Raw genomic sequence first — 144,179 nt, 5'->3', positions numbered from 1 at the left:
AAATGATCATATTGCATCCTTATATAAGGTAATAATGTTTGTAAAAATATTTTGATCATTTAATGAAAACAGTTATACCAATTTAAAACAGATTGGTTAATATAATAGAATTATATTAAAAATATTTAATTAATTTTTGGAATAACTGACTGTTTTCATTATCATCTCATGCAATATAAGTCTTCTTTAACTTTTTGTTTTTTTCACCTTAGTTCTCACCATATTTTTTCTTCTTTTAATTATTTCGAAACTCAATCCTTATATGTCTCTAGTTACCACAACCAAAAAAAGTAAAACTATTCGGTGAGTTAGAATCATATTTTCTATGAAAGTACCTTCTTTGGGTTTCCTTATTCTTGTTCTTCATAAATCTCCCAAACTTTCTTGTTCTTCATAAATCTCCCAAACATTCTTTATTCACAAATCTCCCAAAAACATTTAGCAATAAGAAAACTTTTTCATAATCACTCATATCTTCAAGTTTCTTTTCACTTTGATTTCTCTATATGTACTGCAATTCCTAGTGTCAAACTTTTCTTCTTGTTGTCACTAACTTATTTTTCAATAAATTTATTCATCTCAACCTCATGTTCTCTTAATTTTTCAAGCAAGGATGCAAGATTCATAATATATCTTTTAATTTAGGTATAGAAGTGGTTTCTAACATCTAGCCAGGCACATCAACAATTTAACATTCAACTCTTCTCCCATCTCCTTGGCATTATTGCATTGAAAAATATGAAAAATTCATGAAGATTTAGTGCAAATGCTATAATATTTTTAACTTTAGAATCATACTGAGTTTTTTTACTCTCAACATCTTTCTAATCAGCCTAAGTGTTTTCAACTTCAAACATCATTAACATTGTTCTTAGGAATATAAGGACCATTAATAATAACATCTCTAATGCCTTTGTCAATTGATTAAATGATTTTTTTTATCATTACTTTCGAAAACTGATAGTTAACTCCTCTAAACATACGTGGTCTTTAATAAAAGCACCCTTAGTAAAATAAAATTTGTTCTTTGAAAATATATTAAAAAACATAAATATCTTTCAATAATCATCATTTGATACAAATTGTTAGAATAAAATATTAAATTCAAGAAGAAAGTGAATTGAAAGATTTTAATAAATGGGTGATCAATTTTCCTTAAATAAGATTGTGTTTAAAAGAAAATGGTTTCATAAAAATTAGAGATGTTAGACATAATGTTCTTTAATTTCCAAATATCAAGGACAAAATGTCAACAACATAGTAAATAGTAAATGAAAGACAAGGAAGCATTAATATTAGACCAAACAAATTCTCTGGTCATATTATCATTTTTATTATACTTATTATTATTAATATAATTTATACATATTATTATTAATAATAATTATATTAATAATAATAATATAAATTATATTCATATTATTAATATTGTTAATATTTTTAATATTTTTAATATTGTTAATATTACTAATATTATTAATATTGTTAATATTGTTAATAATTATAAGTATAATAAAAATCATAGTAATACTAAAGAATTTGTTTGGAGTAGAGGTTAAATTTTCTTTGGTCAGTGAAGTGTGGTTAAATTTTCTTTGGTCAGTGAAGGAACCTGGTTTTGAATATGAAAAAAATTTGTATGTAATACCTGTTTACATACGAAATTTAATTCCCGCTTCATGGTGCCAAAAGTTACATACGGATATAATCCGCATGTAATTACATACAAAAAAAATCTGTATGTAATATTTATTTTATATACGGATTTTGATCCGTATATAATAATCCATATATAATTCGCGTTTGTGTATTCTAAAACACTTTTAAACTACTTCCTTGCTTGATCAAAGTAAAATGTAAGATAGAATTGGCAATTACAATACATTTAAAGCATAGATTGTTAGTTAAACTAAAATCAAACACCAAAACCAATTTTCAACAACTATATCGTGATCATCAATATACTTGGAAACATTAAATACTCTATTTTAAAGCTTACTTCAAGTTTTAATATAATCAAAGAGAGCCTTATGGACTAAGTCTCTTATCCGTAAGATTAATGTCTACGTAAAACTCTTCTTGACATTACCAATTTAATTTTTCTTTTTCTTTATTTGATGTTTACCCAACTTTTCTTCATTATACATCTTTGTGGGTTGGAAATATATAACCTACTACTACTACTACTACTATTATTATTATTATTATTATTATTATTATTATTATTATTATTATTATTATTATTATTATTATTATTATTATTATTATTATTATTATTATTATTATTATTATTATTATTATCATTATTATTATTATTATTATTATTTTAAGCGATAATTATTATTATTTTATTGTTTTCTACTTTACTTTTTTAAAATATTATTAAAATTGTAATTAAATTAATATTAAACAATAGTAGTATGACTTAAACTTTGATATTTCCATGAAACTCTTCTTTTAAAAATCAAGAAAAAATTATTATTATTATTATTATTATTATAAATTGAAGTTAAAGTGCTACATAGCATCTCTTCAAGTAGGTTAAAAAATGAATCTTCATATCAATCCTTTATTTTGTTTTAATATAATGGTCCGAATAAGTATTTCACCTTTACCAGAAAAATTAAAAAAATATATAAGATAGAGATGAAGAATAAGCTTTTCAAAGCTATTCTTAAAGTAACTTAGAGGTTTTTTCACAAATACATTTATTCATACAAATTTTAATTTATTAAATTTATTTGAAAAATAAATCTAAATAAAATTGATTTTTTTAAGAGATCTCTTTGGTTTGACTGAAATTTGATTATTCTTTTATTTGCTTACAAATTATAGATGAAACTTTAAGATATTGGCAACTATAAAAGTAAAATATTGGAAAGCAACTTGAAAACGAATATAAAGGTATAGTTTTAGTAGAGAATTAGAGAACTAATATTAGTTTAGTAAAATTACGTGAGCAACCTACCAAGTCAAATTTGACTACAGAAATATTCCTCACAAATTTGACGAGGAAAGTTAATTGTGTGACAGAAGAAACAATAAAAGGAGAGAGTGAAATGAAAGTGACAGTGAAGCCTATTTATTCTATTCAGTTTTTCGTATTCATCAGGGAAACCGAATGAAAGATGTCATGTCAGTTTTTAAGCGTAATATTTGCATGGCACAAACCGTTGGCTTCAAAAGAACACTGTCAAATCTTTCAGTGGCCATTTTGTTCATAGTAATGGATCTCAGAAGCCGTGCAAACAACATGTTTGTTGTTTTGTTCATACTGTGTTGTTATGTTTTGGATATTGGCACTGCCACAGACACCATCAACTCATCTCAGTTCATCAAGGACAATGAAATTATAACCTCCACTGGTGGCAACTTCACCTTGCGCTTCTTCACCCCTCAAAATTCTACCAATCGTTATGTGGGAATTTAGTGGAAAACCAAATTCCCTATCATATGGGTGGCTAACTGATAGAGTATTGGGCCCCCAAGACAGCAAGCAGCAAGCCCATCAGACAAAAGAAGAAGTCCTCATGGATGAAAGACTATGTTATTTAATAGATTATTAGTATTGTCATGTCTAATTTTGGCTATAGAGCTTTAGGGTCCAATGACTTGTATCAGCCCACATCATCTCCTATTTAGGTGATGAGAAACGTAAATAAAAGACATGAGAAAAGTTTCTTAAACCTAGAGTAGAATATTCAGAGTTAACATCTTTCTTAGCAAGCACAGTAGTTGTAACCTATCATTGGTGCTTTCATTGCTCTCCACCATGCCTCCCTCACGCCAACCTAAAGACCTTGAGGACATTCTCCTCACCATCCAAGAACGTCTTTCAGCCATACAAACACAAATGGAAACCACAGAAGTCAGGCAGACCAACATAGAGGCCAGCAACGAGTTCCTTCAAACCACACTCACCTCCTTGGTAAACCAGGTTTCCTCTAATTTCCCTCCTACTTTTTCCCTACACATGTCCACACAAGACCAGCCACATATTCCACCCACCATACGACCACCAAAACTACAATTAGCCTTCTTTGAAGGACCAGACCCCTTGGATTGGTTATTCCAAGCTGAACAGTATTTTACATTCTACCAAATTCCCCCAGATCAAAGATTATCCATGGTTACCTTTCACATGAAAGTGGATGCCCTTAGCTGGTTTAAGTGGATGCCTTAGAACAACCTTCTTGCAGATTGGCCCTCTTCCTATACCAACCACCAAGCTGAACTATTCAAACTACACCAACATTCTTCAGTTTCAGAATACCAGGCACGCTTTGAAAAAATATGTAACTGTGTCCAAGGTTTGTCCCCAGAAACCATTCTGAATTGTTTCACTTCAGGCCTCCATCCCGAAATCCGAAGGGAACTTGCTATACTTAATCCCTATTCCATTTCCCAGGCTATTGGCCTTGCCAAACTCATCGAAGATAAAATCAGAGGCTCCAAACCTAAACCCTTTCGTTCCCCAAACCTTACAAATGTTCAGCACCACACCACCAATAACTCACGTCACCCACACCTTCCTCCAACAACCACGACTACCCAAACCAATCTCAATCACCCTGTTGTACCCCATAACCTACCACCCACCCCTACCTTACCCATTAAACGTCTCACAGCTGCACAACTTCAGGAAAAGAGAGTATTAGGTTTATGTTATAACTGCGATGAAAATTTTTACCCAGGCCACAAATGTTCTAGCTCCAGATTTCTTTTACTCCTAGACAACCCTAACTGTCCCTCGGCCTCCGCGGAAGAAACCCTAGAATTCACACCTACATATGACATGATCCATTTCCACCTGTCACCACATGCTCTAAACGGTACCCTCTCACCAAAAACCCTTAAATTCACGGGTCTCATCAACAACCTCCCAGTCACAGTCCTAATAGATTTTGGTAGCTCCCACAATATTTTACAGCTTCGCATTGCCCATCACCTTCACCTACCCATCTCACCCAGTCCCCTATTTACCGTCATGGTTGGAAATGGAGCTTTTATCACGTGTCAGGGCATTTGTCCCTCAGTTAATATCGCTCTCCAAAACACTACCTTCACAATTCCTCTTTACCTCCTTCCCATAGAAGGAGAAGATGTTGTTTTAGGGATCGATTGGTTGCGCACTTTAGGCCCAATTATAGCTGATTTCTCTATCCCCAGCATAGCCTTCACCCATCTCAACCAACAAATCACTCTAAAAGCCAGCACACCCACCACACCAACCCCAGCTACCTATCATCAGTTCTGCCAACTCCTTTCCACAAAAGCCATGGCATCCATCCATCTTTTATCCATTGACTCACCATCAGATTCCACCCTCCCTCTAGAAATCAGCATACAAACACCATCCTCTCCGTTATTCTCTCTGCCATTTTCAATACAATCCATCCTTCTTCAACATCAAACCATTTTTCAAATTCCTCGAGGTCTACCACCTCCACGGCCCCATGACCACCACATACCACTCCTCTCTCACACATCACCCATTAATGTTAAACCATATCGCTACCCTCACTCACAAAAATCCACCATCTCTACCCTTATTCAAACAATGCTTCACGAAGGCATTATCAAACCAAGCACTAGCCCCTTCTCCTCCCCAGTTCTTTTGATTAAAAAAAAAGATGGTACATGGCGTTTTTGTATGGACTATAAAGCCTTAAATGCAGCCACAATCTGTGACCGCTTCCCCATTCCCACCATTGATGAATTGCTAGATGAATTGGGTTCGACTATTGTTTTCACTAAGATTGACTTATACTCTGGATACCACCAAATTCACCTCACCCCCATAGATACTCACAAAACAGCTTTCAGAACAATGGATGGTCACTATGAATTCCTAGTGATGCCTTTCGGCTTGACAAATGCACCATCAACTTTTCAAGCAGCAATGAATGATCTACTTAGGCCTTATCTCAGACGGTTTGTTCTTGTCTTTTTTGATGATATTTTGGTCTACAGTCCCACACTTCAAGACCACCTAACTCATTTAGAGCTTATTTTGCAATTATTGGCACAACATCATTTCTTTGCTAAGCTATCTAAATGCAGCTTCGCTACCACCCAAGTTAGCTATTTGGGTCACCTTATTTCATCTATAGGTGTCGCACCAGACCCAGACAAAATTCAAGCAATCACAAGTTGGCCACAACCACGTTCACTCACGGATTTACGTGTTTTCCTCGACCTTACGGGTTTTTATAGAAAATTCGTTCACCACTACGCCACTCTCGCCTCTCCGCTCACCGATTTATTACAACACAAACAATTTACATGGACATCAGCGGCACAAGAGGCCTTTCAAATATTACAAGCACACATGGCAAAAATTCCTACACTACGCCTTCCAGACTTCCAACAACCCTTCACAGTGGAAACAAATGCCTCTGCTGTAGCTGTAGGGGCCGTCCTCAGCCAAGCCAACCATCCCATAGCTTTCTTCAGCAAAAAAATGTGTCCCCGCCTCCAATCCGCATCAGTTTATGTCTGAGAAATGCATGCAATTACAGAAGCAATTAAAAAGTGGCGTCAGTATTTACTTGGTACACATTTCACCATTTTCACTGACCAAAAAAGCCTCAACACCCTGTTATCCCAAACAATCCAAACCCCAGAACAGCAAAAGTGGACTGCCAAGCTACAAGGATATGATTTTAAGATAGTATACAAACCTGGAAAAACAAATGTCGTAGCTAATGCCCTTTCCCGCCAAGAATCGACACCCAAATCAGTGTTTTTGTCCATCTCTTCTCCCATGCCGACCATCTTCCAAACCCTCCAACATTACTTCGCCACCAGTGACGGCTTCCAAGTAATACAGCAGTACACTCACAACCAACCTTCACCATCCCTATTCCACACACGCAAAGGACTGTTATTTTTTCGCAACAAAATTTTTCTTCTAGAGGCCGACAATTTTCGCCAACAGGTTCTCCAAGAATGCCATGAATCTCCTACCGCAAGTCACTCAGGTTTAACATCCACATTGGCACGAGTGGTCGCGTCCTTCTACTGGCCAGGATGGACGAGGGACGTTAAAACCTTCATACAACAGTGCTCTCCATGTCAACGCAACAAGTACCTACCAAAGAAAATTCAGGGGTTAATACAACCTCTCCCAATACCAGATCAAGTGTGGGAAGACTTATCCATGGATTTTATTACACACCTACCTTCATCCGCGGGTCACACCGTCATTGGGTCATCTGTGACCGACTCACAAAATACGCCCACTTTCTTGCGCTTCCAACCCACTACACAGCTGAGAGTATTGCACGACGATTCTCAAGCGAAATATGTCGCCTTCATGGGATTCTAAAATCCATTGTGTCTGACCGAGACCCCATTTTCATTAGCAAATTCTAAAAAACCCTGTTTCAAGCATAAGGCACAACCCTCAAGTTCAGTTCATCATACCACCCCAAGACAGATGGCCAAACAGAAGTGATAAACAGAGGCTTAGAAGCATACCTTCGTTGTTTTACCAGTGACCACCCGACCTCGTGATATCGCTTCCTTCACCTTGCGGAACTGTGGTACAACACATCTCATCATTCAGCCATAGGAACATCACCCTTCACGGCGCTTTACGGTCGTCCACCACCATCCACTTTGGATTTGCTCCATACCCCACGCTCCGGGACCACCGTGACCGAGCTCCTCCACCAACACACCGTCATCTTACACGAATTGAAGAAGCATCTAGTGCACACGCCAACGCATGCGGGACAACGCTGACCGACACCGCTCGAACGTGTCCTTCAACATCGACGAATGGGTATGGCTCCGCCTCCAACCGTATCGACAACAATCCGTGGAACGTCGCGTTTCACATAAGCTCGCGCCGCGCTACTCTGGACCGTTTGAAATCCTCCGCCGTATCGGCGCGGTGGCGTATGAACTCCGACTGCCAGCCACTTCGAAGATCCACCCCGTCTTCCACGTTTCGTTACTTCGAGGCTACAAAGGACCCCCACCCTTGCACTTTTCAAACTCAAACTCAAGTCGCATCTCTCTGCCCACTAAACATAACTCTAATTCAAACTCCCTCTCACCTACTTCAGTAGCCGCACCAACCCTGCCCACAACAATCGATGTTACCTCACAGCCCCTTTCACCTAATTCAATAGCCAACCCTACTCGGCCCACCAAATTTAACGTTACCACACCCCCCCTTTCACCTAATTTCCTAGCCACACCACCCCTCTTACCCAATGACCAGCCACCACGTCAAAAGCTGCATGTGGAAATGGAAAAGCACCTTGAGCCACTCTCCCACTCACCAATCCAGCATGCTCCATTCATTCTCTCACCTAATAATGTCAATCCCACCAACCCACCATTACCTAGCCACGTGGATATTAACCTCGAGCCACTCTCCCACTCACCAATCCAGCATGCTCCACTCATTCTCTCACCTAATAATGCCAATCCCACCAACCCACCATTACCTAGCCACGTGGATATTAGCCTCGAGTCCCTCCCCCACTCAACACTCCATAACACTCCTTTTACCCTCCCTTGTAACCCTAATAGCAGTACCACCAACCCACAAAGTCCAAGCCCAACCCAAAATGATTTCCCTACCCACTTTGAGGACAAAGCGTCACCACAAGCGGATGGAAATGATAGAGTATTGGGCCCCCAAGACAGCAAGCCCATCAGAAAGAAGAAGAAGCCCTCATGGATGAAAGACTATGTTATTTAATAGATTATTAGTATTGTCATGTCTAATTTTGGCTATAGAGCTTTAGGGCCCAATGACTTGTATCAGCCCACATCATCTCCTATTTAGGTGATGAGAAACGTAAATAAAAGACATGGGAAAAGTTTCTTAAACCTAGAGTAGAATATTCAGAGTTAACATCTTTCTTAGCAAGCACAGTAGTTGTAACCTATCACTAACAGAAACCAACCACTGAATGATTCTTCTGGAGTTGTCATCATATCTGAAGATGGCAATCTTGTGGTGTTGAATGGTCAGAAACAAGTGATTTGGTCAACAAATGTGTCAACAACATCATCCAATACAAGTGCCAAGCTTTTTTATTCTGGTAAGCTAGTCCTCACTAAAACCACAAGGGGAACCTTCTTGTGGGATAGTTTTGTGCACCCTTGAAATACGTTATGGCCCGGTATGAAAATTTCAACCAATGTAAGCACAGGTACGAAACTAGAACTTACAACATGGAAAAGCCCTTCTAATCCCTCCGTTGGGAGCTTCGCTTCTAGTGTTCTTCGACGCATAAATATACTTGAAGTGTTCATTTGCAATGAAAATCGACCAGGGCAGTGGTCCATGGAATAACACTACAAGAAATTTGCTATTTACATACTATTTATTACATACGGATTCAAATCCATTTGCAAATTGAACATTACATACGGATTTTACATATGGATTTGAATCCGTATGTAAAGTGACGTTACATATGAATTTTTACATATGGATATGGATCCGAATGTAAAATCAGCATTACATACGGATTTTTACATATGGATTTGGATCTGTATGTAAAGTCAGCGTTACGTACGGATTTTTATATACGAATCTGAATCTGTATGTAAAGTTAACATTACATACGGATTTTTTCATACGGATTTATATTAAATATTTTTAATAATAATAATAATAATAATATTGATATTAGTGATAATATTAATATTAATTTTTTTAATATTAATATTAATAATATTATTAGTAATAATAATATTAATATTAATAATAATATTATTATTAATATTAATAATAATAATATTATTATAATTAATATTTAAAATATTAATAATATTTAAAATATTAATAATATTAACAATATGCATTTCCTTCCTCATCATCCCTAGCTTTGAAAGAATACAAACGCTTAAGTTGATTTTTTCGAACGGTCTCCTGTTGAGACTGATTGTAGAAGCCAATGCTTGGAAAATTGCTTGACCGCCTCCAGTTTAAACTTAACTTTATTAAATTCAGTAAGAAGAGCCTTTATTTCCTCCCGTTCAGACACAGCTAACCCACACACGTCGTTGCGTTCGTCAAAAACTTCAATCCTTTTTTATACCTCCTTACTAGCCTGATTCACATCACCGAATACTTCCTTATTCCATACCTTTAACTCAGCTTTCAACTTTTTCAATTTGTCCTTAAAAACAAAGATTTTGTCTCCTACAACCTCATAGGACGACCAGCTTGACCTCACAAACTCCTTAAACCTGCTATCTCCTAGCCAAACATCTAAACACCTAAACGGTTTCGGGTCCCAGTCCACGGACACCTCTCTAAGTATAACATCACAATGATCTGAGATTGTTCTACTTAACACGAGTTGTTGGCAGTTTGGCCAAAAAATCCAACCATTCCTTTTGAAACCAACACTATGTCAATTCTGCTTTTTACTAACCCGTTTGGCTTGTACCAACTAAACTTCCTACCTACCAAGGGAACGTCAACTAATTCCAAATTTTCAATAAACTTCATTAAAGCCTTTTATTTTTGTAGAATAATCTAACGTCGAAATCATACTTTTCCTAACATGAAACCTAACATTGATAAACTTAGTTCTCTCATGTTAAATTGGATTTTTGGCAATAGATGTAGTTGAATTGTTTTTACACCTTTGTTCCTACCGGTTGACCTAGCGCAAGAGCGTTGCCTCGTCACGTTCTCCCTCACCAGCTTGACACCACGTGCCCTTCAAGTCCACACCACAGATAGCCTCTCTGAGAACCTGAAAAACACAAGGTGGCGCCTCTACGGCCGGTGGCGCTCCGACAATCAAGTCAGTGACAAGAACACCCAAAAAATGAGAGAAAAATATACTCTGCAGAACCGTACTAAAGTGCCCTCAACCCAAAGCAATCAGCCGTAATGAAAAACGTACCTCTGCAAATTCTGTTAAGTTTACCTTTATAGCTAGGTTTTTTCTCTCTCCAGGCAGTTACGCTTTGGACGCGTGGCTCGCATCCAACCCTGCACGTGTCACCATCTGGGCTGGGGTAACAGGTAGCACCCAGCCCTACATGTGTCATCATCTGAGCTAGGATAACTTGAGCTTCGTTTCCATATTGCATCCAACCCTACACGTGTCATCATCCGGGTTGGGGTAACAGGTAGCATCCAACCCTACACGTGTCGTCATCTGGGTTGGGGTAACTTGAGCGTTATTTCTGTGTAATAACCAGTCGTGCGGCTAAGTTTCTTATTCAAAGAGTAATCTAGCACATACTACGTTGTGAAACACCACATGACAAGGCGAGTACCGGATGCAACAAAGTGCATCATCTTTGTGATATCGCTTGTCGTGAGTGTCACCCTCCCCATTGCTACACCGTACACGTTCTAGCTGGGGAAGCCTTGCCACCAATGAATGTCCACTCTGGGAGTCCCGTCGCCGATGAGCAAGGTGTTCCCCCCAGCTTACTCGACCTTCGTTCCCCACGCTGGTGCAACAACCATCTTACTGGAATCACTCGTTGGAAACTACTCTTCTGAGCCTCCAACGGTTTTAACTAGGTTTCCTGGAAGATCCGGCGATGTGCCCCCATAGACGACGTCTGACCACCCGATCTCCCATTGTCTAACACGTCGATATCACACAAACCCGGCGACAACCAGCTATGTTCATTGCAGCACGCCACTTCCATGAGTCGACGACTATGCTCACTCCTGAACCATTCATCTCTCCCTTGTCCACGTGTTCTGTTGAGCACGCCCCACATGGTCACGTGCCAGACACGTCATCACAACCGATGACCTGGTCGGTACAACCTTAAAACAATAGTTTCCTCCTACATATAATTTAAGTTTTTAAAAAAATTTCATTTTTCTACAAGTTTTTTTCAATTTTTACATTCCTTTATCTCCTTTTGGATCAATCATTTCTTGGAAAAATACATTTTTTTAAGATATTTTACATATAATCCATTCATTTTTCATGTCTAATTTGATATGAAAATTAAAAAGATTTGACATTTATCACTCACTCTATCTATTAAACGAAAATGTAGCTAAAAGAATCAAATAATAACAATTTTTTTAATTTTAACTTCTTAAATAAACAACAACATAATATCTCTTTCTTTATCTAACCCATATTTAAAATTTGAAACATAACAAAAAAAAAATCCTAAAAACTGATATAAGTTCAAATTATAAATATTTTCTATATATTTTCAATAATATGAATGTCAATACTCCTCCTAATAACGATTAAGCTATGTAAATAACACTACCTCACCAGTCTAACCATCTCAATAAAATATTTAATAATCACAACAAATCTCAATAAAATTACTGGTATCGATATCTAAAATATTATTAATGAAAAATTAAATTAATTTTTAAATTGGTATTTAATTAGCTTTCAAGATTTTAGTTATCAATTATTATAAATTTGATGGTTAAAGCATTGATAACTAATTAGATACCAATTTAGAAACTAATTTATAAATTTTTATTAATAATACAAACTACTTTATATTCCAATATTTTCTTAGATTATAAAATAATATCTAATTTAGTAAATGTAATAATTAATTATTTTTATCTTTAAAATTAGTTTTTATTTATTAATTTTCTAGTTGTGAGATAAAGAGAAAAGGGGGAAAAATATGAAGGATTATATTGATTTGTTGTCGTAAAAAAGACACATTGAGTTACTTAGCCAACTTGACGAAGTTAATCCAATATTTTCCTAATTCTTACAACACATACTAGAAAAATAAAAAAGACAAGACAAAAACCAAGATCTCGAACCTTAATAAATCTCAACTCAATCCCTTATGAAATCCTATCAAAAGAACCAACAAAAATTATAAAAAAAACATCACTTGAAAAGGATAGTAGTCTAAGAAGAAATAATGATGAGTTTCTCAATCTAATTATTTTTTAATCCATTCATTTAGTAAATAAAACTTCAATTTCAAGCTAACAACTGACTCTAAATATTGGAGAACTGATTTTGTACTTTTAGAAAATATTTGCATTAATAGCCTGAATATAAAAGTATTGAATTGAAGAACCTCAAGCCTCAAAATATGATGTTTTGATAATAAAGAATAAATTTGAAGATGGATACATATGTTTAGATGTGTTAGCTTTCTGTATAAATGTTATTAGAGTCTTTCACATAAAGATAATCATAAAACCAACACACAACCATTACAAACGAGTTAAAATATTTTAGAAAAAAAAATGTTTTAAAATATTTCTAAAACATAATCCATTACATCTTTTGTTTGATCAATTAAATTGATCTGGTGAGATTTAAAATAGTATATAATCGATTAACTTTATCACTACAATTATTTATTCTAAAACACTGTTAAATTACTTTATTCAAAGTAAAATCTAAGATAGAATTGTCAATTACAATACTATTATTATTATTATTATTATTTTAAAACATAAAATTATTATTTTATTGCTTTCTAGTTTACTTTTTCAAAATATTATTAAAATTGTAATTAAATAAACATTAAAATTTTGATTTTAGTACTATAAATTAAACTTTGATATTTCCATGAAATTCTTATTTTAAAAATCAAGGAAAAATTGTTATTATTATTTTATAAATTGAAATTAAAGGGCTACATAAAGCATCTCTTCAAGTAGCTTTAAAACTACATATTAATCCTTTGTTTAATTTTAATATAATAGTTCGAATAAGTATTTCACCTTTAACAGAAAAAATAAAATATAAGATAGAATAAGCTTTCCAAAGTTATTCTTAGAGTAACTTAGATTTTTTTTTCACAAATAAATTTATTCATATTTACAAAATTTTAATTTATTAAATATTTGAAAAAAAATCTAAATCAAATTGTTGAGTAATAATAATTGTGTTTCAAATAGATTTTTTGTGAGATATCTTTAGTTTTACTGAAATTCAATTATACATGTAGGTACTCGACTAGTTAGCCTCCGGCTATTCTATGTCATGTTCCCCAAATCAGTTAGCAACATTATTAAACAATCATCATACGATAATTACATGGAAACCATGATCATCTACTAATTGGATTTCATTGGACCATGTCTGTCAGTTCGTACATCCTAGGATTCAAACCTGTAAATAGACAACCCTCTCTTAGAAGGGAAATAATGAAAATTGTATCATGAACAGTCAATACTTTAACCCTTAAAAATAACTTGAACGTGGTACTGTATCAAGAAGAGAGAATGAACAATATGACGAAAAGACCGAAAATTGAGGACAAGACTAAGGTGAATTAAGGGAAGTCTCCATTCCTCAAGATATGATGAAACTTTTAAGATATTGGCAACTATAAAAGTAAATTATTGGATAGCAACTACCTTGAAAACTAATATAAAGGTATAGTTTTAATAAAGAATTAGACAACTAATACTAGTTTAGTAAAATTACGTGAGCAACCTACCAAGTCAAATTTGACTACAGAAATATTCCTCACAGATTTGACGAGGTATGTAAATTTTGTGAAAGAAGAAACAATAGAAGGAGAGAGTGAAATGAAAGATGTGATTGTGAAGCCTGTTTATTCTATTCACTTTTTCTATCAAGGAAACTGAATGAAAGATGTATAAACATTTGCATGGCACAAACCGTTGACTTCAAAGGGACACTGTCAAATCTTACAGTGGCCATTTGGTTCGTAGTAATGGATTTCAGAAGCCGTGCAAACAACATGTTCGTTGTTTTGTTCATACTGTGTTGTTGTGCTTTGGATTTTGGTACTGCCACAGACACCATCAACTCATCTCAGTTCATCAAGGACAATGAAACTATAACCTCCACTGGTGGCAACTTCACCTTGGGCTTCTTCACCCCTCAAAATTCTACCAATCGTTATGTGGGAATTTGGTGGAAAAGCAAATTCCCTGTCACATGGGTGGCTAACAGAAACCAACCACTGAGTGATTCTTCTGGTGTTGTCACCATATCTGAAGATGGGAATCTTGTGGTGTTGAATGGTCAGAATCAAGTGATTTGGTCAACAAATGTGTCAACGACATCATCCAATACAAGTGCCCAGCTTTTAGATTCTGGTAAGCTAGTCCTCACTGAAACCACAAGGGGAATCATCTTGTGGGATAGTTTTGAGCACCCTTCAAATACGTTATTGCCCGGTATGAAAACTTCAACCAATGTAAGAACAGGTACGAAAGTAGAAATTACATCATGGAAAAGCCCTTCTAATCCCTCCGTTGGGAGCTTTTCTTCCAGGGTTCTTCGACGCATAAATATAATTGAAGTGTTCATTTGGAATGAAACTCGACCATACTGGCGCAGTGGTCCATGGAATGGTGGGATCTTTACAGGGATATCCATGTCATCGTTTCTTTATTCTTTCAAAGCTGGGGATGATGAGGAAGGAAATACATATTTCTATTACACAGTAGCAAGTCCGCAACAAATTTTTATGTATATGTTGAATTCGCGAGGCCAATATAACCAAATATCGTGGAATAATAAGAAGAAGGAGATGGAAATTACATGGACTAGTCAAGAATCAGATTGTGATGTTTATGGAATATGTGGGTCATTCGCTATTTGTAATGCAGAAAGCTCACCAATATGCAATTGTTTGAAAGGGTTTGAGCCGAGGAAGAAAGAAGAATGGAATAGACAAAACTGGACTAGTGGATGTGTTAGGAGCACACCTTTGCAGTGTGAAAGGGTCAGAGATCAAAACGTAAGTGCAAAGGAAGATGGCTTTTCGAAACTGCAAATGGTTAAAGTTCCCGATTTTCCAGAAGGGATTATTGTTGACACTGAATGCAGAAGCCAATGCTTGGAGAATTGCTCTTGTGTTGCTTATTCTTTTGATGTTGGAATCGGTTGCATGTCTTGGACTGGGAATCTTATAGACATACAACAAATGGCAGAGGGAGGACTTGATTTATATGTTCGTGTAGCTGACTCTGATCTTGAACATGGTATGCTAGGTCTGCTCAAACATTTAAAACACTGTTTCTTTGAACTGGATTCCTCATATTTTAAATTTATTTTTTTCTACATAACAGATAAAGGGACAAACACAGCAATGATCACTGGAATTACAGTGTCAGTAGTAACAGTCATCATAGTTACTTCTGCATATGTCATGTGGAGGACTTCTAATCACCCAGGTATGTTATCTTTGTATTGTTTCAGAATTAATTGATAATAAATTTTACATCCGGCTGGTAAAGGACCTAATTAAGCTTACGTTATGTTTGTAACACCAGCCAAAATATGGCATTCAATCAAATCAGCAAGAAAAAGGAACATCAAAGCTTTTCAATTATTGAACAAAAAAGGTGAAACACCAGAACATCCAAGCCACCAAGTAATAGAAGAACTGTCACAAGTTAAACTCCAGGAGCTGTTACTATTTGATTTTGAAAGGCTTGCAACAGCCACAAACAACTTCCACCTGTCCAACAAACTTGGGCAGGGTGGTTTTGGACCTGTGTACAAGGTACCTTTAAACAAAGTTATAATATTTGAATCAGTTCTGCAGTTCTCATCTTAATATTGTTTTCGCAGGGGAAACTGCAAGATGGACAGGAAATAGCAGTTAAAAGACTTTCTAGAACATCTGGGCAAGGTCAAGAAGAATTCATGAACGAAGTAGTGGTCATTTCCAAGCTTCAACACCGTAATCTTGTAAGACTTTTTGGCTGTTGTATTGGAGGTGACGAAAAGATGTTGATATATGAGTACTTGCCAAATAAAAGCTTGGATGTGTTAATCTTTGGTTAGTGTTTTATACCTTCTCTAGTGTTTTTCTCATAACCAATTCCATACTATTTTTGTTTTTATTTATTTAGGACACAATTGTTCAAGTTATAAACATTCATTTAATAACTAGTGAGTTTTCTTTGAAAGCATGCTAATCAGGGCCTTTAGATGACTCAACTTCTAATACTGTGTTCTTAAAAGTATAACTCTACCCTTATGTTTCAGATCCATCAAAAAGTAAACTCCTAGATTGGAGGAAGCGCTGTAGCATAATAGAAGGAATAGCTCGAGGATTGCTTTATCTTCACAGGGATTCCAGACTAAGAATCATACACAGAGATTTGAAGACAAGTAATATATTGCTTGATGAAGAACTAAATCCAAAAATATCAGACTTTGGTATGGCAAGAATATTTGGAGGGAGTGAAGATGAGGCCAACACTAACAGAATTGTTGGAACATAGTAAGTCTGCTCTTCTGTCCACCATAATATATATCAATACTTGGAGAATCATTCTTTTATATATGAATGCAGTGGCTATATGTCCCCCGAATATGCAATGCAAGGACTATTTTCAGAGAAATCAGATGTCTTTAGCTTTGGTGTTTTGGCACTAGAGATTGTAAGTGGAAGAAGAAATTCAAGCTTTCATGATGATGAGCATGTTCTTAGCCTCTTGGGATTTGTAAGTCTAGAAAATCATTTCTCATTTACAGGAACTTTTGCCTTTTGTTCATTCAACATCCAAATGTTTACTTTTCTTTTCATTTTAGGCCTGGATACAGTGGAGGGAAGGAAATATATCTTCTTTAATAGATCCAGAAGTGTATGATCCTAGTCATAATAAAGATATTTTAAGGTTCATTCACATAGCACTTCTATGTGTGCAAGAACTTGCTATAGACCGACCCACCATGGCTGCAGTAATTTCTATGCTTAACAGTGAGGTTGCATTTCTTCCACCTCCAAATCAACCTGCATTCATCCTGAGGCATAATTTGCTGAATTCAGTGTCATCTAAAGGAAGTCATAGATTTTCTTCCACCAATACTGTTAGCATTACAAGTATCAGTGGAAGATAGAAAATAAGAGCTCTAAGAAAGGAGAATCAAGCACAGTTACAACCAATTCTTTTACAGCATTTCCCAGCAATGAGAAATCACCCAGCATTTGAATTGGTTACCAGCAACTGAAATGAGTTCTCTTTGATGGGTGTTCAGTTCTGATTGCAAACAATATAAATAGGTGTTTTGCCACCTTTTGAAGATGTTTTTGTCATTTTCTTGTTTTTCCTCCTTTTGTATTCATGTTACATATTTGCTTTATTAATTAACGTGACCTTATATTTTTTGTTTCAGTTTGCTAAATATAGTCATAGTAGTAGGCCCTTTTAAGATAAAAGTAAGTCAGTCTGGTAATTATAATGTATATCTCTTAATTTCTTAGTCTGTTCAAACTTTCATATTAATCGTAAATGTAAATGTTGTTGATCAATTAAAAAACTAGATTCCTTGCTTTAAGCTGGAATAATGCCAACGGATTAGCTTCCTCCTCTTGCCTGTTTCATTTCTTTGAGTCATAATACCAACCTACAATACAATTCATTCAACTACGGTAGCAAAGTGAGAAATTTGATTTAGTTGTTCTTCAATAGAGAATGAATGTGGAGTTCCTTGGATCAGAATCTTCAATCCCTTCTCCTATTTCAATTTCTTCTGGATTCACTTTATTGTATATTGATTTTCGTGATAGAAACTTAATCAAACAAGCGTCAATCAAATTCAACAAATCTTATCATAAAAACAAGGGTTCACTTATATATTTAGTATCTCACTAGTTCCAAAGTTTACTTGTGAGATGTTTATCTTCTACCTCTTGAATTAAGCAAACAAAAGTTTGATTAAGACTAAGTGAATTCACCAAGAACTCTAATTAGTTAAGGAAAAGAACCGAATTCTCAACAAGCGTTCAGAAATAATTCTTTTGACATAAACCATATTCAAAAAGACCAACAGTAAAACACAATCTGTTATAAAGAATTTAAGAATAAAACTTTATTGAATAGAAACTATTCTAAATTTATTGCAAAATCATGATAGAATCAACCCCAAAGAGTTTAGTCTTCCATACGGAGGCAAAATGAAAGGAGTACTACGAAGAAAATAAAAAACTAAGAAAACCCTAATGTTCTCCGTCAAACTCTGAAGCTTGATGAATTCTTCATGAAGCTTGTATCTTTTTTATAGGTTTATTCTACTGCAATAATCTGATAAATATATCTTTGTTAAGACAAGTTTCAAACTTTCCAGAATTTTTGGATTTTGTTTCCTATTTAATTGCAAATTTGTTTCTTCGTATCTTCACGAATGATTTGCTTCCAATTTTGTTTATTAGATATTGTAGATTTTATTCTCTAAATTCTTTTGACTCAGATTTCTTTTTCCATTTTGATTCAAGGGAACAACTTAGGCTTTCATGTATTGGGCTCACTCGCAAAGGTAGACAATTCCTTCAGACCATCTACTCTAGCTAAAAATATAAAAATTAGCATAAATAAACTCAATTAGATGAATCTCAATTAAAAGAGTGAATTTATTCGTGATTACAATCCAATATTCTATTATTAAAACTTTAAAGTGTAAATAAAATAATGTTCATCAATTACCCAATATAAATATCTTCTACCAAAACATAATTTAAAATGTTGATTTGACAACCAAGTAAAACACTTTTCATACATACGGATTTACAGAGAAACAATAAATTTAATTCTTTCTTACTTAACAATAAACACAAATGTATCACCATAATAAACCCCAACCATTTAAGAGTATTTATTTAGAATCAGTAAAGTTTTATGTTTGTAAATAGAATCATCAAGGTATAACCTTGTTCTATACACCCATTTTATACCAATCATACATTTGTTCTTCATTATTGAAATGAGTTCCCAAATATCATTTTTTGTTAGCCATAGCCAACTCCCCTTATTCCATTTTATTTGCATTGAAACTTCTTCATAACAACAAGGTTTATTAACCTCAAAGCTACATTTTTCATAAATTTCAAGCAAAGACTTAGTTTTGAGCATTTGAGAATCAGATTATATACTTTTACTTTCATTTTCCTTTTGTATGTTGTTCTTAAGTCTTTATGCTTATGTGAACTTGATTATTTTTCCAATCCAAATATGCATTCTCCTCAAATTGAATATCACTCTAACCATAATATAATTTAACTTTAGATTCTACATTCAATAACTTTGGATCTTTTAGTCAAAACAAAAAATTTACCTTTCCATTCACCTGAACATTTTTTTCCAAGCTTCACTTTGGTTTGAACAACCCTATCCAAAAAGGTGAAGATACTTGAATTTTGTGTCATGCAATTTGTGCAACCATGATTAACATAAAATACATTCTTTGAACTGGTAATATAGGATTGAGTGGTGATGACTATTTTACGGAAAATGTATCGTGTCAAAAGTAATAAATTTGTTCCTAAGGACGGATATCGAACTCATAAGGAACAGTTGAATTCACAAGTATAATATTCACTAAATAGAAAATAATATATAAAATTTTGTTGGATGTTTGTTGTGTATGATCTTGCAAGAATGTAAAATAAAGCAAAGTAAAGAGTTGTTTGATTCAATTGGGAAAATTGAGATTGGGGTTCATCATTCTCACCCTTTTGTATTTTGAAAAGCATAATAATATTCTATCTTTGATTGATATTGATGTCTATCTAAAATTCATTTATATCGATTCATCACATATAAAATTATTAGTCTCCTAAATATCGATTCTTCGCATATTTATAAAAACTCTCACTACAAGAAAATCATTAAATAGAAACTAATTTTAAAGACAAAAAATAATTAGTTGTTATATTGACTAAATTATAGAGACCATTTTAGAGACTGAAAAAGTTTTTGGTTTCTAAATTAGTTTCGAATATTGTTAAATAGTTTATAAATTGGTATCTAATTAGCTACCAAGGTTTAACTACCAATTATTTATATTCTAAATTTGGTAGCAAAAACCTTGGTAGCTAATTAAATACCAATTTAGAAACTATTTAACAATAACAAAAACTAATTTAGAAACCAAATTTTTTTTTAGTCTCTAAAATAGTCTCTAAGTTAGTCAATATAACAACTAATTATTTTTTGTCTCTAAAATTGGTTTCTATTTAATGATTTTTTTGTAGTGTCCTTATCATTACGAGCATATGTAGATAGAAATTAACATTTCAAATATTCCTAACATTCAAATATGTTAGGCATTATCATTTAGGTCAAATGCTTAGAAGTATTTTTTAATCAAATCTAATGATCAAAATCATGATAAAAGCATTGAGAATAAAACGACAATATCAAATATCAATTAAGACCAAAATATTATGTTTAAATATCACCTCAATACATAAGAGTTTGAACAGATTACTCTCAGTCCCAAAGGATAGAATTAGTCGCTCATGTTGGTCATTACAAGCATGGAAAGCAAGAAAAGAAGATCCAGGATGTTTCTCCTTGACGGTTGTCTCCTTTAGGTTTTTCTATCTCCTTCTATTATCCCAATTTATCTTTAGGGTTATGTCTCACACCTCATATTTAACCTAATTGGGTTTAGACTAAGTAACTTCTGGCTTGGACGAGTCTGGGGTCGCTTGGGCGAGTTCCTCTGGAGTGCATATGGCCTAGGCATGTTTGGGCGAGTTTTGAGCATTCCAACCTTCCCTTTTCATCTTGTTTATTCTCCTTTAGCCCTTTCATCTTCATTTTCCCCTAGAATCTTGAAATTAACACAAATTTGGGAATAAATCATTCTTATTCATATTATAATCACAAAATATGAAAAAAGGTTTAAATTAATAAATTAGAGGTTAAATTATAGTTATTTTATCAATAAATATCCTTAAGTACTTGTATTTTAATATGAAATATTACTGAAATATGACACTTATCTATGACCACAAAAAAATCATCCTCATTTTAGGTTGCTTATAGTTAAAGTTGGCTTTAATGCATATTGTGGTTGAGTTTGATTCTCCTTAAATCTACAACACCACTCTTTATGTCCCCAATTTTTTCAATTGTTAGATTGAATTTGTGGTTTCCCCTAACATTAACAATCTTTTGACATGATTTTGTTCTTTTGCGTATAGTATGAGGATGAAATTTACTCCATGGAACTGATTCATTAAAACTAGGGATGGCAATAGGGTAGCACAAATGCAGGTTTGTTAACATTTTACCTTAAAGTAACTGATTAAATGAGAAAATGGTGTCCAAGTAGCCCCAAATCCTATATCTTGGCCTCCTAGCTTCATAAGAAGAAGTTACATTTAGTTGGCAAATAAAATTTAGAAAATTCTCAATAGAATATGTCAGTTAAATTTTTTTTAGATCAAATTAAAGTCTTTCTTAAATCAAATTTATGTGTAATATATCAGGGTAACTAACAATCACCTTTTTTTTTATAATAGTCTACCATTGAAATTTGTCAATGAAACATGTCCAATAGTGCTAAAATTATCAAATTATCTAAATAGTTTCACTTCTCCTTAAAAGAAAAAACTATTCAACCACAATAAATAAGTTTGTTTAGCTAAGGAGAACATATTGCAAATCAGAATGTAGTTTAATTTTCTTAATATATTACCTCAAAGTAACTAAATAAATGAGAATCATGATTTTATTTTACAATAACATAGCAAACTGATAGTGTAGGAAGTATTTGTAAAGATGTTAGTAAAAAAAAATTACTCTGTTTATTCTACCTCATCAAAAGATTCAAATAGAGGAAGCTCTTCCGATGTCCATTATGTTTCTAACTGCTCTTATGAATAGCAACAACTCTTGTATCTAGCCCAAAAGTTGGCTCATCCATGAATATGACACATTCATGATCTAAAACATAGTAACAATGAAACAACTTATAATGTTAACAATAAATGTATTGAGTTAAAAATAACATGGCCTACACATATAACTTATTTATTTGTTATTTAAAAGCTTTTGAGTATTCAGATCTAAAATGGATTGATGTTTATTATTTTACAATAAAACATCAAACTAATAATGAAGGAAATATTTGAATTTGGGGAAAACTAAAACATGTTTAGAAGTTGAATGAACTGATTCATTTAATTAATTGAAGGAAAAAAAAAGAACATTGTCACACTTGACACAACTCTTTTTCTTTTGAAGTCTTCCCCTGCAAAAAAATGCTTTGCTTCTTGTTTTATCCCTCGCTGCAATTGAACCCATATGTAGGCCTTAAGGAACCTCTGTTAGCGGCAAACCATATTAGTTTGCGATTTGAAATTCAAATTCAAAATTTTCAACTATTGCTCAAACCTGTACCCACCAATATAACCATGAGCTAAAGAGAAATGGAAATGTAGTATTTTGGTAAAAAAAATATAAACTTTAAAAGACTAACACATGTGTATTGAAATTAGTCCAAAAAAGCTTTTGCGAAAAGTGACCAAAAAAAGTTTTAGAGCATGAATTAGGCAAAGACTAGAGCAAATATGTGTTATACAACGTCTGAACAGTTCAGAAATTTGTGAAATATTGCACTATGTTTTTAGGGTTTCCCTCACAATCACAATAATATTGTCAACCTACACCATGAAATAAATAAAAAATATAATAAAACGTCAAATATCTATGAAAAATGTAATATTTTTTTAGAGAAAAAAAATTACAACTTTCAAATACAAGTGGAAAGATCACAAATATAAGGGTGAAAGATTTGTTAATCATACTAAAATAGGGTTAAAAACCCTAATAAAAATCTCATGACACCAAAACAAAAGTTATTCATAATAAAATGGGGTAAAAAACTATAATAAACTTTTGATGACCAAAACTCAAAAAATGAAAGTTAAGGAAACAGGAAAGGAGTTAAAAATCATAAAAAGCTCATATGCAACCAAAACATTTCAATACGCCAATCAAGAAAGATCTTGCCGTGAATATGGAGGAAAAACATACAAACATTGACTAAAAAATGACATTGAAGAAAAAATCGAAAAACTATGTATCACAATTTCGGTAAAGACCTTTTCCTCAGCGTGGTTGAAGATACAATGAACGCATTTGTTGCAAATACACTAGGACAAAAATAGGGTAAAGCTAAGAGAAGGGTGACTTTGAGAGAAGAGACATGAAGCAACAAAAGCTAGAGAGTGCTTGTGAGAGAGAAATTGAGAAGTGAGTAAGTGAGAAATAAAGAAACGTGAAGGTTGGCAAAGAGTGAGACTAGGGCGTCGTTTGTTTCTCAGGAAAGAAAATCAATGATTTATCGTGTATAAAGAAAGTTGAAAAACCAAAGCAAAACGTTTTAAAAACACGAAAATCGAAACATTTTTTGCATTTAAAACTTTCTTCGCACAGTTGCAAAGAAAGTTGTATACATATATATTTATTTAATTAATTAATTTTAATTTACTTTTTTAACCTTTTAATTTTAAATTCAAATTATTATTATTTTTATTTAAAATAAAATTACAATTTAAATATAAAAATATAATAAAAATTATAAAAATAATTATTATAAAATAACATAATTAATTATATTATATATATGATAAATTATAAATATAAATAATAATAAAAATAAATATACTTTTAATAATAAAAAAATGAATTTATATAATAATTATATTAATTACTAGAGAGTAAAGATAAAAATAATAATGTTATTTAATATAAAAATAAGTTTTTTATCAAATATTTATAATTATAAATATTTTAATTAAAAATAATTATAATTTATAAATTAATTAATTTTTTAATAATTTTTAAATATAAGAATAAATTTTTAAACTTACATTTTTATCAATTAAAAAAAATATAATTTTAATGACATCATTCACAAACTTTCATAAACTTTTCTACACTTTTCACTCAATTTACTTAATTATTATAAAATAACATAATTAATTATATTATATATATGATAAATTATAAATATAAATAATAATAAAAATAAATATACTTTTAATAATAAAAAAATGAATTTATATAATAATTATATTAATTACTAGAGAGTAAAGATAAAAATAATAATGTTATTTAATATAAAAATAAGTTTTTTATCAAATATTTATAATTATAAATATTTTAATTAAAAATAATTATAATTTATAAATTAATTAATTTTTTAATAATTTTTAAATATAAGAATAAATTTTTAAACTTACATTTTTATCAATTAAAAAAAATATAATTTTAATGACATCATTCACAAACTTTCATAAACTTTTCTACACTTTTCACTCAATTTACTTAATTTAAACATCATAACTTTCTTTACACTTTTCCTTCAAATTATCTCAAATTCACTTCCTCATTTTCACTTCTTAATCTAAACAAAACATAATAAAAAAAGTGAAGAGGCACTAGTGTTTATACGTGCAATGTGTCGTGCTTATAGTGAACCATGACATTATAGTATGTGAGTGACATGTGTAAAAAAATCCACTTTTAGTAAAAAATAATTTTGATTTTTTTTTAAAGTTTTGGTGGTGATACTTGTTTAAAGTTAGTTTCATTTATATTATTATTATAGTTTCATTTGTATTATTATTATTATTATAGACTATAGATATGGATAGACTTGGTTTAAAATTCTTCTGTTTCAAAGCAATTGTTGTTATGCATTCTTTCACATTGTTTGCTATTGAATCTATGTATTACAAATAATAGCATACTCATGTTATTGGATTATATTCAAATTGCACTCTTATATTGCTTTTTTTTTTAAAAAAAAGGCCTAAAACATACCGTACTAATTAATTCTTAAATTGAAATGAAGTAAGAAAAATCATTTTGTGTAAAATGACAATAGTATATTGGTTTTAAATTTTTAAAAAGTGTAACTAATATTAATATTTACATGCATTTAAACATTTAAATAATAGTAAGTAGATATTAAGAAATGGCCTTGTAATAAAAAAAAATGGGAATAGGATGATGATACATCCACCAAATGAAAAAACATTCACTTGAAATCCTAAATATTAATATTCTAATAATATTTATTTTATTTTTTATTTAAACTTTTAGTTATATTATTATATTATTAAAGTGGGTTCTGAAGTTAATTTAATATTTTGAAAGAGTGTAAAAGAAATATTTTTCAAATAGATATCCATGTTCTGTCCGAAGGCCAGAGACCAACCAAAACCCAATGGCAGCTGCATCACTCTCCACTACCACACCCGGCGTCCCTCCTTTCCCTCCACCAATCTCCGCCCGTCGAACCGCCTCAACACGAATCCAGGTATCACCCCGACCCGACCCGGAACCCTCTTCTTCTCCTTCCTCTACGGCGCTGACGGTGGTGGACGAGCGGACGCGGCGAATAGCGAGGGAGTTGGAGGAGCTGAAGAAGCGGGAAGCGAAGGAGCGGAAGGAATTGAGGAACCAAAAGCTAGCGTCGCAGAAAGCGGTATCGGTGATTCTGTGGAGAGAGGCGACGAAGGCCGTGATTGATAAGAGTGGTAGAAAGAAGAAGGGTCCCATCAACGCCAAGAAGCTTCTTCCCAGAACTGTCCTCGAAGCACTCCACGAAAGAGTCGCGGCTCTGCGCTGGGAATCCGCTCTCAAGGTTTTTCAACTTTCTTTGCTTCTCTTTTTCTTTGTTGGGATGTTTGTGTCATCACTCTCTATTAGCTTGTACTGTGAATGAGATTAAAGTTGAATTTGGGTGAATACTCAAATTGTTCTTCTAAATTGGGATGGCAGAATGGTATATTTGGTCCTATTGCTGTTTCATGTTAGTCCTCAAGTTTAACAAACTAAAACAATATTTGAAAGTAGCGTTTGTCTTTCACATTAGACTTGTTTCAAGTAGATTTTTATGGGTAAATGAACAATTTGGTCCTTAGATCATGTGAGAGACTATGGCAATTTAATCCTTCAAAAGAACTAAACATTTTTTAATCCCTGTAAAAAGAGTCCTTCAAGTATAACTTCTCTTTGTCATGAAACTATATTTTTAAGGATCAATTTGATACTAAATCAGGGACTATTTTGTTATTAAGCTATATTATATGAGACATCAATTTGAATTTTTTTAATTAGATTTTTTATTATTTCAAAACATTAAATTGATAGTGTTTCTGATGGTCATTTATCCATTTTTTAATGTTATCTTTTAAATTTAAAGTGCAATTTACTTCCTGCATATATGAATTAATTTTTATTTTAATAATAAGATGATACATGTATGTATAATGTAGGTGATAAATTGCATTTTAATAATAACATGTCCAGTATGCCCCTCTTGACTAGCTCCATCCATCGTATTTTCTCCAATGTTCTAATCTTTCCATGATTTGTGCTCTGTTTAACTGAAACACTTATAATTTTAGAAAATAGATAACTTGTTTTTCGAAAACAGTAAATAAACAAATACGTAGTGTTGGATTGTGTGACGACTCAGGGAAGAGAACACAAACCTATTATTTTTTATATTTTACACTAGGTGATTATCTTTGGTAGAAATGAGATGAGAGTTGAAGGTTAACCGAGAGTTGGTGAAACAGATAGATGGGTCTGTAATTATTCTTAGTATAAATTGTTACTCTCAGTTGTTTCTTTGTTATCGTAGGACTCCATGCTTGTAAGTTTTGGAGTTGACTAGATTTCCATTTAAATGGATTATGTTGTGGCTGTGGTAATATGAGGTTGGAATTTGGTTAGAATAAAAAAGAAAAGGATGAGAAATTTTGACCATGATAATCTTTGGTTTAATTATAATTAAATTTTGGTAACTTTTTGAGTAAGTAGTTCAATAAATGGATGTGAAGAGGAAAACAACTGAGACTGGTTCATAAGAAAGTATAACTTTGATGGATGAAACAAGATATCTGTTTGTCAAACAACTTAAATGTAGGAAAAAAGTATAGAGTTATGCTCTAAATACAGCAATTAAAAGAACAAAACATGGCAGATGAACATGGAAAATAAGGCAAACGGCAGAGTGCTACTCCTTCCTTAGGACTAAACCTCGATGAGTTTCGGTCACAAAGTCAATGTGCTCTACACCCAAGGACTAATCCTTGGTGAGTTTCCATCATAGATTTAATGGTGCATCTAGCTTCCCACATAATCTACCTATTCCCCATGGTTACCTGCCTCCTTTCTCCAATCTTCTAGTTGCTCGTGTGAATTCTGTTAGACTGAACTTTAGCAGACTTTTCCCCGCAATCTCATACCCACCATTTCTGCCTCTGCTTCCCTTGTTTCTCTGCTAAATTAGAATTGGCCCACCATCAAATGCAGCAGTGGAAAGTTCTGTAAAAACACTGGGGCAGGAAAAAATACCTACCACATGCAGTGTTTATCTCTTGTTTAAGACTCTGAAGATAAAAACAACCCGTGCAGAGAGCTTTGGCCATAACAACTTTTTGCTTAATTGAATGTTGGGTAGCTTTTTGGACAAGTAGTACATTGGATAGGTGTAAATGGAGTTAAACATATTTATTGAAAAAACTCATTTATTAATCTAGTAACTTAATGTATAGAGGATCGGGATTATTTTCAATGTCTAGTAGAACATGTAAATGTGTTCATTGGCATACTCCTAGCAAATTTATAACCTCCTATTTGTTTCCTCTCATCGTCCGTGTCATTTATTTATCAGCTAGCTGAAGAGTATGTTAGTCTCTTGCTGTCTCTCTCTCTGTGCCTCCTTTTATATATTTTATTTTAATCCTCTACCTATATATATAGGGCAGCAATTGAGTAAGTGCCAATACATATTTGGGTCCTGTTCAGGAAATATGAAATGTTGAAGGAAGAAAGTAAATATACAGGGGAACATATTTGCGTTGGGATCTAGAAGATAAGTTGAAAAATGTAGCAGCATAAGGAAGAGTTAAATTGATGGTGGAAATCTTACTTACAGAATTGCTGTTCAAGGATTTCATACTTACGAACATGAATTTTAAAACTATGGTTGAAATGCTTTGCACTTAACTCTATCACACTCTGGTGGAACTATCTTTCTATAGGAAGACTTCATAATAATATTAAAGCATACTCTCATGGTTTCAGGTTTTTGAACTACTGCGTGAACAAATCTGGTACAGCCCTAACACTGGTATATACATTAAGTTAATAGTCATGCTTGGAAAATGTAAGCAACCTGAGAAAGCTCATGGGCTCTTTCTAGCGATGGTTGATGAGGGTTGTGTTTTGGACTGTGAATCGTACACTGCATTGTTGTCTGCCTACAGTAGGAGTGGTCTCTTGGACAAAGCTTTCACTCTTCTTGAGGAAATGAAGAATACCCCTGGTTGTCAGCCAGATGTACAAACTTATTCAATCCTCATAAAATCTTGCTTACAGGTTTTTGCCTTTGACAAAGTTCAGGGTCTTTTATCTGACATGGCCAATCATGGAATCAAACCCAACACAGTTACCTACAATACTCTTATTGATGCTTATGGGAAGGCAAGAAAGTAAGTTTTTACCTGTCTCTCTTTACCTTCTGATAGTAATACATCTACAATCTGGTTGCTAACAGAAATTGGAAAAGTAATTAAATTGACTACCCTACTTTTACGTCATACTCTAGAATTTAAATACAAGAAAAAGCAATTGAGAGAACGGAGATTCAATCTTTTTGAAGTAAAGGTAGTTAGTTTATTGGCAGACTTAGCCTTATGATTGCCGTAACTGAGCTCTTTCACGATGTATTTATGTTAGGCACTGATGCACCATCATCCATTCCTGGATCCCCCCTGCCTCTTCCCTTCCAAGTAAAATTGAATTATTCAAGTTGTTCCATTTTGATTTAGTTGTTAAGCTTGTATTTTATTCTTTCAGCAACCAGCTGTAGCATGATTTAGTATCATATTTGCATATCTGTAATATAGTTATCCTTTTTCCTGAAAGGTTTTCAGAAATGGAATCTATACTTGTGGAAATGCTCGCTGACCGGGATTGCCAACCCGATGCATGGACCATGAATTCAACACTAAGGGCATTCGGCAACATTGGACAAATTGAAACAATGGAGAAGTGTTATGAGAAGTTCCAAACTGCTGGCATCCAACCTAATGTTCAGACCTTCAACATTCTCTTGGATTCCTATGGCAAGGCTGAGGAATACAAGAAAATGAGTGCTGTGATGGAATACATGCAGAGATACCATTACTCTTGGACAATTGTGACCTTCAATATTGTGATTGACGCTTTTGGGAAGGCTGGGGATCTCAAACAGATGGAGTACTTGTTTAGACTAATGCGGTCAGAGAGAATAAAACCTAGTTGTGTTACACTATGCTCACTTGTGAGGGCTTATGCACATGCAGGTAAGCCTGAAAAAATTGGTGGTGTCATGCGATTTGTTGAGAATTCAGATGTATTACTGGACACCGTATTCTTTAATTGCTTGGTGGATGCTTATGGGAGGTTAGGGTGTTTGGCTGAGATGAAAGGGGTGCCTGAGATGATGAAACAGAGTGGTTGTAAACCTGATATCATTACTTATAGAACCATGATTAAAGCTTATTCTTTTAAAGGTATGGATGCCCATGCTAAGGAAATCAGAGAGCTCCTTCCTACAGTGACCAGGCCTTCACTGAGAAGGGATAAGCCTGACTTCTGATAAAAAAAATATACTGATATTTCTGATCCAATTTGTTTGGTTACCAATTATCATTTTAATTGTTCATGCTTGCTATATGCCTTCTACTTTCAGTGGGTTGTTTCCAAACTTTTTCATCTTTAAGATATATATATATATATATATATATATATATATATTATTTTCATCAAGCTTCTGCAATGAGAGGCTGTATTTTGAAAAACTATATGTTATTAGTGTTTCTCACTGTATATTCGATGGAAAACTTTCAAAAGTATTTGTAGAAAAAGAAAATAAATTAAAACAAACTTTTTTTACAGGTTAAAATTAGTTTGTATATTCGATGGAAAACTTTCAAAAGTATTTGTAGAAAAAGAAAATAAATTAAAACAAACTTTTTTTACAGGTTAAAATTAGTTTGTATATGAATTAATTTATAAAAATATTTTGGCATTAGTTTTTTCAAAAAAAGTTAAGTTTATGTTATGTAAAATTTATTTTTATCATATTGAAAATTTTATTTTATTATTTTCCGTTCTCCATTAAGTGTTTTTGCAAATGCAAAGGAAATAAAATATAAAGAGACTATTATATTAAAATTGCAAAGGAACTAATAATATTTTCTTTTTCTTTTCTATACCCAACAATCATTTGTTTCATTTTTATAATTTTTTTAGTCCGTACGAGTTTAGATGGTAAGCCCTAAAAAATTTAAAATTATATATGTATAGCAATAAAAAATTACAATAGTATACCTAAGTACTATAACAAATTATTTTTAAATATGAATATAAAAATGTTTGCATACCCATAAATAATTATACTTAATTTTTTTTAATTAAGTTATTATCCTCCATTTACTTTTCCCTTACCAAAGACACAAGAATCACAACAAGTTATTCTGTCAAAATTCTAAAGGTAAAATGAATTTGTGATTGTTCTATTTTTTTTTTCCTTCGAAATTTGATACTTAGACACCGCACACAAGAACTCTTTTTTCTTTTTTCCATCCTTATTAGTCTCAAGTCCTCTAAAAGCCTCATTATTGGTCCGATTTTGTTACCATCAAGTTTGTGTGAAATGATAAAAATGTTCTTAAATAAGAGGGAATCTGATCAAAATACATTTCATAATCTTTTTTCTGAAATATATTTCTGGAATACTTCTATGAATTTCAGAATTTCTTGTTTAGAATACGTTTACAGATTTTATTTTCCATAATATATTATTTGTATCTCGGAATTACTTTTTTGAAATGAGTTTCTAATTCTATTTTTGAAATTTTATTTCTAAAACATAAAAATCTATTTTAAATTTTCTTTTTCTAGAATGTATTTATTTATTTATTTTGGATTTTCAATTCCAAAATGAAAAATAATTTATGGGGTGAGAATTAGTCATTTTCTGGTCCTCGCACTCAATGATTTTAGACATCAAATCAACTTTTGAAATTTTAAAATTATGCTCCTTCTGAAATTTAAAATTCGTATTTAAAAAATATATTCTAGAAAAAAAAACTATAATAGTTTTTATGTTCCAAAAATGAAATTGTTGAATAGAATTGGAAAACCAAAATTCCATTATGGAAAAGTAATTCTGGAATATAAAAAATATTTTCTAAAAAAAATCATAAAACAAATTCCAGAAACATATTTCAGAAAAAAATTTCAAAAAACTGTAAAAGACATTTTTTATCATCTCGCATTAGTAGTTGGGTGCACCTAACAGGGTTGTTGCATTTTTCATCCTCCATGTTTTTAAATTTGCACCCTCATGAGAGAGAAATGACAAAATTATCTCTAAAAAATTATATTTTGAATTACATATTTTGATATGTATTTTTATATAAAATATACTATCCAAAATATATTAATACATTCTGAATTATACAATTTTATATGTTTTTTTGAAATTTGAAATATTTTTTCAAATATATTAATACATTCTGAATCATATATTTATGTGTATTTAGAATATATTTTTTAGATTATAAAATATTTCTGAAATACAAATTTCAAAAGGATAAAATCGAAATTTTAATTTATATGGAAATAGGTTTAAAAACATGGGTTGGAGAATGCAAGGTCCTTCTAGTAATGTCTCACACTTTAAAAGTGACCTTGCACACTCCACACCAAGTTGCTGAAGTTTCAATTCTTTTTGGAAGACAATTGGCGAATACAATTCTTTGTTCTTGTCAATGAAGTTTGATTCCCTGCTTAAGTCCAATTTTAGTTTTATAGTCTAAGATGCGAATAATTTTAATAATTTGATTTTTTTCATATATTAAAAAGTTCGACAATTGTAATCCTTATAATTTTATTCCAACTTATATTAACAATGAGAAACAAAATAACCAGCTAACTTTTTAAATTTGCAAAGTAACTTTTTGTGATTTATTTTATTATTTAATATGAAATAGTATGCTAGCTATGTAATGAAGTTGAATAGAACTTAAAAACTTTTTTAAAATAATTTTGGAAACAAATAACTTTTTTAGACCAGGATGATCATTCTAAAGGAATAAATCACTTTACTAAAACAATGTTTGCTAGAGGGTTAACCAAATAGAATGATCTAGTTTAATAATAAAACAACATATAAACATGTTTATATATTACTAAAAAATTATTAAATAAAAATCAATTTTATATATAAAAAATAATTAATTATTATATTGAATAAATTAGATATTATTTTATATACTAAAAAATTATTAAGATCTAAATTAGTATCTAAATTTATAAACTAGTTTTAAATTCATATTTAATTAGCTATATTAATGTTTTAGCTACTAATTTTAAAAATCTAAAGTATTTGATAGCTAATTAGATATAATTTATAAATTAATTTAATTTTTTTATTAATAATAAAAATTACTTTAAATACAAATAATATTTTTAATCTTTAAAATAATATCTAATTTAATCAATATAATAATTAATTATTTTTTATTTATAAAATTAATTTTCATTTAATAATTTTGTTATTGTAATACTCATTAGTTTGAATTGCGTGATATCTGGCTCTTATTCAAGTAACATTTGAAGTATTCCACTGTAATTAATTTATTGTGACAATTAGATCAAACAACTTCCAACTAACCTTAATCATGAGATAAAGAGTATTATTTATACTTTTGATTTTCATAAGTATTTTTTTCCTTTTATTATTGATTTTCATGGATTAAACTCTCAACTGAGTTAACCATAACATAATATACTTGACCAGCAAGATCTAACATAATATACTTAAATTATTCGTACTTATATAAAATGATTTCATTTGTAAGAAAATAAATAGTTAATGTCAAGTATATGCTTATATGGAACAAACTATCTAACTTGAAACAAATTAGTATAATGCCATTACTATAAGAGAATATTTTATATGGATTATTTCTTATAGACATTAATTACTTATGAAACTGATGTTCATTTTACTACGTAAAAATGTTAAAAAAACAAAAAACTAAAGAGTGCATTCAATTGAGATTTAAAAATATTTTTAAATTCTTCCTTTATTAAAAACATATTGTAGAGTTTAATTGAGATTTTAAATATTAAAATAAATTTTATGGTATTCAATCAAGAATATCATGATTTTTATAGAGGAGAACAAAACCGGTAGTTTTTATGGTCCGATCGATGTCAGTTGAGCCAACCGTCGTGTTGGTAGACCTAGACCCTCGGGCGATCGAGGACAAACTGGTGATGACTTTCTACGGCAAGTGCACTGCGTTTTTCAGAAGTAATAATTGTCCCTAAGGATGGATATCGATCCCACAAGGAACAGTGAATTATCGAGTACAAAACTCGCTAAATATAAAAATAGAACAATAAAAAGAGTTTTGAATTAATTGTGTTATGTTGGCACTGATCAATAAGAATACAAACAAAGAATTAGTTGCTTCAATTGGAAAAATAGGGATTAGGTTTCATCTTTCTCACTCTCATGTATTTTGATTAGCATGTCAATATTAAGTTCTTTGATTGAAATTGATGCCTGTATAAAAATCATTTATATTGATTCCTCGCATATAAAATCCTTAAGAATGTCCCCTAACTATCGATTCCTCGCATAATTATAAGAACAACTTAGAACGAAGCTCAGACGTTTAATAGCAATTAACATTTCAAGTCTATTCCTAGCACTCAAATATGTTAAGTATTGGTGTTTAGGTTAAAACCCTAAAAATACCTCCCGATCAGATTTAGGATTCTCAATTTGTCACGAAAAGTTAAAAGTAAAACAACAATACCAATAATCAATCAAGAACTGAATATTAATATATAAAATATCACCTCAATACATAAGAGTTCGAGCAGATTACTCCCAATCCCAAAGGGTAGAATTAGTCACACATACTTCTAACACCTTCCATTCTCCCAATTGGGTTACAATTCACTCTATGGTGTTTTCCTCTCAATCTGGCACCCTAGGGTTGAACCTCTAGCCCCCTATTTATCCTACTTTTCTAGGGTTAGGTGGCTTGTTATGTCGCGCTAATGGGCTAAGTGATAAAACATAAAAAAGACACAATCTTTCTTTGCTTCTTTTTCCATTCTGGGACCTTTCAACTTTCTCTTTTTAGCTCAAATTATTCTCCTTTACTCCAAATCTTCAATCGTCCCTAAAAATATGCAATTAACACCAAATTTGGGAATAAAATACTCTTATTCAAATAAATATCATAAAAAATGTAAAAAGGTATAAATTCATAAATTAGGGATTATTTTATATGTAAATTAACAATAAATCCTCATAAGTGTCTATATTTTAATATGAAATATTACTGAAATTATACACTTATCAACTGGAAGCGCAGGAACAGCTGAGGCGAGTATTGCTGATGGATGAAGAACACAATACTACCGTGGGGATGACCATGGCAGCGGTCGAGGCCGAGATAATGCACGCTGCGCTAAAGAAGAACGTAGATTTGTTTGCATGGACATCGTCCGATATGCCGGGAGTAAGCCCGAACATCATCACGCATAAACTGTCAGTATTTAAAGAAGCCCGACCGATCTCCCAGAAGAAGAGAGATTACGGCGATGAAAAACGCCTAACAGCGAAGGCAGAGACCGAGAAGCTTCTGTCGACCGGGTTCATACGGGAGGCCCGATACACGACTTGGCTGACCAATGTCATCATGGTCACCAAACCGAACGACAACTGGAGGATGTGCGTCGACTACAAAAACCTCAACAACGCATGTCCGAAAGACTCCTACCCCCTACCCAACATCGACCGCCTGGTGGACGGGGCAGCTGGCCATAAAATCTTGAGCTTCCTGAATGCTTATTCTGGCTATAACCAGATAAGTATGCACCCCAAAGACAAGGAGAAGACGTTCATGACGGTCGACACCAACTACTACTATGAGGTCATGTCGTTCGACCTCAAGAACGCATGGGCAACCTACTAGCACCTCATGAACAAGATCTTCAAAGGGCTGATCGGCCGATGTGTAGAGGTCTACGTGGACAACATAGTGGTGAAGTCCGACTCTTTCGACCAACACGTGGAGGACCTCCAGGATATGTTCAAGGCCCTCATAGGGGCCAACATGAAGCTCAACCCCGAGAAGTGTACATTCGGAGTTGAGGGAGGGAAGTTCTTGGGCTTCATGCTCAACCATAGAGGGATAAAGGCCAACCCCGACAAATGCCAAGCCATAGTCGGCATGAGAAGTCTGAAAAACATCAAGGAGGTGCAACAACTCCTAGGGCGCCTAACAACCCTCTCCAGATTGGTCTCCTGACTGGCCGAGAGGACGAGACCGATGATCCAGCTACTTCGGAAAGCCTTCAAGTTGAGCTGGGACGATAGATGCAAGGAAATCTTCAAGCAGCTGAAGGATTTCCTAACATCTCCATCATTCATACAGAAATCGAGACCCGATCAACCCATCCTGGTCTACCTGGCAGTTTCGGAAGAGGCAATCAGCGTTTCATTAGTGCAGGAGGTCGAGGGCAAGGAATGACCAATATACTTCGTCAGCCGGATGCTCCACGCGGCCGAGACGAGATATCAGATGATCGAGAAGGTGGCGCTCGCCCTGGTCCTCACGGCAAAGCGAATGTGCCCCTATTTCCAAAATCATTCAATCACTGTAAGGACCAACTACCCAATCTTTAAAATTTTGTCTAAACCGGACCTTACAGGGAGGATGATAGGATGTTCGGTCGAGTTGTCCGAGTTCGACATTCGTTATCAACCACAGGGGGCTATCAAGTCCCAGTGCCTGGCTGACTTTTCGGCCGAGCTAACACCACTACCCACCCTGTTGGTCGGGTGGACACTCTATGTGGATGGCTCATCCAACAAAACAGTTTGTGGAGCAGGAGTCGTCTTGGAAGGACCGGGCGACCTCCTCCTGAAGCAAACACTCCAGTTTGGATTTAAGGCGACCAACAACCAGACCGAGTACGAAGCCTTGCTCTTTGGGCTAAACCTAGCCTACGACATGGGAGCACGCGAGGTCGTGTGCAAAAGAGACTCCCAGGTTATGGTCGTCCAGGTCAAGGGAGAGTTCGAGGTGAAGGAGCCTTTACTACAACGTTACTACCATGCTGCCCGAAATAACATCTCCCGGTTCAACAAAGCACATTGAAGCACATACCAAGGGAGGAAAACAAAAGGGTCGACGCCTTGTCTAGGCAGTCGGTCACCAAGAAGAAGAGCCACCAGAGTTCAGTCATACATATATGGCTGAGGCACCCAGTGTGTCCGAGACCGAATATCTTGCAATAGCCGAGGCCGAAACTGATAACTGGATGACACCCATCATCCAGTACCTAGAGGATGGCACATGCAAGCCAAAACAAGAAAAAACGATGAAGCAACATTGTACCCAGTACACCATGATAAACGATGATTTATACCGAAGAGGCTACTCGGCCCCCTTGCTGAAGTGTATCACCAATAAGCAGGTCAAGTATGTCCTAACCAAGATCCATGAAGGAGTCTGCGGAAACCACTCAGGGGCACGGACGATGACCTCTAAAGTATTGAGAGAAGGCTACTACTGGCTAACCGTCCAGGGGGACTGTGCCGAGTACGTGAAAAAATGTTCAAAGTGTTAGGAGTTCGACCCCCTCCACCATACTAAGCCGGAAGAGCTGCACAACCTCATCTCCCATGGTCGTTTGACATCTAGGGGATGGACATCATCAATCCTTTCGCACCAAGAAAAGGGCAAACCAAGTTCCTCTTAGTTGGATTCGACTACTTTACGAAGTGGATCGAGTTCGAGCCACTTGCATCCATCTCGACAAAAAACGTTCAGAATTTTGTCTAGAGAAGCATCGTGTGTCGAATCGGCATTTTGAATACAATTATAACTGATAATGGCCGACAATTCATTGACCGGGGACTTTAGTCCTTCTACGAAGACCTCAGTATCAAGTCAATCACAGCCTCAGTCGAGTACCCACAAACCAATGGACAGGCCGAGGCTGCAAACAAGGTCATACTAAATGAGCTGAAGAAACGCCTAGGCAAGGCAAAAGGTCGAAGGATCGAAGAGCTGATAGAAGTACTCTGGGCATACAGGTGCACCCCCCAGACAACCACCAAGGAAACGCCATATAGCCTGACGTACGGGACCGAGGTGATGATCCCGATCGAAGTGGGTGAGCCCACTATACGAAGGCAAGTGTTCAACCTCACCCTAAATGAGGAAAGCCTAGCGGTCAACCTGAATTTTGTAAGTGAGCTTCGCAACAAGAGCAAGATACGGGAGACCGCGTGCAAGCTTCGGGCTTCAAGACAGTACAACACAAAAGTCTAACCGAGGAGCTTCCAAAAGGGAGACCTCGTCTGAAGGATGCGCAGCGATGCGAGAAAAAACGAAGGGAAGTTCTCGTCTAACTGGGAGGGGTCTTTCCGAGTCCGAGAAGTCGCAAAGTGGGGAACTTATCCTTATAATGGCTCTTGGAAAAAATTGTACCAAGGACGTGGAATGCCACACACCTTAAATTTTATTACAGCTGAAAAAATAAAGTCACGCACTCTTTTCTCGCTCTACCTGGGAGGTTTTGACGAGGCATTTTTCTCAAAGTACTAGTATCATTCTCCTACAACTCCTCGGTTCGATCTGGATGTAGCCTTAACCGGCATACCCTGTCGAGACCGATCAACTAGGTTTGATCTGGATGAAGCCTTAACCGGCATACCATGCCAACACCTCTAACTCAGCTCGGTTTGGATGTAGCCTTAACCAGCATACCATGCCGAGACCGATCAACTAGGTTTGGTCTGGATGAAGCCTTAACCGGCATACCCTGCCAACACCTCTCACTCGGCTCGGTCTGGACGAAGTCTTAACTGGCATACCCTGCCGAGACTGATCAACACACCCAAGTTAACCTGATAACTTGGCACAAGTAAGCCTAAAATCAATCTATGGACGCACATTAATGGCCGACCGCCCGTTCAATTTGTTCGATTAAGCAATCACACCAATGGTCGACCACCCATTCAATTTGTTCGATTAAGCAATCACATCACCCTAAACCCTAAACCCTAAACCCTAAACCCTAAACCCTAAACCCTATTCAATTTATTCAATGAAGCAATCACATTAATGGTCGATCGCCCATTCAATTTGTTCGATTAAGCAATCACATTAATGGTCGACCGCCCATTCAATTTGTCCGATTAAGCAATCACATTAATGGTTGACCGCCCATTCACTTTGTTCGATTAAGCAATCACATTAATGGCCGACCGCCATTCAACTTGTTCAATTTTAAGTTATGCATTAAAGGCCGACCGCCATGCAAATAAAGGCTGACACTTTTAACTTGTGAGAATTTGTCTTAGAATCCAAAAAGACCGAAAGCATAATAAAGAAATAAAAGGGCGATACATTGAAGATAACAAAAAAGGGAGGCCACACCCCGACCTCGGAGGAAAGAGAAATGACAAAACAGAAAGGCCACAGCCCAGCCGAAGGCAAATCTAATCCTGGTTGTTTTCACGACCTTCGCCCTTTCCACCTTCGGTCGGCCCAACCTCCTGCGCCGCCAAAGCCCTCGCCTCAGCACTGGGCATCAGCCGACCCTGATACACCTCGTGGTCGAGGTCAAAGGCACCAGAGGCCGACGGTCCTCTAAACAGAACGTGGGCTTGTCACACAGCACGAAGGAGGCTCTGCTTCAACAACTCCTCGGTCTCCTCGAACTTGCGGTCAAGCTCGGCTTCGACCTCGTCCTTTGCAGCCTCGAGGGTGGCCAACTCAGTGGCCGAGGACGAGAGCTTTTCATCTCTCTCCTCAACCATCTTCTTCAGTTGGGTGTTCTCAGCCACCACCCTCGCCAACTCGATCTTCACCGCCGCCAAACAAAGACCAGCCTCAACAACCTTCTGCTGAGCAAGCTCCTTCTCGGCCGCCTCCCGAGCTATCTTCTCCGAGAGATCGGTGTTAGCACCCAAAGACTGCTTTAGATGACCCAATGCTTGGGCCAGTTAGTGCTCCAATCGAGATATCTCCACGGTATGGTGTTCTCTCTCTTGGATCCCCAACTGAACCAAGACAACCGAGCGACACATCATCTCCAGGCCACCCCAAAGTCATGAGGCTGGCCATTCCAGTAAAAAGGGAACCGAGACCTGTTGAATCAAGTGTGCTCAAGCTTTGAAGAATCCAAACCCTTTGGAGGTTGATGAAAGGCTGGATGTGCTTGTTGTTGCTGAGCTGTCTTTAGATAGGATTTGGAGTAGATTATATGTGTTAAATCCACTCTTGATTGAATCCAAAGCTTAAGCATTCTCAAACCTTTTAATTGAAAAGTGTTTTTCAAACTAAGTGAAAAACAACTTGTTGTTTTGTCGAAACAACCGATTGTTTTATACTTAGGAGTTTTTAGAGAGGTTGAAAACTGTTTTTGATGGTTGAATTGCTGTCAAACCAAAACAACCGATTGATTCGAGCATCCAACCGATTGTTTGTTTTGGGACCATAACAGAAAATTGTTTTGTGCTTTGACTGTGCATTAAATGATTTTATAACTGAATACACTCCAATTTTAAATGCTTTGACCAGTCTTTGAATGCAATAAATAGTTTGTTCAGATTTTGTAACAAACAACAACTGAGTTTTAATAAAAGAAAAACAGATTTGAGTTTTTCACTGATTTTGCTTTTGAAGAGTTGGAGATTGCTTGGATCAAAGAGAGTGTGATATAGGATTTTCATCTTGTATTGATTTCAGATCTTTTTTTAACAAGTGTAATCCTTTGTACTTTGAAGAAACTCTGCGTGTGAAGCTGAGAAGTGTTTTGTGTTCTTGAGGTTGTCAAGATCAACATTCTTAGTGGTGGTTGTGCTGAGCCAAAGGAAGTGTGTGTCTCGAGGGGATCAAGGTCATTTTTTTGTGGTTTTGTAAGTATTCTAGGGTTGATTGCTTAGTGGATTCACCAAAGGTTTCTGGGAAGACTGGATGTAGCTCTTGGTTAAGAGTGAACCAGTATAAACCTGTGTTTTCAATCTCTCTATCCCTTGAACTCTTTAATTTCAGTTTGTATTTGTGAACTGGTATAAACAACCGATTGTTTCTGCGAAACAACCGATTGTTTTTCTGGTGTTGTGCTTAATTGCTTTGTGTTTTTGGAAAACTGAATTCTTAATCAAGTTTTCTCGAAGTAATTTCATTCTAGACTTAAAAGTTTGCGAAAACCCTCTTTAAACCATTCACCCCCTCTAGTTTCAAGCCATACATTCTAACAATTGGCATCAAGAGCTTGGTTCTTGAAATTTATTCAAGTGTGATCCTAAAATCTTTTTAAATGGTTGAAAAGTTTTCTTTTGGGGAAGGTGCCTGTTTAAGCAAACCTCCTTTGTTCTGTGGAAATATAAATTGTGGTTCATAAGAATGAAATTCTTTGTTGAATCTATAAATAGAAAAATCTGGAATGTTATTACAAATAACTATCTCATGTCTATATTTGAAAATGTTTCTTCTGAAAGAGAATATCTTGATTGTGTAGCTATGAACATCATTGTATCTGCACTTGATTCTAATGAATTGCTCAAGGTTTCAGAATGTAGTTCTACCAAAGAAATGTGGAATACCCTTGAAGAGTATCACAAGAATCCAAGGAGTGCCTTGATGGAAAAAGAATAATCTTCTGCTGAATCTTTCTCTTCAGAATCCAAAAAGAAGGGTCATATTAAAACTGAATGTCCCAACAAAAAGAAGAAAAACTTCAAGAAGCATGAGAAGAAAGGAAAATCAAGAAGAGCTTATAATGATAACTCATCAAGCTCATCATCAAGTAAGGAAGAAAAGGCAAACTTATGCTTGATTGCTGAAGGAGATGATGAGTCATGCAGTTCAAGTGATGTAAGTTCATGTGTTTCTCTAAATGCTGAAAATTATAGTGAATTGCTTGAAGCTTTTCAAGAAACACATGATGAAGCTAATCGATTGGTTCTTTCAAACAACCGATTGAAAGATCTTAACAGCTGGCTTGACAAGAGAGTTAAGGAACTTGAAGAAGAGCTGGAAAAATCAAAAAAGGATTTTGAAAATCTGGAAACACATTGCAAAAACTCTTCTTGTAAGTGTGACACTCTCATTTGTGAAAATCTTGAAAGGAAAGTGCATTATCTTGTGAGTACTGTGGATAAGCTTTCAAAAGGAAAATCAAACTTTGAGAATTTCTTGGCATCTCAAAACTGTGTTTTTGGAAGATCTGGTTTAGGCTTTAATCCACAAAACAAGCAAGATAAGTTTTCAAAGAATTTTTCAAAACAGCCAGTAAAACAACCGATTGTTAAGTCGAAACAACCGGTTGTTACATGCTTTTATTGGATGAATAAGGCCATTCTGTTAGATTCTATAAAATAAGAAAATTTTCTGTTCCCAGAGGCTTTATGAAATGGATTCCTAAAGGTTGTGAGGTTTCAAACGATAAAAGTAAACCAAGTGGACCCAAATTTGAAAGGGGACCAAACCTTGTTGCTTGAATTCATGCTTATGAAGGGAATCTAGAGGAATATGAAGAACTGAGTCATTTGATCAGGTTCTTGGAAGAAATAGATTAACTTTGAAGCTGAATCTATGTTATGTATCAGTCCAAGGCTCTCAATAGTAAAAAGAGGCTTCTTGATCAAAAGGCATATGACTCATTTAAGGAACATCGCAAAGGATAAGACCTTACTTATCTCTATCTTTAATTCCTTTTTAAATTCATATTCATGCTTAAATATCTCTCTTAAAATGTTCAAATACATCTGTTTTGAATCCTTTCTGCTCATGATTAAAATTTCAAAATTTGTTTGTCTATTGCAGAAAAACAACCGATTGTTTTCTCAAAACAACCGATTGTTTTGTATCTGACAACACTGTGAAAGAATGAATTTAATTTTTTTTTAATTTCTGTCTGTTGCAGATATCAATTACGAAAGGATTTGGGTCAATAAAGCTGTGTTGAAAGCCTGATTATGTTATGAAAGAAGTTACAACATGTCATAAAGGAATATATTCCAAAATCTTGAAAATTTAAGAGCTTTTATGACTAGTCACAGATCACACGTGATGACCATGTGATTTTCTGCTTTTTATGACGTTTTCTGTGCAGGTCTTGGTCAAGTCTTTTCTCTTTGAAAAACTGAAACCCTCTCACGTCATTGAATGCAGTTTGGTTATGTGTTTCTTTAAATTCTGTTGCAGCTGTTCTCTCTCATAAGAACAACCAATTGAGCCATCTCTTGCAACAACTCTTGTTCTCTTTGTGTGAGTCTTCTTTGCCCCTTTTTCTGATGTCATGGAATCAACTCCTCCTACATCAAAGAGGGTCAAAACCAAAGCAGTAAGGTTTGGAGGGAGATTAGAGGGCTGGTTTTCTGGAGACAATGAGCTCATTGAAAGGTATAGGTTTGAAACTAGCACAAAGGTGATAAACAACCCCAAAGTTGTATCCTTTGATTGGCTGAAAAGCCAAAAGCTAGACAATGTGAGGAAGCTGCTCAAAGATCAATCTCTAAAAAGGTTCTTGGAGATGAAGGGAAACATCTACCCTGATTTGATTCGGGTATTCTACACCAACCTCAAGTTTGAGGGAAACAACCTTGTTTCTCATGTGAAGGGAGTTGACATGGAGATCACTTATGATGTGTGGACTGTTGTTGCTGGTCTGAAATATGCTGGCCTAAGAATCAACAAGGGAAATCTTGGAGTAATGGAGGATTTCAACAAAGTCCAATACTACAAGAGTTGCTTAAAGAATCAAAATGCCCAAGTGAGAACTTGTTCAGTTGGAGGCTTAAAGCTAGATGAAAGGGTGCTAGCTCTTATTGTAACTTGGATTCTTACTCCAAGTGGGAGAAACCATTCTGTCCTAATAGAAGAAGACCTAGTGTACATCTACTGCATCATGAAGAAGATCAGAATCAATTGGATCCACATCACCAAAATAAATGGCAAATGGGTGAGCAAAGATGGTGATCATGGTGCCTCATCAAGTGCTGCAGCTGCTGATTTTGATGAAGAAGATCACGCTGCTGACATGGATTTTCACCATGAAGAGCAACCTGAAACCAATCAAGGTGCTGGAACCAGTGCAAGAAATCAAGGAGATGAAAGATACATGGTCAATAGGCTTGATGGATTTGCCGAGAATCAAAGAAATCTTCATGATTTGTGTGTAAGCAACTTCCAGAGTATAGACAACAGGTTCAACAACATGGATACACGGTTCATGACCTTGGATGAACAGATAGAAGTTGTTCAGAATCATATTTTTGAACTCCAGTATGGCAAGGATGATTAAAGGAAAAACAACCGGTTGAATTCATGAAACAACCGATTGTTTTTGGTCTTGTTTCTATTTTAAATTTCTGTATGATCAGAAACAATTATCTCTTTATCTCTTCTTTTTGTCTATTTGTGAAGACAAATAGGGGGAGATTTATGTTATGTTGTCTTTCATTATCTTTTATTTCTACAAAACACTATGTGGTTTATGAGTGTTTAAGTAAACCTTTTTCTGCTGGTTTTTAAACTGCTGATATACTGTTTTCTGCTTTATGCTCTAACCCTATATCAGAGATATTGTGCTTTGCTTAAACTTTGTCTTGCAGGAACTGCTTCAGATTCAATCAAATCCAACACAAGCAACCAAGGATTTGTCTTCATCAAATAAGGGGAGATTGTTGAATCAAGTGTGTTCAAGGTTTGAAGATCCAAACCCTTTGGAGGTTGATGAAAGGCTAGATATGCTTGCTGTTGCTGAGCTGTCTTTAGATAGGATCTGGGGTAGATTATATGTGTTAAATCCACTCTTGATTGAATCCAAAGCTTAAGCATTCTCAAACCTTTTAATTGAAAAGTGTTTTTCAAACTAAGTGAAAAACAACTTGTTGTTTTGTCGAAACAACCGATTGTTTTATACTTAGGTGTTTTTAAAAAGGTTGAAAACTGTTTTTGATGGTTGACTTGCTGTCAAACCAAAACAACCGATTGATTCGAGCATCCAACCGATTGTTTGTTTTGGGACCATAACAGAAAATTGTTTTGTGCTTTGACTGAGCATTAAATGATTTTATAACTGAATACGCTTCAGTTTTAAATGCTTTGACCAGTCTTTGAATGCAATAAATAGTTTGTTCAGATTTTGTAACAAACAACAACTGAGTTTTAATAAAAGAAAAACATATTTGAGTTTTTCACTGATTTTGCTTTTGAAGAGATGGAGATTGCTTGGATCAAAGAGAGTGTGATATAGGATTTTCATCTTGTATTGATTTCAGATCTTTTTTTAACAAGTGTAATCCTTTGTACTTTGAAGAAACTCTGTGTGTGAAGCTGAGAAGTGCTTTGTGTTCTTGAGGTTGTCAAGATCAGCATTCTTAGTGGTGTTTGTGTTGAGCCAAAGGAAGTGTGTGTCTCGAGGGGATCAAGGTCATTTTTTTGTGGTTTTGTAAGTATTCTAGGGTTGATTGCTTAGTGGATTCGCCAAGGGTTTCTGGGAAGACTGGATGTAGCTCTTGGTTAAGAGTGAACCAGTATAAACCTGTGTGTTCAATCTCTCTATCCCTTAAACTCTTTAATTTCAGTTTGTATTTGTGAACTGGTATACACAACCGATTGTTTCTGCGAAACAACCGATTGTTTTTCTGGTGCTGTGCTTAATTGGTTTGTGTTTTTGGCAAACTGAATTCTTAATCAAGTTTTCTTGAAGTAATTTCATTCTAGACTTAAAAGTTTGCGAAAACCCTCTTTAAACCATTCACCCCCTCTAGTTTAAAGCCATACATTCTAACAAGACCAACCAGCCTTGTCAAAAAAATTGGACGTCGGCTCTGGCTGAAGGATGACCTTCACAAACCTCTCCTTAAATCTCTTTAAGAGACAGCGGATGAGTTGAAGAGAACACTCCCTGACCGGCCGACCAAAGAGTGCCAAGACACAGACTCGACATGGTGAGAAGTATAATAAGAAAGAAAGGAGGAAGGAGAGGGGTGAAGACGCACGACGTCACACAACAAGCGAAAGGCCTGAAGGGACGCCCAGGTGTTTGGATGGATTTGGGTGGGAGCCACATTGAGCGTCCAAAGGACACCCACTGTAAATTTGTCAAACGGGAGAGATACATGCAAGTCTGCAAAAAGACAAGTGTACATATAGAAAAAAAAGGGATCGACACCTGCCCTCCCCAAACATACGCTCTCGGTAGGCCTGCAAGGTATAACACTAAAGAAGCGTGAATGCCCGCTCGCCTTTAAAATAAGACACTTGGCCAAAAACTTGGTCACAATAGCCTCAGTTTTAAAGATGGACGAGATCCCCACTACCTTAGAGTCCACCCAACTAAGGTCCACCAAAGGAACGCCCAACGGGGGGCAGTCTGACCGGTCAACAACATTGGCTGGGTCTTCCCCCTAACTACCTCTACCTGGGGTGGCTCCTCGGCCACCCCGACCGACAAGGAGTCGGTGGTAGATGAAGAAGAAGAATGTCCAAGGGGAGAAGAAGGGCGACCGAGAGGAGGGGAAGGAAGAAGATGTAGGCCGAGAAACAGTCGACATGACTAACCTTATGTAAAGCAGAAGACCGAAGAAAAGCAGAAGGGCGAGGATCACTCGGTTATCAGAGCAAGGACGAGGAATCACTCAGTTATCAGCACACTCAGAAAGAAAAAGCACAGTATCTCGGCACTGTTGGGACCACTATTTACAGGGCCCAAGGACCTCGGAACGTGAAACGTCAAAATGATCTCAATCGTTAGATCTTCCAGATCCAACGGTCCACAATGTCTCCCACCCAAAAAACCCCTCATTAATGCAGGTCACGTCACGTCGCCTGAGGTCACATCACACCTCGGGAACTCCAGCAGCCACACACCCAAAAGGAGCCGACTGACACCCATCATTAAAGATTCATTGAATATGTCCATCCTCGAGCCTGGGGGCAACTGTACCGTCATGGCCGACCGACATGCTGACGTGGCTCGGTTTCCCTGACCGAGATATCCACGGACAGCTTGGCCGACTGACACATATAACCATGAATGCTCAAACAAAGGTCAATGAAGCTAAACTGCCATTAAGAATTAGGTAATGCAACCATAAGTGTGATCCATTCCACTAATCACGCCCAATGAGGTAAGCCTATTAAAATAATATAAATAGCACACATTCCAAGGAACAAGGTACGTCATTATTACTGTACACCTACCCGAGTGTCGAACATCCTTTTCTGACTTTAGCGTCAAAGTGTCTTCTACAGGTACCTCCCCCATTTGGCATTCACCCGAGATCGAGAGCCGAAGGAGTAACACGAAGGCGAGAAGGATCCTAGTGAAGCCCTAACAACCTACCCGAATGAAGGAGAAAGACGAAGACTTCAATAGTCACTACAAGAAAAAAAGGTTTTAATAGAGGTTATTTAGTGGAGGTTAATATAACCTTAGGAATTGATTTAATTAATGGAGGTTTTTTCTAAAACCTCAACAAAATAACGGAGGTTTTTTAACCTTAGCTAAATTCCAAAGGTTTATTCTAAAACCTTAGTAAAATAACAGAGGTTTTTTTAACCTTTATTAATTTCCAAAGGTTTATTTTAAAACCTCCGCAAAATAACGAAGGTTTTTTTAACCTTCGTTAATTTCCAAAGGTTTATTTTAAAACCTCCACAAAATAACGAAGGTTTTTTTAACCTTTGTTAATTTACAAAGGTTTATTTTAAAACCTCCATAAAATAACAAAGATTTTTTTAACCTTCGTTAATTTCCAAAGGTTTATTTTAAAACCTTCGTTAAATTCTAAATATTTATTCTAAAATCTCATCAAAATAATAGAGTTTTTTAATTTTTTTTAAGTGTCAAAAGTTTATTGTAAAACATCAATAAAATATTTTATATTTTATATTTTCTCAATTCTTAATAAATAGATATAATTAAATTTTTTAGTGAGTTTAGCCTAAACTGGTATATATATTTAAATATGCTTTGAACTTAGGTCTTAGAGGTTGATTCATTAATTGAAGTTAGAAGGCACTTCATTAATTGAAATTATTATTCAATTCTTAAAGATTATTTTTATGAATTTCAATAAGTAAAAATAAGTTGTTTGTGAAGTGACATTAACTTATCACATATATACATCATCATAATTTTTTTTTTGGTTACATTTGCAGTATCAAATTTTGAAGAATCAGACACTGGAAACTATTCATTATAATAATATTTATAATAATATTAATAATAATATTAATAAAAATATTTATAAAAATATTTATAAAAATATTTATAATAATATTTATAATAATATTAATAATAATATTAATAATAATATTTATAATAATATTAATAATAATATTTATAATAATATTAATAATATGAATATAATATTAATTATAATAATAATATTAATAATAATGTTAATATAATAATAATATTAATAATAATGTTAATATAATAATAATATTAATAATAATGTTAATATAATAATAATATTAATAATAATGTTAATATAATAATAATATTAATAATAATGCTAATATACTCATTTGTGGTCAACAAGTTGAAAATCCATCTATTAAGAAATATATGGAAAATAATAAATAAGAAGGAAAAGATTAACAGGGAAATATTCGTCAATTATTTCTACTTTTATTTTAAAGAAGATTTTTTTTAATAAATTTATCGATTGAGTTATTTAAAGGGGTGGAAGGATTGGAGTATTGAAATATAGGCGTTGAAAACCTTTTGTTAGATGTTTATTTAATAACAACTTAAAATCTAATAAATCCGTATGAAAGTTTTTTTTTTTTAATTTATAAAGAAAAGGATGGAAGAATTGGAGTTTTGAAACAAGTTAGTTTATTATAATTTTTTTATTATATTTATGACAAAATACTGTATTATTTTTTTAATGAATAATACTCTCTTAAGTCATATCACATCTTGTTTATGAAAGGAGTGGCATGCATTGAAAATAATAATAATAATAGAAAAATTAATAATAATAATAAAATTAATATTATTAATAATAATAATTAAAAGATAACTGATTATTGAGTTGATTCGCAATCAACATTGTTTAACGTCAATCATTTGAAAACATGTATGAACAAGTACTTTTATTATAGAACACATTATTGGATATAGGTGAAGTTCAAGCTTGTATTTGATGAATTCAACCTACTTGAAGAATGAAAATCAATCTTTTGAAGAAGATGTCCTTATATGTGTTTATTTATTTATGTTTATCAAGGTAAATAATATATGAATATCAAAGAATCATATTGTGAAATGTTTTTTAATGGTTAAGAAATTTGTGTTGGGATTAAGAAAATTTCAATGGATTAAAATTTTATTTAATATGTTAAAACTACTTAAAACCTCGAAAAGTTTTGTAGAGATGTTTAATTTGTTACAACTTGTTATTTAACAGGTTGAAATCTCTTTGTTTTAAGCATGTTGCTATCCGTTATGTTTTAACATATTAAAGATTCAACAATCCACTCTTATCACTTTAACTGAAATCAATCGGTTAAATCATTTTTTTAATTTGTAAAAATGACAACAGTTCAAAATGTCTTTTTCTGTGATAAGTGATGATTGGAGTCACCACTTGAAGCATCTTTTCCAAAATAAGACTCAAAGAAAATTAGGCACTCAAAAATTCACTCAAGCAGAGTTTCTTTACTCAAAATATGTTGTCATTTACAATGAGCAAGGCCAGCTATTTATAGCATAAGTTCCATGAGGTTTAGGGAGTAAAGGGAAATTCAAATTCAAATTAAACATGCTTAAGCTCCCTAGTTTCGTGGCACTAAAAGTGGATCTAAGAGAGTCATGCTTCTCACATTTGAGCATGTGCTTAATGTGGGAATTGTGACTAGGGGTTGCACTGTTAGGATTTCTCTATGGGCCATGAGCAAGCCCTATTTTTATGCTTTTAACACCTCTTAAAAAGATTAAAAGAAAGAATAGTTGGTATCCTGGCCCATGCTCTGGTGTTTTGCTCTTGATGATCTTCTGAGGGATGGTGGAGCTTTGTGTCCTAGTAGGATAGGCAATATTTAATTTCAGACGAGCCAACATTACCTTTTTTACTGTGTGTGGTGAGATGATAAAACACGCTTTGACTTTATTACTTTCCTCACCTTTTACATTTTTATTTGATCCTCATTAACTTCTTTTGGAGAAAGAGGTTTTAATATAATCTTATGCCCATGGAAGTTGAAATAATTTTTTGTTGGTAAGGCCATCATGTAAATTTTTTCTATCATATTGCCAAGGTCTTCCCAAAAGAACATGTGTTGCTTCCATTGGCACAACATCACACCAAACTTCTTCCTTATATTTCCCAATGGCAAATGTTATAAGGACTTGTTTATTGACCACGATTTCACCCTCTTCACTAAGTCAGTGTAGTTTATAGGTCTTTGTATGAGAGATAGTGGGTAACCAAGTTTCTCCACTACTCTTGTACTTGCCACATTAGCACAACTTTCCCCAATCTATGATCATGGAGTATAACTTGTTTTTGATAAGTGATGTAGTTGTGCCTTCATCCAGTTTGTTTTTTCTTGATATGTGGTGGAAAATTTCAATGGAGGAAGATGAGCAAGGATCTCATGTAGAGAGTTGGACTCCTTGAAGGTGCATGCTATGTGTGGAGAGTGAGTGGTGAGGCCATCTCACTTGGAATAGGTGAAGAATGAAGACTAAAATGTCTATCCTAGAGAGGTAGGAGACAAGGAGTGAAATTGACACAATTTTGGCAGCAATTCACTCTATATTAATCTTGAGCAAATGATGAACCAAGCACTTCCTTTTATAGCAATGGAGGGCCGAAATTTGAAGAGCCAAATACAAGTGAAATGAAAGCTAAATTCAAATGGAATTTGGCGCCTAAAAGAGAACACATGGGAGGTGTGATTAATGTTTCATATTCCCTCCTCCATGGGCCTTCTCATGACCGACCTAGATTAAATTAGGTGTTTTAGAAACCCTAATTTAATCTAGGTTGGTAATTAGGTGCCAAAATTAACTCTAAGAAAAATTAAAAGTAAAATTTCCTATTCAACTTTGACAAAAATAAAATCTTCTCTACACTATTTAAACTAGGATCTAGGCTTCTTCAAACATATAGAGAAATGTTTCTCTGCCATCAGTAGCAGCATCCCAGTCCTCTTGTTTCTCCTTTACCGTAGACCTATTTGTGACCTTGATCTTATAGTTGTTGGGCTTGCACTTGGGCTTGTGCTTGGGCCTCTTCTAGTAGTTGTTTATGTTTTGATGAGTTGGAGGTCTTCTTGAATATGTTGTACATTCCTTCAACCTAGAGTTGTCCTCTTGATTGGGCCTACAAAAATAAACAAAAACCCAATTAGACCCATATTTTCAATTAAATCAATAAACAACCTCTAGGTAGTCATCCTCCTTATTATATGGTTGTGTGAGGCTGGATGGTTTCCATCAATAAGGCAGTAGGTATGAAAAATATTTTCTCTTTGAGTTTCATCAAAAGGTTTTTGAATTTGTCCTAACATTCGCCTTATCACTAACAAATGACCTTCACATGACATTTCACATTCATCCTCACTTGGGGTTTTTTAAAAGGAAGGGGAGATAGATCTAGAAGATTGTAAGTTATGATCACTTACTACTACCCCCTCCCCCAACCAGCATAGTTCTTCTACTAGGTTAATTTGCAGCAATGTGCCCAAAACCTAAACATTTAAAACTCTTAGTATTTAAGGTTTTGGTAGAAGACTTAGGAGTAGAAGTATAAGGTATATCCTTAGAGTTCCTATTTTGTGGGGTGGGTTCTCTTAAGAAATTTTAAATAAATTTTTCATTTTTCATTTGGTTTTGTCCTTCCAAGATGTTTTGTAGAATTTATCATTGTAAGCATTTTTAAAAGAATTTTTCTTTGAAACTTGTGATTCCACCTTAATGGCTAGGTGAACCAATTTTTCTAGAGAAAAATATTCATACAATTCTACAACATCTTGGATTTATCTCCTTAACCCACTCACAAACCTAGCTATTTTAGACTCATCACTTTCATTATGCATATTAGCTTTGGTTAAGGTAATCTCTAAATCTTTAAAGTACTTATCTATACTCTTATTTCCTTGATGAAGTCATTGGAGCTTCAACAAGAGTTCATTCTTATAATGAGAAGGAACGACCCGCGTGCATATATATATATATATATATATATATATTGCTTTAAATCGTTCCAAGAGACCACGTTTGGTCTCTTGTTTAGCCCATTTACAATTTTATGCCACCATTGCATGACATATTCTTCAAACTCTAAGGAAGCTAATTTTATATTTTGCTCTTCATCTACACTATAGCTTCCCATCCTAAATATACATTGGGATCACAATTCCAATTTTAACATGTGTCATGGGTTTCTTAAGAAGTTGATGATGGCGAATTTCTTCATAGTTTTGCACTCTCCAATCTTCAAGTTCAATAATAAGATTTTCCTTTTGAGAAGATGGCGGCTTGGATAATTCCCTAAATAACATATTTGCACAAACCAGGTTTAAACAATTAGATCATAAAAATTTTAGGCACTCTTCTCACTTGTATCTCTTGACTTTTTAGGAAAAAGATGTTTGAGAAAGGGTAAAGTTCCCTCTCCACTCAACAATTATAATCAATCAAAAGAAGTCTAAATTCCAAAGAGTTCAAAACTTGAAAAGAAATTCTTCAAATTATAGAAGAGACAACTCTTATCAAATCACTTAAAAAGAAAGCACACAACCTCCTCCACACAAAACTAAGAAATTTTAAAGACAAGCAAGAAAATGACTAATTCAAGAAAGCTAAACCAAATTAGGAATTGAATGTAGAAGAAACTTGAAGACAATAAACAAAAGCACTTTATGAAAACTTACTTAAATTTTAACTATGAAGATTTTTTTAGAAATTATCAAAGTGAGAAGGATAAAACTCCACAAAATATGAGCATAATTCACCACATATTTAGAATACTTTTAGCAATTTGATTTTGAGATGTGAATGCATATAATTGTTTTTTGTTTTATTGATTCAAAATTTTCTTCTCATGCACATTTTTAATTCACTTTTCAAATTCTAAAATTATATTTGGATTCATATTCAATTTATGTCAACACTTGCATTCTATGTTTGGAATTAAATCAACCACTACTAAGACAACTTCTAATTTGTTTTTAATTCTTCACAATTAAAATCAAATCATTCGAATGAAAACAATCCCAGAACACTAAGAACATAAGACTCAAGAAAAATAGGCAATAGAAATTTAAAAGACAAACATATGGTAAGCCGAATTAAAATTGGCAATGAATTGTAAAGGTTGAATTAAAATTGACAAACAAAATGTAAAGCAAAATTTGAAATTTGCAATGAATTGTAAGGTGAAATTGAAATTGGCAACGAATTGTAAGGAGGAACTTAAATTGACAATGAATTGTAAATTTTTGTGTGTTCTGGTGTGATGCAGTTTCAGAAGGTGTTTATGGAAATTGTGTGGTTTTCCAAAAGTGGTGTGTGTTCTTGAGGGGTTCAAGATCATCACTTTTGGTGTGTATTTTGTAATCTAGGTTTGATTACATAGTGAATTCTCAGCAATTAGCTGAGGACAGGATGTAGCTCTTGTTTAAGAGTGAACCAATATAAATATCTTGTGTGAATATCTCTATCCCTACACTCATTAAACTGTTTTAAAATAGTTTTTGAAATCTACTGGTATAAACAATCGGTTGTTTCATGAAAACAACTGGTTGATTTTCTAGAATCAAACTTAAAAATAGTTTTCTATTTGAATGAACAGATTTTCAATTGATTGATTCTTCATAGCTTTTCACTCTACCTTCAATCCTTGCGAAAATATTTCAAAAACAATTCAGCCCCCTCTTGTTTAAGGCCTATAATTCTAACAATTGGCATCTGGAGCTAAGTTCTTTAAGGTCACTCAAATTCCGATCTTAAAACCTTTTTAAAATGGCTAAAAAACTATCCTTTGGAGAGGGTGCTTCAATAAACAAACCACCTTTGTTTTATGGACTGAACTATCAATTTTAGAAGGTTAGAATGAAAATCTTTGTTGAATCAATGGACCTTTTGTAAATGGACCTTTTGTACCCAAATGTGAGAAAGATAATGTTTTCATTGAAAAACCTTGGTCCCAATGGACTGAGAGTGAAAGTAAAAGGGCTCAATATGATTGCATTGCTAAGAACATCATCACTTCTGCTTTGAATTCTGATGAGTTTTTCAGGGTCTCACAATGTGCTTCTGCAAAGGAGACGTGGGACATCCTTGAGGTTACCCATGAAGGCACCACTGATGTGAAGAGAGCAAGGAAGCATGCTTTGATTCAAGAATATGAAATGTTAAGAATGCTTAAAGGGGAAACTATCTCAGATGTGCAAAAAAGATTCACCCACATAGTGAATCATCTCATCAGCCTTGGCAAGATCTTTGGAAGGGACGAGTTGAACATCAAGATCATTGAATGCTTGGATAGATATTGGCAACCAAAGGTCACTGCAATTTCTGAATCCTAAGATTTGACAACATTGACGACAACCTCCTTATTTGGTAAGCTAAGGGAGTGTGAACTTGAGATGAACCGACTAAATGACAAAGAACACGAAGAAAAACATATGAGGAGCATCGCTTTAAGAGCTGCTGGTCATAGGGATGGTCAAGACTCAAGTGAGTGAAATGATGGTGAACCTCTCAACTTGCTCACAAGGAAGTTTAGCAAGTTCTTGAAAAAGAAAAACCGGGATAAGAACCAATCTTCAAACATGTATAATAGTAAGAAAGTGAAGGAATTCAATTCTACAAATTATACTTGTTTTGGATGTGGTAAACATGGTCGTATCAAGGCCGATTGTCCAAATAATGAGAGCAAGGGGAGAGAGGCAAGCAAGAAGAGCTTACATTGCTTTGCAAGATAATGATAATTCATTCTCTAGCTCATCATCAAAGGAATATGAAGAAGCCAATATGTTTTTTATGGCAAAGGAAGAATCATAAATAAGTAGTGTAAGTTCTAGCACTTCCATAAACTTTGAAAATTATAGCCAACTCTTGATGCTTTCACAGAGACTCATGAAGAAGCTAATATGTTAGTCTTTTTGAACAACCTCTTGAAACGCTTAAATAGTTGGTTGGAAAACTGAGTCAAGACCATGGAAGAAGAGTTGAACAATTCAAAAAATGATTCTGAAAACCTGGAAATAATTTACAAGTACTTTTCTTGCAAGTGTGATTCTAACTTTTGTGAATCAGTCCACTATCTTTTAAAAATTGTGGACAAGTTTTTCAAAGGCCAATCAAATTTTGAAATTGTTCTTGCATCTCAAAAATGTGTTTTTGGCAAAGTTGGATTGGGTTTTAATCCAAACAGTAAGAAAATATCAATTTCAAAACCTTTCTCCAGTTCTTTTGGAAAAAGAACCAATTGTTTTGTCGAAACAATTGGTTGAAACATGCTTTTATTGCATGAAAATGGGTCATACTATTAGATTTTGTAAAGTAAGAAGATTTTTTGTAACATGAGATGTTTTAAAGTGGGTTCCTAAGAATTATAAGGATCCTAATGTCGCAGTTAATGCCCATGGCCCAAGAATCCTTCTTGTAGATATCCTTGAAAGCCAAGAATCACATTGGTGTAAAGAATGAAGCCTCAAGGGAAAATATCTAAAGTAAGCTTTTGTGCCTGCTGATGGAAGAAGGCGAAGATCAGGCCCAACTACTAGGTCCATGGCAAGGAAGATACAATAAGATTGTGACTCTGCTACTGATGACAGAGAAACCCTCTTATACATGTTCAAAAATGCCATAAACCTAGTGTCGAATTGTAGAGTAGAACTTATTTTGTTGTCAAAAGTAGAATAGGAATTTTAATTGTAATTTTTATTAATTGTAATTAGGGTTGGATTTAGGCATCTAAAAACCAACCAAGGTTAAATTAGGGTTTCTAGAAGACTCTTAATTAACCTAGGCTGGTTATTTAGACCCAAATTAGTCACATGAAGCACACCCAGGGCATGCTTACAATGTGACTACATTTAGGTGCCATTTTCAAAACCAATACATTTGAATTTTTCCACCTATTTTTGTATTCAATGGTTAGACCTCTAGGCTATTGATATGAGCTGGATTGACACTTAAACAAAACACACAACATTAAGGAGACTTAAGGTCATCTCAGTGGAGGATAATGCCATCCAAGAGAGAAGCCAAATTCATTGAACAATGAGTGCCATGTCCTTATCACAAACACTTGGCGGAATTGAAAGGAAAGCAAGAACAAAACAAGAATACAAATAGAAGCACAATTGAAATGTGTAAACTGAAAAACTGGCCAGAATTGAATCAAGAAATGAATCTACCGATTGAAATCATCAAAGGAACAAGATAAACCGAATAGAAACTTAAAACAACACCTAGATCAAGAATAAACGGTAGAAATTGAAGAATAAGCTAAACTACCGATAGGAAATGAAAATGAAGATGAAAGAAGATGAAACTTAAGTGATTGAAGACCGCTGGAATGGAATTTGGAGTTGCTCACGCCACTTGATGATGGAGTTCCAAGATGAGTGAAGGAAGCTGCCACTTGAAGCTTTCCAAAAGCTCACAAGATGAGACCAAGCAAGGAGATTCAAATCTCACACAAATCTCTCTCCAAATGAGTAGAGTTTCTCTATAGCAATTATCCAATTCTGAATTTACAAGAGCCCAACCTCTCTATTTATAATAGAAGGGGGTTGAAATGAAACACAAATGAAACTCAAAGTTCCCTCCAAATTCAAATGCAAATTGGTGCCACCTAGTCATGAAGTAAGTGTGATCCACTTCCTATTTTTAGCACCTCCTAAAATGCGTCTACACCCTCTAACTATTCACACTTTTTATTTAATATTCACACCTCCTACAACTATACAAAATTAATTCAAATGATACTCTTTTATTTAATGCTTGGCCTTGCCCCTCATGGTTTGGACTTGGGCTTCTTGGGCTTGGGCCTTCTTGGGCTTGGGCTTTGGGCTTGGGCCTCATCTTTTGAAAAGACCAATAAGAAGAACTTTAAATGATTTGACCCTTGTCCATTCTTCCTATTAACAACATCTTTTTTATTCTCCTCAGCTATAGAAAGAGGTACTTGGCTCATGAAAATTCAAGATCAATGAGTGAATTCCTGCCCCAGTTTGCAAGCTTTCTCACTCCCTTGTTTAGACTCTCTAGGATAGACACCTTGATCTTCTTCTTCACCTCTCCAAGTGATATGACCCAACCAATCACTTTCCCTACCTCTCATGCATCTTCAAGGAAACCATAGCTTCATTAGAGCCCTCCTTGTTCCATCTCCTTCATCAAGCTTCTGCCAACTCCAACAAATTCATTCAGTCATGAAGGCAACACCAAGTTCTTGCATGAATCAATTAGGAAAGCCATAAACAATCCTAAGTTATTCAATTGGCTTAAAGGGCAGAACCTCAATGATGTGAGAAATGTCTTAAAGGAACAATAGCTAAAAAGGTTTATGAAAATGTCAGGAAACACATATCCTGATCTTGTGAAGGTCTTCTACACAAATCATCACATTGATGGTGAGAACTTGTGCTCACATGTAAAAGGAGTTGATATGGAGATTACTACAGATGTGTGGACTTTTGCCATAGGGTTGATGCATGATAGGCTAACAATCAACAAAGGAAACATTGGTGTAGTGGAGGACTTCAACAAGATGCAGTATTTTAGGAGCTGCCTAAAAAATCCTCATTCTAAAGTGAAGGGTTTTTCTGTAGAAGGTTTGAAGCAGAATGAAAGAATTATTGCTTTCACAGTATCTTGGATGTTGACTCCAAGGGGAGCAATCACTCGGTCCTTACTGAAGAGAATCTCATATGCTACATTATAAGTTAATTGGATTCACATCTTCAAAGAACACATGCAAAAGTCAATGAGGTTAAGTGACTACCACTTTCCCTATGTTGTTCTTATGTCAAAAATTTTGCAATACTTTGAAATTGATCTTGAAGAAGAAATATCTGAGGTGGTGAAGCCATCTCATGAACTTAATAATGGATCTCTTAGCAAAATGGGATTCATCAAGGTTGGTGAAAAATGGGTAAGTAAAGATGAATAACAAGTTGGTCCTTCATGTGAAAATGAAGCTGAAGCAGATGTGGAAGATCAGGTTGCCCCAAATAATGGAATGGATGATCAAGGCAATGATTTTCCATATGAACAAGCTTCAGGTGAAGCCTATGGAGCTGGAATAAGTGTAGGAAATATGCATGATTATGTTGCTTCTATGTCCCTTTTTGAGAGGTTGATGATTAATTTCATGGATACTAGGCCCATGATAAAAAAAATCATTATGGTTTTTGTGCTGCAACGTTCCAGAATCTAGACGAACAGATTGAAGTTGTGCAGAATCTGATCTTTGAACTCCAGTATCGCAAGGATGATTAAAGGATTTAGTGTTTCAATTTTTAAATTCTATTTAAGTTGATGAACCACTTCTTTTATTCTGTTTCTAGCGTTTCTTTTTAATTCTGTTTTTATCCATTCTCTTAGCTAATTTGTGAAGAAAAATAGGGGGAGAAATTGGAGGTTTATGTGTTGTAATTATGCTACTCTATGGTGTGTTTAAATTTGTTTTATATCTGTTTAGAACTGTTGTTGCCATGTTTTGATACACACCATGATTCTGCTGTCACACACACTGGTTTTGGCACTGGATTTTTGGTTTTCTGCATACACACATGCAAATCTGTGTGTTCCTTTTCAAATCTAGTTTATCTTGGTGTTATACTTGTCTTGTATGATATACAATTTTGTTTTGCATGATGTTTAAAGTTCAAACACTACAACACAAGCAAATCAGGGATTTGTCTTCATCAAATAAGGGGAGATTGTTAAAAAAGATGCTTTGATGTCTCCAAATCCAAGTGGAAAGCTTGAAGACCTTGCTGATGTGTGTGTTATTTAGTTGTTTAAAAGTTGTTAATTCATCCTTAAGATGATCCAAGGTTAATTGAATCTTTACTTTTTTTTAAAAAGATGGGTTTTCTAAAGGGGACTAAAATTTCAACCTATTGAAATGTCGATTCAACCTGTTGTTTGACACTTAGTGGATTTTAAAATGGCTTGGAAAAGCTTAGCTTTGTTTTGGCGTTGTTGTCAAACAGATTCAACTGGTTGTTTTTGTGAAAACCTTAACAAAATTTTGTTAAGAGGTTTTAATCTGTTCTAAATGATTCCAACTGCTTTTGGTTTTTTATTTAACTTCTTTGACCAATTGATTGAGGCCATATAAAAATTGTTTAACGCTCCTTAGCATTAACTAAGAAAGAGAGATCAATCAAAAATAGTTTTCAAGATTTCAAAAAGCTTTTGGATCATCTCAAGTGTGGAATAGGATTGTGTTTTGTACTTCTAAACTTAAAGCTTTCATTTACCTAGGTGTATTTTGTTCCTCTTCTTCCTTGAACATTGTATTTCTGTGTGTTCTGGTGTGGTGCAGTTTCAGAAGGTGTTTCTGGAAACTGTGTGGTTTGCCAAAAGTGGTGTGTGTTCTTGAGGGGTTCAAGATCATCACTTTTGGTGTGTGTTTTGTAATCTAGGATTGATTACATAGTGAATTCTTAGTGGTTAGTTGATTACTGAATCTCTTTATCCCTACACTCATTAAATTGTTTTAACATTGTTTTTCAAATCTACTGGTATAAACAACCGGTTGTTATGTGAAAACAACTGGTTGATTTTCTGGAATCAAACTTAAAAAAAGTTTTCTATTTGGCTTAATAGATTTTCAATTGATTGATTCTTCATAACTTTTCACTCTACCTTCAATCCTTGCAAAAATCTTTCAAAAACAATTCACCCCCCCCCCATCCCTCTTGTTTAAGTCCTTTAATTCTAACACTTGTTTCCTAGCTTGAAGAGGCTAATCTTTGTTTCATGGTCAAAAGTGAAGGATCAAATAGTGACTCAATAAGATTATGTTCTACTGATTCTAAGAATTATGATCAACTGTTGATTGCATTTCATGAAACACATGAATGAGGAGGAAAATAGGCTTGTTGTTATAAGTAACAAGTTAAAAAAAGTTAAAAAATGCAAAAAGTTTTCTTGAATCAAAAGTAAAATCTTTAGAAAAAAGAATTGCATGATGGTCAAAACACAACTTGTTAATCTAGAATTGATTTGTTTGCATGCTTCTTGTAAATGTGTTGAATCCAGTAAAATTAAAAACTATAGAAATTGCAAAGGTTTGGGAAGTAAGGTATAATATGTTATGAAAACGTTGTCTAAGTTTACCATGGGAAAGCTAATCTTGAAACTATGCTAGGTTCACAAAATGTTGTGTTTGGTAAAAGTGGTTTAGGATATAAACCTGGAAAGAAAAAAAAATGTTAAGTTATCTATTATGTTTCTGCTAAAAAAAGTATGCTTCTTTTAACAGTGCTAATCATGTGCATTCAACTAAATAAGGAAGAGACAAGTGATCTATCTCAATTTGTTGTGTTGATACAGAAATCAGAAGGATATGTTACCTATGTGGGAGGATTCTTGGAAAAGGAGACATAGGAACTGAAACATCAACAATTATAAAGGATGCTCTTTATGTTGAAGGGTTGAAACACAATTTTCTTAGCATTACTCAAGTTTGTGACAAGGGATACAATATTAATTTTGAATTTGAAACTTGTCAAATTTGTAATGAAGACACTAGTAAGGTGGTATTCACTGGTAAAAGGTTCAATAATACCTATCCCCTTAACATTCATCATAATATCTTTGTGAATGAATGTCTCATTTCAAAAGCTGATGAATCCGAGTTGTGGCATATGAGACTTGCACATATTCATACTGATCATTTGAATATGTTAAATACAAAAGATTTGGTTTCTCATTCTCCTAAAATAAAGTTTGAAAATAATAGAATCTGTGATGCATGTTTGAAAGGAAAACATACTAGATCTTTCTTTAAACTTAAAGATATAATTTCCTCTAACAAGCCCTTAGACATTCTGCATGTAGTTTGGACCCTCTAAAACTGCTAATCTTGCTGGAAATTATTATGCATTGGTTATTGTTGATGATTTTCTAAATATACCCGGATTTTATTCATTGTTGCTAAGAACAATACATTTGGTGTGTTTAAGAAATTGGCTATGGTTCTACAAAATGAAAAAAAAAACTGCAATATTAAATCTATTAGAAATTATCATGGGGGAGAGTTCCAAAATGAAAGATTTAATAGGTTATGTGAAAAATATGGAATTACACATAGTTTTTATGCTCCTAGAACACTACAACAGAATGATGTAGTTGAAAGGAATAATAGATCACTAGAAGTGTTGGCTATGACTATGTTAAATGAATATGATCTTCCTAAATACTTTTGGGTTGAGATTGTATACATTGTTGTATATGTTTTAAATAGAACTTTAATTAGGCATGTCTTAAAGAAAACATCCTATGAGTTGTATAAAGGTAGAAAGCCTAATATAAGCCATCTTAGAGTGTTTGGTTGTAAATGTTTTATTATGAATAATGGTAAGGATAATCTTGGAAAATCTAATGCAAAATCTGATGAAGGTATTCTTATTGGTTATGCTTTGAATGGACATGCATATAGAATCTATAATAGGAGGCTTTTAACTGTTGAAGTGTCTGTCCATGTGCTTTTTTATGAGATGAACAATTATCTGCTTAAGCCTGTTACAGATGAACTTGAATCAAGTGATTTAAGAATTGCACTTCAAAAAAATCAATTGATTGATTCAGAAATAACTGATTCAATTCCTGCCAAAGAACATGCTATAAATCTAGAATTGCCCAGAGAATGGAGGACTCTTAGAGACTTTACCATAGGCAATGTCATTGGAAATATTGAGAAAGGCGTATCAAGCAGAAACTCTCTCAACAACTTTAGTGAAGCAATGGCCTTCGTGTCTCAAGTGTAGCCAAAGAATCTTGATGAAGCATTGCAAGATGGAAATTGGACACTAGCCATGCAGGAAGAGTTAAATCAGTTCGGTGAGAAGGAGGTGTGGTCTCTAATTCCAAAAATAACTGAGATGAATGTAATACACACAAAATGGGTTTTCAAGAACAAGTGATGACTAATTTACGACAAGTGCATCATGTTATCATAAGTAATCATTTGTCCCTGAGGATGAATATCGAACCCAAGAGGGACAGATGAATAATCAAGTAAAAGATTCACTAAATAGAAAACAAAATAATAAAGTTTGTTGGGAGTTTGTTGTGATTTCAAAATTAGAAAGAAAACAAGTCAAAGAGTTTGTTGGTTCAATTGGAAAAATTGAGATTGGGGTTCATCCTTCTTACTCTTTTGTATTTTGAATAGCATGGTAATATTCTATCCTTTGATTGATATTGATGTCCGTATAAAAGTCATTTATATTGATTCCTCGCATATAAAATTATTAAGAGAATCTCTTAAACATTTATTCCTCGCATATAAAATTATTAAAGAATCTCCTAATATTTATAAAAACTTATTATCGTTACGTTTAGATGTTGATAGCAATTAACATTTCAAATTTATTCCTACAATTCAAATACGTTAATCATTATCATTTGGGTCAAAAACTTAGAAATACTTTTCAGTCAAATCTAAGCATATAGATCATAGAAACACGCATTACAAATAAAATGACAATATCAATCATCAATCAAGAACAAAATATCATATTTAAATATCACCATAATACATAAAAGTTTGAACAAATTACTCCCAATCCCAAAGGGTAGAATTAGCCACTCATGTTGGCTATTACAAGCATTGACAGCAAAAAAAGAAGATTCAGGATATTTATGCGTGACGATTGCCTCTTATAGGGTTTCTAACACCTTCTATTCTCCCAGTTCAATTGAAATCCACTCAATGATGTCCCATGGTTGTGCCTCAAGCCTCATATTTAACCTAGTTGGGCTTGGCCTAAGTGATTTCTTGCCTGGGCATTATTGGGCTCGCATGGGCAAGTTGCACGAAAAAAGGTCGAATGTCATAAGAGGGATCTCGCCTAGGCAAAATTTGTTAGAATTTCAGGGCTAAAACAAAAGCGGGGGTGAATTGTTTATGCAAGATTTTCACAAACTTTTAAGGTTTAATGAAAGTCACAAGCAAAATCAAAGATACAGAGCAAGTTCAGCCAAAATCAAATCTGCTTTTAACTTGATTCCAGAAAATCAATCGGTTGTTTCTTCGATTCAACCGATTATTTTTATCAGCAGTGTACAAAAGCAATGATTAAAAATATTATAAATGAGATAAGGGAAGATAAATCAACACAACAGGTTTATACTATTGATCAAGAGTGATCAAAGGCTTTGAAGAATCCAAATCCAAGTGTTTGATGCAAGGCTAGAGTTGTTGTTGTGTTTAGGATAGGATCTGGATAGTTTATTTGTGTAATCCACTATTTGGTGAATCTAAAGCTAACTTGTTTTTAAAACCTTTTAAGATTAAAGTTTTTTTCAAACTAAGTGAAAAACAATCTGTTGCTTTGTTGAAACAACCGATTGTTTTGCTCTTAGGTGTTTTTGAAAAGTTGAAAACTGTTTTGGATGGTTCACTTGCTGTGAAACCAAAACAATCGATTGTTTCGTGATTTCAATGGATTGTTTGTTTGAAAATTGTACCGTCCCGTCCCCGGGCGTTGACCAAAGTCAAAATCAACAGTTAAGTCAAAGTCAACATATAGTGGGACCACTCGAGGAGTCCAAAGAAGGAAGTCAACAGACTGACCGCTTGAGGCGTCGCCGAGATAAGGCGTCGCCAAGATGGGCGTCGCCTAGAGAAGACGTTGCCAGGAGAGGGTGTCACCAGGTTGAAGCATCGTCAGGTTAAGACGTAGCCCAAAACAGTAACAAAGAGAAGAGAAAGGTGGCTTCAAGGCCATAGTTCTAGTACTAGTAGGGAGTAACGTGACTCGTGAAGTACTCATGCCACCGCTGGGAGGCCCCTGGGATAGATACAATCCATGAGAGGGCCACGCCCAGGGGCAAACCACGTGCGTAGTGCAAGAGGAAGGTAGATACATTCCCAGGGGAAGTGACTAGAGGTTGGGGGGTCTGAGTTGGCACCCAGAAAGTCATGCCACGCGCCAGATGCTCTTCGAGGAAAGAGGACTCGCACAATGGAATAACCCTAAGTTGGGTTACGACGCTGTGAGGCTCTCTGCGTAGAATAACGATCAAGTCAGAAGAACACGTGGCAATAAGCACTGGAATATCAATATTCTCCTGAAAGTTCTCTAAGGTACGCGTTAATTTAGTTTACGTATCAAATGTTTCAAGGCATATTTTTATACACTTTCAATGCGTTTTAACGCGCTTTAAATGCGGGAGGTGTATAAAAAGGGGCCTTGGGACGTTTGAAGGGAGATCCGGGTTTTTGACCTCATTCTCACAGTTTACACAGAGCCACAAACCCTAGTTGTTTCACGGTGCACCCACTGTAAGCACAGACAATTAGGGCACACAGTATTAGCCACTCAGTATTCACGACCACCTTCAGAGCATCCCTTCACAGTGTTCCGATACGAAGGTGTGTCACCTTTGATGTTTCTCGCTAGCTGACTTGATCGTCGGAGTGCAAATGGCCGCGAGGGCGCCCCTTTGTTCACTTCTTTCCAGGTACTCACAGACGGAGCAGAACGAAGGTGTCCTAGCTCGTGAGGACAAGCCACGCATAAGGACGACCCAGGTCAACCGGCGGGAACAAAAATCCTAACAGAATTCTGTTTTGTTAATTGAGTGTGCTTTAAATGTTTTTTAACTGAATACGCTCCTCTATTAAATGCTTTGACCAATCTGTGAAAGCTATAAATAGTTTGTTTATGTTTTATAACAAAAAAAAAAACAGATTTGAGTTTTTCAGTTGTGAAAGATTGCTTTCAAGTTTTGAACATTCACATTTCAGCTTTGGATTTTCTCAAGAGAGAGTGGAATAGGATTACATCTGTATTAATTTCAGATTATTCTGTAAACAAGTGTAATTCGTTCTGAATACTTTGTAATTTCTGGTGTTGTTGCCAAGGAGTGTTGTGTGCTCTTGAGGTTGTCAAGATCAACATTTTTTGTGTATGTTGTGCCAAAGGAAGTGTGTTTCTTGAAGGGTTCAAGGTCACTTCTTTGGTGGTTTGTGTGTAATTTGTATTGATTGCTTAGTGAATTGCCCAATGGCTTTTGGGGACTGGATGTAGCTCTTGGTTTAAGAGTGAACCAGTATAAACTGTTTGTGTATCTCTTTCTTCCCTTAAACCCATTTAAATTCAGTTGTTATTGCTTTGCTGGTATAAACAACCGATTGTTTTTCTGGTGCTTTGCTGTTTTGTGCTTTATATCTTGGCTAACTAAATTTCTGATTGAGTTTCATACAAAGGATTTTGTTCTAGCTGAAAAAGTTTTCAAAAACCCCCCTTAAACAATTCACCCCCCTCTCGTTTAAGGTCATATATTCTAACATATATTGGTTCACTCTTAACAAAGAGTTACATCTAGTTCCCATAAACACCTGGGAATTTCACTAACAAATCAAACTCTTGTAATTTACAGCACACACAACAAAGAGATGTTCTTGAACCCTTCAAGAACACAACCTTCTCTTTGCAACCACAACACAGATCAGAAAACCCTCTTGATCTGTACAATACAACCTTACAGAAATACAAAGATTAAAAGAAGAGGAAGGAATACACCTGGATCAATTCACATAATTGAAAAATTGACTTTACACACAGCTGTATTTTCGAAAATCTTTCATTAAACAATTCACCCCCTCTGGTTTAAGGCCTACAATTCTAACACTCTACTTATATGTGTGACTAGGAGAGAGAAAGATAAAATATTTTATGTTATTGACTTAACCATTGTACACTCACATGACTTATTGTTGGGATTTGGTGCTGACCTAAAGATTTCATTACAACTTTTCAAATGTGGTTAATAAAACTGCAAAAAGCATTGATTGTTTTCTCTCTTTTCAATATCAATGTGTTGACCATTTGGTTAAGTTCGTGTCCAGTGGGAATCATCCTTAGGTTTCACCATAATTTGCTAAAATCTCAACTCTAAGTAAAAGTGTCACCATAAAAATGAATCATCTAAAAATCAACTCACATCATCAGGTCATTCTTTTTCTGATTGTTGCGGAAGGATTGGCTGGGTTGGTAACGCAAGCAGTGAAGGCAAATCTACTATCCGGTCTTAGGATTGGTAGACAAGAGGTCGAGTTAAGCATTTTACAATTTGCTGACGACACTTTGTTTATGTGCAAGGACTCCTTTAGTAATGTGGTGACTTTAAAGGCTATTCTCAGAGGGTTTGAGATAGCCTCTGGTCTTAAGATTAATTTCCATAAATCCAAGCTTGCAGGCATTAATGTGCCAAGGAACAATATCATATGTTACATGAAGACTTTGAACTGCGATCAGATGACAGTGCCTTTCAAGTATCTTGGAATCGAGGTGGGAGGCAACCTAAGGAAGAAGAAATTTTGGGAGCCAGTCATTGACAAGTTAGAAGCTCGGCTTAGCACGTGGAAAGGGAGATTCTTATCAATGGCAGGCCGAATTTGTGTCATCAAATCTGTTCTTAATGCCGTACCCCTATACTACTTATCCTTGTTTAGAGCTCCGGTCTCAGTCTGCAAGAACATTATTAGTATCCAAAGGAGATTTATGTGGGGTTGGGGGAACGGAAAAAGGCCGATATCATGGGTAAGTTGGAAAAACGTGTGTAAACCAAAAGAGGAGGGAGGACTGGGTATCATAGACATACGTGACTTCAACTATGCTTTGTTAGCCAAATGGAGATGGCGTTGGCTATCGGATGAGAAAGGAAGATGGAAGGACATTTTGGAGTCGAAATATGATGGAGGAGGCGAGGTTATGCAATCCTCTCTTAAATCACAGTCATGGTGGTGGAGGGATCTTCATAAAGTATGCACAGAAGGAATAGGAGACGGATGGTTCCAAGCCGAAATGGGATGGATCCTAGGATCCGGTGAAAAAGTAAATTTTTGGGAGGACGTGTGGGTTGGAAATTCCAACCTCAAATCCTTATTCCCCAGGCTGTATTCTATATCTTGTAATCAGGGCCAGACAGTGAAAGAAGTAGGTGAGTGGGAAGGGTCAGAATGGCGATGGAATTTAAGGTGGAGGCGTGCCAGATTCGAGTGGGAATCAGTGTTGGAAACGGACCTAATAATACACATATCTAGGGCGAATGTTAAAAGGCAGGAGCAAGACATTCGGGTGTGGGGGATCAATGAAAAGGGGTGTTTTTCTGTAAAAACAGCATATGCAAGCCTAACTAAGAGAGGTGATGGCACCCATAATGAAGTCTTTAAACTATTGTGGAAGGCCAAGGCTTTTCCCGCTGTCACGATCACTGCATGGAGGGCCTTGTTGGACAGATTACCAACTAGAGAGTCTTTGGAGAGGAGGGGAGTGACGATGGAATCAACGCTGTGCGTTTTATGCCAAACTAAAGCTGAATCTTGTCACCATTTGTTTCTAGAGTGTGATGTGGCTGTGCGTGTGTGGGAATTATGCTATAGATGGATTGGTATTTTATCCGTACAACATAATGCCTTAAAAAATCACTTTGAAAGCTTTACGTTGACTCAGGCCAGCAACAAACAAGACATGGTTTGGAAAGGTATTTGGGTAGCTATTATACGAAGTATTTGGGAGCATAGGAACTTCATTGTGTTCAAACAAGGGGTTGCAGATGCAGAAGAGATGTTTCAACAAGCTCAGCTTAAATCTTGGTTATGGATGAAGAACAAGGCACACAAGTTCAACTACTCTTTTGTGGATTGGGTTTTAAACCCAATGCTTTGTATCAAGAGTTATAAGTGAAGATATATGGTATAGGAATGTTAGGAGGTCCTGATGATGATCGTGTGCACAGAAGGATGTACAGAGCTACTGATGTGAATGTAACTACAAGAACACATGATTCTTGACATTCTTAGGAACAACTTGAGCTGGATTTGAAAAGGCACTTTACTTTAGAATTGGATCAATGTTCTAAATTCAAGAACTCACCAAAACTAAGCACCAACCAAGACTCATATTGAAGTCCATGTATTGTCAAATTGAATCAAAACAAAAGGAAGGAAGAACAAGAATTAAAACTGGACAGAATTAAGAAACTAGCTACTGAACCGAAAAAGAAACAAAGAACAAAGCTGGAAAACAGAATGTAAATGGTAGAAAATGAAGGAAGCACATTAGGAAATGAAACTACCGAATGGAAAAATTGAAGAAAGGAAAGAAGACACTTATATGAAGATGCTTGCTGGATTTTGAGGATTGGAAGAAGCCATTCACGCCACTTGGAACCTTGAACCAAGATAAGTGATGGAGTGCCACCACTTGAAGCTCACCATAGCTCACAAGATAAGGCAAAGAAGAGGAAGACTCAAAAACTCACAAATTCTCTCCCAAATTGAGTATAGTCTCTCTACTATAAAATTCCAATCTGAATTGTACAAGCTAAGCACCTTTATTTATAGCCTAGAGGTGCTGAAAATGCAAGCTAAATGGCACACAAATGCAATGAAATTCGGTTTGGCACCCCCTAGGCTCCTATCTACACTCCCCCATAGACTCCCTTACTACTTACACCTTTTTATTACACTCACACCCCTATTCTACAAAAGAAATAAGAAGAGCCATTTTATTATACTCTTGTCCCAAAGCTCTTGCCATGCTCCTAGTAATTTGTTGGGCTTGGGCCCCTTGTTGGGCTTGGGCCCCTTGTTGGGCTTGGACCCCTTGATGGGCTTGGGCCCCTTGTTGGGCTTGGGCTTCATGGCCTAGAGCATCCTCTACTTGGTTTCCATCAGCTACAAAGGGTACACTTTTGTTGTTTATAGTTTGGTACTCACGGCCCAATCGGTGTTTTGTTCAAAACTGCAGTTATGAGCTATAGGTGGAATGGAGGAGTTTTAGATGCTGGACGTGGTTATGGACATGGCTTTGGACACTCGTTGGGCTCACTGGGGTGAATGGTGCAATGGACTGGAGTGATAGTATGGGTAGCTGATGCTGCTGGATGGGGTAGGGATGGCCTGGAACGGTATGCAGTAAATGCTACATTAGGTGGGTGGGGCGGAATGGTGATGCTGTAAGGTTGGTTTGCTGAAGCAAGGTCTTGGACCGAATGGGTGAAAAGGCTTTGATGGTGTCACAGCTTTTGGGTGCAGTAAGGGGCATCACGAAGTAGGAACGCTTTGGTTGCCTTTTCACATGTGTTATGGCAGGTCTTTGTAATCATAGCAGCAACACTCAATTCTCAGGGTGCAACACGGACACTGTGCTGAACGTGGAGGTAAAATCTGTTAGCAAAATGTGGTAAGAAGTGAACGGGTCCATGATGCTTTTCTGGTCTAAGAAACTGAAAGTGCCTATGGCTTTCGGTGGGAGACTTGCATCCAACTCTGAAGCAATTATGCAGTGGTCATTTTCTTAGTTTTTCCAAGTGGATCACGCCTGAGGTGGGGCAGGGGTTTTTCTTATAGCTAAGTTGTGTACTCACTGCTGTAGTATATTCTGTCATATATAGTTGTATGCTTAAGCTTTGAACACTTTTTGTATACGGGTTGGGACACCCCTGAAGTGTCCCGTTCTATTTCATTAATTCATTGCTGAACAAAAAAAAAAAAAAACATCATCAGGTCTCCTACTGTTTTCTCAAGACTGCCTCGATCCTTCTAAAGACCTTCTCAATCTATCATCCAATAGGGAACTCAATACTTACAAATCTACCTTCCATAAATAATAAGAGTTACCAAGAAAAAAACAAGTGAGATCTGATAAAAAAAATAGTAATTCAAATTTTCACAATTGAAAATAAATAAATAAATTCATATATGTGCAGAAATTAAAAACAAACTATTAAACCCTAGATTTTTTTTTATAAATAATTATACAATGTAAATATTTCGCAATGACGTTGGTGACTTGTCAATGTTTTGGTAATCATACCAAATTATCACAAGTAGTAAATGGACAAAAATCGAAGTATTGAATTCTTAAAGACTTACAATATAACTATTTAAGCATCAAGGAAATAAAATGGATAGATTGAAGATTTAAAAATAAAATCAAAGATAATAACTATAAATACTTAAATAAAAATAACAATAAAGATAAAGATAATTTAAATATAAAGAGATTTTGGAGGTTGACTTCACTAACCTTTTCCACGCAATTCAATTGATTGCTTATCCAATAATTTCAAGTACTCAGTTACATCAAACAAGATTAAGGTCAAGGACTTATAAATTGACAATAGTTCTTACCCTAATTCATATAGGATAAGTGATACTAGTATTTTTACCTAGATCCTAACTAAAATAGAGTTTGTCAACCTTAGTTAAAATTATTAAACCGTGATTTGGTTTATTAGGCCAAACATACATTAAAAGTAAAGTAAAAAAAAATAATTCAATAAATCAATCTTATTGAAAGGAGAATAAGAATTACATTAGTCGAACAATTACGTCAACTCTAACAATAAGATATTTACGCATTAATGGCTTAAACACCAAACACTAAAAGAAAATACTAAAAGACTAAGAATGTAGTGTGGTGTTTCTACATAAATGTTTTGATGTGTGTGTCTGAGGGATGTGTATTCTAACCTTAAATTTATAACACTTGAGTTGGGGTTTTCCTTACTACTTGTTCAAAGAGTATTTCTAGGTCAAACAATAGTAGCAACAAAGTTGTCAATGTGATCACAGTGATCCTAACTAATTTATTCAAGCCAAGTGTCTCTCACTCAAGTGTCCTCAAGCCTTGATCAAGCGAGCCTCATTCTCTTAAACTAGTTTGTGCAAGAAACATTTTCTTAAGCTTTGCTTGAGCAAGTGTCTTATAAGACTAGGGGCTTTCTACTTTATCTACTATTCTTTCTGAACCTGGGGCTTCGCTTGCTCGCCCACCGTTCTTTGGTAGGGGTAGGCAGCATAGCATCTTTTGGTTTTCCACTTCCAAGAAAGACTTGAGTGAATTAACCATTCGCTTACTCTTGTAGACCGCTCTCCTCTTTGTTATTCAAAATCTTTCTTACTTTGGTAGCCGGATCTTGATAATTCGAATGGGCAAAGCTCTTCCTTTGGTGATGAAGTTGGGCTAAAGCGCTCCAATTTTTGCTTATTAAAAAAAATCTTCTTCTAAAACCTGGAAAAAAATAAAACAAGGAGGGCAAAATCATAATGAAAAGAATTAAATAAAATTAAACTAAAAATTAATAAAAGATAACCTAAAAGAATAATAAGTGTTGAACAAGATGCTTTGATATCTCCAAATCCAAGAGGAAAGCTTGAAGACCTTGCTGCTGGGTGTGTGTGTGTTGTCTAGTTGTTTGAAACTTGTTAATTCACTCCTTAAGATGATCCAAGTTCATTTAAATCTTTAACCTTTTGAAGAGATGTGTTAAAGCTGTAAAAAATTCAACAGGTTGTTTTACCTAACAACAGGTTGTTTTTGTTGAAGATGGTTGCTGCCCCTTCAAGATTGTGTTTGATGAAGACTTGTATGCTGTGTTTGATGAAGACATTTATGAACTTTCCATGTATTTGTGCTTTGCTTTAAGTGTGTCTTAGTTAAGTGCTTAGAGGTTGTCTAAGAGTAGCTTTTTGCTGAGTATCTCACCTCATAACCACTGGCCATGTGTTAAGAACAAGCATAAGTTTTCTAAAACTGTTTTTCACATGTTTTACACAAAAACACGTTTTACTGCATAAAAATAAATCTGTTCTTTTCTAAATAAACAGATTCATTTTCTTCACTGATGCCTTGGCTAAAGTCTTGTAAAAATTTGATTTTGTGCATCAGGTATTTTGACTAAGTCTTCTTCTTTTCAAAACGACTGAGTTTCAAATAGTTAAACCTTCTCTGTTTTCGTTTTGAAAAATAAATCTGTTCATCTGTAAATGAATAGATTCTTTTTCTCTCTGGTGCCATGACAAGCTTAAACGTTTTCAGTTTTATCTCTGCACCAGAATGGTTGACTAAGTCTCCTCACTTAACAGATTCTCTAACTGCTTTTGAAAATAAATCTGTTCATTTTATTTTCAATCTGTTCATTTTATAACAGCTTTAACTGTTTTTCAAAATTCTGTTATAAGCTGACTTTCTATAAAATGCAAACTTGTTTCTGAGGTTAATAACGATTCAAACAGTTCATACATTTGCAAAAAACAAGTTTTAACAGCAGAGAGTTAAGTGTTTTCAAGGATTAGCATTTGTTCTTCAAAGATTTCAAAAATCAAAAAGTGTTTGTTCTTGGTTTGGTTCCAAAAGCTTGGTGTGAGGTTCAGCTACTGTTTTAGCAATCTTGCCTACTGGTTTAAGGCAGATCTGGGTATCCTCAATCAGGTGTAGTCGTTTCACATCTCTTTCTTGTAATAGTTTGGTTGAACCCTCTTCTTGATAGGTGTTCTTGAAGAGTGGGTGTGTGTGTATGCTGAAATAGGTTTTTTCAGCATGAGTACCTAAGTTCTTGTAGGTTTCAAGAACAGTGGGAAGTGTACTTGATTGTACTGTGTGTTAGTGAATTCCACCTGTTGTTGGTGAAGACTGGATGTAGCTCAGGTTGAGTGAACCAGTATAATTGTTTGTGTTCATTCTCTCCCTCACTCTGCAATTTCGGTTCTGCATAATTGATAAAACAGCAAAGAAATAAATCTGTTCAATTGAAAATAAATCTGTTCTTTCTGGGCACTTTGCATACTGTTCTTGATTTCTGAAAAAGGTATTTGAATCTGATAAGAACATACATAATCTACTAAAACCATTGGAACAGATTGATTGTGATAGGCTGATCAAGAAACTGTCAATATCATTAATTGAACCTTAAACAAATTGCTAAAAGTTGAAGCTTGCTGTTCTGTGATTAAGTGTTCTTAATTTCTGGAAAATTGCTTAACATCAAGAAGAACATTCATAGTCTGTTAAAGGCCACTGGAACAGCTTGTGTGCAAAGATCACTCAATTAATTAGCATGCTATCAATTGAACCTTAATCACTTGCTTGAAATTGAAGCTTGCAGTTTTGGTGTTTCACTGTTTTTCAAATCAGATATTTGTGTGGGTGCTGCTGAAAATTTTCACTGCATGATCTTGTGATTAATCTTGCTGAATTAAAAGCTTTTCAAACAAAAACAGTGCTGAAATAAATCTGTTCATTTTTACATAAATCGATTTATTTTCTGTAAAACTGGGTTAAACACTGTTTCTGCGAAGAAGTTTTAAAAGGTCAATTCACCCCCCCTCTTGAACTTTGGCACTATTAAACCCAACAGTTTTGCCTTAGCTGTTTTTGAAAAACTTGGTTGACTTTGCTGTCAAACCAAAACAATCGATTGTTTCGACAAAACAACTGATTGTTTTCCTGCAAACCGTAACAGAATTCTGTTAAGCGGTTTTAATATGTTTTAAATGATCCTAACTAACTTGGCTCCTTTATTAAATGCTTTTGACCACTTGGTTGGTCTATATAAAGGTAGTTTTACGCTCCTAATCTTGGAGTAACAGAAAGAGTTTATCAAAACAGTTTTTCCAAGATTTGAAAAGAGCTTTGGATCATTCTTAAGTGTGTGGAATAGGATTGGGTTGTATTTCTGATCTTTAAGCTTTGTAATACCCAGGTGTATTCTATTCCCTTCTTCCTTGATTACTGTATTTCTGTAGTTGTGTTGCCAAGGAATGTTGTGTGTTCTTGAGGTGTTCAAGATCAACATTCTTGGTGTGGTTTGCCAAAGGTAGTGTGTTTCTTGAGAGGTTCAAGGTCACTACTTTGGTGTGTGGTGTTTGTAATCTGGTTTTGATTGCATAGTGGAATACCCAGTGGTTTCTGGGGACTGGATGTAGCTCTTGGTGTAAGAGTGAACCAGTATAAATTGCTTGCGTGCTTATCTCTTACCCTTAACTCTTTAAATTCTGTTTTTAAGTTGTTTTAATAAACTGCTGATAAAAACAACCAATTGTTTCGAAGAAACAACTGATTGTTTTTCTGATATCATCTTGAAACAGTTTTGGTTCTTTGTTTCTTTGATTTCTTTCTCTGTAATTCAACATTGATTTTCATTATACCTTCAAAGTTTGCGAAAATCCCCCTTAAACAATTCACCCCCCCTCTCGTTTAAGGCCATATATTCTAACAATAAGTTCTTAAATAATTGCCAAAATTAAGATTAATATGTGTTTGTGTTTGCTTAAGTTTATATAGCTTGATGCCTTTTTCAATCATGATGGATGAACCCTTTGTTGCAACATTTACCTGGTTAGAACTTTAATTCTTCTAGAGTATGGACTTTCAATTTCAATATTTTCATCAGTTTTGATTTCTTTAACAACCCACAAACTTGACCATTTTGTTTTTAACCTTCTAGAGAGGAGCTTAATGGTAGTAAATTTCTTTTCAACATGTTTAGGTGCATGCTCTTTCTTCTCTTCAATTTCTTGTGGAGTACAATAATGTAGAACTTTCTTTAACACATTTGAAGGGTGCAACTGCTTTTTAGTTCCAGGAAATGCTTCCTTTGATGCATTTATTCTTAGACAATCTTCCCTTTATTAGAAGGTTGCAAAACCTCAAAAACTTTGAAAGGCGCCTCATCATCTTGAGCTCTCACTTTAAACAAGAGGTTCATTACTATGGGAGCACTTTTCTCTTTATTTTCCATCTTTTTCTTTTTCTCATTTTTTTCTTCAAACATTTTCTTTTTCTCCTCTTCTCTCTCACACTTAAATTTTTTTCTTCCTCGTCTTTTCTCCTAAACTCATTCTTTTCTTACTCATCTTTTCTATCTTTATCAACAACTGATTTACCAGCAATCCATGCTCCTACAACTTTACCACTTCTAGTGGTGATTAAATTACAATGATGCTTGAGATTAGTTTCAATATTTACTGAAAATGGACCACTTTGTTGACCTGTCAACTGTTTAGCAATTTGTCCCACCTATGTTTCTAAATTTCTGATCGAAGCTTCAATATTCTTTTGATTGGAAAAAGATGCTTGCATAAATTTCTCCAAGGTATCCTCCAATTTGCTCGTTTTCTCTTGGATTGAAGCATATAGTGGTTGTTTTTGAAAATGAGCTTTCCTATTAGATGGACCAACATCTTGTTTCCACCCAAAACCTTGATAATGATAACTTCTCCATGCTTGAGACATATTATTCTGATAATTATTATTGTTGGAGAAATCACCTTGCCATCCCTAATTACCCATGTAATGGACCTCTTGTTCAAATGGATTATTCTATAAAGAACAATGACCATTATCACATCCACAAAAATCACACTCCGTAAATTGATTCATGTTTGGAAAATAATGCAAAACTTGTGTTGCGGAAGTTTATGCATATGTGCAATCAACGCTTCAATCTCTTATGTCAGCATTTTATTCTAAGCTTGCATCTGAAGTATTAAGCTCAAGCACCCCTTCTTTTGAACAATTTTTCTATCATGCTGAGGTTGATAATTTGTTGAAGTCAATGCCTCAATAATCCTTGTTGCTTGTTCAACATCAACAACCATCGTTGTACCACCAACTGCTGCATTGATGACAATTTTATGGAATGTGTACCAAGTCAAAAGTAATAATTGTTGAAGATGGGAAGCTTTGATGTGCCAAATCCAAGTGAAGCCTGAAGTTGGGTGATGTTTTAGGTTTAGGTTTTGGTTTTGGGTTTAGAATCTTTGTAAGATCAGTTTTTGAATCTCAGACAAAGCTCATTTCAATCAGTTTTAAAGATTAAAATGTTTTTCCATGCAAAGGCAAAAACAATCGATTAAAATGTTGAGATAATCGGTTGTTTGTAACTTAGCTGGCAAAGAAGGTTTTAAAATTGTTTTATAACTGACAAGAGAACCCATTAATTCATGGTTTTAATCGATTAAATGTGTGTGCTTGTAACAGTTTTTTGAAAATTTGTTTTTAACTGATTTGCTCCAACGCTAGCTTTTTATGTCTTATAAATATGCTTTTGATTCAAACATTTAGAGTTGATCAAGAAGAGAGAATTGATGAAACAGAAACCTTTGAAACTCTGAGCTGAGATTGATTTGAGAAATTACGAAACTGTTTGTGAAAAGGTTTCAATCAAGCTTTTAGCAAGATTGCCTTGTGCTTTGTTGTCTTTGAAAGAACTGCTCAATAGGGTGTTAGTGTATTGTGTTTTACCAGGTGTTTTCTAATCTTGTTCAAGTTCTTGTAATTGTTGATATAACATTATGTATAACTGTGTAAAATCCTGTAAAGTCAGTGTAATTCTGGCTTGAGGTGGTTGTTATGCTCAAGAAGGGTGAGTAGGCTTTGTCAGATTTAAAGTCACCTTCTTGTGTGTGGTGTTTGTGTAATTTGTGATTGATTGCATAGTGAAAATTCAGTGGTTTGACTGAGGACTGGATGTATCTCTGTTATTGAGTGAACCAGTATAATCTTTGTGTGTAATTCTCTCTATCTCATCTCTCATTAAACTGTTTGTATTTTCCGTTGTCATAAACAACCGGTTAAATCACAACTTTAACCGATTCAATTTATTATTTCAGTTTCTGTTTGGCTATTGAATTGGTTTTATGAACTGCTGTTGTGTGTTGTTTGTTAAAGCTTCATTCTAGGCAAAGTATTTATGAAAATAGTTTGAAAACAATTCACCCCCCCCCCCCCCCTCTTGTTGTAGTTGTAGCCATCAAACCTAACAATAATATGTCCCTAAGGACGAATATCGAATCCACAAGGAATAATTATTTAAAATTCTAATAGTAGCATTCACTAAGTATAAGAATATGTACAATAATTTGATTTGAAAGATATTGACATAAGTTTGCATAAAAATTAAATAAAAAGCAAAGTACATGATTTGGATGAGTCAATTGGAAAATTTGAAAATAAGGTTAATCCTTCTTACTCGTTTGTAGTTTCAATGAATAAAAGCATATAACATTCCATCTAGACTGACATTGATGCACATATAAAAATTATTCATATTGAGTCCTCGCATACAAAATTATTAAGAGAGTCTCCTAAATATCGATTCCTTGCATATTAATAAAAACTCCTTATCATTATGAATAGATGTTATAAAACAATTAACATTTCAAATTTATTTCTTGCATTCAAATATGTTAAGCACTATCATTTAGGTCATATACTCATATAGGCAATCAATCATAGATTACACAAACAGAAAAACCAAAGAGGTGATCTTGAACCCTTCAAGAACACTCACCCTCTTTGAAACACAAACACTACAAGTCATAACACAATTTGACTGTAGACACCAGTACCTTTTAAGTTTACAAATATGAATTGAAATACAAGAAAAAATAGGAAGTGATGGATTTGTGTCTCCTTTCTTGTGGTTTTTGTTGATGAATGTGGAAGCTCCATGGATTGATGGTGTGATGAGAATCAAAAAGATGTTGTTAATAGGAAGAATGGACAAGGGCCAAATCATTTAAAGTTCTTCTTATTAGTCTTTTCAAAAGATGAGGCCCAAGCCCAAAGCCCAAGCCCAAGAAGGCCAAAGCCCAAAAAACCCAAGTCCATCCCATGAGGGGCAAGGCCAAGTATTAAATAAAAGAGCATCATTTGAATTACTCTTGTATAGTTGTAGGAGGTGTGGATATTAAATAAAGGAGTGTGAATATGTAAAATAAAGTCACATTGTCCATGTGACTTAGGAGAGTAGGTGTAGGTGTAGTTTTTAGGAGATGTCATAGTAGAAAAAGGTCACACCTCCCATGTGACTTGTTTTTTGTGGGAATTTCAAATGAGTTTCATTTGAATTTTCCCACCTATTTTTCAGCATCCTCACACTATAAATAGAGGTGTGGGCTCTTGTAAAATTCAGATTTGATAATTGAAGTAGCAAAACTCTCCCAAATTGGTGATAGAGTGTGTGAGAACTTGCCTTCTCCTCTTCCTAGTCTCATCTTGAGTGCCTTGGTTCTCTCAAGTGGCGGCATTGCTCACTTATCTTGGAGCCTTCACACTTCAAGTGGCGTAACCATCAACCAAGCTCTTCATTCTCATAAGTTCCTCTCTTCTCCATCTTTTCATTTCATTTCCATGTTCATACGAATTCAAAAACATGTCTAGGTTCCTTCTATTCGGTGTTTTGAGTTTAATTTCATATAGTGTTCGGTTCTTATTCTCTTTTGCTGGATTCAATTGTTTCTTCTTCATTTCCTCTTAATTTGTTCGGTGCATTTCATTTTCTAAGCTTTTTAATCGGTGCTTTTGTATTCCTACTTCTTTTAATCGATTCAATTGGCAAGAAATGGGTCTTCCATGTGAGTTTGGTGTTTGGTGCAAGTTTTGGTGAGTTCTTGAAACATAAAACATTGATCCATTTTGATCCTGCCTGTTGACCAGAACGTTGGAACTTGTCTCGTCAAACTTAGATCGACGTGTGCACCGCTTCAACCTCTGTCCTTCGTCACGATCCACCTCAAGAACCTGCAAAAGAACAGAGCGGCGCCGCGGCGGCCGATCGCACTCCAACGCCCAAGTCAGTGACTGAACCACCAAATACTTCAAGAGTAACACTCAAGAACTCTCAAGGAACCGTGAACCAATTCTCTCTCACAGTACTTCAAAATTCAAAGTACAAAAAAATGATAAATAAAAAAAAAAAGTGTGTAATTCTGCCGAAAAAAACATGGTAATCTGGCAGTGATTTTGGAAAATTTATCTCAATTAATTGGCTTACTTTTTTTAAGTAATTTCAGTGCCATTGTTGAGCTATGATCTTGAACTTTCTGTGGTTACAATTTCATAATCCAGTTCGCTTTATATCATTCCAGATAAATCGGTAAACATCAAGTACAGTTTGCATAAAAAAAAATTTCAGTAGTTCTGTTTTTGTTTTCTTCATCTAATCTAGTGCTTTTCTTTAGGTATCTTTTGTGTGCCTTCTTTTTCATTGAGTACCTTATTTCTTGCTTGTCTTTTGTTCATTAATCTTTGAGTTTGTCATATATCTAGTATTCCTTTTGTTATAGCCTTTTATTGTTTACACCTTTTCTTGTTTGTCTTTCATTGATTCATTGGTTTTGTGGTGATTTGCTTTGAGATTGTGTGCTCTTGCTTTGACATCTTTCATTTGAGGATACTAAAGGCCTCAAGATCAGATTGGTAAAGAGGAGTATTCTTTCTTTGGAGTGATTTAAGTGACACTTCACTTCGGCATCTTGCTCCAATTTCTTTTTGCTAACCTTGATTTCTTAACATTGTTTGTTGTTTTGTTTGCTGTTTTCTTTTATAAATGGCTTCATATTCCATCAATGATGCTTACAAACAGCACTCTCCTAGTAAAGCTTCTGTTCTTGGTGAATTAAAAGAAGCAAAACGAACCATTACTCTCCAAGATGAAGCCATTAGACGGTTGGAGGAAAAATTGCAAAGCATTGAAATGAAGCAAGCTAGGTCCTCTCATTCTATCCATGGAGAGCGTCATTTTCATAGACCTTCATCAAGAGGCTCTTCCAATGATCATGGCCGTGAAGAGGAACATAGAAGAAGGAGACCTCAACCCCACTTTCATGGATATAGACCTCATGCTCATGGAGATAGGCATCACCGTGAAGATGGATACTACCAAGACGCAAAGGCTAAGCTTCCTTCGGTCAAAATTCCTAGTTTCAATGGGGATAGTGATCCTAATGTGTACCTAGATTGGGAGGCTAAATGTGAACAAATTTTTGAGGTCTATGAGGTCCATGATGACCGCAAATTTAAGCTAGCCACCTTAGAGTTTAGTGATTATGCCATGAAATGGTGGCATAGTGTTGTAAAGGACATTATCTATCACAAAGGTCCTCCCGTGGACTCTTGGAACTCTTTAAAGGATCAAATGCGCCTTAGATTTGTGCCACCACACTTTAGGAAAGACCTCATGTTGAGACTCCAACGGTTTCAACAAGGCACGCTAAGTGTGGATGCTTATTTCAAAGAATTAGAAATGCTTTTGCTTAAGGTAGATATACGTGAGAGTGAGGAAGCTATGATAGCTAGGTTTGTGAGTGGTCTAAGGAAGGATATTCAAGATATTGTTAAGCTTCAAGAGTATTCATCATTGGGTTCTTTGGTTCATCTTGCAATGAGGGTGGAAGCCCAACTTGCTAAGAAAAATACTTTCAAAAATGCTCCCAATGATGGTTACTACAACAATTCTTGGAAGAACAAAAAGTCTTTTTCTAAATTTCCTTCTAAGGATTCTTCTTTCACACCTAGAGAGTCTAAGCCTTCTACTTCTACTCATATCTCACCCATCAAATCGTCTAGCAAGAAATGTTTTAAATGTATGGGATATGGTCACATAGCTTCTAATTGCCCTTCTAAAAGGAATATGTTTGTGCATAATGGGGTAGTAGTTAGTGAGAATGATTCCAATTCATCTAGGCATTCTTCACCTTCTAAGCCATCAAGTGAGATTGAGAGCGAAAATTCTTGTGAAGGTGACTTATTGATGATAAGGCGTATGTTGGGAACAATTCCAAAATCTTTGGATGATGCTGAAAGAGAAAATATTTTTCACACCTGATGTCTTATCAACAACAAGTTATGTTCCTTGATTATTGATGGGGGTAGTTGCACTAATGTGGCTAGTACAAGAGTTGTGGAGAAGTTAGCCTTACCCACTATCTCTCATACCAAGCCTTATAAATTGCAATGGTTAAGTACCAAAGGTGAAATCATGGTTAATAAACAAGTCCTCATTAACTTTGCAATAGGAAAGTATAAAGATGAGGTTTTATGTGATGTTGTGCCCATGGAAGCAACTCAACTTCTTTTAGGAAGGCCTTGGCAATATGATAGACATGTTTTACATGATGGCCTATCCAATACAATGTCTTTTTCCTTCCAAGGGCGCAAGGTTATCTTAAAACCCCTCTCTCCCAAAGAGGTTCATGGGGACCAAATAAAAATGAAAACTAAAAGAGAAAATGAGAAAGAAAAAGAAGTAAGTACTAAACCGAGTCACACCACTTTGCCCACTAAATCCAACATGTTGACTCATGTTATGCCTCAAAAGGAACCTCCAAGGTCTTCTTCTTCTTTATCTTTTTTATTACCCAAGGTTCCTATTTCAACACCAACTTGGTTAAAAAATGTTAGGGATGATTTTTTTCTTACCTCATAATGGGTTTCACCATTTAAGAGGTCTTTTTCCAAAACATATCATCATTCCCAAATAAATTTTTCCAACTTGGTCGATTTATAGAACCTCCTTTTCTGAAATCCCATTGTTTACAAATGCTAAGTCATGTTTGCCTTTTTCTTCCACTTTTAATTATAAAAATAAACTGACTTTGTTATATGCAGGGATTCAGAATTCGTGGACGAATTCTCTCCAACTCGAGGAGTATGATGAGAATAAAAAAGATGTTAATAGGAAGAATGGACAAGGGCCAAATCATTTAAAGTTCTTCTTATTAGTCTTTTCAAAAGATGAGGCCTAAGCCCAAAGCCCAAGCCCAAGAAGGCCAAAGCCCAAAAAACCCAAGTCCATCCCATGAGGGGCAAGGCCAAGTATTAAATAAAAGAGCATCATTTGAATTACTCTTGTATAGTTGTAGGAGGTGTGGATATTAAATAAAGGAGTGTGAATATGTAAAATAAAGTCACATTGTCCATGTGACTTAGGAGAGTAGGTGTAGGTGCAGTTTTTAGGAGATGTCATAGTAGAAAAAGGTCACACCTCCCATGTGACTTGTTTTTGGTGGGAATTTCAAATGAGTTTCATTTGAATTTTCCCACCTATTTTTCAGCACCCTCACACTATAAATAGAGGTGTGGGCTCTTGTAAAATTCAGATTTGATAATTGAAGTAGCAAAACTCTCCCAAATTGGTGATAGGGTGTGTGAGAACTTGTCTTCTCCTCTTCCTAGTCTCATCTTGAGTGCCTTGGTTCTCTCAAGTGGCGGCATTGCTCACTTATCTTGGAGCCTTCACACTTCAAGTGGCGTAACCATCAACCAAGCTCTTCATTCTCATAAGTTCCTCTCTTCTCCATCTTTTCATTTCATTTCCATGTTCATACGAATTCAAAAACATGTCTAGGTTCCTTCTATTCGGTGTTTTGAGTTTAATTTCATATAGTGTTCGGTTCTTATTCTCTTTTGTTGGATTCAATTATTTCTTCTTCATTTCCTCTTAATTTGTTCGGTGCATTTCAGTTTCTAAGCTTTTTAATTGGTGCTTTTGTATTCCTACTTCTTTTAATCGGTTCAATTGGCAAGAAATGGGTCTTCCATGTGAGTTTGGTGTTTGGTGCAAGTTTTGGTGAGTTCTTGAAACATAAAACATTGATCCATTTTGATCCTGCCTGTTGACCAGAACGTTGGAACTTGTCTCGTCAAACTTAGATCGACGTGTGCACCGCTTCAACCTTTGTCCTTCGTCACGATCCACCTCAAGAACCTGCAAAAGAACAAAGCGGCGCCGCGGCGGCCGATCGCACTCCAACGCCCAAGTCAGTGACTGAACCACCAAATACTTCAAGAGTAACACTCAAGAACTCTCAAGGAACCGTGAACCAATTCTCTCTCACAGTATGCTCAAGAACTCGCAAGCGTAAAGAAGACAATCTGAATGTGCGTACCTCAGAAGTTCGTTGGGAAACCCTTTTATACCTGGTCACTTTCTCTCTCCTGGCAGTTACGCACCTGGACACGTGGCTCGCATCCAGTCGTACACGTGCCATCATCTGGAGCCTCCTTGACTTGGGCGCTGCTTCTGACTCTCTCTTGGCTAAGTTACTTATGCATGGTACTGCCCAGTGCAAAGCTAACTTGGAGCGCGATCTCTACTGGGATTGGCGAGTTAGGGTGCCCTCATACACCTTCCCTGTGGTCTCGCCGGCCGCCTTCATAATCTGCACCACCTTCATCTTCGGCGATGTGCTTGCTCCGGCGATCCCCAATCACTTGGTCGCCTGAGTTTACATCTGGCGACTTCATCTTTGACCCGGTGATCGTCGGCTCTGGTATGCTGGAAATCGGAGCACGCCAACTTCATAACTGGCGACTACACGAGCCCCCCGACTTCCTTCCCTTCTGCCAACCTGGCGTCTTGTCAACACGCCCATACTGTAGCTTGATGCCACATCATCACTTCCGACTACCAGGGCGGTACACAAGCCCCCAGTCTTAAGCGAAGACTTGTCCAGCGAAAAGACTAAAGGAGTCACGTCAATACCGATCTACGTAGCACTGGCGCAGAATTCCAAGCGGTTGTACTTTCTGCTTCTCTGACGCTCCACCAAACACTCCTCCCATCGTTCGACACGTGGCTTCATCAACGGTTACCTTCAGTTAACGTTTGCGCTTCCCAAACCCATTTCGAAAAACCCTTAAACCCATTTCGCTCCACTGTTCCATCACTTTCTTCGTATTCTCAGACGCTCCAACTCTCTTCTGCAAAAACTCTCAACGCTCTTCAACCTCCTGAATCACCAACCTCCTCTATCACTCTTCCGATCATAAAAAGGTACTTCCTTTCCTTCTTCTGCTGGTTTTTCCTGCATTTTAACCGATTCGCATCATCCTTTAACTGTCTGGTGCATACGTTGTGGGTTGTTTTTTCTATTTCTCCTTCTTCGTAACTTAGGGCTTCGTCTTCGTGACAACGAACCTTCGTTCGTTCTTTTTTTTTTTTTTTTTTTTCACCCTTTGTTCATGATCGAGTCAGCCTCTACGAGTCCTGATCACCTTTTCATTTCTTCTTCCTTTGCAGCTTCCGCAATGACTCGCTCAAAGATCACCCCAAATCCTCCTCCTTCGTCACGAAACCCCTCCTCACAAGCACACAACCCACCGCGAGCACGTGATGCTTCTTCTTCTCAGGCTGAGAGGCCTACACCCTCCCGTCCCAACTTGGCTCAGGCCACTCCACCCGTCGCCGGAGGAGCCTCTGTTCCCTCCCCAGACTTCAAAAAACTGTACCCCTGGGCCACCTCGACTTTGTTGAAGGAAACGTCTTCTGTAAATTCCGTTGGGGCAGTTCTTCGACTGACGAAAGGGGATGAGCCTCACCAATCGTTTCACAAGGAGCATGACGACAGAATGACGATGCTACCTTGCCCCCCCGACCTGCCCGTGTGCGCCGACGACAAGGGGAACAACGGCGGGTTGTTCTGCTTTGTCTACACCACCCTGTTCAAGAAGGTGAAACTTAGGTTTCCCTTCACTCGCTTTGAAAGGGAGCTTCTCACCGAGCTCGACATTGCCGTCGCCCAGCTCCATCCCAACAGCTGGGCGTTCGTACGGGCTTTCCAAATAATGTGCGACCACTTGGGGCTGCCAGCGTCAGTGGACGTTTTCCTATTTCTTTTTTAAGCCAAGCACCCAGGAGATCGCCTGTGGGTAAGCTTGAACGGGATTGCTGGGAGGTCGATCCTCTCTATCTTTCAGCAATCCTACAAAGACTGGAAGGGCAAGTTTGTCCAGGTGCGTCCCAATGACAAGGACGCTTCTTTGCTCGACGGTTTCCCCTTGTATTGGGTAAACAAGGGGAACAAAGAGTCCAAAAGCAGCTTCAGGAGGCCAAGAAGTCCTGAGAGCATGGGTGCCTTGGATAGAGACCTCTGCTTCTTCTGGAAGAGTGTGGCAGACGCCAACATCACCTTCCTCACCACCACGCTCATCTGCTTCGAGTTCTTCGAAGATCAACTCGAAATTCGCATAGGTTAGAACTCACCTCAACGTCTAAGTCTTTATTTTGACATTACCTCTGTTAACTGTTTCTGGGCGTCTTGTGCGTTGTGCGCAAGACTTTGGTTTTATCTTCTGCACCATTTATCTGCTTTGCTGCATACTGCCTTATGCATTTATTTTCTCTCTGAGCTAACCCATGCATTTTTGCTTTATGCAGATCATATGTTGGGCCAGGGCAAGCTCGCTGAACTGAGGGCGCTCGCCCGAACCCACGGGTTGGCATCGGGTTCCCAAACCGTGCCAAACTCTGTGGTGGAGATCGCCACTGCTCAGGGCAGATCGCCACCCAAAGGCCCAACTCCTCCCGATGTCCAACCCGCCCACCAACGTAAAAAGCTTGTCCTCAGGAAACCAAAGAGGAAAGCCCCCAAGTAGTCCACGAGGAGGAAGAAGAGGATGATGATGAGGCGACGGAAGATGGCCTTGTCACCAAGAGGAAGAGGGTGGCGCCTTCTTCACCACCTGCTCCACCCCCTCTTCCAACATCAACACCGCCATCCATGCCTGCTCCACCTCCAATATTGCCTCCTCCACCAGCTCCCGCCTCACCGGTCCAAGCGGTTCCATTGGCGTCTGCGCCTCCTGTGGCTAAGGGCGCCGAAGCCAACTTCTTGGAGAACCCCCCGAGCGCCTCTACGCCTTACATATCAACTGGAGGGGGTCCTCCTTCAAACGCCTCCACCGCAAACGCTGCACCAATCGGGGATGAAGGTGCTCACCACTCTCCAATTCTTATTACTGAATCCCCGACGTCGCCACCACGCCAAGAAGCACCCGCTGAGCAACCAATTCAAGAAGGTGGCAGCGAAAACCAACAACGAGCCCACCCGGTGCCCCCACAAACAAACCTCTCTCTTGAGGTCAAGAGGATGTGGGAGCCTTTCTCAGCGAAACTAAAGATGATGGCGGAGGATTTCCCCGCCATTATATCTAAAGCTGTGGAGAGCTCCACCAGGAAGCTCCAGGATGACCTCTTCGCCCTTCGAACTGAGAATAGCACTATAAGGATTGAGGCGGAGAAGTTATCCTTCAATCTAACACTCGCCGAGATTGAACACTCCCGAGTAGAAGATGCAATGAGCACCGAGCTCCGGGTGGCACGCAAGGAGGCCACCGATCTCCGCCATAAGGTACAGCTCTTGGCTCAAGAGAAGATCGAGCTAGAGAGCAAGCTGGTGCCTTATCGCGTCAAAAGTGGCTGACCTGAAGGCCTTGATTAAAACTGACGCCGCCAAGGTGAAGAAACTGGAACAAAGGTCAGCCGATCGGGAGGTCTTCCTGGGAAAGGTGGAGAAGGAGAGGGACGACACCATGGCTAAGCTTGCTGAAGCCAACAAAGAAAAAGGGAAGATTGCTGTTAAACTGGGCCAGGTGCAGGCAGAATCCAAGAAGGTTGCTGAAGACCTTCTTCAAGCTCAGGAAACCATCGAAAAACTCAAGAAGCAAGCTGAAGAGCTGGAGCAACAGAACGAGGGGCTGAAGAAACAAACTGAAGAACTTAAGAAACAGATCGAAGAGCTTAATCTGAGTTCTGCCCAAATTCTTGCTGCTGGATTCGAGGCCGCACGGGAACAGTTTGCCTGCTTGTTCCCCGATCTAGATCTTAGCATGGTGTCCCTCAACAACGAGGTGGTGGATGGGAAGGTTGTTCCCACTGAAGACTGATCGATTTCCTCCATCCACTACCTTTATGCTTTCTCCTTACATACAATTGTAATATACTTTATATTTTCCTGTACATGTGCCTTGAATCTGATACTCACTTTAATGATAAAGTCTTTGTATTTCTTCTTATAACTTCTTTGGCTGCTTTAACTTTCCTTGCACAATTTGCTTCAAGAAATTGACTTAGCGATTTCGTAAGCGCGATCTTATACTTAACTGCTTCGAACCACTTCGATTACGAATAACAATCACTCTAACAACTTGTAATCTCAAGGCAATGAACCTTAGCGTAAAATCATTCTTCAAACAGTGAACTTTAACTCAACTAATGGCTTAAGACATCGCTTCACCTGATCTGCCTTATCAAAACGGGTCTTAACTTTCTTGCCATTGCTTGAGCTTTTCCTGGTCGCCAGAGACTCTTGGCGATATCAGTTTCTTTCTGGCTTCATACCTTGGCCATTGTTCCTTTATCTGGGGGTAGAGGCGCCTTTCGGATCCTTCTCTACCTCCTTGAGCTTCAGAACAAGAGACCGGGTGGCTAGGCGTTCTCTTCGAACCTACCTTAGCCATCCTCCAAACTTCTTCCATCCTTTACACCATACCTGAACTCGTTCGAGACGAGGAGGATTTTATCTTGCCTGAACTCGCTCATCGGCGAGAAGGTCTTTAACTCGCCTGAACTCGCTCATAGGCGAGAAGGTCTTTAACTCGCCTGAACTCGCTCACCGGCGAGAAGGTCTTTAACTTGCCTCTACATTGCCCGGGGGTTACATCTTCTCGCCCCCAGAAGCACTGAGGACTTTTCACTGGTGCCTCTACATTGCCCCAGGGGTTACATCTTCTCGCCCCCAGAAGCACTGAGGACTTTTCACTGGTGCCTCTACATTGCCCCAGGGGTTACATCTTCTCGCCCCCAGAAACACTGAGGACTTTTCGCTCTTCCTCGCCTGCACTCGCTCGACGGCGAGGAGGTCTTTATCTCGCCTCAGAACGCGCGAGGGCGTTGAGGTCTTTTAACTCGTGCCTCCGATCGCCGAAAGACGATGAGGACTTTAACTTTAACTGATGCCTCCGATCGCCGAAAGACGATGAGGACTTTAACTTTAACTGATGCCTCCGATTGCCGAAAGACGATGAGGACATAAAACTTTTTAGAAAGCATACAATATATCTTTAACTTGCCTTAAACCACATATAAGTGACAGGGCCTTTCTTCAAAACTTTCTGAAAACAACAAGCATGCAATCTAAAACAACTTTGAGCTTCGAAAACTCTTCTTTATTGGGTGGCCTCGTTAAAAACCCTCCTTAGGGAAAAAAGAGTGCCCCCTTCAAACTGTTTTAACAGAGACATTGTAATATAATTTCGTGTTTGTCTTTACTTACAAAGCTTCTTAACTGTAATACAACTTGAGGTGCGTGGCGTTCCAAGTGCGAGGAATCGCCCCTCCTTCCAATGTCTCTAAGCGGTAGGCGCCATTGCCGAGCGCCTCGGTTATTCTGAACGGTCCCGTCCACTTGGGCGACAGCTTATTCTCCATCTCGTACTGGTGGGCTTTCCTCATCACCAGGTCGCCTTCTCTGAACTGTCTCGGCATCACCTTCGAGTTATATCTTCGTTCAATCCTTCTCTTCACCGCCTCAGCTTTTAACCTCGCTTCTTCCCTGACTTCATCCAGTAGATCCAGGTTCAACCTTCTCTCCTCATTCGAGTCTTCCTCTACGAAGTTCTGGAATCTCGGCGAGCTCTCCTGGATCTCCACTGGAATCATTGCGTCACATCCGTAGACCAAGCTGAACGGGGTCTCATGGGTTCCTGACTGCTCGGTGGTGTGGTACGCCCAGACTATACGGGGTACCTCCTTAGCCCAGCTTCCTTTGGCTTTCTCTAACCTTCTCTTCAAACCTCTTAGCAACACCCGATTAGCTGCCTCTACTTGGCCATTTGTCTGAGGGTGCTCGACGGATGCAAACACTTGTTGAATTCCCACCCCTTCACACAGCTTCTTCAACAGGTGACTTGCAAACTGAGTCCCATTGTTCGACACCAGGCGCTTGGGCACCCCAAACCGGCACACAATGTTCTTCCACACGAAACCTTCGATCTTGTGTGCGGTGATCTGGGCCACTGGTTCTGCTTCGATCCACTTGGTGAAATACTCAATCGCCACCACCAAGTACTTCATCTGCCTGATCGCCAGCGGGAATGGTCCCAGAATGTCGATTCCCCAAGTGTGAAACGGCCAAGGGCTGTAAATCGATTTCAACCCCTCGGGAGGCGCCTTGTGCCAATCGGCGTGCTGTTGGCATTGTTTGCAACACTGTGCATACCTCTTGCAATCTTCTCTCATCGTTGGCCAGTAGTAACCTGCACGGAGAGTCCTTGCGGCCAGAGCTCGACCCCCGACGTGGCTTCCGCATATCCCTTCGTGGAGCTCTGCCATAATTCTCGTGCATTTCTCGCCATGCACACATTACAGGAGTGGGTGAGTGAACCCAAACCTGTACAGATCGCCATCAATCAGTGTGTACTTGCTAGAATTTTTCTTTACCTTCCTAGCCTCTGTCGGATCCAGCGGGAGAAGGCCATTTGCCAGGCACCGCTTGTACTGTGTTATCCAGGTGTCTGGCTCATGGGTAGCGCAGACCTGCGTCATGTTCACCCTCTCTTCCCGACACGCTCTAATTCTAGGCGATCTCAACGTTTCTTGCGTCAAAGACCTGTGACTTCTTGCCGCTTTTTCCGTCGACCTGTTTATCTGAAGAACCAGGTGATCTGCTACAAATGCTCTCGGCGTCTTCAGAGTTTCTTGAATCACCGTCCTCTGCCTACCCCCCTTACCTGAACTGGCGAGCTTGGCTAGCAAGTCAGCTCGGGCATTCTGCTCTCTGGGCACATGCACCACTTCAAAGGAGGCAAAGGAACTCTTCAATTCCTGCACATACTCCAGGTAAGCCGCCATTTGTGGATCTTTGGCCTGGAACTCGCCTGTTACTTGCCCCGTGACTAGCAACGAGTCACTCTTAGCCATCAACACCCTCGCTCCCATCTCTTTTGCCAGCAAGATCCCGGCGATCAGCGCCTCATATTCTGCTTGATTGTTGTTGGCTTTGAAGGCAAACCTCAAAGATTGTTCGATCAGCACGCCGTTGGGTCCCTCCAAGATGACTCCAGCACCGCTACCCTGCTGGTTCGACGATCCATCCACCGAGAGTACCCAACGGAAATTGCCCCATTCCACTCGTGTTGCCTCAGACGAGAGCTCGACCACGAAATCTGCGAAAATTTGCCCCTTGATCGGACCTCGGGGCTCATACTTAATGTCAAACTCCGACAGTTCCACCGCCCACTTCACCATCCTCCCAGTAACGTCAGGCTTCTTCAACACCTTCTGGATGGGCAAGTCAGTCATCACCAGTATCGTGAAACTATGGAAGTAGTGGCGCAACCTCCTCACCGAAAATACCACAGCCAGCGCAGCCTTCTCCAGGGCCTGATATCTCGTTTCTGGGCCCTGCAACACCTTACTAACAAAATAAATAGGCTTTTGAGCCTGATCTTGGTCCTGGGCGAGCACCGCACTTACCGCCCTCTCAGTTACAGCAAAATACAACCTGAGAGGGGTTCCCACCAGCGGTTTGCACAAAATCGGCGGGCTCGCCAAATACTCCTTGAGCTTGACGAAGGCTTCCTCACACTTCTTCGTCCAGGCAAACTTATTATTGCGTCTTAAGCACTGGAAATAGGGATGGCCCTTCTCTCCGCTAGCTGACACGAAGCGAGACAGGGCTGCCATCCGACCTGTTAACTGTTGTACCTCTTTCACCGTGGTCGGGCTCCTCATCGCAAGATGGCGGCACACTTGTCCGGGTTGGCCTCTATTCCTCTTTCAGTTAAAAGGAATCCCAGGAATTTTCCAGCCTCTACGCCAAAGATGCATTTCTCTGGATTCAGCTTCAACCTGAACTTGGCGATCGTCGTGAACAATTCCTCCAAGTCTGCAACGTGCTTGCTTTTCTCCGGCGAGGTCACGACCATGTCATCTACGTACGCTCTCACATTCCTTCCCAGCATCGGTGCAAGTACTCGATCCATCAACCTCTGGTACGTGGCCCCCGCATTCTTCAGCCCAAACGGCATCACCTTGTAGCAGTAGCACGATCTCTCGGTCATGAATGCAGTCTTCTCTTCATCCATGGGATGCATCTTGATCAGGTTATACCCCGAGAAGGCATCCAGGAAGCTCAACAACTTACACCCTGCAGCACTATCCACCAGGGCGTCTATACTTGGTAAAGGATATGAATCCTTTGGGCAGGCCTTATTCAGATCAGTGAAATCGACGCACATGCGCCATTTCCCATTACTCTTCTTTACCAGCACGACATTTGCCAGCCATTCAGGGTACTGGACTTCCCTGATGTGGCCTGCAGCGAGGAGTTTCTGTGTTTCGTCCCTAATCGCCTGCCTCCTCTCCTCGTTGAACTTTCTTCTCCTTTGTCGCACTGGTCTCACCAAGTTGTCCATCGCCAGATGATGGCACAAGAAGTCGGGATCCATCCCGGGTCCGAAGCGGACCATGCAAATGCATCCAGATGTCGTTCTATCACCTTAGCAATCTAGTCCTGGAGCTCGACCTCCAGAGGTCTTCCCAGCTTGAAGATCTTTCCCCCGATCTCTCTCTCGAGCCACTGCTCGACGGGTTTAGGCCTGGTCTCTCTGGCGATCACCGCCCTGGCGATTCCCAGCTCTCTCGCTTCCTCAGGGCGATTCCTCACCTCTTCTTCCTCCAGACCGGCATTCCCCTCCCCCAGCTCAGCATCCACCATCTCCACGTCTCTTCCGGCGGTCTCTTCTACTACCGTCGATCTGGGCTTCACACCAGGAGGCGGGGTGGTTGTCACGTAACTCACCGATCTCTTGTTTTTCAGGCTATTCTCGTAGCACTTCTTCGCTTCTTTCTGATCAGATTTGATGGTGATCACCACCCCCTCCATAGACGGCAACTTCACCTTCATGTGCCGGGTCGACGGTATAGCGCCTATCCTGTTGAGCGTGGGTCTTCCCAACAGGATGTTGTATGCTGAAGGAGCGTTTACAACAAGGTATTTGATTTTCTCCGTTCTCGAACCCGCCTCATCTGTAAACGTAGTCCTCAACTCTATGTACCCCCTGACCTCCACCTGGTCACCAGCGAAACCATACAAACATCCTCCATAGGGCCTCAGCTGGTCAAGGGGCAGCTCCAGCTGCGTGAAAGTCGGCTAGAACATCACGTCTGCCGAGCTTCCCTGGTCCACCAGAACCCTGTGGACCTTTCTTCCTGCCGTGATCAACGAGATGACTATGGGATCGTTGTCATGGGGCACAACGTCCCGAAGATCTTGCTTGGTGAATGTAATGTCCACTTCCGCGAGTGGTCTTCAAACATATCCACCGTCATCACTGACCTTGCATACCTCTTCCTCTGTGATGCGGTGCATCCACCACCCGAGAAACCCCCTGCAATGGTGTGGATTTCCCCGTGAGTAGGCATCTCGTGCTGCTGAGCCTCTCCACCTGCTGGTTGGGAGCTCGTCGCGCCCCCCGTCCTTCTATCCAGCAAATAGTCATTTAGGAACCCGCTCTTAACCAGATCGTCGAGCTGGTATCCTAAAGCCAAGCACGAATCCACGGTGTGGCCAAAGCCTTGGTGAAACTCACACCAGGCGTCTGGCTTTGGTCCCAGCACCTTGTCGCCCACCTTCTCTGGCGCTTTCAACCTAGCGGATATGTTGGGAATGGCGATCAGGTCTGCCAATCCCATGACAAACTTGTGCTTAGGCGGGCGATTATATTCCCGGCGTGCTGGTTGCTGGCGCCCTTGGCCCCTGCCCTTGTTCTTCCTTGGATCATAAGGATGGCGAGTCCTCTGATCCCTTCTGGCCGCCGCTGTCTCCGGCACCCTCTGTGGCTGGATTCTGGTCTGGGCGCGTGGCCTAGCGGGAGCCACGCTTCCTCTCTTCTCGGCGACTTCGCTCTCATCGACGATGTGGGCCACCGACAGTCGCCTAACCTCAGCAAACGTGGCGGGGTGAGCCCTGATCAATGCCTCGCAGAATGGTCCTGGCAGCACGCCCTTCTTAAATGCATAGACTAGCATTTCCTCATCTTTGGCCGGCGATCTGACCATCTGCGCCCCAAAGCGATTCAGGTAGTCCCTGAGGGACTCTCCCTGATACTGCCTTATATCAAACAAATCATAAGACACACTGGGCGGTGCCTTATTCACGATGTACTGCTCGACGAAAATCTTTGAAAACTGTTGGAAGTTGGTTATGTGACCGTTAGGCAGGCTCACAAACCATTCCAACGCCATTCCCTGGAGTGTGCTCACGAACATCTTGCAGTATACGGCGTCTGATCCTCCTGACAGCATCATCTGCGTATGGAACATGGTGAGATGAGCCTCAGGATCCTCCACGCCGGTAAAAACAGCCTTAACAGGAATCACACTCGCAGGAATAGGCGTGTCAGTAATCGCCTGAGCGAAAGGCATGGGGAAAACACGAGGCGGCGTTGACGGCGCGACCTCTTCAGCAATAGGACGCCCTTGCTGCTCCTGAAGAGCTTGACGCAGCTCCTCAGTCACTTTGTTGAGCTCATCATTCCTGGCCCGAGAGGCGGCCAGGTCCTCATGCATTCTCGCCTGTTCTATGCGCGAGGCTTCCACAGTTGCCTGCAACGAACACATAATCTCTACCATCTGCGCCATGGTCATGGCAGCGGCGCCTTCAGCAGCAACGGGCGCAACTGGACTTGAACGGTTGCTTCTCATTTTTCTCATGAAAACTCAGCAAATCACAGAGAGTAATGAGCAACACTTCCTTCAGCGACGATCGATTCAGCGATCAATCGGTCAAAACTGCGCGAAACTCCGCAAGAAAACTCAAGAACACAGCGAACCTCCACAGAAACCTGCAACTCCACCAGAAACCACTGCTTCTCCCACGACAAACCAAACGAGCCAAAGAACTCAAATCTCACCGAACAAATCTCGCGTAAACAGCAGAAAACTTCACTTCACCGAAAAACAACCCAAACGAACGGTGGAAAACGCGAAATCACCGAACAAATCTCAAACGAACAGCGAACAATGGTTGCACCAGCACACAACCACGCAGAAAACTACGAAAACCTCCAAGAACTCACGCTGTGGATGGGAACAGGTTTTACACGGCCCCACGGTGGGCGCCTGATGATCCTGCCTGTTGACCAGAACGTTGGAACTTGCCTCGTCAAACTTAGATCGACGTGTGCACCGCTTCAACCTCCGTCCTTCGTCACGATCCACCTCAAGAACCTGCAAAAGAACAGAGCGGCGCCGCGGCGGCCGATCGCACTCCAACACCCAAGTCAGTGACTGAACCACCAAATACTTCAAGAGTAACACTCAAGAACTCTCAAGGAACCGTGAACCAATTCTCTCTCAGTATGCTCAAGAACTCGCAAGCGTAAAGAAGACAATCTGAACGTGCGTACCTCAGAAGTTCGTTGGGAAACCCTTTTATACCTGGTCACTTTCTCTCTCCTGGCAGTTACGCACCTGGACACGTGGCTCGCATCCAGTCGTACACGTGCCATCATCTGGAGCCTCCTTGACTTGGGCGCTGCTTCTGACTCTCTCTTGGCTAAGTTACTTATGCATGGTACTGCCCAGTGCATAGCTAACTTGGAGCGCGATCTCTACTGGGATTGGCGAGTTAGGGTGCCCTCGTACACCTTCCCTGTGGTCTCGCCGGCCGCCTTCATAATCTGCACCACCTTCATCTTCGGCGATGTGCTTGCTCCGGCGATCCCCAATCACTTGGTCGCCTGAGTTTACATCTGGCGACTTCATCTTTGACCCGGTGATCGCCGGCTCTGGTATGCTGGAGATCGGAGCACGCCAACTTCATAACTGGCGACTACACGAGCCCCCCGACTTCCTTCCCTTCTGCCAACCTGACGTCTTGTCAACACGCCCATACTGTAGCTTGATGCCACGTCATCACTTCCGACTACCAGGGCGGTACACATTTCTATTAAAAGTGCCTATTAATTCTCCAACTCAAGTTGATTCCATAAAATGTCAAAGAATCATCTATATCTAGCTAGTGGAATCATATCATGGTGGAACAAGGCTCTCCTAAGAGATGTGATAGCCTTGGAGGTGCATGAGAAGTAGGAAGAGTAGGAGTGGTTCGGCCAACTCCCTTTGTAGGTGAAGGTTTGAAGATTAAAAGCCTATTCCTAAGAGAGTTTAGGCAAGAAGTGAAAATGGCACAATTTTGGCAGCATTTCACTATTCAATTAATCTTCTATTTACATGACCCAAGCTCCTCTATATATAGCAAGAGTGGGCTGAATATGAAAAGAGAATTGGAGGGAAATTCAAATGTTGGCACATGGGAAGGTGGTTCCAAAACTCAGCACATGTGAGGTAGGTTCTAGAATTCTTCCATGTGCTAGGAGTTCTAGAACCTTACGCTCCACTTAGGCTAAATGTGGGCTGGACCTAAGTTTAATTAGGAATAGAAAACTCTAATTAAACTTAGGTTAGCATTTTAGATACCACTTTGCATGTTTCAACAAAAATACAAAAGAATTAAACTATGCTACTTTTGACAAAAAATGTAAAAACTATTCTACACTAGAGTTTATGACATGTAGAATGCGTCCTCTTTACCCCTCTTTGACCATAACTCTAGTGGTTGCCTTAATTTGACATTTTGGTGGCCTTTCAATGGATTGGTGTCGGGGCCTCTTCCATCATCCCCTCCCTCTTGAAAAGGATTTGTCCTCAAATCCAAGGCTTCGTCCTCGTCATTAGTAGGGGGATGTATGTGGCTGGATGGTGTGCATCATCTCCTCCTTCTTGAGAAAATCTATCCTCAGATCCACAGAGTCGATCTCGGATAGCAGCCTCTTGCTTTGACAACTATGCTCGTCCTCCCGGATCAAACGTCCATCTATGGGAATCATCAAACAAAGTAGATGAGTTAGTTGAAGCAGTTGTATAAAAATCAATTTTATGAAGTTGCCATTCTTTTTGTTTTTCTATTGTTTTTGGCAACTTTTTACAATATTTCTCTTTTGGTTGTTGTATTTGTTCTTTAATCCTCTTATGCATTTTATCATATTCAGTTTTTGTTACTTCTTCCTTAGGCACAAATCCTTGTGGATTAGAAAATGGTAACAAATCAAAAAGGTAAAGAGGATTAAGGCCACATACAAACTCAAATGTAGAAATATTAGTAGTCTTGTGAACTACTTTATTGTATGCATACTCATCCTTAGAGTTGTGTTTGCCTCTCATGATTACTCTCGGCATAGTAGAAAGAGCTATGTTTTCAACTTCATTTTGACCATTAGTTTGAAGATGATAAGAATTTGAAGATTTCAACTTAGTTCCAAGTTTTTCCAAGAGAATCCTCAAATAATGGTTTTCAAATTTTGGAGCTCTATCCAACACTATGCTTAGAGATAAACCATGAAGACTTATCACTTCCCTAAAGAAGAGCTTATCCATATCCATAAAAATGGAATCAAAACCTTTTGTTGTCCTAGGAAGCTAATATAAAATCTAGGCTTATGTCTTCCCATGGATCATTTGCAAAAGGTAAAGGAGTATAGAGTTCATAAGACATTGCCTTAGATGTAGTTTTAAAACAAGAAATGCATCTAGGGTAATGTCTTTGAACATCTTTTCTCATGGGTGACCAAAAGAAATTTTCTTTTAAAAGCTCTAGAGTTTTATTAACTCTAATTTGGCCCATGAGTTCTCCTTCATGAAGAATTTCTCTTTTATTTGTGAAGGTAGTCTTGTTGATACGACCATTGATCATGGAAATTTTAACATTTTGCAATGGTTGTCTCAATAAGACATGACAAGTTTCTTTAGGCACTACCTCACATAAAAATTTATCTTTGTAGATGCCTATAGATAACTTGACCTTCACTTGGAGATATCTTAGCACATAATCAAAATAATCTACTAATAATCTTGCATGTGTTCCTTTACAAAAGGTAAGGCTTTGAGGTTGTTCAACAAGAAACATATTTTCAAAGGTATTTTTAGATGGATTTTCTTGTTGAATGACCTTGTGGGAAGGAACACTCTTCTCCCATGCCTTTTGTTCCCTAAGGGTTCTCTCTTTTTCTATTTTGATTTTTCTTTTCTCTTTATCCCTCTTTTGTTTCATTTGTATTTGATCTCTTACCACTTGGGAATGTGGTAAAGGATTAAGTACAAACTTCTTTTCTTTGTGGGTGAAGGTAATCTCATTAGTTAAACCATTGTGCATGGTTTTCTTGTCAAATTGCCATGGTCTACCTAATAAGATGAGGCAAGTTTCCATAGGTACTACATCACATAAAACATTGTCTTTGTAGTTACCTATAGAGAACTTGACTTTCACTTGTTTATCTACAACTAGTTCCCCATCTTCATTTATCCATTGAAGCTTGTATGGTTTAGGGTGAGGAACTACTTGTAGATTTAATTTTTCAACCATCCTAGTGCTACAACAATTGCAGCATGAGCCACTATCCACAATGAGAGAACATATGTTTTCTAAAACTTTGCATCTTGTGTGAAAGATGTTCTTTCTTTGTGTTTCCATGGTTGCACTAGGTTGATTGTTGAGGGTTCTTCTAATCATCAATAACTCCCCCTCTAAAGGATACACTCTCTCATCATCTCCCCCTTCTTCTTCTTTCTCACTAGGTTCGTCTTCACAACTAGTATATTCATTTATTCCTTTAAAAAACAAGGTTATTTGGTTTGGACATTGTGCTTGCACATGTCCTCTTCCAAAGCATTTAAAACATTTGACATCCCTAGTGCGAATGGGTGGAGTGAGGGTATCTTTGCCTAAGGGTTTGGTAGTTTCTTTTGGTTTTTCTTTGGATGTACTACCCTCCCTTTTGAAATCTCTCTTGGGATAGGAGTTAGGATATGAACCTACCCTTTGACTTGAAGTTTTCCTTAAATTTTGTTGTTCAACTTTGATACAAAGTTGAACCAAGTTATTCAAGTCTTGATAAGGTAAAAGTTCAACCCTATCTCTTATCTCAAGATTTAGCCCATTTAAGAATCTAGCTATGGTGGTGGACTCATTCTCCCTAATGGAGGCTCTCATCATATAAAGCTCCATCTTTTGCCTATACTCTTCTACACTCATTGTTCTTTGTTGGAGTCTTTGGAGCTTTTCCATCAACTCCCTATTATAGTAGGAGGGTATATGGCGGTGCCTTAGGGCTCCCCTAAGGTCATTCCAATATTCTATGGGAGGCTCCCTATGAAGACACCTATCTCTTTCTAAAGATGTCCAGCAATACATAGCGTTCCCTTGGAAACTAAGAGTGGCTAGGGGCACTTTTCTTTCTTCACTCACTCTATGGCAAGCAAATAATTGTTCTACCTTCATTTCCCAATCTAAATAGACTTCTACGTTTTCTTTTCCATGGAAATGGGGTAGGTTTACCCTAACCTCTCTTGGGCTCTCTTGTTCTCTTTTATCCCTTCTAGTTCTCCTAGGGGGTGGTTGATAATACTCATTTATACTAAGGTATTCCTCCCCAAAAGAATCATGATCTTGAGAACTAGATGCATGAAAACGTATTTTTATTTTTATTTTTGAGAAATCTCATCCTTTTCTTTAGCCAATCTCAACTCCTTGATTTGGGCCTCATGCTCCAATTGTCTATATGAGAGTGATTGAAAGTCCTTGGCTAATTGTTTTATAAGAGATTTGATGGACTTTATATCACTTTCACTAGATTTATAAGAGTGAGAAGACATGGCTAAAGATTTGTGTTTAAAAGTATTTTACTTCAAGAAAGAAAAGGAAAGTAGTGAAGGTAGCTTTCCAGGAAAGAGAGGTGAGTCACTAAGACTTCTTAAGTACCAAGTCTTTCCTTGCCAAAACCTATCCCTCAAAAACTTTACACAATTCTTTTTCTAAGTAAATTACTTAAATCACAATGAGGAATGAAAAGTCAATTATATGCATAAGAAAACAATGCAAAACAATTAAGCAAACAAAACAAATAAGCAATGCTAATCAAGTAATTAACGTAAAGCAATTAGCTAAGCACAATTAAAGATTGCTAACTACAAAGCTTTAAGCTAGACGATTCCTAAGGTGAGGTTCTAGACACTTGGAGCCTTTGAAGACACACTCACCGTCTACATGTGACTAATCCACTAATTAATCAAAGGTTAAATGTAATTACAACTCAAAGAAATACAAAGAAATTGAATTACACAAATTAAAATTCAGATTTCCTAAACTATGCACTCCTTGGCTTGTAATTGCTCTTCTTTGTTGTGTTCTCCAAAGTGTATGCGTTTGTATTTATATTTTGCTGCAGCTCCTTGCCTTAACCTCTTATGATTAGAAAATTAAAATTTCCAAAATAGTAACTACTAAGTAGAGATAGACTCACCACAAAGTCAAATCCACTTAACAAGCACCAATTGTATTTTATCCACCAACAATTTAGAGGTCAAGAAATGAAAGCAAAAAACAATTTAAATTTTAAAACAGGACTACAACAAATGGATTTAAATTATATGACACAACTTAGAAAGAGTTTTGAATTATATTGGACAAGCAAATAAAAATAGGCACTCAAAATAGGATGGCACACAAAAGGAACATAAAGAAAGGCACTAGAATTGATTTGAAAAAACAAAAAAGCACTACTGGAAAATCCAGGTTCAGAAAGCGTGACTTAAAATATTTATGCTGAGCTGGCTATTTTGAATTTGCTTTTGAAAATTTAACCACAAACGATTCAATGTCTAAGCAAACTTTTGGCGCTGAAATCACACCAACAACATGCACCAAATAATTGTGATAAATTTTTCAAAATCACTGTCCAACTACCGTATATTTTGGCGCCAGGATGCACTTTTTTTATTTATTTATCATTTTTTCTCTATTTTGTCTTTTCATCTGATTCTTTTTTTCTTAATTTTCTAACACATCAAACTGTATTAATCCAGATTTTCAGAATTTTTCTTCAACGTATTAAAATTTTATAACAAAAAATAGCCAGTGCAAAATTTGAAAACCAGAGGAGTCCTAATTCTGGAATTTAAAAACAGAATAAGAAACTTCAAAAAACACAATGGAGTAGATGTATATGAATTTGTATGGAACTAGCATACAAATATGAACTCAAACTAAAAGAAAAATGCACCAAAGGATCAACAAACACAGAAATATAATTCTAGACTCAAATTAAATCAAGAAACCAAAATTATCAACAAATTCAGCACAACAAGGATTTGATGACAAATTAGGAAATACATGACTAGACAAAACATCATAGGATTCAGAAAATAAAATGACTAAAGACAAATCATATGAACTGAACAAAATTTCAAACAAGACTCAAACAACCTAAAATCAAAACAGCAACACAATTTCATATAATTCCTACACAAAATATGAAAATAAGAAGCTCAAGAACAATTTGAACATTTTGCATCGATTGAATTGCTTAAAACAACAACTAAATCAAATTAAAAAGCAAAAAAACAGCAAGACATCATTGTTGAACCAAGTGGTGTTCAATGTTTTGAAGAATCCAAATCCTTTTAAGGATGATGAAGTCTCTGCTTTGCTTGATGCTGTTGTGTTGGTTTAAGCTTTGTTCTGGGGTAGTTTAATGTTGTAATCAACCCTTAGATTAAATCTCAAAGCAATTAGCATCTCAATTTTAACAAAGCAAAATGTTTTTCAAACTAAGTTGAAACAACCGATTGTTTTGTCGAAACAACCGATTGTTTACACTTAGGTGTTTTGAGAAAGTTTGAAAACTGTTTTTAAATGGTGAATTTTGTTAAGTAACAAAACAATCGATTGATTCGAGGAAACAATCGATTGTTTGTTTTGAAACCATAACAGAAAAACTGTTTTCATTGACTGAGCTTTAAATGCTTTAACTGAATACGCTCTAGTCATTAAATGCTTTGACCAATCTATTTTAAATGCAATTAAGAGTTTGTTAAGATTTGATAACAAACTATATTCTTAGATATATTCTGAAAAACTGTTTTTAAGTTTTAAGAATCTTGAAAAAAAGTTTTGATCTAAGAGTTTTTCAAAGAGTTCTGAGATTGCTTAAGAGTTGAGAGATTGATCAAGGTGCTGAATAGGATTTTACTTGTATTGATTTCAGATATTCATCTGTAACAAGTGTAATCTTTGTAAACTGCTGAACAATTTGTCTGTGTGTTTTGTTGAGATTGGATGTGTGTTCTTGAGGTGTTCAAGATCAACAATCTTAGTGTTGGCCAAGGAGAGTGTGTTTCTTGAGGTGTTCAAGGTCATTCTCTTGGTTGTTGTGTAAGAGATCAAGTGGTGATTGCTTAATGGATAACCTCAGGGTTTCTGAGAAGACTGGATGTTGCTCTTGTTTGGAGTGAACCAGTATAAACAACTGTGTAAAATTTCTCTATCCCTATCTCTTTAATTCAGCTTTGTTATTTTGGAACTGGTATAAACAACCGATTGTTTCGCTAAAACAACCGATTGTTTTTCCAGCTTTGTGCTTTTGCTATTTGTTTTGGAAAAACTGAATCCTTAATCAAGGTTCTTTCAAAGTATTTTCATTCTAAGGTTAAAAGTTTGCAAAAATCCTTCTTAAACAATTCACCCCCCTCTCGTTTAAGGCCATATATTCTAACAAACATGAACAAGTGATGAACAACACGGAAATAAGAAGAACACAAACACAAAAATAAGATAAGACACTTAGCTCTTGTAGAACCTATGCTCATGATACCAAATGATGGATTTGTGTCTCCTTTCTTGCGGTTTTTGTTGATGAATGCGGAAACTCCATGGATTGATGGTGGAACAAGGCTCTCCTAAGAGTTGTGATAGCCTTGGAGGTGCATGAGAAGTAGGAAGAGTAGAAGTGGTTCGGCCAACTCCCTTTGTAGGTGAAGGTTTGAAGATTAAAAGCCTATTCCTAAGAGAGTTTAGGCAAGAAGTGAAAATGGCACAATTTTGGCAGCATTTCACTATTCAATTAATCTTCTATTTACATGACCCAAGCTCCTCTATATATAGCAAGAGTGGGCTGAATATGAAAAGAGAATTGGAGGGAAATTCAAATGTTGGCACATGGGAAGGTGGTTCCAAAACTCAGCACATGTGAGGTAGGTTCTAGAATTCTTCCATGTGCTAGGAGTTCTAGAACCTTACGCTCCACTTAGGCTAAATGTGGGCTGGACCTAAGTTTAATTAGGAATAGAAAACTCTAATTAAACTTAGGTTAGCATTTTAGATACCACTTTGCATGTTTCAACAAAAATACAAAAGAATTAAACTATGCTACTTTTGACAAAAAATGTAAAAACTATTCTACACTAGAGTTTATGACATGTAGAATGCGTCCTCTTTACCCCTCTTTGACCATAACTCTAGTGGTTGCCTTAATTTGACATTTTGGTGGCCTTTCAATGGATTGGTGTCGGGGCCTCTTCCATTAGGAAGGATTACACCTGATACATAATGAATACAACACATCCTAGGCCCACTCTTAACCAATGCAATCTTTGAAAAACTTTTTGATCTTTTGTTAATCCGATCCCTCTCTCTTTTTAGAGATTTAAAAACCAGTTATATATCTTCAAAAATAGTCATTTTAGTCTTTCAATTAGGGACCAAAACATATTTGAATCAAGCAAAAATAGATTTAACCAATTCTGTTAAGTTATTAAAAAACAATTGATTGAAAGTACAAATCAATCGATTGAATTGGCTTTGACTGTGAGGTCAACCAATTTCAGCTTTTTCAAATCCTTTCCAAAACCACCAGGTGTAAAACAACTGATTGAAACGAAAAATCAACAGGTTGTTTTTCACTTACTTTGAAAAACAATTTTCTTTTGAAAGAACTTTTATTGATTCAGTTTTGAATTAAGCTAAGAGTGGATTGACAAATTCTAATCTACCTAGAACCCATGTCCACAAGCACCAACCTAGTCTTCAAGCAATCTTCATGAATTTGAAGACATCAAAACTTCAAGTTCAATAATGTGCGGTGAGAAAAATGTCATTATTATACATTAACTGTTATTTAATGTTTTTCACAACTTTGTTTTATTAATAATAGATGAAATAATGTGTTTTGTCTTATTGCTTAGTAACGTATCCCCCTCTCTCTTACGAATTAATCAACACGTTACAAAGCTAATTCTAACTTTCTTTTACTTCACAATATGTGTCTTATGCCAACCTTGTCCCTAAAGTGATTTATCCAAGGAAAGAAAGTAGGGAGATGGAAAAAAAGAAAAAAAAATGATAAAAGGAGGATGAATAAAGGATAATTTGGAAAAAAAAGGGAAAAATAAGGGAAAAAAATATTATTGAATAAATTTGAGACATCAAAGTAAAAATTATAAGATACTATTTACCATCATGACAAGGAACACATTAAGATATCTCACCCTAGTCGAACTTTTAATTCAAAATAAACCTATTTTGGTAGCATTACGTGTATAACATTTATGTCATACTTTTTAGTCAATTCATTTTCTGAAAGTCTGCAAGAAAATTAGCATGCAGTTAACTTCTTTTTCATGTGAATGAATGAAGAAAATCATTTAAAGAATTAACAATAACGGATATTTATAAGTTTCCATGTAATTTATCGATTGATACTTGTAAGTTTTCACATAATTTACCAACATCAATAACGAATAAAAACTATCTAAATTGACTTTTAAAATAAGATAATTAAACACTTTAAAATAGTTATTACAATTGTTAAATTTGAATTTTGTAAGGTTAATTTATCTTATAGTACCAAATAAAAAAATGTTAATTAAGATCTTTTATATAAAAACTTTACAACAATCACGTCTTTAGAAAAGATAAGAAATACGAATTGTAAGAAAAAAAAAAAGAAGAAAGGAAAAAAATAAAGGGTACTTTAGAAAATAAAAAAATGAATAATTAAGTCATAAAAATTTAAAGCTTCAACTAGTAAAACTATTTTCCATAATAGGAAATGTGCTAATATCAGTGTAGTCAAACTCCTATTTCAAGTTAAAATAACATTTCAACAGTGTTAATAATATCATAAAACTACTTAAATTGATTAGATTTATATTTTTATCATTCAACACTTCAAAATTCTAATAATCATATTAAATTTATGATTGAAAGTTATAGTGATGGATCACATACAAAAATGTTCTCACATCTCTTGTTGCCTAAATTATCAGGTAATCCACTTTTTTAGTTGATAAAACATTTTGGAGTCTAATAATAATAATATTGTAACTAATTTCAATAGAGGAAAAAAATTATGTAGTTTTGGCGTATGACATCGTCGTCTTTGTTGCAATAAAACCAAACCTAATAAAATGAAAAGCTTTGTAGTAATTGAGAAGATCAGAAGTAAGATTAGAAGAAGTAAAACAAATTAATTAAACCTATTTTGATTCTGAATCACACAAACTTCTGATGAAAAGAAAGAGTGCATAATAAAAAGCCCAAAATGAACGTCCATTTTCTTACGAGCCCTCTCCTCTCTAAATCGTCGTGTTCATGCCCCAAAGCCCACAACACTCCACCAGAGGTTGCATAGTCCCTCTTTCTCTCTCTCTTTCTCTCTCTCTCTCTCCCTCTCTCTCTCTCTCTCTCTCACCCCGCAACATCATCAACGACAACCCCCAATACCAAAACGACCTTTCTCTTTCTACAAATTCTAGAGAGAGAAACTCAACGCAACCCCAATTGCTCCACCACGCAAACACACACATCCTCGCTGAGGGAACAAAACAGAACAAAACCTTCTTCCATGGCTCTCGCATTCGTTGCCGTACGCGCTAGCTTTTAGGCCAAATTCCCCGTCGTTGCTGCTACTCTGAGCGAAGGGACCCTAATTTCCAAAACCCTAGGAGAGAGGAATTTCGACTCAGAACGCGCCTGAATTGTGCCCTAGGTTCCCATTTCCGCGTTAAGGTGCTATTTCTCGCCCTAATTGTTGTTTTATTGGCATTACTCGAAACCCTAGAATTGTGAAATTGGGGAAATTTGCTGGAAATGGTCGAGGTTAGGGTTTCAAATGTCTGGGCGAATTGTGCAGCGCTGTGTGTGCTATGCATTGTGTTAGAATGGAATGGCTTTGTGCCTCGAGTGGCTGCTAATGTGCTGCTGCATTGTTCTGTTAAATAACTTTGTAGTTTTGGTTTTTAACACTTACCGGGAAGCAAATTAGAATGCTGGTGTTTAAGTGGGGAGCTAGTAATTTGAAGCATAAATGTAATAGTGTGATCTCACTTTGAAAATTTGAAGGGAATAATTGGTGGCAACATTTTCATGTATGTAATGGTTACCGATAAGTGTTAATAACTTTTCGTATCACTACTTTAATTTTTAGTACGTTCCTATTGTATTATTAGTTGGTATGTTTCGAAGTGGACGTTGGTGTGCTCTTAATACGCTTCTTATGTCTGGTCTCAAATTGTCCCGTGCAAACATTTTAAGTTGTGAGGTTGCCTTATTCTTTCAAAACCTGGACATACTCTGGCATTTCCTACATTTTTTATTTATTTGTAAATATATGTTATTCTTATCTTTTAAACAATTGATACAATCTGGTGACTTGTGTCAGGATAACTATGATCTTTTATTTCATTATGTAACTATGTTGTAGATACTTTCTAGCATGCTTCTCAAAATGTTTTGGGGGATTTAATTATAAGATGAATTTTTCACTCAATAAAGTTTTAGATAATTGTTTTTCTTCTTCGGTTACATCTCCTTTTGAAAGTAATATTTATATGTGGCTTATGTGGAATGATTATTTTATTACTTATCAATTATCATTTATTCACTCAGTGGAAGCAGATGTAACTTTTTTGTTAAAGAAATGTCAGAATCCCAATTGTAATGGAAATGAAAAACTATAATTGATTGATAATATGCGAACAATTAGTATATAGGACCTGAAATTCTCATCGCAGACTAGCTTTGAAAGATTTGAAATGTTAATGTGGTGCATGATACAAATCATTTGATGAATATGTTAGACTGATACCAAATGTATAATAATTGAAATTTGAAATATTTTAAATGCTAAAGCAGTGCATGACATTTATCCATGAAATGTTCTTGTCACACAATTTTCTGCTTCCACTTTTTGTTCTTGTTTTGTTGTATATTTATTATTATTATTATTATTATTATTATTATTCAATAAATACAATGAGGAAAGTCCGAATTACCAAGAGGTTATTTTTGTATCGCTTGGAAATGCAAACATAATTCCTCATATATATAATTTCATAGCCTATCTTTGTTTCCTACTCCTGTTACCTTTTTTATATTTATTAAGTATGGAACATTGCAACTCTTGTTTGCAAGGTGGGTGTATAGTAATCTTGAATTAATATTGTTAACTGTTTTTAGAAAGCTGTCTATGATCTTGACCATCCAAATTATTTTATAATCAAAATTGATCGTAAACCTAATTGGAAGGAAAAACTTGAGTAGTCTAACTACAAACTGGATGACTTGCAATGTTTTGAATTCAGGAGATCCAAGTTCTGAACATCCTATCCTAACAGGCTTGCATTGAGTATGTCACATTTTCAATTTGAGGGAATCTTTTTGATACAGTGATTCTTGCTGAAAAGTACTTCACCTATTTCAGCAACACAGATGAAATTACTATCTGTGCCTCAAGTGTTGATTAATTGTTAGTGTTTCTAATGTTTGATCCGTGAGGAAATTTATAGGCCTTAATGCACACTTAGTACTTGGATTTACATCTTTAATTTGCCCTCTCTTCTATAAAAATTGGCAGATTCTTTGATAAATGGAAAGTGACACTCTTAGTTATTAAGAGTGGGATGCATGGATGTAACCCAGGATCTGTCTTCCTTGTAAATGCTGAGGTTGATTCCATGGGAGGTGTTGTTGATGGCGGAGTTGGTATAGGTTTGAAAACCTCTCCGCGTCGAGTAGCTATTGAGAAGGCTCAGGCAGAGCTCAGGTGAAGGGAAAACTGTTTCTGTACTTGCATTATTTTTTTTTATTGTGTTTTTTGAGTGCCAATGTAATCATATGCATGAAGAATAACTCATGCATGTTGATACAGACTGGAATATGATGTTCGTGAAGAGAGAAGAAGGGAACTAGAATTTCTTGAAAAAGTATGAAGATTTGTTCTTTTGCAATCTTGTATTAGTAAATTTTCAATGTAAATGATGAGCAGCTCAACTAAGCTTTATAATTGCAGGGAGGGAATCCTTTGGACTTTAAATTAGGGAATGCTGCTTCAGTCAGTGTTCAGTCTACTTCACTCACTGATCAGCATCAAGAGCAGTTTGTGACCAGGTTGGCTATATTTTCTTGTTTTTTCCTTTGTTTTGTCACCACTATGTGTAGTTTGTGTATGAATATGTACTGTGTATTAATTCGCTTAATGGTGCCCTGTCACCTCCCTTTTCTTGTCCTCCCTCCTAATATGATTCAGTGAAGCAAAAGGTAGTTTTGTATTGACTGCCTCCCCTCATGGTGACTCTGTCGACAGTAGTGCTAGACCAGGGGTCCCTTCTCTTAGTGAACCAAATACTGCTGATAACCTCTTACTTTTTGATGGTGAGAATGAGTTTCCTGGAGAAAAGAGGTCTCTACATTCAAATAAAAGGAATAATATTGCTCCTTCAGAACAGTCTTCCCGAATTGGTGGAAGTCAGAATGCAAAGGAGACCGAAGATTCTGCTATTTTCCGACCATATGCACGAAGGAACAGGTCCAAACCAAATCATGGTCCTCGTGGGGCTTCAAGAGATGGAAAGGGAATGTTTTCTGATACAAGCAAACAGAAGGACAACAATGTGCTTTCTGTTTCTAAGCCAAAGCCTACGAGTTTAAATGGCGAGGTTCTCTCTAAAGATCCAACATCTAATAATTCACTGGATAATGAATTGGATGGTGTCCAAGAACGTCAAGCAGCTAGTGGCAGTGCTAGTGTTCCTGAGGACAAATTGGATAGTGCCATGAATAAAAACTTCAAAGAAGATAAAAAAATTATGCCTGCTCAAGATGATATTGTACAAACTCCACTTGTCTTGGCTTCTGGGGAAGCTAAAGCAGTTGGAGAAAGGGACCTGGGAACATCAGGTGATCTTGAGCCTCAGCCTTGTGCATCTACTAAACCTGGAAATGAATCTTCTTCTGGTCAGCCAAATGGGTTTGGCAACATAAAAGTAGACAGGAAAGGTGTAGCAAATGGAGACCAAAATTGCAATGCTGCATTAGGCATGAAGAATTTTGATTCGGAGTCCTCCTGCCCACAAACTAGTTTAGCTAGAGATGTAAATAATAATAATGTGTGTAGTAATTCTAAGAATATTGGTGCAAATGGAAATACTATGGAACAAACATCAGAATTTGAGAAGAAGCTGAATTTAACTGGCAGTGGAGTTGTAAAAGAAAGAATTAATACCAATGCTGGTGAAATTGCTGCTACTTCCAACATTGAACATGCTACTGCTTATGCAAACCATTCTGGTAGTGGTAGCATGGTCAAAAGTGAGGAAAACATACATACTAATGGTTCTTGCATGCAAAACGTGACAGATTCCTCCAATATTAAAGGATTGCATCACAATGAAAGTTTCATATCAAATGCGGATAAAGAGGAAAGTGGTGTCCTGATGGATCCTCCTAACTGTATCAGAGAAGACAACTGTGAAAGACTTAAAGTTCCTACTGATGTGTCAATTTCAACAACGCAAATTGCTCCTGTTGAAAAGATTACTACTGCTGCATCTGAATGTCAATCATGTAATACACACAACTTGAAGTTACCAGACAAGGCTCATGAGGATTCTATATTGGAAGAGGCTAAGATTATAGAGGTCTTAAACTTTTGTTTTCATTTCTACTGATTATTATTCTTGTAAATTTTGTGGGGTTCTCAGTAAACTATAAACTTCTGACATCATATGTTAATGCAGGTCAAGCGCAAGCGGATTGCAGAGTTATCTGTTCGCACATTGCCATCACAGATTGATAGAAAGTCTCAATGGGGTTTTGTCCTTGAGGAAATGACATGGTTGGCGAATGATTTTGCACAGGTTATATTCTCTAGACCTACTTTTGATTCTATGCTCTATCATCATTATAAGGACTTGAGGATTATGGACCCTTGTTATATCTAATTGATAACTGATTTTTAATACATCCTTTTATTCCTCTAAATTGTGTTTGTAGGAGCGTCTTTGGAAGATAACTGCTGCTGCACAATTGTCTCAACAGGCATATTTTACATCTCGGTTAAGATTCGAAAAACAAAGCAAACATCTTGGGGTGAAAATTTTGTCTCACAACATGGCAAAGGCTGTCATGCAGTTCTGGAATTCAATTGAGCTCCATTTAGTCAATGATGACCGTAACTGTATTGATGGTTCAGTTAGTTCTTTGAACATTGATTCCAATGAAGCTTCTAGGGACAAGAGGAGCAATTCTGAGATGGTGCTGGTTATTTACTTTGTCCTTTAACTATCCCACTCTTAAAAAAGTGAATTTTTTTGGTTGGTGTTGTGATAGGACTAAACTTACATACAAATGCAAACTCATTTAAGTAGTTGCTGTTGAAGATAATACCTTTTTATAGTAAAGTGATGCTACAACAAACTATTCAATTGTTAATGAGTATTTTGCATTTAGAAATGTATAACTTGAAAGAGCAACCTAGATGTTATGCTTTGTGGAATACTGAATGTATTGCTTCTAAATAAAAATGGTTTAGATGGTGTGGTTACTGTGTTCTGGTTTATTGTTGATTGTTTTATGTATTAGGTATTGTGTTCTTGATGAACTTTATTATACTTGATTTGACTAGGTATTCGTATTATTTCTCCTACTATTTGAAAGACTAAATTTCACAATATATTTTGTCGTCTTACTATTTACAAGCTAATTTTCTTAGCACTACTTGAAGTTGTACAACGTTTAATGTTAATACATTTGTATAGTAGTTTTGATTATAATATTCTTTTCCCTTTCAGTTTGGTTTGCTCATTCTTGTCATCCTTGCTGATGTATGTTTGATTGGCATTCTTTTTTTTACATTATTTAGATTTAGATGTGTGAGAGTCTCACTACTATTTCATGATTTGAATGTTTTTGTTATGGTATGATCTGGGTGTTTTGAGATACTTCTAAATCTACCCTGCTTTAGGTTTCTATAGTAATTATTTTAGCTATTGGTTAATGATGCTTGATTATTGGTGGTTTTGGTCACAGGAGAAAAGCAAATGCTTGGATGAACAAAATACCACTAAACAGGGGGCACATACGGTGCATAGTTATGCCGTGAGATTTTTAAAGGACATTAGATCTCGTGGAATTTCCAGTCAAGCAGAAGCGCCAACAACACCTGATAAAATATCGGACTTAGGCATTGTTGATATGTCATGGGATGATCATCTTACTGAAGTATGGGCCAAGTTACCTTATCCTTATTTGATTAGCTTATTAATTTGTATGTTAGTGACCTTTCTCGTTTATTTTCACTGATTGCCAAATCAAAATCTTGTTTTTGAAGTCCATTCAATATAATTTAATAGATGATTGTGGTTTACTTTCGCTGTTTGTTTGTTATAATAAGCTATATTTGTTCTTGCTAGACACTTCTTTTACAGGCTGTATATATATCACCATGTGTTTCACTGTAAAATTAAATTAAATATTAGTAATAATATAAAATATGTAAAATTATGGATTTTTAAATTTAATAGATGAGATATTATAAAAATGTCCAATGAAATATGAGGTAGAAACGCACATGTAATGAGAAAATATTTATCTATAAATTCATGTAAATTGTTAAGATAAACTTTACGAATATTATATATTAACAATTATGACACCATTAATATTTATTCTTTTATTTATTGATTACTTTGGAGGAATAATTCATATCATGTTTTAGCATGGCAGTTTAAACATGGAATAGATGATTTTATAGTTTACTTTTGCCATTAGTTTGTTTTAGCAAGCAATTGCTTTTAGCCTGGCTACCTCTTTTACATGTATCTTAATTTCCAGGAAAGCCTTTTCTATACAGTTCCTCCTACTGCAATGGAAATATACAGGAAGTCTATTGAATCTCACTTTCTACAGTATGAGGTAAATTTATTTGCTTAAATGCTCTACTTTTACTACGAACCTTACCCCGAAGGTTTAATGTTTCATGACTTCTGCTGAAGTTTTATTGGTTTGAAGTTACTTTGGTGTCACCGATGTTCTTTTATGTCTTATTTATACTTTTGGTGATACAATTTTCCCTCAGAAAACTGGTAGCAGCATTCAAGAGGAAGTTGAAACATCTATGTATGATACTGCAGCAGGTACTATTGGGGATATTTAAATTATTTGATTTATATGTGCATTGTCGATCATTCTGGAATCAATCACAATTTCTCTTCCTCTCTAAATTTATATGTAGAGTTTGGGCATGAAGAGGGTGCATATGATGAGGATGAAGGAGAAACTGGCACTTATTATTTGCCTGGTCTGTATGAGGGTAGATCATCAAAATCATTGCAAAAGAAACACAAAAACAGAATGAAGTCTTACACTCCTAAGTCCAGTGAAATTGGGACTGATTTGGCTTATGGGCATTATTCAACTGGAGCTCAACCATCCATGCTGCTCGGAAAAAGGCCATCAAGTTTAAATGTTGGAACAATACCAACGAAACGCATGCGCACAGCTTCTAGACAGAGAGTTGTGAGTCCTTTTGCTGTGGTCTCTGGGACAGTACAGGCTCAAGCTAAGACAGATGCTTCAAGTGGAGATACCAATTCCTTTCCCGATGACCAGAGTACTTTACATGCTGGACCACAGATTCAGAAAAGTGTGGAGGTGGAGTCAGTTGGAGATTTTGAAAAGCAATTACCTTATGACTGTGGAGAAACATCAGTTAAAACAAAAAAGAAGAAGCCCAAGAATCTGGTAATCAAAATCTGTATTCATGCATATGTTTGCATTTTTGAAACTTGTGGATCCTTTTTATTTTTAATCTGTATTTCTATTGTAGATGCTTAACAATTATGTCTACAGGGTTCTGCATATGATCAGGGATGGCAATTGGATTCTGTTGTGCTGAGTGAACAGGTATTCTTTTTAAATAATTTTATACTCATGATATTTCTTACAAAGTGGAATTTAAGGTTAACTCGCCCTTACAAAACTTCCTTGTAAGATGATGTTTGTATCCACTTATATATTATAATTTAGTTATATCTCTAGTCGATGTGAGATCTTTAATTTATCCTCACACATCAAAGATTAAACATTTTGAGTGTGGGAATAGTTATCTCTGGGTGGTCTGATAGTGACATGATAGCGGGTAACACGATAAGTCCAACAATTCTTGTTAAGATAGACTGACACATAATTGTGCATGTTTTATAGGAATAAATTCAATGGTTGTTGTGATTTGTAGCACAACCTGCTTAACTATAGCCATATTTCAGAAGCCAATGTGGAATAGTTAAACCTGTCCATTTTCTTAGTGCTAACAGTTTAGTTAGAAAGGATGGGAGAATCTGTTATGGAGGTTGGTGTGGTGTTGGAAGACACCTTTTTTCTTGAAATTTGGAAAATGATAATAAAATAGCCTAAGAGAGGGGAAATAGTCACGTACGAGGGCACATGGATGGGTGTTTGTGTAAGTGTTTGGACAGTTGGATAGATTGGTTCAACACGAACTAAACCCTGTGTGTGCTAAAGAAATGTTGGAAGACACCTTTTTTTCTTGAAATTTGGAAAATGATAATAAAATAGCTTAAGAGGGGGAAAAGTCGTGTCTGTGACACATAGATGGGTGTTTGTGTAAGTGTTTGGACAGTTGGATAGATTGGTTCAATACGACCTAAACCCTGTGTGTGCTGAAGAAAATGGTGGTCCTTTAAAACTGTTGGAAAACTCACTGCAAGTGGTACTGGTACAGTGAAAGTGAACCTAGTAGAAAGTCGACAAAAGAAAAATCCTTTGATGAGAATGAGTTTGCCAGACCAACACAATTTTGAAAAAGACTCTAGATACTAATTAGAAAGTAGATTTTAAGTTTGACTCAACCTTGCAAAATCAGTTTGTAAGATGAAACTTGCATCCACTTATATATGTTAATTTGGTCATTTCTCTAGTCAATATTGGATCTTTAACAATATTCATCTTTCCACTTAGCCATGATGGAACTACACTCAAGTTTGTAATCTGTAATTAGGCAGAGGTAAACTGTATTTACAAACATGTCATTGCATTAATGTGAAGTCTTTGCATCGAATATATTTGATGTAGCAGTTGCTCCATTATGTGCTTTTCCGCTTTAGTGTTTTTGGGGTTGGCTGGTCCACTCTGATTCACATTCTTCCATGGCATATTTTGTTCTTCCTTTTGTGGAAGCAAATATATTTTTATAATTTGGTGTGTTTGGTTGGAACATATAACATCAACAAAGGTCTTATTCCGTTAGGTGAGATTGGCTAGATAAATCAGCAGATGCCCATGGCCTTGGCTAAAGAGGCTAAACTAAACCCTTAGAGATATTATTAGTCTGGACATGGCAGATTTTTCCCAACCGCCATAGGAAATTGTGAAGGGGAGGCCATCATGGTGTCACCATTAGCCATGGCCAGTTTACAGGGCGGGAATGGAATTATGGCCTTCTGGCATATTTTACCACCCACTATTTATAACTTTGTAATCTAATGTTATTGGTCCCTTTTTCCTTTTTTTTTTCAGGGCAATGGATTTTCTTTGTGTGATTTCAATGACCTTTGTACATATCCAAACTGCTGGTTGATTTTATTTTTGTCTTTTCCTATTCAGTGCTCCCCCAATATCTCCCTTTTTACAATCATGCGTACCATGTCCTTTCTTGTGTGGGCATACATCCGTTTGTTATGTTCTCATTTCTGCTATCTCCACCTCTTATCTCTTTTTAAAGCCCAACATTCATCATACAGGACTTATCATTAATAGGTTATACATGTGACGACAGAAGAGTATGGACAGGATGTGGGTACTGTTGTAACTCACTCACCAAATGGTTATGACTAATTCAGTTGTAATCAGTAGAATAAATAGAGTTTAGTCTGAGGGGAGAGGGTTTGTTCTTGTAGACTTCATTGGGAGAGTGTCTAGGATCTTTAGAATTGCCCTTAGTTGTACACATTCTCTTTCTCTTGGATCACACTGATCTCAAGGAGTCATCATAATAAAATTCACATTCTTTCTCTTCTTTCTTCTCAATCTCTAATTTCTCCCTATTACCGGTTGGTTTTATCAATTCACTACCAATAATAACCAAATGTTTGCTAATATGGTAAAACTTTCCTATGAACTTGATTTGGTGAAAAACAGTTGGCCTTTTTGATCGAGATTTCTTAAGGTTATGTTTAAATTGAGGATTTGGAAAGGGAAAAATTGGAAAGTTTCAAAGGGCCATTTGGTTCAAAAAAATATTTTCTATTTTCATTTCTAATTAAAAAAACCTCACTCTGTTTTTTTAACTTTGTTTCCTTGCTTTTAAAAAATTGTAAAGGAAATAGTGAAACTAGAAGACAATAATGGGAGGAAAATGGGGATTGTCTTGTAACCCTTCAAATTCAACCACACACATTTCCGTTCCACCAAAGATTCTTCTGCAAATACACTTTCTTACTCTCTTTTTGTTGTCTTATAATTCTTCCCATTCGAACTCCCAAATATAGCCTACGTATGTGGAGGGACATGGTAACTTAGCTCCATTGATGTTTTTCTGCTGCTTTACCTTGTGTTTTCTTTCGCTAAGGGCGATCTATTATCCCTTGGATTCCTTGTACTTTCTCTCCATTATGATGAATTTTTAACCCTGCCTATCTCTGATATGAAGAACAAAGGATTAAAAGGACAATTATCATGGAAATTCATACTAGGTAATTTCGAAGTTTTAGTCTCTCTCCACACACCGGTAAATCTTTGCTGAAAGTTGAAAGCTTTCTTTTTCTCTTTAATATTTTATGGGATGACAGAGTAATTGTCAAAAGTTTGGGACCTTGATTTCATTGAGGTTAACTGAAATTGGGGGATGATACCTATGAAGTTTTAGGTTTAGTCTGTGATTGATTGGTGAAGGAGGATGGAATGGAATATAATGCCATTGTTTGGATTCGTAAAATGAGGATGGAATATAATGGAATCTGGTAAAACCTATCCCAGTTTGGGAGAGTGAGATGAAGCTAAGCTAGAGGTCTTTCTTTGTAAAATTATGAAGTTACAGTTCTATCTTTACTCTAATTGTCAATGGTTTTGTTTCAGCCACACATTTCTTCTTTGCTCTTTATCTCTATATTTTTGACACATCTCACCTTGCTTGCACCATGCTGCTGTCAACTTTTTTAATGTACTTCAATGACGCAAATGTGCTTGTTACCAATATAATTATATTTTTCAATTTTGGAAAAATCCAAATTATAATAAAAATTAATATTAATGAAGGACCCTTTATTTATTTTATTTATGCCTTGGATTATTTGTTAATATTATTTTCATTTTCAATCGAAATTAAATATTGGTATTTTTAATGTAAAGAGAATATGGAAATAAAAAGTTATCAAGAACAATGTTTTTCAACCAAGACTTGTCATTGAACAAGTAAAACATTGGTTCTAGGTTCAGCCATGGTAAAACTGGTATTAATAAAATAAAACTAATAATTAAATAATGTATAAAGTAATATTAAAAGAATATAATACCATGTCTTTTATAATACTAAAAACTAAAACATAACTGTATAGTTTTTAACATTTAAAGTACATACAAAACCTGGAATAAAATGTCATGATACTTAAGTTAGGTTTCAATGATACACATCAACATCTATTAACTATAGGTTTAGAATAAACATTACATTGAATTTCCTTTTTTAAGAGAAAATCAAAATGATGTTCTATTAAGCCTTTTCCCATTATCCTGTGAATTGGTCTTTTCCTGATTTTTTCCAGATTTACTGATTTTTAAAGGGCTTTCTATTTCTTTGTTTGGTTTTTCTCCAAGTGAATTTGTATGGTTTGATTGAACTTGTCACTTGACTGGTTCACCAGTTTTGAGACTGATCAATTGGTTCGGTGTAGTTTTGAACAAATTGATCAATAACTTTATTTCCATCCCACAATAAAATGTTTACACAATGAAATTCATGTTTTATTCCATTATGTTTTGTTTCACACCATTCTGTTTTTTCCCGATTTGTTTCATTTCATCCCTTTGACCAATAAAAATAAAATTGACTCTTTCTACTATGAAAAGTAGTTGGATTGGATCAATAATGTATAGATGGGCATGGTGTTTTTACCTTACAATGCTTAATATTGCTTTAGTAGATATTGGACTACTTGAGTTTTGTCGTTCTCAATATTTTCTACTGTACTTATCCTATGGTGTTTTAATGTATTTACAATGCAGAGGGATCATTCTAAGAAGAGATTGGACAGTCATAACTTTGAATCTAATGGAATTGGTGGTAAGCTGCCTTGTTATCTGATCACATGTTTAGATTTTTTTCTTTGGTCCGTATTATATTTTGTCATGTTTGACGAAATCAACTGTCCTGTTTTGAAGGTTTGTATGGGCAGCATAGTGTGAAGAAGATGAAGACATCAAAGCAATCCCTTGATAATTTTGACAATGTTGCTCCAATAACTAATTCTATTCCCTCCCCTGCTGCTTCACAAATGAGTAACATGTCTAATCCAAGTAAATTTATTAGAATCATTAGTGGTGGACGAGATAGGGGCAGGAAAACCAAAGCACTTAAGGTAATTTTCTTGCGAACACAGATTGTTGTGGTAGCAAAGTGTCTCTTGTCACTGTACTGATTGATTTATTTTTCATTTTTGTTTTACTGATTATAGGTTTCTGTGGGACAGTCTGGTTCTGGAACTCCATGGTCACTATTTGAAGACCAGGTTGTTTTCTGTTCATAGTCATCTCACTTAACTCTTATTTCCTTTCTTGGAATACATATTTCAACTTCATGACATGCATTAATCGGGTATCTATTCTTATCTGTTGCAGGCTCTTGTTGTCCTGGTTCATGATATGGGTCCAAACTGGGAGCTTGTCAGTGATGCTATTAACAGTACTATACAATTCAAGGTAATTATGTGCTGATATAGTTACTCAGATAGGAAAGGTGCTATGATTGCAGGACATATATACATCTACTATTATCTTCGATTATTGTTGTCACATTCTATCACAAAAAGTGTTCATTTTAATATATGTCTCTTTTTATTACCAAGATTGGAAAGCTGATGGAGATTCAATGTCTCATTTTAATGCTGAGTAAGAACAATGCCGTTAAAGAATGGTTATGGCCACCATGGTGGTATGGTATGCCATTTCGTAGCGTCTCTTCCCTCTTCAATGTCATTTTTAATGGCATTATGTGCTATTAATGTCTGCCCTGTGACCTTATAGAAGAAAAACAAAGAAATGTTTGGGCCCTGTGACCTTACCAGACCACATACCTAATATTAACCCTAAGAAAAAAAGAAAATATATTTGTGCCATGCAACTTATCCTACCCAAGCGCAAAATGTTTAACAAAACACTTAGAGTCTCGTATTCTTGAGATACAAAACTGTGACCTAGTAGCCCAACACCTCATTGTTGTCATTCCCAGATTGTGGTATTGTCCACCAGATAGAGTCAAGGGGAAGTCAACAATGACCTAGTGGTACCTTGTTTTACAAATATATCAGAAGATAAAAGAGAGAATTCAGAACTGTTCTTTCTTTCCTCTCCTTTATTTCTCAGCTATCTTTTTGCTTGGATCTGTAATACAGTTTTGCAATATTTCCAGTGTATCTTTCGGAAGCCAAAAGAGTGCAAGGAGCGTCACAAGATTTTGATGGATAGAAGTGCTGGGGATGGTGCAGATAGTGCTGAAGACTCAGGATCTTCTCAGTCTTATCCATCTACATTGCCTGGAATTCCAAAGGCATGGATACTTCTATTATTTAATTCATCTTATGCCTTCGCTCATACATATTAGTCGTTCCTCATTGTTGGAAAAGTTTTCAACTTTGGCTGGTTATTTTCAATCTTTAGCAGGGTAGTGCTAGGCAGTTGTTTCAGCGTTTGCAAGGACCAATGGAGGAGGATACTTTGAAGTCTCATTTTGATAAAATTATCAAGATTGGGCAGAAGCAACGTTTCCACAGAAATCAGGTTTTAAGCAAAAGCTTTTATGTTAAGTGGTTCATAGTGTTGCAAGACATTTAAAGATGGTATACCAATCACATTTATGACTAATTAAATCAGGTGATTGGTGGTTAATTTAATTAACGATTATACAGTTGGATCTTTTTGAGTCAACTACAATTGAACGATGGTTGCAGTTCTATGAAAGTGACATTAAGATATAGTTTTATTACAACTTATAGTTTGAAAAGTGATTGACTGGTTGGTTCAGCTGGAGTCCAATTAAACCAGCAAACCTGCCTTTGAAAGAACTGGTCTAAAAATTGGTGACCCGGTAGAGATAACTGGTTCAAATTGACAATCAATTTATTTAGTCTTTTCAATATTTTTCAATTATGAGTTTATATCGCAGTGTTTTTTTTTTTTTTTTAGTTTTAAGGAATGCTAAGATGTTCCGTTTCTTTGATATTATTTGTATCTATAATTAATTTTTATTAACATCAGTTCAAGAATGATTCAATGACAGTTTGACATAGATTTTTGAACAATTGTTTTTAGTTCAATGACATTTTTAGTTGTAAAAGCATTAACATTCTTGTACAAAAACTTGTTGCTATGATTTTAGAAATCTGTACTTGCATAATCTACCTTGAAATTTGCTATTCAAATATTTTATCCTTTCCTGCTTTGTTATTGTTGGGAGCCTAGAACAGAGAAAAGGAGAGAAAACTCTTTTGCAACGGCCTCTCCTTTAAAGGATTTCTCTTTCACATAGAAGTATTTGTCAACTTACAAATGATAACATATTTGAATGCATTCCCTCTCATACACGCCAATTTATTTGTCACTTACTACAACTAACTAGTATTCTAACTATCCTTACTTGGTCTTCCCCACAACGCTAAGAATACTATGTATCCTAATAGTCAAGTTTTCTTCTCAAGGTTGAATGAAGCCAACTAATAAATTGTATGATACTGTTTCCCAAAACTCATCTGTGCAGTATCCCATGGTTGCATCTTCATCCCAAGACATCTGTCAAAAGACTGTCACTGAAAGTTAACTGAAACCCACTGCAGTTACCTGTTGTTTCTCCCTTGTCTGAGTTCAGTGTTGAGCCAAAATGTGCTCTTGTCTGGGCTCAATGCAGCTTCAACTAGAATTGTGCTGGGTGAAGTTGTTCCAATTGAGTCTGAGTGTTTTTTGAGGTCCATTGCCGGAGTCCAAAACATATCCAATTCAGGCTTGTGGGGATTTCCGATTTGAGACTAAGTGGTCCGAGACTTGAGACTAATTTCCACTTATTTGTTACTAATTTCCTTTTGAGAATATTCCTTTTCCACATCTATGATTTTTTTTTATTCCAAGAGTGCAGTTGTTTCTGAGGATGTTGGACATTTAAGTCTAACTGTTATTTTTTAATTATGATTATAATGTGATTTACCTGGCAAACATCATAATTTTTTTGTTAACCTTCTTATTTTTTCTTTCCCCTTCCCTTCTTTTAATTTCTGACAACTAATTTGAAATGCTTTTGTTTGTATGTAGAACGATAACCAACCATTGGTACCTGTCCATAGTTCGCATGGGTCTGCCCTTTCCCAAATCTGTCCGAACAACTTGAATGGGAGTATTTTGACGTAAGTTCTAATTGCTTTATATGGGGGGCAGATCTACTTTGAAGTTTGAAATTTTGAATATTATTAAATTACTATGTATTCTCATTTAGCACAGTATGGCTTGTCTTGAAATTTTCACATTCGGGCTGTACATTGTTATTTTGTTTAGCACAACTGCTCTAGTATTTTAATCATATTTAATTTCTGGTAAAGGCCACTTGATCTTTGTGATACAAATCAAACAAGCCCAGATGGCCTGTCCCTTGGGTATCAAGGGTCTCATACTGGTGGTTTACCAATGTCAAGTCATAGTTCTGTACCCCCAGTGCATCCTTCAGCTGGCCTGAATTCGTCTATTCCATCATCTTCTGGTGTGAATCTTAGCAATAACTTATCATCATCTGGTCCATTGGGGGCCTCTTCCAGGTTAGAATATTTTATAACTAGAGTTTCTTGCTGTACAATTATTAAATGTATGTAACAATATTAGTTATTCAATGCTTGCGAATCACATGTGTTTTTAGGGATAGTAGATACGGAGTTTCACGTACTCCACCTTTATCAGTTGATGAACAACAGAGAATACAACAATATAATCAGATGTTGTCTAGTAGAAACATGCAGCAATCTACCCTGTCCGTTCCTGGATCTCTTTCAGGAAGTGATCGTGGTGGTGCGAGAATGTTGCCTGGTGGTAATGGTATGGGCATGATGAGTGGGATCAACAGAAGCATTACAATGTCCAGGCCAGGGTTTCAAGGAATTCCATCATCATCAATGCTTAGTTCTGGGGGCATGCTTTCTTCTAGTATGGTGGGGATGCCAAGCCCTGTAAATATTCACTCTGGAGTTGGTGCTGGACAAGGAAACTCAATGCTGAGACCTAGGGAGACTGCACACATGATGAGGGTGAGAACTGTTCATATTCTCTCTTAGAATTTAATTGGGGCTCTATTGATAACAATTAACATTGAAGTATGAATTTCTTCTTGTGGCAATGAAACTTAATATCCATCCAACTAGCATCCTAGTTTTTTAACGTTTCTAATGGCTTGTCTTGGTAAATTTGAGCAATTTTTGATTGATTTGCCCTTGTGCATCTGACAACATTGTTTTGTGATCTTATTTTATTCTGACTAATGATTTTTCTTCCCATTTTCTTTAGCCTGGCCATAATCAAGAACACCAAAGACAAACCATGGTTCCAGAACTTCCGACAATGCAGGTTACACAAGGGAACAGTCAAGGCATTCCTGCTTTTAGTGGGATGACTTCTGCCTTTAATAACCAGACAACTCTACCATCAGTTCAGTCATATCCAGGGCATTCCCAGCAGCCACATCAATTATCTCAGCAACAGTCCCATCTCAGTAATCCCCGCCCCCTTCAAGGTTCAAATCATGCTACTAATTCACAACAGGTCTATGCTATCCGATTGGCAAAGGAAAGGCACCTGCAGCAACATCAGCGATATCTGCAGCACCAACAGCAGCAGCAGCTTGCTGCATCGAATGCCTTGATTCAACATGGTCAGGCACAGTCTCAACTTCCTATATCATCCCCTGCCCAAAATAATTCCCAGGCACAACCTCAAAATTCATCGCAGCAAGTATCTCTTTCCCCTGTAACACCGACATCCCCTTTGACTCCCATTTCTTCTCAGCAACAACAGCAGAAACATCACCTACCACATGGTTTCAGCAGGAATCCTGGTGCTAGTGCATTGACTAATCAGGCAGCAAAACAAAGGCAGCGGCAACCACAGCAGCGGCAGTATCCACAGCCAGGCAGGCAGCATCCTAATCAGCCACAGCATGCACAGGCTCAGCAGCAGGCAAAACTTCTCAAAGGACTAGGAAGAGGAAACATTGTAGTCAATCAGAATAACTCTGTGGATTCTTCTCATCTAAATGGATTATCTGTACCTCCAGGAAGCCAAACTGTTGAGAAAGGAGACCAAATCATGTCCATGATGCAAGGTCAAAACTTATATCCTGGATCTGGTAATCCAAATCAACCACCCAAGCCCGTAGTTCCTGCTCATTCTTCAAATCATTCCCAGTTGCAGCAAAAGCTACATTCTGGACCAACAAACACTTCATTGAAACAACTACAGCCAGTGATATCTCCATCTGATAATAGCATTCCAGGAAATGTTTTGTCGGTTACTGCTGGCCATATATCATCATCTCCACAGACAGCTGTTGCTTCTAACCATCATCAAATGCAACTGCAATCCCAGCCACAGTCTAAGCAAAGTAATCAAACTCAACCAAATGTTCAGAGAATGTTGCAACAAAACTGTCAGGTGCATTCTGAGTCGTCAAACTTGTCACAATCGGATTCACCTAAAGTTGATCAACATCCTGCAAATAGTGCCTCCCAAGTTGGTACAAACACTGCAATGTCTCCAGGTTGTATGGATGCGGGTAGTGTAACTGTTGTTCCTCCTGCTGCATCTTCTCAGTGGAAAACGTCAGAATCACCATTTGATTCCAGTGTGGCCAATCTAGTTACTCAAGCCAGCTCTATAGGGAGTAAAACACTTGTTGGAAATTCTGTTGGACATGAGCAAACTACTATTAATCAAGGGATGGGACCACAACAATTATCAACTAGCTTACCTTCTCATGCACATAATTCTGGAGGGCAGTGGCAGCAGCAGCCACTGACTCTTCAACAACAAACTTTAGCACACCCTATCCCAACTCAACAGTCATATCAGCCTCCAGAACATCAGCAGCAGCAACAGGAGCAGGAGCAGAATTCTCCTAAAGATGTAGCTTTGCAACATCAACCTCAGCAACAAGTGAAACATATGCAACAAGGACAGAGCAGTTTGCTTATCCGGCCACCCAATTCTAAAGTGGAATGATGATGTCTAATGGATGGAGCAGCTGTGACTGTGCTTGGTTCTGTCTGGATTGGAATCTTATACCCTTTTGTTACCATTGTACAGGTATTTTTATTTTCTATGCCCTTGTGTTGTGAAAATTTAGTTACTATTGAAATGCATATTTTGCTGAATCTTTTTTGTGGAGGATGGTAAGATTGTGAAAATGTGTAAACATTTTAGTTTTAAAATTTATTTATTGATGTTTGTAAAAAGATATTTCCTCAATGGTATTAAATGTAGGTAGAAAGTAGTTTTCGAAAATTGCTTCATGTTGTAGCTATGTGCTATACCTATCTTTGTATCTAGAAATCTAGTTTAGGCTTTTGATCTTTGCTCTTCCCTAGAATTCTATCATTATAAATGAGATCAAGCTCTATAAAATATAGTTTCTCATATTTATCTCAAGTTGGTATCCGTGTGCGTTGATCATGCTCTGCTGGTCTCTATCTTCTCCAACGTAGTTTTTGCTGGCTAACGGTAGCACAAATTTCTATGGTGACCACCGGATCTAGAGTCTCTTCAGACGACAACCAGCCTCGTCGGTCCAGAAAGCAAATTCTGCTCCACACGGCACCACACGCATTTTCCATTTGTCGTTGCTCTGCACTTGTTCTCCACGCGTCGTCTTCCTCTCACCAAAGCAACGTCGTGGCTCTTCCTTGGGCTTTTTTGACCTCCTCGTCACCGTTCTGAAAACTGATTCTTCTTTTTCGGTGTGGGTGAACGTCAAACCTAGGGTTTTCTATTGTTTCTTTCTTTTCTGGTCTCTTCAGACTCCACGACAATGTCTTCTAGAGCTATTGTCTCCTCTGCAACTCCTACCATCATTACCTATGAAAAACCGAATTGGAAAAATTATCATTCTTGGTCTGACTAAGTTGAACTGTGGTTCCTTGGCCAAGGTTTCTTAAATTACCATGAACAAGATACGAGTAACGTACCGTCTGATCAAGCTGAACAGTGGAAGCTAATTGATTTTCAACTTTGTGCATAATTGTGGCCTTCTATGGAATCAAAATTATTTTGTACCCTTAGATTGTTTAAAACATGATGCAACTATTTTTGGAAAAAAGGCTCAATATTTTTCCAAACAATATTTAATGCCTTTATAACTTTGCCAATAGGCTTGCCTCTCTTAAGCAAACAAATAATGACGTGAAGCTAAATCTGCTTTTGAAGAATTAAAGATGTTCTTGGAGGTTGAGTCATTAGACGTGGAACAGGAGAATACGGTTCTAAAGTAGGACATGGTGGTAGGCGACGTTCTCTATGCACGCACCATAAGAAAATGGGTCACATTCAAGAGAACTGAATTTTGCACGACTTTCTTGACAAGATAGTCAATATCTCTAAAGTTGTAGCTAATGAGTCCAAATTCTCTGATGAAAAATACGAAGAATATCTAATGTTGGAATCTAATAACATGGCACAAGCATTTGCAAATCCATGCTCGTCAACAACTTGGATCTCACAATCCGTTCAAAGTCAAAGCCCATTTATATGACTCAGGTGCTTTTGATCACATTTTCGGTAATACCTCTTTGTTCCCATCCCTTTCTTTTCCAAAAAATCCTGATTTGATAACTTTAGCCAATGGTTCTAAAGTTTCCTCAAAGGGGGTTGGTCTAGTTTCCCTTTCTTGCTTAAATCTAAAATATGTTCTTTTTGTTCCTACTTGTCCTTTCAATGTTATTTCATTTAGTCAATTAACCATGTCTTTAAACTGTTCAAAAATCTTTGATGCCAATTCCTTTGCTATATACATGAATGTGGTACATGTTTACTAATTTGAGGAGGACATGAATCGAGAGGTTTATAACTAGTCTACATGTATCATGTTTTGCATCACCATCTCCTAAACTTTTATGTGATTGTTTGGGACATTCTCACTTGTCTTAATTAAAAAAATAGCCCTTGAACTTAGTCGTCTTAAGATATTAGAATGCGAGTCATGTCAATTAGGAAAACATGTTAGATATTCTTTTCCTTAAAGGACTGAATCAAGATGTAATTCTCTTTTTTCTATTATCCATTATGATATTTGGGGATCAAGTCATGTCACATCTTTTGGTTTAAGATATTGTTACTTTCATTGATGAATATTCTAGATGTACTTGGGTTTATTTTGTGAAAGATTGTTATGAAGTATTGTCTATCTTTACATTTTTTTTGAATAAAATCAATTTGGACAAGTAATTTGAAATTTTAAGAAGTAACAATGCCAAGGAGTACTTCTCTAATTTCTTTGCAATTTTAAGTTCGCATGGAATTTTACACCAATCTACTTGTCTTCACACACCTCAACAAAATGAGAGAAAAAATATACACTTGGTTATGACTTCTCATACCCTATTGCTTGGTGCCAATATATCGATCCAACATTCGGGCGATGCTATCTTAACTGCTTGCTTTCTTATTAATAGAATGTCATCTTATTCTCTCAACAATAAGGTCCCTTATTCCATTATTTTTCCAAATGATCATCTCTTTCATATTTCCCGTGTTTGGTTGCACATGGTTTGTCTCTAGGGTTAGATAAACTTTCTGTTCGTGCGGTTAAATGTGTCCTTGGGCTATTCTCAACTTTAAAAAGGGTATCAATGTTACTCTCCTGAAATCAAGAAGTATTAGAGATGTCTACCAATTTCATTTTCTTAAACATACTTACCTCTCTTAGTTTGTTCAAGATGTTCATTCCATCCAATAGATCTCTCCTATACCATTAGTTGAGTCTATTATTCCTTATGCTTCTCACAATCCAATCTTGCTCAAAATCCTCCTGAACTATCGTGACCTCCTCTTATTACCTACCAAAGTAGGACCCAAATGACCAATTCAATGCTCCAAGGTGAATCCCTTTCTTCAAGTTCTTCTCAATCGTCGCTCAATACCATGAATCCTAGGAATGATGTTTCAGCCTAACCCATTTTCCCTTGAAAAGATACTCGTTCTACTTGTAATCGATATCATATTTATAATTTTCTTAGCTATCATAAGTTGTTTCCATCCTATTGTACTTTTCTATGCTATGTCTTCTATTACTTTTCCTAAAAAGATGAATGAAGCACTTGACCAAAATGGCACATGTGAGTTAGTTGTTTTTTGACCTATGAAGAAGACAATTGGACGATGATGGGTTTATGCCATTAAATTTGGTTCCAACGGTGAAGTTGATCGTCTCAAGACATGTTTAGTTGCCAAAGTATACACTTAGATTTATGGCCTCGATTATACTGACACTTTTTCTCTAGTGGCCAAAATGACTATTGTATGTCTTTTCTTTGCCATGGTTGCTATTTGTAATTGGCCACTTCATCAACTCGATATTAAAAATGTCTTTCTTCATGGAAATCTTGGAGAGTAAGTCTACATGGAACAACCTCTTGGGTTTGTTGCTAAAGGGGATTTTGATTTGGTTTGTGAGTTGTGTCTCTCTCTCTATGCCCTCAAACAATCACCCCGTGGTGAAGTAGATCATTCAACTTTTTGTTGTCAAACCTCTCCTAGAAAATGTGTTTACGTAATAATATAGTTATTATAGTTATTATAGTTATTATAGGAAATGATGCTGCTAGAATATCTTAGCTAAAGGAACACTTGTGTAAACATTTCCAACCAAGGATTTTTGTCGGGTCAAAAACTTCTTGGTGTTGAAGTAGCTTAGTCAAAAGGTGTTGTAATATCTCAAAGGATGTATGCTCTAGGCATCCTAAAAGAGACATGTATTATGTGTAGATCAATGGATAGTCCTATGGAGACAAATCAAAAGTTAATGACAGAACAAGGTGAATCGTTCTTTGATTCAGAAAGATATAGAAGATTGGTTTGAAAACTTATTTATCTTACTATTAGTATACCTGATTTGGTGTTAGTTTGTTCATGCGGGCTGCTTGTATTGGCCATTGGAATGATATCATTTGTATCATAACGTACCTAAAATAGGCTTTAGGACAAGGTTTGATATATATGAAGATAATGAAACACCCAAATCTATGAGTATTTGATGCTGATTGGGCAAGATCTTCTACCGATAAACACCTTACTACAAGATGTTGTGCTTTCTCTGAGGAAATATTTTATTTCTTGGAAAAGTAAGAAACAAAATGTAGTGGCCTGATCAACTACTAAAGCTGAATATAGGGCAATGGTGTCTCTGACTTATGGACTTCTATTGGTGAAACAATTCCTTCAAGAACTTAACTTCTGTGAGATTCAGACAAATTGGAGATGTATTCTTATAACCAAGTTGCTCTCCACATTGCTTCGAATCCAGTATTCCATGAGAGAACTAAACACATTGAAATTGACTGTCATTATTTTCGAGAAAATTGAATTACTCGTGATTGTTTGTTCAACCTTTTTTGTCTTTGTTTCTGACCTCATTTTTGTGTTTCGATGTACTTTGGTGTTGGTACATGTTCTCCCTCTCTCATTCTTAAGGTTCTCCTTCTCTCTTCTCAAGTCTGGTTGTTGTTCTTCATCTTTGAGATGACTTCAACCGGCTCTGCTGCTATCTTTTCCGCTACTCCTACCTGTTACATTAAATAAGCCTAAATAGAATGTATTATAAAGCTATTGTGTCCTTCTCATACATTGTACCTGATGTATCTAATCTTATTATAAATGAGATCATAAGAGTGGGAAATTCAATCTCTCAAATTGATTCTTACTCTTTTGTATTTTTTCTCAAGATGGTATCATAGCATGTCAATCCCTCTCAGCCTATCTCTCTATGCCAATAAATTGTCATACAATCACTATCCTTAGCCTTTTTCCGTCGTTCAAAGCCTTCTGTAGTCATCCATAGTTTGATTTTCGTCCTTCAACACTTTGGTCGAGTGTGCCTTAAGGAGTGTGACCAACCTTGATTACAACGCATCCAAATTTTGGTTGTTGCAATGGCGTGTGACATACCTACCACCTTCTAGTGGTCAGAATCCTTTCAGACCATCGTTGTTTGACTCGTCAAATTCTTCTGAGCTCATTTTCACCTTTTGTTCTTCATTCTAGTACCATTTAGTGGCTTGTCTTGAGTTTCTCATTGTTTCTCTCCTGAAACCCTAGAGTTGTACTTTGTTCTTCCTTCGTCGCATTACGAAAATTGTCCATACCTTTGGTTTAACATGTCTTCAAGGACCATCTCCTCTATTTTTGAGACCCCTTCTGTAACTTCTAAGAAATTAAATGGAAAAAGCTAAGTACCTTGGGAAGCTTAAATTGAACTTTGGTTCCATGGCCAAGGTTTTCATAATCATTTAAGAGAACATGTGATTAGAGTACCACCAGATCAAGTTCAAGAGTGGAATAAATTGATTTTTCAGCTTTGTGTTCTACTTTGGCAATCTGTATATCCCAATATTTTAAGCACTCAGGTCATTCAAAACTTGTAATTCCAAATGCCTAAAATATTTTTGCATACGATATCCAACACCTCTACAATTTTGTTAACTGATTGCTTCATTCAAGAAATTTGATAATGACATGATGTTTTTTACTGCTGAAACTCATTATGCAGTTGAGGAATTGAAGATGTTCTTGGAAGTTGACTCATTAGATGAGATAAAAAAAAGTTGGATAAATTTTATATGGTTATGATCTTCGTTCAATGAATCCCAAATTTTAACTGATTATGAAGTTCCTTATATCGAAAACTTGATAACATGGCTCCTTGGTGTACCAACTCTTAGGATAGAAATATTCAAAAATCTATTGAGTCTTCTGCCATGATTTATACTCTCGGAAAAGGAGACTGTGACATTAGAGGAGGGTGTGGTGGTAGAGAGCGTCCTCAATGCACATATTGCAAAAGAATGATTCACACCTAATACAATTGTTACTCTTTACATGGCTTTCCTGAAAAATCAACAAATATGAGCCAAAGTTCTCTGATGAAGAATATCAAGAACATTTGAGGTTGAAATCCAGTAGCTTAACACAATCATCTACAACTCGCAATTAGTGAACAACTTGCATTTCACAATATGGGGAGAGACAAAATTCATAGATAATTGACTGAGATGCATTTGATCATATTTCTGGTAATATCTCCTTGTTCTCTTCTCTCTCTTTTCCTTAAATATCTCATCCCCAATCAACATCTCTAAAGTAGCTTCCTTTTCTCCTTTAAACTTAAAATCTATTCTGTTTGTTCTTGCCCGCTTCTTTAGTCTTATTTCTTTCAGCCAGTTTAAATAAATCATTGAATTGTTCAATAATTTTTGATGCCAACTCTTTTGTTATATAGAAACGTGGTTCGGGTTGGATGTCTGGCAAATGACATGAATCTAGAGGGTCATACTACCTTTATACTAGCCTATTTATATTTTGTGTTACATCCTTATCTCCTAAAATGCTACATGAAGGCTTAGGTCATCCTCATTTGTTAGAATTAAAGATGGTTCCTGAACTTAATAGTCTCCAAACTTTAGAATGTAAATCATGTCGTTTAAGAAAACACCGCAGGTCTTCTCTTCTTAAACATTCTAAATCTAGATTTATCTGCTTTTTCTATCATCCATTTTGATATTTGGGGACCAAGCTGTGTGTTATATTTTGATTTTATATAATTTGTTACTTTCATTAATGAATGTACCTAAGTTTATCTAATGAGAAATTGTTCTGAACTTTTGTCTATTTCTATGTCTTTAATGAAATCCAAATCTTATGGTGTGAATGCCAAATATATTTTTCCTATGATTTATCTAAACTCTTAAGTTTACACGACAATCCTCATTTGGGAGATGTAATCCTTACTGCTTGTTTTCTAATCAATAGGGCTTGGTGTACTTGTTTTGTTCATAATGTCTTTCTAGGTCTTGACAAGCTTTCTGCAAAGGCTATTAAGTATGGCTTTTTGGAATATTCTCTCCTATAGAAAGGGTATAAATACTATTCTCCCTAAACCTAAAGGTATTATATATCTTCCATTGAACATCTTCATTGGTTCAATAGGTTTTTCTTGTACTATCCTGTGATCCATTGATTATTCATGGTTCCTCTCAAAACTCAAATTTAAAGTGCAGATAACATTATTTCACTACCTCTAATCACATACCAACATCTGGCACAAATAACTCCTTCATCCTTACATGAAGATCCTTGTAACTCAGATCCTCCACCACAAGATTTTGATACCTTGGATCCTTCATTGTTCTCACATTCTCCTTACTTTGATCATGCTTGGCGTATTTTGATATTAGAAATGGTATTCAATCTACTCGTAATCCATATCCTATTTATAATTTTTTTAGGTTATCATCTCTTTCATATTCCTCATTTGTTTTCTCCTTGTCCACCACCATTATTGTTTCTAACAATGTTCATAAGGCTCTTGGTCACCCTGAATGGCTGACAAGCCTTGATTGATGAAATGCATGAACTTGAAAACAATGGTGTACTTGGGAGTTTGTCCCCCTTCATTCTGGTTAGAAGTCTTAGGTATTGTGGGGCCAGATACTATTAATATCTTTTGGATAATATTTATATAAGTTTGAGTTGCATCTATTGTTTAGCTAAGCAGACCCTTATATTTGAACTTCAGCTTCTCCCCCAATTATTTCTTGCTAACATGTTTTTCCTTATTAAAATCTATAAAATGTATATTTAAATGGTTAATGATATTGGGTGCATAAAAATTCATTTATGTCTTAATTATAACAAAATACAATACAAAGAAAACATTTTCTATGAGGTCTATTTATTGTGAATGGCAGAAGAAAAGTGTTGCTTTCACTTAATTTTTTATGGTATGCGTTGTAGTCAATTTTGTGCAATGGAAGAGTATGGAACAGCCCGGACTGCTACAGGTTTCAAATAATGGAGTGGTTTCAGTAGCAGCTGCTGTGGTTGCAGTCACCAGAAATGTAGCTTTTATGTGCTATTGTAGTGCCACTGTGACGGGCTTCCCATTTTTAGCCCTGAAACTACATTTAGTTTATTTTTTGGGTAAACATATGATTTTTCTTCCATTTTGTAGTGCTTTGTGCTTTAGAAGCATTGTAGGGTTTCTTTCTCCATCAACATAAGTTTGCCTTGATTCATGTTGTTTTCTAACTCAGTCTCACTGCTTGCTAATGTATTTTGATGGCCACTGACCAATCACTGGTCTCTGTTGGCACTGTTTTTTCCTAATTTTTCTCAGTTATTCTGTTTTTCCTTCCTAATAATTTCACCATCATCTTCAAATTTTTCCCCTTCATTCCTACATTTTATTACTCTAGCCTTGGTGTTGATTGTTAGTGTAAACCGTGACATATTTATTCTGAATTTCTTTAATTTCTTTTATTATGTGTATAAATTATTTAGTTCGTATTGTAGCAGCCATCCAATTTGTATATCTGACATTGTTAACTATGATGCAGTTATGTATGTAAAAGACAATGGAATTTTTTAAATGCAAATAATATTTCTTTTTGATATTGGAATGGTAAAACTAAAGCAATGTCGATACTGAAGTAGAGCTTTTCAGAGGTATAAATCTGTTACAGGGCTGCGACTCAAGAAAATAAGAAAAAATAAGAAAATAAGTGAAAATCTCCCTTTCCTAAGGAAGAGTCATTCAGGCTAGCTAATATTGATTCCAATTTTCCTCCCTCCCAACTCCTTTACTTGTCATTTTTGTTATTCTCCCTCCTTCAATCACATTCACGTGTTCCACTCCTCACTTCTGCCTTCATGGGCCTAATTTCACTTCCCCGCTGCTACCATAACCATACATACATACTGGGCCCCTCAAATGACCATAACGATTTTTAGATGCAAATAGTATCTCACTTGACTAACATTTATGCTTTAATATGGTGATTGTTTCTCCTAGAGAATTCACTGATGAAAATTTATTCTTTTGTAATATGTATTGCACATATCCGATGTTGGGATGCCGTTATTGTTTTCTCTTAGAGGAAATCCACTCTTGAAATTGGATCCGAGGTTCCTATTAATTGTGCATCCTTTTTTCCTTTTTGTGAATATGACCTTCAATTTTTATTTTTTTTAATGTTGTATTTATCTATATTTCTCATGGCTGAATGAAAAGAAGACTTCAATTTTGTTATGGTTTGTCTGCAGATGATGCTGGTCATACATGAGGGCTTTGGAATATGGAGATAGATATCCATTGTTTTCAGTAGGTCCTGTTAAAATTTAGGAAAAATTGTATTGGTAGGCATTATTGCTTACTTATTCATTTCACAGGTCTTGTATATTACCGCTGTTTTTAGAGGGTATTTTCACTATTTTCTTTGGAAAGAGACGAATATAGAGGTATGTGTACAGGATCGTCTCTTCCTTCCTTGTAACCCCCTCCCTACTTTCCGTTTTTTTGCTTTTTTCCCTGCCCTTGTGCAGGGGAACTCTTATTTTTTGTTCTACTAGATTAGTGAATGTATTATTAGCCTGTTAGATAATTGGGTTAGGAATCATTTTTATGAGTAAAAGCCAATTCAAAGTTTTGTGAATATCTGCCATTGGTGTCTGCAAATATTTTCATATTACAAGTTTGTAACCATTTTTAGTTTCTGAAATTGGACAAAGTCTTAGCTTATTTTATTCCTTGTGGTAACAATAAACTGTGTTTTAGCATAAGCAGGTGACTACTAGGAACAATTGTGTGAGGGCTGGTTTTGTGAAGTTATTGATGGTAAGGCTTTATCTGTTTAATTCTTTCGGATGAGCAAGTAGGCTGTAACTGGTGCGTTGTATTCCTCAATTCTTGTATTTATGAAGCAACTGATCATGTTCAACTATGCATTTTTAAATATAATTAGGTTTAGCAGAATGGTTGGCGATGGTGGGGCTTCTCTAGAAAATTATCCATAAAATTTATATTCGAATATAAATTAATACATCATTTTTTTATTATCTTTTTGTTATTGACTACAGTTATTCATAGTTATTCTTTTATTTCTACTATTTTACTTGTAATATTACAAAATGGAAAATATATTCCATCTAATTTTTTAACGTAGTTCAATTAAAAACATTAGTAAATTAATTTAACTTAATGATAATATCTGCAGGTATTGGTAATTTATTATGCATGTGTTTGAACTCTTGATACGAGTTAATTTAGTGATGTATGAATTCTATTAGTTTGTCTTGATATCTTTACTTTCAAAAGTAAATGCATACTTTTTTTTAATTGTCCTTAGACTTTTCAAGATTAATGTATTAATATTTTTTTTAATTTATCCTCAGTTAAAGTTATACATTTATAGGATTTAAATAAAAATTGTGATTTTGATTAATATATTGAATTTGATTTTTTATTTATTAAATGTGCGTTATTAATATTAAATGCTAAAATATTTTTGATGGACCGTATATCTTTTTATGTTTTAAGTTTTGTATTAATTTTAATTCAAAAATATTTTTCTTAACTATTTTAAACCAAGTTACAAGTTTACTTACGATGTAAATATTTGGAATTAACAAATGGTGGGTTAAACAACCAATCAACCCATTTTAATTTTTTTTTTTTGTTTCACTACCAATACCCTTTATGTTTTAGACTCATACTCATCCATCACATCTGAACTCAACTCAGCTCCCACTCTCTTGTTTCTCAACTCTTAGTCTCCCTCAATCATTTTTTTTACTCAAATCTCACATTCAAGCCTTACTACATGCTACAAATGCACTCCTTTTTGCAAGCACCTCTTCCACGAACAAATCCTTCTCTGTCCTCTACTTCCCTAATGAAGGCACATTATTTCATTCTTTACCCTTTTTTATTATTGGGATTGAGGGAGATTGTTAAGATTAATGTTTGTTGATTGTTTGTATGCGTTTGATGAGATTTTTTGTATTCAACTTCTTGATCATTTGCATTGTAGCTTTCAAAACATTGGTTATATTTTTTAAATTTGATTGTGTTGAATTGTTTAGATATAAGCCAATTATAGGTTGACCAGAGCTAAAATAAATTGTTTTTCATTTCTAACGAGCCAAAAAAAGTTAAGTCCTTTCAAAAGATGGGTTAAAGTGAGTCAGTCAAATGAGTGGGGTTCTTTTGATAATTCTGTTGTCTAGGCAATTTCTTCTTCCCCTCCATAATTTTTTATTTCCAAAACTATCCTTTGGGAAAATGTGCAAAGTTTGTTTTTCTCATTTCTGAGTTCTATAATATGTAGACCTCCCGAACTTAGAAATAATGTTTCAAATTTTAGTGCGAAGATATTTTTTAGGTTCAAAAATATATTTCGAAATACACCCAGAAAATAAATTTTGAAGTGTGGTAAATCAGGCGATTCTTGTTCAGGAAAGCTATTGACTCCATTCCTGATAACCCATATACCCCCGGTGTATACAATGAGGATTCTAAAATCCAAGTCTTTCAAGCAAGCACTAGTTACTGTAATCGAATCCTCCTAATTCCTAAAATAGGCTTTTTTGTAGGGATTTTGTCACATTTGGTGTGCCCGCCCGTGATAATTTGAAATAGAGTGCATAAACAATTTTTTATTTTAAATTCTAGAGAATTTTAAATACTTTTTATATTCTGAATTTTAGAATTTAAAATGTGTATAGAATTCGAAACTGATTTTCAGTGACTTCAAGTGCGCTTTTGGCCTTTAGAAATTGTCTCCGCACGCAGCCTTCCACGACATCCTCAGTCCCGTATCTTCAACAACCACGACATCTCCAACACCACCATTTTTCCTTACCTCACCTTCACCTGTTTGCCAATCTTCCTCGTCACTTTCTTCCGGTATTAGTCATGGTTTATATTTCTGCAACTGAGTTTTGGATGGTGGAATTTTTGGTGCATGGAGAAAGCGGAGAAGAGAAGAGATGAGGGGGTGTTAGAGGGTTTTTTTTATTAAAAATGGTAATTTAACCATTTCCATGGAGGTGCAAATATGGAGGTGCAGGAATGCCTATTGCCTAAAGGTGACAAGTCTATCGAACTTGAGGGTCTTTTTTTGAAGTTGAGGATAATTGGTTTTTTATAATGGTGAAGACCTTAGCAAAGTCATGATGGTTGGCTTATGGAATTTGTAGCTCATTTACCTAAGTTTTTACTCAAATTTTAACCGATAAAGAAGTAGAATTCACATGTTAAAGTTTGGATGAGAATATTTGATTTGCCTAAGGGTAATGGAGGTCAAAAAAATTGTTTTCCATCTCGCGGGACGAGTATAAGTTTCTATATCTATCGCTGAAGCAACATCCAAGAACTTTTGTGGTCATTTTGCTCAATTTTAATAGATATATAACCTTAAAGACGAACAATACTTAGATAAGAGAAGAACAATACTTTGTGTACACATAACTTTCATGAAGCATATTATATTCACATTTGTAACTTCTATAAGTGGGCGTGATAACACAACCCAAACAAATATGTTGTCAAAATGTGAACTTTACTTGTCAGAATCTATTATATATGAGGAAAGTCATCTAGTTAATAAATATTTGTTGTTTATTCTTCAACTTTCGGTGCAAGGTTTCCAACCATTAATTCACCACTCAACACCTAATCCCTAAGACCCTGTTAATATATATTTGTTGTTTATTTGTATCTTAATATGAACTTCCAACATGTCATGTGGTCACATGTCTCTCATAATTTCATATTTTTAATGACATTTCTTAACAGTATGTTTCCCAACTCCATGAAAACATGACCTTCGTATCTTGTGTTTATTTATTCATAGACTAAATTAACATCTCAATAAACTAATTATAGTGTTTATAAAAAGACTTATACCAGAAATATAAGAATTAAGTTTTCTTAAAAACTATATATATATGTGGGTTATGACTCATCTTTATGTTTTCTTGACATAATTGGGAGAAATTAATTGAAATTATTGGGAGGTTACTTATTGTTCACAATTAATTGTTATTAAATGGAGGTTAATTACCATTAATTGTCTTTATTATTGTTGTCTCCTAGAACCACTATATATAGTGGCTTCCTTCAAGCAATGTAACACAGAACAAAACATCAACATACACTTGCTTCCTCTCTCTTTTCATATACTCTCTATTTCTTCTCTTGGGTGTAAGTGTTTAACCCATATAGAGAGAATTTGTTTTGGGGCTATTTATTTATTAGCCTGAGAGGAATTTATTGTACTCCCAGTACCATTATAGTGGAAGTTTTGACTCTCTCGCCGGTGGTTTTTTACCTCTTTAAGGTTTTTCACCTAAATTTTTTTTGTATCATTCTCATTTTCCTTGTTAATTTAATTTCTCATAATCTTTGGTTGAAATTATTACGCTTCTGCACACGATATCCCTACAAATTGGCATCAGAGCTTTTCGATAATTCAACCATGATTTGTTGTTCAATAATGTCGAAATTCGATATTGAGAAATTTGATGGTAAAATCAGCTTTTCTATCTGGCGAGTCCAGATGCTAGCCATTCTCACCCAGAATGGTTTAAAAAAAGTTCTGGCAGGTAAAATGACGAGGTCAACCACTATGACGGAGGAGTAGTGGGATGAAATGGATGAAAATGCATTGTCTGCAATCCAATTATGCTTGTCCCGTGAGGTGTTGCGTGAGGTCATCAACGAGAAAACTACAACAGGCATATGGAGTAAATTGGAGTCTCTATACATGACCAAAAGTCTTGCAACACAAACTCCGGTTAAAGGAGCGACTATTTACACTCCGAATGTCCGAAGGTACTCCCATCCAATCTCACCTTGATGAATTTAATTCCATCATAATTGATTTGGAAAATTTGGATGTTAAAATTGATGATGAGGATAAAGCCGTTCTACTTATTGTTTCTCTACCACCCTCGCATCGAAAATTCAAAGAAATTATGTTATACGGTAATTATCTTACCTTAAGCTTTGATGATGTCAAAACTAATTTACTAGCCAAAGAAAAATTTAATACTCAAATTCATTCTGAAAGTTCTGGTGAAGGATTAGTAGTTAGAGGGAGAAACCAAGAGAAAGGTAGGAACAATAAGTATAAATCTAGGTCAAAATCTTGAGGCAAGAACTCCAAATATTGTTGTTATTGCAAGAAAAAGGGACACGAGATCTCTGAATGTTATAAATTGAAAAATAAGCAAGAAAGAGAAGATAAGGGAAATGGTAAACAAGCTGAAGCAAATATTGTTGAAACTGAATCTGATGGGGATTGTTTTTTAAACAAAGGTCTAAAAATGAATGGATTCTTGATTCTGGTTGTACTTTTCACATGTCTCACAATAGAGATTGGTTTACCACATATGAACCAGTTTATAATGGTCTTGTTTTGATGGGAAACGATGCTCAATGCAAAGTTGTTGGTGAAGGAACAATCAAAATCAAGACACATGATGGAATTGTTAGAACTTTAACAGGTGTCAGATATGTCCCTGAGTTGAAACGGAATCTCATTTCCTTAGGCCCCCTTGAATCACATGGGTGTAGATACTCAACTGAAGGTTGAGTTTTAAAAGTGTCTAAAGGAGCTTTTGTGTTAGTAAAGGCAATTCGATGTCATAGTTTGTAGGTGTTGTAGGGTTCAACAGTTACAGGTTCTGCAACTGTTGCCTCACCCAACAAAGATAACACCAAGTTGTGGCATATGAGGTTAGGCCACATGAGTGAGAAGGGAATTCTAATCCTCAAGAAGAAGGGTCACCTTGGTAACCACTGTACTGGAAAGGTTGATTTCGGTGAACATTGCATTTTCGGTAAGTAGAAAAATGTTATTTTTTCTAAAGCCATACACAGAACCAAAGGTACTTTGGATTATATTCATTCGGATCTTTGGGGTCCATCAAAAGTTCCCTCCAGAGGTAAATGTCGTTATATGATGACAATTATTGATGATTTCTCACGAAAACTGTGGGTGTATTTTCTCAAACATAAGAATGAAGCGTTTTCCACTTTTAAAGAGTGGAAATTATTGATTGATTATCAGATTGGCAAGAAGATAAAGAGGCTAAGGACAGACAATGACCTTGAGTTCTGTTCAAATAAATTCAATGACTTCTGCAAGAAAGAAGGCATTTCCAGACACCTCACCATCCCAGGGACTCCACAACAAAACGAGGTTGCAGAAAGAATGAATAGAACTATCCTGGAGAGAGTTCGTTGCATGCTCTCCCATTCTGGTTTGAGCAAATCTTTTTAGGCTGAAGCGGCTTCAACGACATGTTATCTGATAAATCGCTCTCCTAACAGATCAATTGATTGCAACATTCCAGAAGAAGTTTGGTCAGGTAACCCTGTTGACTATTCTAATCTTAAAATATTTGGTTGCCCTGCTTATTCTCATGTAAACGAGGGAAAATTAGAACCTCGTGCTAAGAACTGCATTTTCTTGGGTTATGGCTTAGGGGTTAAAGGCTATCGTTTATATGACCCAGAATCTCATAAAGTAATTCACAGTCGGAATGTGACCTTTAACGAAAATGCAATGCTTTCTTCTGTAAAAGATACTGCCATTTTCTCAATTGATACAGGTGACCAGGAATATGCTCGAGAGAAGGTGGAGTTTGAGATTAAAACACCCGCTCATGAGGAAAACGTTCCCAGTTCCTCCGGTACTCAAGATGATCAAGTCACTGTTATTGATGGTACAAATGAACATTTGAGTCCACATGAGCAATGTCCACCTAAATGACGAGGGTTACCACAACCGTAGTCTATGACTCAAGAACTTCCACAACAGAGACCAAGAAAACCAACTAAAAGATTAATTGCAGAATCTGCTAACATTGCTTATGCTTTAACTATTGCACAAGAGATAGGTGAAGAAGGTGAACTCAAGAATTACTCTGAAGCTATCTCTAGTGATGACTCAACAAAGTGAATTGCTACTATGCAAGAAGAAGTTGAGAGTCTTCTCAAAAATGAAACATGGGAATTGGTGAAGTTACCAGAAGGAAAACGAGTCATTAGTTGCAAGTAGATCTTTAAGAGAAAAGAAGGGATCCCTGGAGTTGAGAGTACAAGGAATAAAGCAAGATTTGTTGTAAGAGGTTTTGATCAAGAGAAAAGTATTGACTTTAATGAAGTATTTTCTCCTGTTGTTCGTCATACTTCAATACGTATATTACTTGCTTTAGTTGCATTGTATGATTTGGAGCTGGAACAGTTAGATGTGAAAACTGCTTTTTTTCATGGTAATCTTGAGGAAGAGATTTACATCCAGCAGCTTGAGGTTTCGTTGTTCCTGGAAAGGAGAACCTTGTATGTCGTTTGAAGAAATCTCTCTACGGCTTGAAGCAATCACCAAGACAATGGTATAAGAGGTTTGATTCTTTCATGGTTGGACATGGCTACTCCAAAAGTAGCTACGATAATTGTGTCTATTTTCAAAAAACATCTGATGGGTCATTTATATACTTGTTGTTATATGTTGATGACAAGTTGATTGCCGCAAGAGATAAATCTTTAGTTAACAAGTTAAAGGCCCAACTTAGTAGTGAATTTGATATGAAGGACTTAGGTCCTGCCAAAAAATTTTTAGGAATGGAGATCAAGATAGATCGTCAAGTTGGAAAACTTTTTCTATCACAAAAGAAGTATGTTCTTAAGATGCTTGACAAATTTGGAATGCGAGATTGCAAAGCTGTTAATACTCCAATTGCCGTCCACTTCAAGTTGTCATCATATCAGTGTCCAAAATCAGACGAGGACAAAAGGCGCATGTCACATGTCCCGTATTCAAATGCAATTGGAAGTCTCATGTATGCTATGGTATGTACTAGACCTGATTTAGCTTATGCTGTTAGCATTGTTAGCAGGTTCATGCATAATCCAGGCAAGGAACACTGAGAAGCCGTTAAATGGATACTTCGTTATCTGAAAGGTTCTCCAGATCTTAGTTTGGTATTTGATCAACATAGAACCGATCCCGGGCTATGTTGATGCTGACTATGGTGGTGATTTAGATCGGAGAAGGTCACTTTCAGCCTACATTTTTACCCTATGTGGGTCTGCTATCAGTTGGTATTCTTCACTTCAAGCCATTGCGGCTTTGTCCACCATTGAAGCAGAATATATCGCTGCTACAGAAGGTATGAAAGAGGTTATATATGGCTTCGAGGCTTGGTAAGTGAACTTGGTTTTCAACAAGAAGTTCTTGTTATGTTTTGTGATAGTCAGAGTGTTGTCCACTTAACCAGGAACAACAAGTATCACTCAAGGACCAAGCACATTGAAATTAAGCACCATTTTATTCGAGACATTGTTGATACAAGAGATATAATTGTTGAAAAAGTTCATACGGCCGAAAATCCTGCAGACATGTTGACCAAGCCACTTCCACTGGCTAAGTTCGATCATTGCCTGAACTTAGCTGATATTATCCATACTTAATCAAGGCTTCATGGCAAGAGAGTGTTCCAGTCAAAGGCAAGTCAAGGTGGAGATTTGTGGGTTATGACTCACCTTTCCGTTTTCTTGACATAATTGGGAGGTTACTTACCGTTGACAATTAATTGAAATTATTGGGAGGTTACTTACCGTTCACAATTAATTGTTATTAAAGGAAGGTTAATTACCATTTATTGTCTTTATTATTGTTGTCTCCTAGAACCACTATATATAGTGGTTTCCTTCAAGCAATGTAACACACAACAAAACAACAACATACACTTGCTTCCTCTCTCTTTTCATATACTCTCTATTTCTTCTCTTGGGTGTAAGTGTTTAACTCATATAGAGAGAATTTGTTTTGGGTCTATTTATCTATTAGCCTGAGAGGAATTTATTGTACTCCCAGTACCATTATAGTGGAAGTTTTTGCTCTCTCGCTGGTGGGTTTTTATCTCTATTCAAAGGGGTTTTCCACCTAAAAATTTTTGGTATCATTCTCATTTTCCTTATTAATTTAATTTCTCATAATTTTTGGTTGAAATTATTACGCTTCCGCACTCCCTACAAAATATATATATATATATATATATATATATATTTTATTAGGACAACCAATTACACACACGGAGTTATTTATAAATAATTTAATTAGGATAGTCAGTTTTTCTATAAGAATTTGAGTTTGAATAATTTTTGTAATTGGTCAAATATAGCCTCCAATAATAAAACAAAATTTTAAATAGTAAATAATTTTAAAAAACAATATTTTTATATTATTTCAAAACTTTATGAATGGAATTTCGAAAATGACATAATTTATACTTAAAAAAGATTTCTAAAAAATTTATTCGCTGATGCATTTTTCCAGCAACCTTATATAGTTAAATTTCAATTTTATTTATTTTATTGAATCTAGTTTTCAGAAAGTTAAATATTTTATTTTAGTACATTATAGAATTTTTAGTGATTTGTCTACTAAAATACTGAATCAACTTTTAATAAGGAAGAAATATTTAGAACAGTAACAATGTCGAAAAATTATGGAATTTATATGGTTGGATTTGTTTTTTGAAAATAAATGTAACTTTTTGATGATGGTTGCTTACCATTCTCTTTAATTTATCGATTTTGGCAACCACTTGTTCATGTTTGTCATATGAATTTTTGTCATCCACTGGATCTCATTTTGTGTTCTCTCAGGTGAAATATAAGTTGTCTACTCTAGCATTAAAGTCTAATAATGTTTAAGATCTAATGAGATGTTTTTGTGTTTCTTATATTATTGTGATTTAATATTAGTTTGTACATTTGTTAACATCGGTGAGTTGTAAAAGATTTATTTTGTAATAATGTTATAAAAGATTTAATTAGAGTGAAATATAGTTGTAGCTTATATAGAAAGTAAGATATGTATTTAGTGAGAATGATATAGGAAATATTTGTGATGTATATTTCCTATAAGAACTTAGGTATCCAAAACATTAGGGTCTATAAATGAAATTAGTTATTACATTGCTCGTTGAACACTTTACAAAATAATAGTAAAAATATTAGGATCTAGAAATCATCTTTAATAGTTTACTTAGTTAAGTATACTGCAGTTAAACTATTTGAGGAACAAGAATCTGATTAGATGTTATTTTTGCATATAAATTGTTTGCTTTAAATGGTAGAATTTTATTAATTTTTGGATAATTACATGTCAATTCTTTGTTGTGAAAGACCATGAGTGAATTTTAATATTATAATTATGATGTGTGATATTATTTATATTAATCTTATTTTTATTGATTATTCTATTAAATGTTATAGTATTGAGTGTGAAGGTGATCAATCATTGCCAAATTATATTGTTTAGGAGACGTGAAAAATAAAATAAAAAAGTGGGAAGAGAGTTGAATTGTAATTTAAATAATTTTAAATTTTTTTTTTAAATATAATTTTATTTATAATATTAGGAGGACACTTTTTTTTTTATAAAAATATTTTCATTGCATGTGTTATATCAAAATTACTTGACTAACTCAAGTGAATCCTTTATTTATGCTATATAAGTTATTCTGACTAAAGAGTAAGTTGAGATTCTTTTATTTTTTTTTTCGGCAGACAACATCTGATGCATAAATCATCTGTGTAGGCATGTTAAAAAGACACGACTTAATGTGAAACACATTTAAATAGATTTGGTATCATGAGGCTTAAAATGTCTTTCTCTAAGGAAACATATAAAAAATAGAATTAGACAAACATATTAAAAAAAAACTCATTTTATATTAGGTTCTTTTATCTCAGAAAGGTCACATAAGAAAAAAATTTCACAATTCAACTAAATCACTTGACTAACATATATTTATGTTTACTTTAACAAGTGATTAGATTATATTTTAATGCTTGATCAATTGATGCAAATGTAGATGAAATACTTAACAAAAAAGAAAGTTTAGTAAGACATTTTAGTAAGTTCTCACACATAAACTCTTTTTCATAGGTTAGTGAAGATGATTATAACGTGTATTACAAAAAAAAAAGATAAGGAAGAGAGAAACTATACATAGTAATTTATACTACTTCATCTGTCGCAACAAACTACATCCAATTCTTGACCAAACGAGTCAAATTTAACTAAACAAACAAATGTTGCGAAGTATATGTCAAGTATTCTTTGTGATTGTAGCTACTTCAGAATAAACTCTTAAAAGTATTCCTGACATAATTCATTATTGGTTTGATTGAGTATTCTTTGGTCTCGTAGTCACTATTGACTAACCCCTTATGAAATTGATTCTATATTAAATATTAAATATTCAATTTTGATTTTCCTATTAATTTCTATCTTGACTAACCCTTTGGCTATTGTTTCCTTAAGCCACTTTGAACTGACTTAGTATTCTTTGCTCAAGCCATTTCTAGCTAACATTGAATATTCTTTACATCTAACCATTCTTGGATAATCGAGTATTCTTTTGGATTGCAACCACTCCTAGTTGACCTCGTTAAGGGGTTTTCTTTAGTCAAACCATTTCTGGTTGAATCAAAATCAAATATTCTTTGTCAAACAACCACTCTTGACTAAGATATGGAGGTTTGTTAATTTAATGATCTATTGATCATTAGTTTTGAAAACTAGAGAGGATTATATCTAACGACAAATACAATGTTTAGATTTCCTCTCCTAGTTCAGATAATCTTGCTACCCAGGGAGGGTAGTGTCTTACCACTGTTTTGTGGTGTAAATTACCAATTTTGGAAGGTAAGGATGAAAATCTTTGTTGAATCAATTAACAAAGGTATTTGGGATGCAATTAAAAATGGTCATTTTATCCCTATGATTGAAAATGAAGAAGAAATTTCTGAAAAACCTTGGTCCCAATGGATTGTGCAAGAAAGTAAAAAGGCACAATATGATTGTATTGCTAAGAACATTATCACATTTGCACTAAGTTCTGATGAGTTTTTCAGGGTGTCTCAATGTGAAACAACAAGATGTGGGATACTTTTGAAGTGACTCATGAAGGCACCAATGATGTGAAAAAGGCAAGGAAGCACACTCTCATACAAGAATATGAGATGTTCAGAATGTAGAAGGGAGAAACAATTGAAGAAGTGAAAAAACAGTTTACTCACATTGTAAATCATCTTATGAGTCTTGGGAAAACATTTGATAAAGAGGAGCTAAATATCAAAATTCTCAAGTGTCTTGATAAATCATGGCAGCCCAAGGTTACTGCCATATCTGAATCAAAGGTGTTAGATTTGATGGCTACAACAAGAGGGGGGGGGGGGGGGTGAATTGTTTTCAAACTATTTTCACAAATACTTGGCTTAGAATAATTTTTTTCAATAAACCCAGAAAAACAATTCAGAAAGCTAACCAAATTACCAAACAGAAACAAAAACAGAATTTTAATCGGTTAAAATAGCGATTTAACCGGTTGTTTATGACAACGAAAAATACAAACAGATATAGAGAGAAGGGATAAAGAGAATTACACATAGAGATTATACTGGTTCACTCTATCACAAAGCTACATCCAGTCCTCAGTTAAACCACTGAGTTTTCACTATGCAACCAATCACAGATTACACAAACACCACACACAAAGAGGTGACTTTGAATCCCACAAAGCCTACTCACCCTCTTTGCACACAACACCACCTCAAGCCAGAATCACACTGACTTTATAGGATTTTACACAGTTATACAGAATGTTATATGAACAATTACAAGAACTTGAACAGGATTAGAAAACACTTGGTAAAACACAATACACCAACACCCTATAGATTAGTTCTTTTAACCACAACAAAGCACAAAGCAATCTTTCTAAAAACTTGGTAGAAACCTTTTCACAAACAGTTTTGTAATCTCTCAAATCAATCTCAACTCAGAGTATCAAAAGCTTTTGTTTCATCAATATTTAAACGTTTGAATAAAAAAACATATTTATAATACTTGAAATGCTAACGTTAAAGCAAATCTAAACAACCAAATCAGTTAAAACAGATTTTCAAAAAGCTGTTACAAGGACACACATTTAATCGATTAAAACCACGATTTAACTGGTTGAATGCTCTTGTCAGTTATAAAACAGTTTCAAAACCTTCTTTGCCAGCTAAGTTACAAACAACCGATTATTTTTGAAACTTTAATCGGTTGTTTTTCCCTTTGCATGGAAAAACACTTTAATCTTTAAAACTAATTGAAATGAGCTTTGTTTGAGATTCAAAACTGATCTTTACAAAGATTCTAAACCCCATACCAAAACCTAAACCTGTTCCGTCCGGTTGACCGGGACGTCTTCGTGCGTGGCCTCAACCGTCAGCTAAGGACTCCT

At 36.1% G+C, this 144,179-nt stretch overlaps 4 protein-coding genes and 1 long non-coding RNA gene across 10 annotated transcripts; 3 read left to right on the top strand and 2 right to left on the bottom strand.

The window, feature by feature from the left end:
• Window positions 1-6,267: 6,267 nt before the first annotated feature.
• Window positions 6,268-7,383, bottom strand: LOC150025484 (uncharacterized). Its single transcript, XR_016514740.1, has 3 exons — window positions 7,185-7,383; window positions 6,684-7,093; window positions 6,268-6,498 (listed from the first exon to the last, which is right to left on the bottom strand). It is a non-coding gene; the product is annotated as an uncharacterized LOC150025484 (long non-coding RNA).
• A 7,056-nt stretch (window positions 7,384-14,439) lies between these two features.
• On the top strand, window positions 14,440-18,070 carry LOC137825548 (G-type lectin S-receptor-like serine/threonine-protein kinase At1g11300). Its single transcript, XM_068631240.2, has 7 exons — window positions 14,440-15,925; window positions 16,013-16,117; window positions 16,217-16,449; window positions 16,518-16,728; window positions 16,938-17,175; window positions 17,248-17,398; window positions 17,487-18,070. Exons 1-7 carry the CDS (start codon window positions 14,581-14,583, stop codon window positions 17,793-17,795), a joined length of 2,592 nt encoding a protein of 863 aa, XP_068487341.2. The 5' UTR covers window positions 14,440-14,580; the 3' UTR covers window positions 17,796-18,070.
• A 7,767-nt stretch (window positions 18,071-25,837) lies between these two features.
• LOC137825934 (Pentatricopeptide repeat (PPR) superfamily protein) lies at window positions 25,838-30,442 on the top strand. Of its 2 annotated transcripts, XM_090294563.1 has the most exons (4): window positions 25,841-26,339; window positions 28,793-29,199; window positions 29,447-29,499; window positions 29,636-30,442. In XM_090294563.1, exons 1-3 carry the CDS (start codon window positions 25,920-25,922, stop codon window positions 29,451-29,453), a joined length of 834 nt encoding a protein of 277 aa, XP_090150689.1. In that variant the 5' UTR covers window positions 25,841-25,919; the 3' UTR covers window positions 29,454-29,499; window positions 29,636-30,442. The 2 variants fall into 2 exon arrangements, with proteins under 2 accessions (XP_068487847.1, XP_090150689.1); XM_068631746.2 differs by lacking the exon at window positions 29,447-29,499 and having other exon boundaries at window positions 25,838-26,339.
• Window positions 30,443-75,108: 44,666 nt separating this feature from the next.
• LOC150025483 (uncharacterized) lies at window positions 75,109-102,291 on the bottom strand. The gene is made up of 3 exons (XM_090294056.1): window positions 102,281-102,291; window positions 96,405-97,908; window positions 75,109-75,150 (listed from the first exon to the last, which is right to left on the bottom strand). The coding sequence occupies exons 1-3, from the start codon at window positions 102,289-102,291 to the stop codon at window positions 75,109-75,111; spliced, it is 1,557 nt and encodes a 518-aa protein (XP_090150182.1).
• A 1,504-nt stretch (window positions 102,292-103,795) lies between these two features.
• Window positions 103,796-131,520, top strand: LOC137827036 (chromatin modification-related protein EAF1 B). Of its 5 annotated transcripts, none has more exons than XM_068633235.2 (23): window positions 103,796-104,297; window positions 106,144-106,332; window positions 106,438-106,492; window positions 106,579-106,676; window positions 106,816-108,205; window positions 108,305-108,424; window positions 108,561-108,821; window positions 109,596-109,787; window positions 110,400-110,480; window positions 110,644-110,701; window positions 110,800-111,308; window positions 111,417-111,470; window positions 115,806-115,863; window positions 115,962-116,158; window positions 116,255-116,308; window positions 116,418-116,498; window positions 117,208-117,345; window positions 117,459-117,575; window positions 119,097-119,188; window positions 119,381-119,593; window positions 119,692-120,076; window positions 120,333-122,126; window positions 131,130-131,520. In XM_068633235.2, the coding sequence occupies exons 2-22, from the start codon at window positions 106,190-106,192 to the stop codon at window positions 122,040-122,042; spliced, it is 6,006 nt and encodes a 2,001-aa protein (XP_068489336.2). In that variant the 5' UTR covers window positions 103,796-104,297; window positions 106,144-106,189; the 3' UTR covers window positions 122,043-122,126; window positions 131,130-131,520. The 5 variants fall into 5 exon arrangements, with proteins under 5 accessions (XP_068489336.2, XP_068489335.2, XP_068489337.2 ...); XM_068633234.2 differs by having other exon boundaries at window positions 117,456-117,575; XM_068633236.2 differs by lacking the exon at window positions 131,130-131,520 and adding an exon at window positions 129,822-130,112.
• The last annotated feature ends 12,659 nt before the right edge of the window (window positions 131,521-144,179 follow it).

The sequence above is a fragment of the Phaseolus vulgaris genome, chromosome 8 (genome assembly GCF_051622355.1).
Source record: "Phaseolus vulgaris cultivar YP4 chromosome 8, ASM5162235v1, whole genome shotgun sequence".
NCBI classification, from domain to species: domain Eukaryota; kingdom Viridiplantae; phylum Streptophyta; class Magnoliopsida; order Fabales; family Fabaceae; genus Phaseolus; species Phaseolus vulgaris.
Note: the sequence above shows the minus strand (reverse complement) of the source record. Positions and strands in the feature narration are given on the sequence as shown.

Bases quoted from the DNA above. Each gene is read 5' to 3' on its own strand.
- LOC137825548 (XM_068631240.2), top strand. From the start codon at position 14,581: ATGGCACAAACCGTTGACTTCAAAGGGACACTGTCAAATCTTACAGTG. The intron at 16,118-16,216 runs GTATGTTATCTT...TTGTAACACCAG, and splicing joins GAGGACTTCTAATCACCCAG to CCAAAATATGGCATTCAATC. The intron at 16,450-16,517 runs GTACCTTTAAAC...TTGTTTTCGCAG, and splicing joins GTTTTGGACCTGTGTACAAG to GGGAAACTGCAAGATGGACA.
- LOC137825934 (XM_068631746.2), top strand. From the start codon at position 25,920: ATGGCAGCTGCATCACTCTCCACTACCACACCCGGCGTCCCTCCTTTC. The intron at 26,340-28,792 runs GTTTTTCAACTT...TCATGGTTTCAG, and splicing joins GCTGGGAATCCGCTCTCAAG to GTTTTTGAACTACTGCGTGA. The intron at 29,200-29,635 runs GTAAGTTTTTAC...TTTTCCTGAAAG, and splicing joins GCTTATGGGAAGGCAAGAAA to GTTTTCAGAAATGGAATCTA.
- LOC150025483 (XM_090294056.1), bottom strand. The intron at 75,151-96,404 runs GTCATTCAACAA...TGTTCTTTATAG, and splicing joins AGAGTGTTCCTTCCCACAAG to AATAATCCATTTGAACAAGA.
- LOC137827036 (XM_068633232.2), top strand. From the start codon at position 106,190: ATGCATGGATGTAACCCAGGATCTGTCTTCCTTGTAAATGCTGAGGTT. The intron at 108,425-108,560 runs GTTATATTCTCT...TTGTGTTTGTAG, and splicing joins TGGCGAATGATTTTGCACAG to GAGCGTCTTTGGAAGATAAC. The intron at 115,864-115,961 runs GTAAGCTGCCTT...CCTGTTTTGAAG, and splicing joins TGAATCTAATGGAATTGGTG to GTTTGTATGGGCAGCATAGT.